The following is a 144179-nucleotide window of genomic DNA, read 5'->3' as shown; positions in this document are numbered from 1 at the left end:
ATATAATGATGTTATGTAGGCGTAAATAGGTTAGTTGAGATGTTAAGTTTGAGTTGTTGTTTAGTAAATGATTCAGTTAAAACAATGAGTTCATTCTACGAGTTATTATGAAATAGTATTAGGATGAAATAAGAAACTAAATATATGTGATAATGAGAAAGCAAACTGATTCGCTACTGTTCAAAGCTGGTTTACAATTTCTGTGAATATGCTAGGATATATAAATTCGTGATGTGATTCGGTTAGCTATCACACTTCTCACCATTTGATTTTAAGCCGAGTTAGTAATATGTAGGATCATAGTTTTAATGTTGGGGAAGTACACTAAATACCATTAAGGGGTAGAAGAAATGAAATATGCAAGCCTCTATGTGTGCTTATGAACTCATTACCAGAGTTTATTGTGCACGTGTTCTCTTGTAATTCAGGGATATCTAGTTAGATTTGTGCAAATATAGCTAGAATCTAAAAGCTAATTAGTTACTTCTTTCAGCTCTGGTGCTTAAATACCTTTTCTTTATAATCTCATTTCTCATAAATAAAAAATAAACAAAAAACTGTTTTATGGATCTGTTCTTTATTTTGAGTACTGTTTCACTACTATTGAATATGTCATGTAGCTGCTTGATTATTTTACTGGAATGTAAGCCATGTATTTTGATACTTAATGTTGTTTCTTGTCTAAGATGTTCATATAGATACTTGGTTTTGTCTTGGTAAGCATACTTGTACCATATATTCTTTGGTTTGGTTGACCCTTTTCCATTTTGGGTTACTCATGACCGTACAGTGTTGGCCTACTTAATTATATCAATCACATTGATTACTGAATTCTGAGTCCTTGACATGCTCTCCATGTCAGCAACTAATTATTGCTCACCTAAATTGTGAAAACTCATTGATGGTTACTTTGCTTTAATTGACACTTCACAGCTTTAATTTATTGATTGGTGCTTTTGGCTTCTAGATAGTGGAGGAAACAACTACTGTTTTATGTTTACATTTTAAGTCATGAACTTTGATTTTTGCTGCTATCAATCGTAATCATGTTTGATATTTGACAATCAAGTGAAGATGACACTAGTTCTTTGTTAGTTTATTCTTTTTTAAAGCATACTAAATCTAAAACCCTGGTCATATGACTTTCAAACTCACTTGATTGGATATTGTTTCTTATGAATTACAGTCGAGGTAGTCGCAGGGTCAGCAGCATGGCTTGGTAGAGGCCTTTCATGTGTATGTGCTCAGAGTAGCGAAGATGATTCCCGTCTGTCATTTGATTTGACCCCTGTCCAGGTTCTGTTTTACAACAAGACTACTAATCATAATATTGATAACATTTGATTTGTTTATTTAACTATTATCCGTGCATGCTATGTTTAAGGCATGGTAATGTTTACTGTTGGATCTTCCATGAACATGATAAATAATAAATATGACCAATAATATCAAGCAAATAAATAGTCTTCGTTTTATAATATCAAGAGTTGGTGTTTAAGATTGTAACATGTCTTCTGATGTGAATTCATGTGTAACATTGGTCCATGGCAATTATCTCTCCATTTGATCTGATGTACATATTTATTTTCAAATGAGGGTCCATGTGTAATAAAGTTGACATTTGTTTTTCAATTGTAAATATAATATATAATAAATAAGTTCTATGGCTTTTACATGGTTTGTTATACATAATACCTTCAACAATTGTTAATGTGTTATAGATGTTTGATTATGATACTTTTGTTTTCCTTGAAGAAAACAGGAGGATTGCTTAATAAGGCTGCAAAACAGATTAGACATTGCTTACGATAGCTCAATTCCAGAACACCAGGTACATTTAGAGAACAAACACGTTTTTGATGTGTCCATCATTTAGAGATGGCGATCTCGACCCATTTACTTATAGATTGGGTCAATTCAGGGTATCGTTTATCTGTAACAGATGAAATGAAAAGATATCATCAGAAGAAACGTGTCGAATGAGTTACATGACTTTAAAGTTAAACAGAATAAATGCATAAAATCTTATAAATTAATTTTTTAGTTATGAAAATTAAATTTTTTGAACAAAAGAATTTTTGGGTCGCTACGCATACAAGGCATTGCCCTAATTGAAATGTTAACCCACTCACACATACTGTGACCTCTAGTGGCATTGGCTGGTCATACTTTTGAAAGTGCACAATTGTTTACCAATGTAAATCACACTTTAAACAACGAGAAGTGGTTTGTTTCTCATATCGTGTTTTACTTATTGTTTCTGCAGGAAGCATTAAAGGCATTGTGGAAAGCTGCTTTTCCCGAAGAGGAGCTTCATGGTCTAATATCTGAGCAATGGAAGGAAATGGGATGGCAAGGAAAAGATCCTTCCACTGATTTTCGGTAAAAAATACACTTTTTGTTTTAATCTTTATTTACCATTGATCTTATATGTATTCTAACGACCTGGAATTTCGTGATAGGGGTGGTGGGTTTATCTCTTTGGAGAACTTATTGTATTTTGCGAGAAATTACCCGGTATGCCTTCTTCTATTACTCGTATAGTATATCTGATATCTGATAGCTTTTTGATAATTTGTAGTAATCAATTATGTCACATTTCTTTGGAACCAAATGTAAAGTCTAAATGTAAATACTGGTTAATAGTTCTGTAGGAAAAATTGCTCCATTTTGTATTTTCATAACTGTTTTTAGGTGTTCCCTATTTCCGGTTGCTACTTTTGGAAGAATTGATTTATCTTTTTGATACAATGCGGTGTAAAATGACTACATTGTATGCAGAAATCATTTCAAGATCTTCTTCGAAAGCAGGAAGGTGATCGGTCCATGTGGGAATATCCATTTGCTGTAGCTGGTGTCAATATCACATTTATGCTTATTCAGATGCTGGATCTTGAAGCAGGTTCGGTATATGTTAAAGTGTTCATTTGTTAAACTCAACCATGTAACCTGTGTCTACATGATTAAGAGTGATCATGTTTATTTTTCAGTGGAACAGATTTTAACCACTGTAGTTACTATTTTATTGTAAAACCAATATTCTGCTTTGTCTCCTACTAGAAATGGCAAAGTGGGTTGTTTTTTATTGGGTAAAAGGGATGGGATGGGGGCAGGGCCGGGACTCAAAAAAACTTCAAATTCGTGGATTGTTTGATTGTTTGTTATTTGCTTTGGAAGAATCGTAATGAAAAGATTTTCAAGAACAAAATTGGGGCGGTTCCTTCACTAATCTTGGAGATTCAAACCCTATCTTTCGACTGGCTTTCGAGGAGACAAAATCGGCATAAGCTCGAGTGGCATAATTGGTTTTCTAACCCCATATCGTGCTAGTTGCAATCTTTGCAACCTAATTCGTGTGTAGTCTTCTGTATTTTCTTGTTGTTTTTTAAGTGGCCACAATGGCACCTTTGTACTTATATCGTTGATTAATATAATTCCTACTTGCTTTTCAAAAAAAAAAAAAAAAAAACTTCAAATTTCTGGGATTTCTTTTGTATCATCAAAAAATGTCGAGAATGATTAAATTAAATAAAACTTTATTTTATTAATCATACTTTACTTTATTAGAATAACACAGTAGCTGTGCATATATACTTTTCTTGTAGCCTTTTAGAGATCAAACACGATGCCATTGACCCATGTATAAGTAGCTGGCTCAAAATTGCTGCTTTTTGTTGACCATCTGCATACAAACTTGTCTATCTTATAAATTGCTAATGTCTTCAAAAGGGTATAGATTCTGATTTACGGGCTAGGTTGTCATGCCAAGTATGCCTCCCAGTAAACTTTGATCAAGAAGTTATCATTAACTTTCAAAATCGTTTCTAAAAGAGGTATGTTCCTTTTGTTAGTTGTGTAGTGGGATAACAGTATTTTATCTTCTCCCTGCAGTAAAACCACGAACTTTGGTTGGAGCGACCTTCTTGAAGTTTCTTTCAGGTATTGCACTCCTGTTCGTTTTTATTGTCTTATAGCGTTTAACGTGTTGGAACTGGTTTCCTTGGGTCATTGTTGTATACTCGTCTTATAACACTAACGTTCTAAGAGTCATGGAGATCCGTTGAAACCGTTGGTTGATTGACCATGTGGTATGGATCTGCATAGAGGGTACAATTTCAACCCATCTAATAAATTTGTCATTTTGGGCTATATTTTTTTTCTAAAACTGGGCTAAAAAGAAAATGGTCTAAGGGGTATATATTAACAACATATATGACCTCTTCAATTATTTATTCACAATATAGATTGTTTTGTAATAGATAGCCTTTGTCATTATGTTTAACCAGATAACTAAATCAAAACTGACAGAAAGTGTTGAAGTTCCGTGTAGTCAACTCAAACTGTAACAATATTTCCCGTCAGCCAATTGCCCTACCCTCTTATTTAGCCACCTTTACCTCTACTATTATTCTCCTTTTCATCGTCAAATTAGATTAGATTGTTTGCAGAAAATGATGATTAGAATAAGAACTTTGTTTCTAGTTGAAATCCAGTCATTTCATAGTTAGGTGGTTTATGGTTTGGTTTTGTTACACACTGCTACGTTAGGAGCTAGTGAACTCTTTTTTTTTTTTTTTTCCTTATTTGTGCTTCCGTTTTTGCTGGACAGATAACGAATCAGCGTTTGATCTCCTATATTGCATTGCCTTCAAGTTAATGGATCATCAGTGGCTTGCCATGCGTGCATCTTACATGGATTTCAATGTATGTACTTTCTTTATCATACAACGATCATATATTAACTACTCCGTAATTTAGATTGACTTTATTTTTTTCATCTTCCTTTTTGAGGTTATTAAGAAATTAAGAATTAAGATATTAAGATGATTTGCCTGACTGGCAAACAGCCCTATCTTTTGTAACTAATAATATTTTTTGACCCATATATCCTGTTGGAGATTACCCAAATTGACCAAGTTATAAGTAAAAGGTTTGATATTTGCTATTCCTTTAGCAAAAAAAATCTTCATTCTGGCGTAAAACATACCGGTCTTTTCTTATACTTGGTTGTGTTCACTAAAATGGGTAACAAGTGAAAACTATGGTACCGGAGAGGGTATTATCTGCAGCTCACTGTTCTTTATTATTTTTTTTATTTTTTTATTTTTGTGACATCTATATATGCTCTTTGTTCTTGAATGCAGGCTGTGATGAAATCAACCCGACATCAGCTGGAAACAGAACTTTTAAGAGAAGACATAACACAACTTGAGGAGTTACCCTCGTACACACTCCTTACTTGACCATTTGTTTGCTTCAACGTATATTAGTTGCACCGGTACCATTTGTTACTTTCAATGTTTAGCATAATATTACATGGATGGATATGGCGCATATGACGCATCAATGTTTTACTACCGATTGCCTGACGTTAGTTGCACAAAATTTCCTACTAGAAGTCCTTGTTGAGCTACAAATTTCATAGCTGTAATCGAAAATGGTATAAACTTACAATTGAAGATGATCCAAGTTCCTCACCAATTAAAAATTAAATCCGATTAGGTCATCTCATGTTCTAATTATCATATGATGATAAAGGAAAAATTACACTTGTGGTTTATCATATTACTAGCCGAGTCTTCATATTTTATTTTTGTTGGAATAGTTCTTATGGTACATATTTCAAATTTTATTTTTGTTTGGATACTCCTTAGTCCTTATGGTACATACTAGTTATTGAACCCTCGCTTCGCTCCGGGGTTCGATTTTTAATGTATTTTATTGCGTTTAGTAAAATAATTTTGTGGCTAACGATGATGTCGTTGAAGCGCAACTCGAGTCGAACTAAAAGGTATAACCCGTGAGAGATTTAAATGCTATTTTAAATTAACAATATATGTGCATCTCCGCGTTTCGCTATGGAATTGTCGACTTTTAAAAATTTAACGCAAAATCAACGTGTATGAAAAGTACCCCAAATATTTAGCGTTTTTTAAAAAGCGTCCGTTTTGCGTATAGCTAGTGACATTGTGTTCCTAAAATTATTTCGAGTTTAACGATGGTGTCGGAAAAATTTAACTCGTTGCGAGCGAGAAGATATGACCCGTTGAATATTTGGGTGGAGTTTATTTAAGATTTTTTATGAAAATGATTATTTCACACTTTACCCCCTGTTTAGGGGGTCGATTTGAATTTTTCAAAAAAGTGTGGCGGCCTTTGTTGGTAAAATGAAATTTAGTTAAAATTAAATAAAAAAAGGTGAAAAGTCGAAAATGCCCCTGATATTATTCATAATTTTTGTCTATTAGTTAATATGTAAATTACAGGGGCAGTCCTACACGGGAGTCCTTATAATTACACTTGTTAATTATTTTCATTAAAAGCCTATTACTGTGATTTTTTCACAAATTATAAATTTATGTTGAAATTCTTATTAGACAAAATTGCTAAAATTGTTCATATGTTTGTCCATGTTTGTTTGCTTTTTTCATCCCTGTATTTTAAAAAACTGCAATTTCATCCTTAATAGCGTAAATGTGTCTCAATTTATTCCCTAATGACATTTTTAGTCTCAATTTCGTCCCCGTATTAAGTGAGGGATCCGCGTAGTATGCCAAATTTTCACGGGAAGTCCAAACACGCAAGGTCACTAATCCATACTTTATCTTGCAAACGACCAAGTCAAACATAAGTTAAAGAATGAAATTAAAAGTTCAGCTAAACACACGGTCGAGGTACGGTCGACCGCATAGTCAACCGTGAAACCCCAAACTGAATTTCAACGCAGTTTTGTGAAAACAAGTTGCACGGTCGCCACCACGGTCAACCGCAGTGCGACCACAGTTTTCTCTATTACCATTTTCGACCAAATAAAGTTTGACTAGTTTCCGACATCTATAATTCATGAAACCTTTCTCAACATGCTTAGATTAGATGCCTTCTCCATAATCAAATGAGTTTTGGTCATAAAAACACTAATTGCGATTAATTACGCCTAATGACATCTTAATGGCAAATTAACCAAGATTAGGCATAACACATAAGTGTTAATCAACAACTTGTGATCTTAATTCTTATCTAGATATCCTTAGTATGATCATCAAGTACCAACACACTTAAGCCAATGTCACTAGAACAATAATTACTATTAGAAATGACTTAGTGACTAATTAAGGCTAAATGAGGAACAATGCTCTCAAGGTAAACTAGTAATGAATTGTAATCCTAAAACACACTTAGATACATTTAGAATGGTCACCAAGTCCCAACTAGATGTAAAGATCCCGACCTTATCCACCTGGACGAAGTCTTCAACATATGATCCCATTGCGAGGTTCTGTCCTAAGCATGCCATGAAGGACTCCAAGTAATGTCTTTAAGATGAGCAAATGCACAGCGGAAGGTTTCTTTCATACCTGAGAATAAACATGCTTAAAAGTGTCAACCAAAAGGTTGGTGAGTTCATAGGTTTATCATAACAATCATTTCATTATTTTAATAGACCACAAGATTTCATATACATAAACGTTTTAATAAAGATATTCTAAATGGTTGAGCACTTGATAACCATACTTAACATTTAATCAACGTAGCATATTCCCTTTATTATGAAATCTCACTACACCGTACCAAGTGTAGTCACCAAACGAAGTACTGTGCAACCGTTGAATACTGGTCGTCCAGTCCGGTTGGGGTTGTCAGGCCCGATATATCTATCAACAGGATTCGCGTTTACAATACCCATGTAAATATTAGTTACCAAGCTACAGGAAAATATGCCAGTGGTACAACTCAACGTAGAATGTATTTTAAGTACTTGTGTTTATCTCGTAAACATTTATAAAAGCAGCGCATGTATTCTCAGCCCAAAAATAAATTTTGCAAAAGCAATTAAAAAGGGAGCAAATGAAACTCACCTAATGTATTTTGTAGTAAAAATACATATGACGACATTTAACAAGTGTAGGGTTGGCCTCGGATTCACGAACCTATATCATTTATATATATATTAACACATATAGTTGTAATCGAACAATATATTTATTATTAGTTATATATCCGTTATTTTAATGATTTATGAGTTCCATTAATAACTTAAATATATTTATTTTATATATCTTACTTATTATAAAAATAATAATAGAGTTAGGTTATATATGTTAGATATATTTTTATGTAACTAACATTTATTTTGTTAAAATAATACTGATAAATGAAAAGTCGTAATATCTTTATAATAATATCAGTAGTTATAATAATAATAATAATAATAATAATACTTATAAAAAAAAATAATGATAATAATATTAATGATTCTATTAATGATACTAATAATAATAATAATAAAAATAATAATAATTATAATTATAATTATAATTATAATTTACTACCTTAAGAGCATAAGCTCCAAAAATAAATCTGTCCTTGCCAAGACTCGAACCCGCGACCTCTCAAATACACAAAACACTTCTTAACCAATACTCCATATGTGCTTTATTGATAAATATTGTATTTATATTTATTTAACATATAACCATCGTCTATCTTCTTCCACTCTCATAATCAAACCTCTCAGCCCAACAATATTTACCACCCGGCCCAACATAACTCTGGTAGTCTGCGGCCCAACAGGCCCATTGTATTCAACTTATTGGTTTTCGCATAAAAAAAATAAAAGAACAATTGTTTTGTAGGAGCCTTGGTTCGAACTCATGACCATTCGTTTAACAACACTCTTCCAAGCCAACAAGGCTGTCTTGCTTTTCTGATATATATTACAAAAATATGTTTATAACCCTTCGATTTTATTGGTAATAATATCATAATAATAATGTATAGATATATATTAATTCCAAATAAATTGATAATTTTATACCTAATCCAAAACAAAACGTGTGGGGTTGCAGGAAGAGAATAAACAGCTCGATCCCCATTATTTTTCGTTTAATCATGATCATAATTCCATCATCATCAATCATCACTCATCGTTCAGCCATAAAACGGAACTCAGCACTGTTCATCGTGTTCTTCCTCATCCATCTTGTTAATGTTATAGAAGCAAAGAAAAGAAAGTATCGGCAATAGCGAATGGGAAAACGGAACACGGGTTGCAGCAGATTACGTTTGTGGGATGGTTTAAACGAACAGCCACAAATATAATTGATGATGGATTGCGTCGGTTTATAGAAACAGTAAACAGAATAACTAATTGTAGTAGCGGCGATGATTGTATGCTCTTTTAGTTGATTGTTACTGTGTTTCGATGGTGGTGAGGTTTGACGGAAGAAACAGGAAAATTAACCGAAGTTGTAGCGAGTTCCAGTTGATGTTGATTACACAGAAAAACAAAACACAGACGTAACAGATGGCAGTGATTCTTGGAGGGTTTTGATCATATAACAACAATAGAAGGTTTGGGTTGGGTTTATAGACGAACAGAAAAACGAATAGTAGCAACAATAACGATTAGCTTGCAGTTTTTGTAGGAGGTGGTTCGAATGAATAACCATGGTGATGAAGTGATAATCTATTGGAGGTTTACGATGGTATTTGAGGGTGTTTCATGGCATAGATAATGAAGAGAGAGAGAGAAGAGATAGAGAGATGGTTCAAAGAAAGGTGAGGATGGGTGATCGGTGGTGGTGATTTGCAGTTTGTGGTGATTCTCGAACAGGAACAAAAGTATACCAAATGACAGCAACAACACTTCTTCAATGTTTAATATCATCACCTTGTCCATTATCTTTGCTTGTTAAATCAAATCATAGATAGGAAATGAGTGTTTATAGTTATTATGGTGAAGAAGGTGAAAGTGGCGGGTTTCACGATGCTTGAATGGAGGATGGTGGTTCAAGGTGTAAGGCGGAAGCAGAAGCAAATTTGTAGCTAGTTGTAAACTATGTTAATGGTTTGTGGTTCTCATGGTTGGTTTTATAGAAGAAATAGATAGATATTTGATAGATGGTGGAATGAATGCCACATATGTCCATGTATACATATAATTCATACATGATGTTAGTGGGGTTCGGTTATTACACAAGAAAGAAGTAAAGAATATGTAAAATGATTCTTTAATCAAAAGGAAAAGGACACTTGTGAGGTTGTGTAGTCAAAAGTCAAAAACAGTAATCGGGATTTGTTTGTTGGTTAAAAGATAAAGGTGATAGATTCATGACAAATGAATAAAGAAAGGAGTGGAGTTTATATATGTATGTGTTTAATTGTGTTCCACACATAAAGATGAACGGAAGTGAGTAATATATGGACACTCATGTATGTTATATATAGTATATACATATATATTAAGATATTAGAAGAAAATACATTTTAGTAAAAGCAATTTAATAATCATACATATAAAACAATAACCAACTTGATCTTATTTGATCCGTGTTAAATGCCTGTAGTTATATGTCATACATTTTTTTTAGAAAGTTTATTTATATATATATAATTGCATTTCCTTTTTTTTTATATATATACTACGTTTTATGATATCGTAAATTATTTTACATCACAATTAAATCATATAATCGTTCTTTAATATATTTCAAGTTATCATATGCGCATACACACGCGCACATATATATTTATATATATATATGTATATATTTATATTTATATTTACGAATAATAGTTCGTGAATCGTCGGGAATAGTCAAAGGTCAAATGGATATATGAAACAGTTTAAAATTTTAAGACTCAACCTAACAGACTTTTCTTATCGTGTCAAAAATAATAAATCGTATCGAGAGTTTGGTTCAAAATTAGTCGAAATTTTCCGGGTCATGACAGTACCTACCCGTTAAAGAAATTTCGTCCCGAAATTTGATTGGGATGGTCATGGTTGACAATAAGTATGTTTTCATGACTCATATGAGTTGATAAATAGAGTTTTATCATTAATGATTAATATAGATAAAATGATTCGATTATGTGAAGCGTACTAGTGAAGCTATCACAAAGAATTGAGATAGAGATTTAACTTTTGATGTGGATACGGTGAATTTCCGGAATTCAAGAAATTTAAGGAAATCTTCTAATCGGAAAGAAAATGTAATCGCACGATTTATTAGCAAACTGTTGGAATTACGGAAGAACAAAAATTTCAAGGAAATATTTCCGTGATATGTTTAGAGATTAAGTAGAATGAAAGAGTTATGTAACATGGCACATGATGAGGGTATGATCTGTGAACCATCATCACGTTCCATTAGAAATTTAACATGACTTACTGTAATATAATTATGTTGGCCAAGCGCATTATATTATACTAACTCATGTTTCAGTTCCCAACACTTCTCCACAATTCATTTATAATTTATACTTAGACTTTATAGAAGTTTCCAATATAATGGAATTCATAAATATAAAGAGGTAGATAATTTTGGACAAGAATATTTATGGAAATATCCTCAGAAATATCGAAGATATTTATGATGATATTTTGGAATTTCTAAGTTCGAAGGTTGATAAAGAAAAATTTTCCGAAAATTTTAACATGACTTTAGAGCAAGATATTCTCTAAAGATTTCATCGGATTCAGAATTACCTGGATTCATGAATATAGGGTTTGGTCCTTGTATTTGTCCATGGTCTCCTTCATGGTTAACTCAATCCGTTTTTCAGTACCAAATTTTCTATCGAGTGTTCCCAACACTCCATTCTTTATCATCAAACTCTTGGCCTTTTAGACTACCTACAATTTTACTGTTTCCTCTGCATTTAATGCAGCCATATCTGAATCGTCGATTATCAATCCGAGGTGGTTTCAGGAGAATTGTGTTTTTAGATGATTAAACGCTAATGGTAATATGGTGGTATATAAAAGGTTCCCTGGTATCAATAAAAGAGTACGCATATATATCAAGGTTATAATAAGGTTGTTTTGAATGAAAAGTTGAAGTTGTCTTGCTGGAGCTGTGACAAAATTGGCTAATTTGAAGAAGAATTGCAAAGTTATTTTGGGTAATAATAACACTAAAGGAATTAACACAGCTATGTGTTAAACGTTTATTCAGTTTCCGAGGGTTTTTCAGGTGTATAACTATATGCATCAACCTTTTCTTCCGTAGATGAAATGCGGCTGGTTCATCCTCTCAATCGAGGAGTTTTCAAGAATCATGAAAGATTTGAACATGGATTGGAATCGTCAAGATTCAAATGAGGTTTAAGATGAAATCAAGTGGCAAACTTGAAGAATTGTTTAGTTTCATATGTTATAATCAATATTTTAATTCATTTTAATTATCCAATAATGGCAGTCCTTAGTTGATTGTCCAATAATCGGTTTATATATATATAATCTTAGAATTACCCAACGACGTATTGTATACGTATTGTCTTTGCATCAACCTAGAGACGTATTGTAAACGTATTGTCTTAGAATTAACTAAGACATATTGTGTACGTATTGTCTTAGGATTTATCAAAATGTATTGTATACTTATTGTGTTAGGATGTACCAAATATTCGAATTAATAAATACGTATCATGACCCATTGTACAACTTATTGTCTCAGAATCAATCCGACGTGTTGTGTACAGGTGTCCCGATTTATCCGACGATATGTAAAGTGCGTAAAATAACAGAAATTAAATGACGATAAATAAAATTACGATAAATAAATTGTGAATAATAAAATGTAATCAGTTAGCTAGGAACAGTTAGCGTGGATTCTTAACAAAATTTCAATTAGTTAATTCGTTTGTTTCTAATAAATTTTATTTTGTCCAATGTTTTCTTCATTATGCCACTTGTTGGATTCTGATAGGTCAAAATCCAAATATAAAATTAAATTTGAATGAAAATAGTTGTTCTTTGGTGAACGAATACGTACATCGATGAATGTAAGTAGGATAGTAAATGACTGTGGAATCAGATTCGAAGAATGTACAGTATAACTTATTAATGTGCAATCTAAATATTCCTCGGGTATTACCTACCCGTTAAAATATTTTCACCATTAACAGTTTGTACGAAAGAATTCTTAATTACAATCTTTATGAAAACATATATACATATATATTTTCTTCAGATGTAATCATGGATTTAATGAGTTAATATGATATTAATCTCATTTGCTTTTCGGTTTGAGCTAGAATAAGTATTCTCTAAAACTATTAGGAACCACATATTCTTCGCATAATATTAATGAAGTTATAGTTCAATACTTCATTGTTCATTGTTGTTGGTACTCCTTGGTATATATGGTGCGTATGATGTTGATGTTCGTGGTAAAGATTTTTAATGATGAGGTGTGGGATGCAGATGTTGATGTTGTTGATGGTACTGTTGCTGCCGGTGATGCTGCTGGTGCTTATGGTATTGAGCCTTGCGATGTGGACGTTACTGGTGGTACTGGTGTTGCTGATGGTGCTTGTAATCTTTGCACCATACGTTCCAAAGCTACTACTCGAGCGCGAAGCTTGTTGACTTCTTCTATTACACTGGGGTGATTGTCGGTTCGGACGAGCGGATAAATAAAATCTAGAATTTGATGTAGCATATAATCGTGGCGAGATACTCTAGAAATGAGAGAGAAGCTGGTGTTTCGGACAGGTTCGCCGGTAAGTGCTTCAGGTTCTTCACCCAGAGGTGAATTTGGTTGGTGGAAGGGACCACCTTCTTCTTGCCTCCAATGATTAAGTAGGCTACGAACCCATCTCCAATTCATCCAGAATTGGTGATGACTAATTGGTTGATCCATTCCGGTTACTCTGCTTTCGGAGCTTGAGTGGGACTCCATATCGGAATCCGAGGGGCTTGAACTAGTGGTGAGTTCCATTTTGCTCGGTTAGATAAAGAGTTTTTGGTATGAAATGAATTTCGGATATCGGATGATATTCTAATTACATAGAATATCTATGTATAGTACAGAAGATCTCATAGATAACGGAGAGAATTAAGGAAACGTGTCAGACAAGACTTAATGTGATGGGATGTGAATTTATCTGTACACCGTCTACGCAATAATTGCAATAAGACGCGTCGAGACTGGATATGACAAGTAGATATTTTTTAACAAATGGTGGTAAGCAAACACTTTTAACATGCAGACCAGGTTCAAGTCTATACTCATTAATATAACCTAACAACTACTAGGTCGAAGTCCAGACTCATTAATGTATCCTAACAACTCCTAGTTAGACACACTAATGCAAGACCTGGTTCGCTACGACCACCGCTCTGATACCACCTGTAAAGACCCCGACCTTATCCACCTGGACAAAGTCTTCAACATATGGTCCCATTGCGAGGTACTGTCCTAAGCATGCCATGAAGGACTCCAAGTAATGTCTTTAAGATGAGCAAATGCACAGCGGAAGGTTTCTTTCATACCTGAGAATAAACATGCTTAAAAGTGTCAACCAAAAGGTTGGTGAGTTCATAGGTTTATCATAACAATCATTTCAATATTTTAATAGACCACAAGATTTCATATACATAAACGTTTTAATAAAGATATTCTAAGTGGTTGAGCACTTGGTAACCATACTTAACATTTAATTAACGTCGCATATTCCCTTTATTATGAATTCTCACTACACCGTACCAAGTGTAGTCACCAAACGAAGTACTGTGCAACCGTTGAGTACTGGTCGTCCAGTCCGGTTGGGGTTGTCAGGCCCGATAGATCTATCAACAGGATTAACGTTTACAATACCCATGTAAATATTAGTTACCAAGCTACAGGAAAATATGCCAGTGGTACAACTCAACGTAGAATGTATTTTAAGTACTTGTGTCTATCTCGTAAACATTTATAAAAGCAGCGCATGTATTCTCAGCCCAAAAATATATATTGCAAAAGCAATTAAAAAGGAAGCAAATGAAACTCACCTAATGTATTTTGTAGTAAAAATACATATGACGACATTTAACAAGTGTAGGGTTGGCCTCGGATTCACGAACCTATATCATTTATATATATATTAACACATATAGTTGTAATCGAACAATATATTTATTATTAGTTATATATCCGTTATTTTAATAATTTTATGAGTTCCATTAATAACTTAAATATATTTATTTTATATATCTTACTTATTATAAAAATAATAATAGAGTTAGGTTATATATGTTAGATATATTTTTATGTAACTAATATTTATTTTGTTAAAATAATACCGATAAATGAAAAGTCGTAATATCTTTATAATAATATCAGTAGTTATAATAATAATAATAATAATACTTATAAAAAAAATAATGATAATAATATTAATGATTCTATTAATGATACTAATAATAATAATAATAATAATTATAATAATAATTATAATTTACTACCTTAAGAGTATAAGCTCCAAAAATAAATCTGTCCTTGCCAAGACTCGAACCTGCGACCTCTCAAATACACAAAACACTTCTTAACCAATACTCCATATGTGCTTTATTGATAAATATTGTATTTATATTTATTTAACATATAACCATCGTCTATCTTCTTCCACTCTCATAATCAAACCTCTCGGCCCAACAATAATTACCACCCGGCCCAACATAACTCTGGTAGTCTGCGGCCCAACAGGCCCATTGTATTTAACTTATTGGTTTTCGCTTAAAAAAAATAAAAGAACAATTTTTTTGTAGGAGCCTTGGTTCGAACTCATGACCATTCGTTTAACAACACTCTTCCAAGCCAACAAGGCTGTCTTGCTTTTCTGATATATATTACAAAAATATGTTTATAACCCTTCGATTTTATTGGTAATAATATCATAATAATAATGTATAGATATATATTAATTCCAAATAAATTGATAATTTTATACCTAATCCAAAACAAAACGTGTGGGGTTGCAGTGTAGTGACCCGAACTTTTCCATGTTTATATATATTAATTGAGATTGATATTTACATGATTAAATGTTTCCAACATGTTAAGCAATCAAACTTGTTAAGACTTGATTAATTGAAATAGGTTTCATATAGACAATTGACCACCCAAGTTGACCGGTGATTCACGAACGTTAAAACTTGTAAAAACTATATGATGACATATATATGGTTATATATATAGTTAACATGATATTCTGATAAGTAAACATATCATTAAGTATATTAACAATGAACTACATATGTAAAAACAAGACTACTAACTTAATGATTTTGAAACGAGACATATATGTAACGATTATCGTTGTAACTACATTTAATGTATATATATATCATATTAAGAGATATTCGTACATCATAATATCATGATAATATAATAATTTAAAATCTCTTTTGATATTATAAACATTGGGTTAACAACATTTAACAAGATCGTTAACCTAAAGGTTTCAAAACAACATTTACATGTAACGACTAACGATGACTTAACGACTCAGTTAAAATGTATATACATGTAGTGTTTTAATATGTATTCATACACTTTTGAAAGACTTCAAGACACTTATCAAAATACTTCTACTTAACAAAAATGCTTACAATTACATCCTCGTTCAGTTTCATCAACAATTCTACTCGTATGCACCCGTATTCTTACTCGTACAATACACAGCTTTTAGATGTATGTACTATTGGTATATACACTCCAATGATCAGCTCTTAGCAGCCCATGTGAGTCACCTAACACATGTGGGAACCATCATTTGGCAACTAGCATGAAATATCTCATAAAATTACAAAAATATGAGTAATCATTCATGACTTATTTACATGAAAACAAAATTACATATCCTTTATATCTAATCCATACACCAACGACCAAAAACACCTACAAACACTTTCATTCTTCAATTTTCTTCATCTAATTGATCTCTCTCAAGTTCTATCTTCAAGTTCTAAGTGTTCTTCATAAATTCCAAAAGTTCTAGTTTCATAAAATCAAGAATACTTTCAAGTTTGCTAGCTCACTTCCAATCTTGTAAGGTGATCATCCAACCTCAAGAAATCTTTGTTTCTTACAGTAGGTTATCATTCTAATACAAGGTAATAATCATATTCAAACTTTGGTTAAATTTCTATAACTATAACAATCTTATTTCAAGTGATGATCTTACTTGAACTTGTTTTCGTGTCATGATTCTGCTTCAAGAACTTCGAGCCATCCAAGGATCCATTGAAGCTAGATCCATTTTTCTCTTTTCCAGTAGGTTTATCCAAGGAACTTAAGGTAGTAATGATGTTCATAACATCATTCGATTCATACATATAAAGCTATCTTATTCGAAGGTTTAAACTTGTAATCACTAGAACATAGTTTAGTTAATTCTAAACTTGTTCGCAAACAAAAGTTAATCCTTCTAACTTGACTTTTAAAATCAACTAAACACATGTTCTATATCTATATGATATGCTAACTTAATGATTTAAAACCTGGAAACACGAAAAACACCGTAAAACCGGATTTACGCCGTCGTAGTAACACCGCGGGCTGTTTTGGGTTAGTTAATTAAAAACTATGATAAACTTTGATTTAAAAGTTGTTATTCTGAGAAAATGATTTTTATTATGAACACGAAACTATATCCAAAAATTATGGTTAAACTCAAAGTGGAAGTATGTTTTCTAAAATGGTCATCTAGACGTCGTTCTTTCGACTGAAATGACTACCTTTACAAAAACGACTTGTAACTTATTTTTCCGACTATAAACCTATACTTTTTCTGTTTAGATTCATAAAATAGAGTTCAATATGAAACCATAGCAATTTGATTCACTCAAAACGGATTTAAAATGAAGAAGTTATGGGTAAAACAAGATTGGATAATTTTTCTCATTTTAGCTACGTGAAAATTGGTAACAAATCTATTCCAACCATAACTTAATCAACTTGTATTGTATATTATGTAATCTTGAGATACCATAGACACGCATACAATGTTTCGACCTATCATGTCGACACATCTATATATATTTCGGAACAACCATAGACACTCTATATGTGAATGTTGGAGTTAGCTATACAGGGTTGAGGTTGATTCCAAAATATATATAGTTTGAGTTGTGATCAATACTGAGATACGTATACACTGGGTTGTGGATTGATTCAAGATAATATTTATCGATTTATTTCTGTACATCTAACTGTGGACAACTAGTTGTAGGTTACTAACGAGGACAGCTGACTTAATAAACTTAAAACATCAAAATATATTAAAAGTGTTGTAAATATATTTTGAACATACTTTGATATACATGTATATATTGTTATAGGTTCGTGAATCAACCAGTGGCCAAGTCTTACTTCCCGACGAAGTAAAAATCTGTGAAAGTGAGTTATAGTCCCACTTTTAAAATCTAATATTTTTGGGATGAGAATACATGCAGGTTTTATAAATAATTTACAAAATAGACACAAGTACGTGAAACTACATTCTATGGTTGAATTATCGAAATCGAATATGCCCCTTTTTATTAAGTCTGGTAATCTATGAATTAGGGAACAGACACCCTAATTGACGCGAATCCTAAAGATAGATCTATTGGGCCTAACAAACCCCATCCAAAGTACCGGATGCTTTAGTACTTCGAAATTTATATCATATCCGAAGGGTGTCCCGGAATGATGGGGATATTCTTATATATGCATCTTGTTAATGTCGGTTACCAGGTGTTCACCATATGAATGATTTTTATCTCTATGTATGGGATGTGTATTGAAATATGAAATCTTGTGGTCTATTATTATGATTTGATATATATAGGTTAAACCTATAACTCACCAACATTTTTGTTGACGTTTTAAGCATGTTTATTCTCAGGTGATTATTAAGAGCTTCCGCTGTCGCATACTTAAATAAGGACGAGATTTGGAGTCCATGCTTGTATGATATTGTGTAAAAACTGCATTCAAGAAACTTATTTTGTTGTAACATATTTGTATTGTAAACCATTATGTAATGGTCGTGTGTAAACAGGATATTTTAGATTATCATTATTTGATAATCTACGTAAAGCTTTTTAAACCTTTATTGATGAAATAAAGGTTATGGTTTGTTTTAAAATGAATGCAGTCTTTGAAAAACGTCTCATATAGAGGTCAAAACCTCGCAACGAAATCAATTAATATGGAACGTTTTTAATCAATAAGAACGGGACATTTCAGTTGGTATCCGAGCGTTGGTCTTAGAGAACCAGAATTTTGCATTAGTGTGTCTTATCGAGTTTGTTAGGATGCATTAGTGAGTCTGGACTTCGACCGTGTTTACTTGAAAAATGATTGCTTAACAAATTTTGTTGGAAACTATATATTTTTAACATGTGAATATTATGTGATATATTAATCTCTTAACGCGTTTGATATTATGTGATAGATGTCTACCTCTAGAACAAGTCCCATTGACTCACCTAATAATAATGAAGAGTCAAATGTAAATTGGAATGATTCGTGGACTGATTCACAAGTTCCCGAAGAGGAACCGGAAGAAGAGTCGGAACCGGAAGAAGAATCGGAACCGGAAGAAGAATCGGAAACGGATGAAGAAATAGAACCGGTGGGGGAAATAATAAAACGGTTAAGTAAAATAAAATCCTCAATCAACCGACCAAGGTTAATTATGGTCAATGGTGTTTCCGCCAAGGAAGCAAAATATTGGGAGGATTACCAATTCTCCGATGAATCGGATTCCGACGAGAATTCCGATGATGTTATAGAAATTACCCCAACTGAATTTAAAAAGGCAAAAGAAAATAATAAGGGAAAGGGCATAAAAATAGAGAAATCTAATTCCAACCCCGATGAACTTTATATGTATCGTCAACCCCCGGAGTCCTTAAGTTGTAACAATGACCCGGGAACCTCTAAACCACCAGGTTTTTCTAAACCAATGTGGAAAACGATGGCTCGTATTAGGGGAACATCATATATCCCTAGAAACTTGGCAAAACGAACCAAAACCGAAGAAGAAGAAACAAGCGAGTCGGAATAAGATAGTTGTATTCGTGTGGTGTAATATATGTAATATAGTATGCTTATGCTTTATGATATATGTAAAAATTGCTTGTATTAATAAGTATTTTTTTATGAATCTAACTCTTGTCTATTTTACAGTATAAAAACACAAAATGGATAGACAACCCAATATTTTAAGAGACCTACCCGGAGACATGATTGATGAAATCTTGTCTAGAGTCGGTCAGAATTCTTCGGCACAACTATTTAAGGCGAGATCAGTTTGTAAGACATTCGAAGAACGTTCCAAGAATGTCTTGGTTTATAAGAGACTTTCGTTTGAAAGATGGGGGATATCACATTGGGAAACCAATAAGTTACAATGTGTTTACTTTGACGCATATATTGCGGGGAACCCAAATGCTATTTTACGCAATGGGTTAAGAAATTATTTTGACTCAATATATCCGAATAATGGACTTCGTGATTTAGAAAAAGCGGCTAACATGCAACATAAAGAAGCATGTTATGCTTACGGATTAGTAATGTTCGCTTCTCACCAAAGTGAGAACAAGAACATCGGGCTACAACTATTAAACAAAACGTTCCCACAGGTGACGGAGTCGTTAATTGGGGTAAGAAATGAGGTTTTTAGATTGTTACGGGACTGTTGGACATTACGTAACCCTCGTCCCTTTGACGACGGTACAACACGCTGTCTTATCAACGGCCATAACGGTTATGTTCTGTAACGACCCGAAAATTTCCGACCAAATTTAAACCATATACTTTATATGTTTCCGACACGATAAGCAAAATCTGTAATGTTGAGTCTAGAAAATTTGAAATTTATATTCGGATAAACAATTACCCTTTTACCATGCCCGGTGATTCACGGAAGATTGTTGTAAATAACTAAATGTATATAAATATATATATAGATAGATTTACATGTAAATATAAATATATATACGGGTATATACGTTAATTATCATTAATAAATTATTTGCTATTGTATTTAACTACAAAATATAATAAATACAGTAAATTCATCAAAACAGATATTTATTTACGTATCACTGTACACATTCTTCTGTTTTTATCCTTTTCTGATTTTTTTATTATACCCGTGATTTTGTTTTGTCGACATTCACATTCATATTTCTTATATAATTCGATTACCACCCTGGCCTCTTCATCTCCATCTATCTATCTCTCTAAAAGTTTCACATCCATAAGAGTTCTTTAAACACCTATGCAAAACCTTTATCACCGTGAATCACAACCGTTCAACCACTTCAAACCGTAATCACTAACATCACGAGCAACCATCACCACCTTGCGAAAACTTGATCACCACCTTCTTTTCTTCTACAATTTTGTTGCTATTGTTTCGGTTCAAATTACCATATCATCATAACTCAACTAAATCTTGCAGCTAATAAACCTTATTGTTTTATTATCTAACCGAACGATGATACCGTATCATTTGATACCTTTGAGTACTTGTTAGCCGTCCCGCCACCAATACCTTTTCATATTATTCTTTTCTTCGGATACTATTACTTCCAATGAACCAATGCAAGAAAACTAACCACCACGCTCCTTTTCTCTCTTAAACCCATCATATTATCACCACCACTCTCGGCCATCATCGATCTACATTAATCACCAAGAACTACCATTCTTGACCACCTTGATGTACACCGTAAGCCATCAAACCGATACCATCAAAACACTTTCACTCACCTCCTGGTTCACTTTTAAACGGCTAACCCATCAACACCAAGAATAAATATTCATCACCTCACTCTCACTCCTCCTTCTCTCTTCATCAAACCACACCCTCATCATCATCACCTGCGTTTTTCTTTTCGCTTCATTGATTGAACACAGGCATCTTACAGCACCATGAAACCCTCGAAATATGTAAGTATTGCTGAGAACATCTTCCAATTTAAAGACCGCTTATCTCGTTCGATTACCTGTCAAGAAAGGCACCTCAATTGCACCTTTATTTCTTTTATATAATGGCCGACATTAGTTGAACAAAAACTCACTAGTTGGGTACCATTTGGACTTATTCTATTAGATGAAGTTGTAAATGAATTGGGATATGCCAAAGTAAGTTGAATGTTAGTTTTGGAATAGCAAAAGTCGATTTTTACAAAGCGAGAGTACCCCACGCATATCACTATCGTCAACCACTAATTGATGTACCAATATTTTGCGTAATCTATTCCTCTTATGGGACCGACTACCATAATACTAATAACCCTATTCGATATAAAAAAAAAGTTATTATGCAAGAGGACCATTATGGAACATATGGACCGACACCTTGTTGTTTCTCTATATTTCCTGTCTTAAAAACCGAACCCCACATTCAATTATGGTGTTACACGATAACTATTGTTCCAACTTTCTGTTTTGATGAGCTGATAAGGCACGAGGCCTGTTAAAGAATTCTGCTGCGATTGGGCTTTTTAAGTTGGTGGGAGTTTAAAAAGTTCAGTTGGGCCTTGATTCAATTACGTTATCTGTCGGGCCGAATTAGAAAGGAGATCAGATCATAGAGTTGAATGACATCCACGTTAACTGCTATGCTATTCGACTTGGATTATATATTCTTTTTCTCACCTGAACGGACGTACCTAGTTCCACTTTAATACTCAATCTCATTCGCTAAATCACTAATATAAATACTATAAGTATCTGATCGAATTAAGTTTGAGAGGGAGAAGTTGAAACAGAAAACTAGCGGGTTAAGTATTTTTGGGAAACTGAGATAAGCAGAACAACAAAACAGTGTGGATGGTTGGGTGTTGGGTTATTGAGCAGGAGGTCTTGGGTTCGAGCCCTACCTAGGGTATTTATTTTTGGGGAAAAACTCTTAAAGGTAGTCTCATTATTATTATTATTATTATTATTATTATTATTATTATTATTATTATTATTATTATTATTATTATTATTATTATTATTATTATTATTATTATTATTATTATTATTATTATTATTATTACAAAAATCATTAGTATCATTAAAATTAACATTTTTATTTAAAATTATCATTATTATCACTATTAATATTTTATCATTATTTTTATTAGTATTAACATTAGTATTAATATTTTTATCATTTTTAATATTATTACTATCATTACTTTTACCATTATTATTATTACAACTATACTATTATTATAAATATTACCATTAACATTATTATTATTACAATAAAAGTTAGTTAAAAAAAATATATATATATTTAATAAAACTATATTTTATAAAGTATTTATTTAAAGTATATAAAGTAAATATATTTAGGTTAACAATGAAACACATTATATAAAATAACAAAATCACTAGAAATATATATATTTGTTCGATTACCATTATACGTGTTAATATATATACAAATGATATAGGTTCGTGAATCCGAGGCCAACCCTACATTTGTTCAATGATGTTATATGTATTTTTACTACAAAATACAGTATGGTGAGTATATAGATCCCTTTTAAACTCTAAATATTTTTGGGCTGAGAATACATGCGCTATTTTTATAAATGATTTACGTTATGGACACAAGTGACTAAAATTACGTTCTACATGGGTTTGAATCAAAAATCCCCTAGCTTGGTAACTTTAACTATTGGTTTATGAACTGGTAGGCGCGAATCCTAAAGATAGATCTATCGGGTTTTACACCCCCACCCAAATGTTGTTCTAGTCACTACTAAACTAGAAGAACGGGTGTTTAGTACTTCGAGGTTAACGGAACGCACTTGATTCGGTGCACATATTATTATAACTCAGGGGTACACACTCTTGTTAAGGCTAGTTACCGGGTGCCCACTGCTTGGAATGCTTTTCATACACTTGCGAGTGTATTATGTTTATAAATATGAAATCTTGTGGTCCATAGTTATAACGCTGCTAGCATCAAACCTATATATCTCACCAACTTTTTGTTGACCTTTTAAAGCATGTTATTCTCAGGTACGATTTAAGTCTTCCGCTGTGCAATAGCTCATATTAAGGACCTTACTTGAAGTCGATTATCGCAATGGGACCAACTGTTGAAGACTTCGTCCGGGAGGATTAGTCTCGGATGTTTCAGTTGGTATCAGAGCGTTGGTCTTAGCGAACCAGGTCTCCCATTAGTGTGTCTAACTGGTAGTAGTTAGGATACATTAGTGAGTCTGGACTTTGACCGTGTCTACCTGTTAAAAATTTTGCTTATCATCTCTAGTCAGAAATCATCTGCTCATCATCCTTAGGAAATTGCCTGCCTATCATTCTCAAGTCTAGACACGTTCTACTGCATTTAGTGCATCGATAGTGTATAGACAAAATTCATATTTTAGCGTATCTGATAATTCCTATCTTGACGTATCTGTTACTGTAGAATGCTTGACACATGTCGTAAATTCCTCCGTAGTCTACGGAATCTTTAGTACTATATATATAGATATTCTATGAAGTTAGAATATCATCCTATATTTGAAAATCATTTCACAACGAAGATCCTTTCCATCCACCAAATTGCCTTCTTGACGAGGAACCTGAAGCACCTACCGGCGAACCTGTTCGAGAAACCATTTTCTCTCCCATCTCTGGAGTATCTCATCACGAGTATATACTATCCCATATTTCGAATCTTGTTCATCCGCTTGCTCCAACCGCCAATCATCTCGGTATACTACCAGGAGTTAACAAACTTCGTACTCGCGTGACGGCTTTGGAAGAATATGGTGCGAAGGTTGCAAACATCAGCAGCAGCACCAGCAGCATAATCAGTACCACCATCATCGACGTCGACAGTACCCTTATCATCCCTAAACCATAACCGCGCAGTAACTTTCAACATCACAATTTGTACCTCGAATGTCAACATCACACGCCTCAATATTACCATCTGTATTTCGAGTATGATCTTCGTTCTACATACCGTTCTACATCGATTAATTTCGTTCTACGTATTGTTCTACCTCATTTACCTTCGTTCGACATGGCAATTATGTAATCTCTAAATGTTTTAGAGATCATGTAATCAAGTGCTGACAATAAATCAAATGAGTATAATATCTTATTGACTCATTAAATCCATAATTTCATCTGAAGAAAATAGAAAATATATATGCAAGTATATTTTCATAAAGATCGTAATTAAAAATTCTTTCGTACAAACTGTTAATGATGAAAATATTTCAACGGGTGGGTAGTACCCAAGGAATATTTAAAATTCACATTAACAAGTTACACTGTACATTCTCCGAATCTGATTCAACGGTTATTTACTATCCTACTTACAATCACTGATATACGTATCCGTTCATCACAGAATAACCATTTCTTTTTCAATTTCATATTTGGATTTTTACCTATCCGAATCCAACAAGTGGCATAAAGAAGAAACATTAGACAAATCAAAAATTGTTAGAAACACACGAATTAACTAATTGAAAATCTGTTAAGGATTCCACGCTAACTGTTCCGGCTAACTGTTCCCAGCTAACTGATTAACATTTAATTTATCGCAATTTACATTCTCGCAATTTTATTTATCGTCATTTAATTTTTGTTATTTACTTTTACGCACTATAAATAACGGGACACGTATGCAAGGTTTCGACTTATCATATTGACCCATATATATATATATATATTGGAACAACCGTAGACACTCTATATGTGAAGGTGGGAGTTGGCTATACAGGGTCGGAGTTGATTCCAAAATATATATATACTTTGAGTTGTGATCGACACCGAGACCGGTACACGGGTCACGATACGTATTATTTAATTCGAATATTATATATTAAATTATATATGAATCATTGAACCATCGGACTATTGGACTGCTAACTTTGGACAATTAAAATGAATTAAATTAAAATATTGATTATAACATATGAAACTAAATAATTCTTCAAGCTTGCCACTTGATTTCATCCTAAACCTCATTTGTACCTCGACAATTACAATTCATATTCAAACCGATCATGATTTCTTTGAAAATACCTCGATCGAGAAGTTGAACCAGCCGCACCTCGTCTACGGAAGAAAGATTTATGCATACATTATGCACCTGAAAAACTTCCGAAACTAAAATTATAGTTAAAACGTATCCGCGTCGAATTCCTTATCATTCATTAGCAAAAACAACCTTACGATTCCTTTTCAAAGTAGCCAAATTTTGTTACAGCTCCACTTCGGCTTCTCAGTAAGATTACTCTTATTATAACCTCGATATATACACGTTGTTCGTTCGCCGTCGTTACCGAAGAACCTTTTATATTCCACCATACTGCCATCATCGTTTAATCATCTAAAAACGTAATTCTCTTGAAACCACTTTGGTTTGATAACCGATGACCCAGATCCGTTAACTTTGAGAATGCTGACGAAGCAGCATGTCGTAAATGGTTTTAAGGGCCAAAAAGTTGATAATAAAGAAATGAGGGTTAGGAACACTCAACAGAAAATTTAGTACTGAAAAGCGGATTATGCGAAACCATGAAGAAAACCGGGGACAGATCATAAAGAATAAGTTTGACTTCAAAGAATCTAAACAATACCGTGTCTGCTGAAATCATTAGCAAATATCTTACTTCTCATTCTAAACTTTCACAAACAAATTCCTCTCGTCATCCATCAATGATAGAAAATCTAAGATATCATCGTGCCTATCATTATAAATATCCTCAATATTTCTGGAGATATTTTCACAACTAGTCTTATCTAATATTATCTATCTCTCCGAACTATCTGCGATATAATATGAAAGAAACTGTGTTAGTTTCTAAAATTCTGAAACCTTCGAGATTAAAATATGAATGTTTTGAAGTAGTGTTGGGAACTGATGCATGAATTAGTATAATATAATGAAACTTGATCAACTTCATTATATTACAGTAACTCATGTTGAATTTCTAATGAAGCATGATGATTCACAGTACCGTCATCATGTGCCATGTTACACGACTCTTACATTCTATCCAATTCCGAAACGTATTAGGAACATATCATCTTGATAGTTCTATTTTCCTGGATATTCTGGTAATTTGACAAATCAGAATCGTGCCATTACCATTTCTTTCTAAGAACAATAGCTATATCCATTCCAAATTTCATACCCACAAATTCCAGACCATTACTCGCTTGACTCGAAGTCGGGAAGAGAAAAACAAAAGCATGAGGCTCCGAAAAATAAGGGAAGATATAAAACCCAACAACAACCTCGAAATTTCAAACCGTATATATATATGCAGATAGCGATATAAAGACACGGGAGAACTAGAAACACTATAAACACAAGAGTATAGTAGAAGTAAATAGATTCTTCTGGGGATAGATGAAAAAGGAGAATGGCAGATGTGAAAATTAAGAGTATATCAAGGATTAGAATGGGATGGAGCATATTGACGAATGTTTTAAAGTAGGAATTAAGGAGAAGAAGTAGAAAATGTGAATTGTGAAAAATGAGGAAACGAAGGAGTAGATATATAGTAAAGTATCCGACAGAGAAATCAAAACAGATCGCCGCATTAAATCAAGAAGATCCTGATCGCCAAAGAACCAAATCCTATTATGTAAGATTTTCTTTAAATTCCTTAAATCCCGGAAACCAATCATACCCATGTCATCGGTTAAGAACGAATCCATATTTGCTCATTTCACTCTTTTGTGATAACTTCACTCGTGCGCTTCGTCTGATTGAATCGTTTAGTCTATATCTCTCAATAATGATAAAACTCCATTATCGCCTCATATTCGTCATAAAAACATTCCTATTGTTATCCATGACGACCTCTATCAAATTTCGGGGACGAAATTTTTTTAACGGGTGGGTACTGTAACGACCCGAAAATTTCCGACCAAATTTAAACCATATACTTTATATGTTTCCGACACGATAAGCAAAATCTGTAATGTTGAGTCTAGAAAATTTGAAATTTATATTCGGATAAACAATTACCCTTTTACCATGCCCGGTGATTCACGGAAGATTGTTGTAAATAACTAAATGTATATAAATATATATATAGATAGATTTACATGTAAATATAAATATATATACGGGTATATACGTTAATTATCATTAATAAATTATTTGCTATTGTATTTAACTACAAAATATAATAAATACAGTAAATTCATCAAAACAGATATTTATTTACGTATCACTGTACACATTCTTCTGTTTTTATCCTTTTCTGATTTTTTTATTATACCCGTGATTTTGTTTTGTCGACATTCACATTCATATTTCTTATATAATTCGATTACCACCCTGGCCTCTTCATCTCCATCTATCTATCTCTCTAAAAGTTTCACATCCATAAGAGTTCTTTAAACACCTATGCAAAACCTTTATCACCGTGAATCACAACCGTTCAACCACTTCAAACCGTAATCACTAACATCACGAGCAACCATCACCACCTTGCGAAAACTTGATCACCACCTTCTTTTCTTCTACAATTTTGTTGCTATTGTTTCGGTTCAAATTACCATATCATCATAACTCAACTAAATCTTGCAGCTAATAAACCTTATTGTTTTATTATCTAACCGAACGATGATACCGTATCATTTGATACCTTTGAGTACTTGTTAGCCGTCCTGCCACCAATACCTTTTCATATTATTCTTTTCTTCGGATACTATTACTTCCAATGAACCAATGCAAGAAAACTAACCACCACGCTCCTTTTCTCTCTTAAACCCATCATATTATCACCACCACTCTCGGCCATCATCGATCTACATTAATCACCAAGAACTACCATTCTTGACCACCTTGATGTACACCGTAAGCCATCAAACCGATACCATCAAAACACTTTCACTCACCTCCTGGTTCACTTTTAAACGGCTAACCCATCAACACCAAGAATAAATATTCATCACCTCACTCTCACTCCTCCTTCTCTCTTCATCAAACCACACCCTCATCATCATCACCTGCGTTTTTCTTTTCGCTTCATTGATTGAACACAGGCATCTTACAGCACCATGAAACCCTCGAAATATGTAAGTATTGCTGAGAACATCTTCCAATTTAAAGACCGCTTATCTCGTTCGATTACCTGTCAAGAAAGGCACCTCAATTGCACCTTTATTTCTTTTATATAATGGCCGACATTAGTTGAACAAAAACTCACTAGTTGGGTACCATTTGGACTTATTCTATTAGATGAAGTTGTAAATGAATTGGGATATGCCAAAGTAAGTTGAATGTTAGTTTTGGAATAGCAAAAGTCGATTTTTACAAAGCGAGAGTACCCCACGCATATCACTATCGTCAACCACTAATTGATGTACCAATATTTTGCGTAATCTATTCCTCTTATGGGACCGACTACCATAATACTAATAACCCTATTCGATATAAAAAAAAAGTTATTATGCAAGAGGACCATTATGGAACATATGGACCGACACCTTGTTGTTTCTCTATATTTCCTGTCTTAAAAACCGAACCCCACATTCAATTATGGTGTTACACGATAACTATTGTTCCAACTTTCTGTTTTGATGAGCTGATAAGGCACGAGGCCTGTTAAAGAATTCTGCTGCGATTGGGCTTTTTAAGTTGGTGGGAGTTTAAAAAGTTCAGTTGGGCCTTGATTCAATTACGTTATCTGTCGGGCCGAATTAGAAAGGAGATCAGATCATAGAGTTGAATGACATCCACGTTAACTGCTATGCTATTCGACTTGGATTATATATTCTTTTTCTCACCTGAACGGACGTACCTAGTTCCACTTTAATACTCAATCTCATTCGCTAAATCACTAATATAAATACTATAAGTATCTGATCGAATTAAGTTTGAGAGGGAGAAGTTGAAACAGAAAACTAGCGGGTTAAGTATTTTTGGGAAACTGAGATAAGCAGAACAACAAAACAGTGTGGATGGTTGGGTGTTGGGTTATTGAGCAGGAGGTCTTGGGTTCGAGCCCTACCTAGGGTATTTATTTTTGGGGAAAAACTCTTAAAGGTAGTCTCATTATTATTATTATTATTATTATTATTATTATTATTATTATTATTATTATTATTATTATTATTATTATTATTATTATTATTATTATTATTATTATTATTATTATTATTATTATTATTATTATTATTATTATTATTATTATTACAAAAATCATTAGTATCATTAAAATTAACATTTTTATTTAAAATTATCATTATTATCACTATTAATATTTTATCATTATTTTTATTAGTATTAACATTAGTATTAATATTTTTATCATTTTTAATATTATTACTATCATTACTTTTACCATTATTATTATTACAACTATACTATTATTATAAATATTACCATTAACATTATTATTATTACAATAAAAGTTAGTTAAAAAAAATATATATATATTTAATAAAACTATATTTTATAAAGTATTTATTTAAAGTATATAAAGTAAATATATTTAGGTTAACAATGAAACACATTATATAAAATAACAAAATCACTAGAAATATATATATTTGTTCGATTACCATTATACGTGTTAATATATATACAAATGATATAGGTTCGTGAATCCGAGGCCAACCCTACATTTGTTCAATGATGTTATATGTATTTTTACTACAAAATACAGTGTGGTGAGTATATAGATCCCTTTTAAACTCTAAATATTTTTGGGCTGAGAATACATGCGCTATTTTTATAAATGATTTACGTTATGGACACAAGTGACTAAAATTACGTTCTACATGGGTTTGAATCAAAAATCCCCTAGCTTGGTAACTTTAACTATTGGTTTATGAACTGGTAGGCGCGAATCCTAAAGATAGATCTATCGGGTTTTACACCCCCACCCAAATGTTGTTCTAGTCACTACTAAACTAGAAGAATGGGTGTTTAGTACTTCGAGATTAACGGAACGCACTTGATTCGGTGCACATATTATTATAACTCAGGGGTACACACTCTTGTTAAGGCTAGTTACCGGGTGCCCACTGCTTGGAATGCTTTTCATACACTTGCGAGTGTATTATGTTTATAAATATGAAATCTTGTGGTCCATAGTTATAACGCTGCTAGCATCAAACCTATATATCTCACCAACTTTTTGTTGACCTTTTAAAGCATGTTATTCTCAGGTACGATTTAAGTCTTCCGCTGTGCAATAGCTCATATTAAGGACCTTACTTGAAGTCGATTATCACAATGGGACCAACTGTTGAAGACTTCGTCCGGGAGGATTAGTCTCGGATGTTTCATGTTCCACAAGACCAAGGATGGGAAGTAATCCTAGTAAAACCAGAATGCATGACTTGTTTCTGGACGTATGAATTACGTGTCTTTATTGCCTTTGCTGAACGACTTGTGTACTAGATAGAATTATCTTCTCAACCATCTTGTATCAAATTTATTGTGTGCTATATTTCATGCTATATGTAAGATAAGCGGTATTGTAAGTTTGTAAAATATTGTGTAAAAGTTTGAACGCGAAATATTATTATAATCAGTTTTTCATATAGAATTGTAGTAGTTGAATTGTATATTAGCTACTAAGTATGAACTTAACGGGTAGGTACTACCTGAATTTAAACTTATAAAACGCTAATATGAAGAAAAAGCTTTTATAAATGAGTTCATATTATGCTACGAAATACTATTAACTACTCTTAATATTCTGTATGATTAACTTGTTCCATTTGACTATTTTGAAGGAAATGGCACCGACTACTCGACACACCGTGAATATGAATGAAGAGGAATTCCGTACTTTTCTAGCTTCAAACATAGCCGCAGTACAGGCTGCGCTACATACCAACAATAACCTTGGATCTAGCAGTACAGGAAATCGTGTAGGATGCACCTACAAAGAATTCACTGCCTGCAAACCTTTGGAATTTGATGGAACCGAAGGACCGATCGGATTGAAACGGTGGACCGAGAAGGTCGAATCGGTGTTTGCCATAAGTAAGTGTACTGAAGAGGACAAAGTAAAGTACGCTACGCATACCTTCACAGGTTCTGCGTTAACATGGTGGAATACCTATCTAGAGCAAGTGGGACAAGATGATGCGTATGCACTACCGTGGTCAGTATTCAAGCACTTGATGAACGAGAAGTACCGTCCCAGAACCGAGGTCAATAAGCTCAAGACAGAACTTAGAGGGTTACGAACCCAAGGATTTGATATTACCACGTACGAAAGACGATTCACAGAATTGTGCCTATTGTGTCCGGGAGCATTCGAAGATGAGGAAGAGAAGATCGACGCATTTGTGAAAGGATTACCGGAAAGAATCCAAGAAGATATAAGTTCACACGAGCCCGCCTCCATACAACAGGCATGTAGAATGGCTCACAAACTAGTGAACCAGATTGAAGAAAGAATTAAAGAACAGACTGCTGAAGAGGCCAATGTGAAGCAAGTCAAAAGAAAGTGGGAGGAAAACGGTGATAAGAATCACCAATACAACAACAACAGCAATTACAACAATAATCGCAACAATTATCCCAACAATCGCAACATCAATCGCAACTACAACAAATGGCCCAACAACAACAATAACAACAACAATAACAGCAACTACAACAATCATCCCAACAACAATAATAACCGCAACAACAACAACAATCAGAAGCAGCTATGCCAAAGGTGTGAAAAGAATCACTCGGGGTTCTGCACCAAATTTTGCAACAAGTGTAAAAGAAATGGTCATAGCGCGGCGAAGTGTGAGGTCTACGGACCAGGGGTTAATAGAACGAAAGGAACAAATGGTGTCGGAACGAGTAATGGCGGAGCAAGTAGTGTCGGAGCAAGTTATGCCAATGTAGTTTGTTATAAATGTGGAAAACCGGGCCACATTATTAGAAATTGCCCGAACCAGGAGAACACGAATGGACAAGGCCGCGAAAGAGTTTTCAATATTAATGCGGCAGAGGCACAGGAAGACTCGGAGCTTGTTACGGGTACGTTTCTTATTGACAATAAATCTGCTTACGTTTTATTTGATTCGGGTGCGGATAGAAGCTATATGAGTAGAGATTTTTGTGCTAAATTAAGTTGTCCATTGACGCCTTTGGATAGTAAATTTTTACTCGAATTAGCAAATGGTAAATTAATTTCAGCAGATAATATATGTCGGAATCGAGAAATTAAACTGGTTAGCAAAACATTTAAGATTGATTTGATACCAGTAGAGTTAGGGAGTTTTGATGTGATAATCGGTATGGACTGGTTGAAAGAAGTGAAAGCAGAGATCGTTTGTTACAAAAATGCAATTCGCATTATACGAGAAAAAGGAAAACCCTTAATGGTGTACGGAGAAAAGGGCAACATGAAGCTACATCTTATTAGTAATTTGAAGGCACAAAAACTAATAAGAAAAGGTTGCTATGCTGTTCTAGCACACGTCGAGAAAGTACAAACTGAAGAAAAGAGCATCAATGATGTTCCCATTGCAAAAGAATTTCCCGATGTATTTCCGAAAGAATTACCGGGATTACCCCCACATCGATCCGTTGAATTTCAAATAGATCTTGTACCAGGAGCTGCACCAATAGCTCGTGCTCCTTACAGACTCGCACCCAGCGAGATGAAAGAACTGCAAAGCCAATTACAAGTACTTTTAGAGCGTGGTTTCATTCGACCAAGCACATCACCGTGGGGAGCTCCTATTTTGTTTGTCAAGAAGAAAGATGGTACATTCAGGTTGTGTATCGACTACCGAGAGTTGAACAAACTTACCATCAAGAACCGCTACCCACTACCGAGAATCGACGACTTATTTGATCAACTACAAGGCTCGTCTGTTTATTCAAAGATTGACTTACGTTACGGGTATCATCAAATGCGGGTGAAAGAAGATGATATTCCAAAGACTGCTTTCAGAACACGTTACGGTCATTACGAGTTTATGGTCATGCCATTTGGTTTAACTAATGCACCAGCTGTGTTCATGGACCTTATGAACCGAGTGTGTGGACCATACCTTGACAAGTTTGTCATTGTTTTCATTGATGACATACTTATTTACTCAAAGAATGACCAAGAACACGGTGAACATTTGAGAAAGGTGTTAGAAGTATTGAGGAAGGAAGAATTGTACGCTAAGTTTTCAAAGTGTGCATTTTGGTTGGAAGAAGTTCAATTCCTCGGTCACATAGTGAACAAAGAAGGTATTAAGGTGGATCCGGCAAAGATAGAAACTGTTGAAAAGTGGGAAACCCCGAAAACTCCGAAACACATACGCCAGTTTTTAGGACTAGCTGGTTACTACAGAAGGTTCATCCAAGACTTTTCCAGAATAGCAAAACCCTTGACTGCATTAACGCATAAAGGGAAGAAATTTGAATGGAATGATGAAAAAGAGAAAGCGTTTCAGTTATTGAAGAAAAAGCTAACTACGGCACCTATATTGTCATTGCCTGAAGGGAATGATGATTTTGTGATTTATTGTGATGCATCAAAGCAAGGTCTCGGTTGTGTATTAATGCAACGAACGAAGGTGATTGCTTATGCGTCTAGACAATTGAAGATTCATGAACAAAATTATACGACGCATGATTTGGAATTAGGCGCGGTTGTTTTTGCATTAAAGACTTGGAGGCACTACTTATATAGGGTCAAAAGTATTATATATACCGACCACAAAAGTCTTCAACACATATTTAATCAGAAACAACTGAATATGAGGCAGCGTAGGTGGATTGAATTATTGAATGATTACGACTTTGAGATTCGTTACCACCCGGGGAAGGCAAATGTGGTAGCCGATGCCTTGAGCAGGAAGGACAGAGAACCCATTCGAGTAAAATCTATGAATATAATGATTCATAATAACCTTACTACTCAAATAAAGGAGGTTAAAAGAGGGAAATTTAAAGGATGAAATATCCAAAGGATCGGAGAAGCATCTTAATATTCGGGAAGATGGAACCCGGTATAGGGCTGAAAGGATTTGGGTACCAAAATTTGGAGATATGAGAGAAATGGTACTTAGAGAAGCTCATAAAACCAGATACTCAATACATCCTGAAACGGGGAAGATGTACAAGGATCTCAAGAAACATTTTTGGTGGCCGGGTATGAAAGCCGATGTTGCTAAATACGTAGGAGAATTTTTGACGTGTTCTAAGGTCAAAGCTGAGCATCAGAAACCATCAGGTCTACTTCAACAACCCGAAATCCCGGAATGGAAATGGGAAAACATTACCATGGATTTCATCACTAAATTGCCAAGGACTGCAAGTGGTTTTGATACTATTTGGGTAATAGTTGATCGTCTCACCAAATCAGCACACTTCCTGCCAATAAGAGAAGATGACAAGATGGAGAAGTTAGCACGACTGTATTTGAAGGAAGTCATCTCCAGACATGGAATACCAATCTCTATTATCTCTGATAGGGATGGCAGATTTATTTTAAGATTCTGGCAGACATTACAGCAAGCATTAGGAACTCGTCTAGACATGAGTACTGCCTATCATCCACAAACTGATGGGCAGAGCGAAAGGACGATACAAACGCTTGAAGACATGCTACGAGCATGTGTTATTGATTTCGGAAACAGTTGGGATAGACATCTACCGTTAGTAGAATTTTCCTACAACAACAGCTACCATTCAAGCATTGAGATGGCGCCGTTTGAAGCACTTTATGGTAGAAAGTGCAGGTCTCCGATTTGTTGGAGTGAAGTGGGGGATCGACAGATTACGGGTCCGGAGATTATACAAGAAACTACCGAGAAGATCATCCAAATTCAACAACGGTTGAAAACCGCCCAAAGTCGACAAAAGAGCTACGCTGACATTAAAAGAAAAGATATAGAATTTGAAATTGGAGAGATGGTCATGCTTAAAGTTGCACCTTGTAAAGGCGTTGTTCGATTTGGTAAACGAGGGAAATTAAATCCAAGGTATATTGGACCATTCAAGATTATTGATCGTGTCGGACCAGTAGCTTACCGACTAGAGTTACCTCAACAACTCGCGGCTGTACATAACACTTTCCACGTCTCGAATTTGAAGAAATGTTTTGCTAAAGAAGATCTCACTATTCCTTTAGATGAAATCCAAATCAACGAAAAACTTCAATTCATCGAAGAACCCGTCGAAATAATGGATCGTGAGGTTAAAAGACTTAAGCAAAACAAGATACCAATTGTTAAGGTTCGATGGAATGCTCGTAGAGGACCCGAGTTCACCTGGGAGCGTGAAGATCAGATGAAGAAGAAATACCCGCATCTATTTCCAGAAGATTCGTCAACACCTTCAACAGCTTAAAATTTCGGGACGAAATTTATTTAACGGGTAGGTACTGTAGTGACCCGAACTTTTCCATGTTTATATATATTAATTGAGATTGATATTTACATGATTAAATGTTTCCAACATGTTAAGCAATCAAACTTGTTAAGACTTGATTAATTGAAATAGGTTTCATATAGACAATTGACCACCCAAGTTGACCGGTGATTCACGAACGTTAAAACTTGTAAAAACTATATGATGACATATATATGGTTATATATATAGTTAACATGATATTATGATAAGTAAACATATCATTAAGTATATTAACAATGAACTACATATGTAAAAACAAGACTACTAACTTAATGATTTTGAAACGAGACATATATGTAACGATTATCGTTGTAACTACATTTAATGTATATATATCATATTAAGAGATATTCGTACATCATAATATTATGATAATATAATAATTTAAAATCTCTTTTGATATTATAAACATTGGGTTAACAACATTTAACAAGATCGTTAACCTAAAGGTTTCAAAACAACATTTACATGTAACGACTAACGATGACTTAACGACTCAGTTAAAATGTATATACATGTAGTGTTTTAATATGTATTCATACACTTTTGAAAGACTTCAAGACACTTATCAAAATACTTCTACTTAACAAAAATGCTTACAATTACATCCTCGTTCAGTTTCATCAACAATTCTACTCGTATGCACCCGTATTCGTACTCATACAATACACAGCTTTTAGATGTATGTACTATTGGTATATACACTCTAATGATCAGCTCTTAGCAGCCCATGTGAGTCACCTAACACATGTGGGAACCATCATTTGGCAACTAGCATGAAATATCTCATAAAATTACAAAAATATGAGTAATCATTCATGACTTATTTACATGAAAACAAAATTACATATCCTTTATATCTAATCCATACACCAACGACCAAAAACACCTACAAACACTTTCATTCTTCAATTTTCTTCATCTAATTGATCTCTCTCAAGTTCTATCTTCAAGTTCTAAGTGTTCTTCATAAATTCCAAAAGTTCTAGTTTCATAAAATCAAGAATACTTTCAAGTTTGCTAGCTCACTTCCAATCTTGTAAGGTGATCATCCAACCTCAAGAAATCTTTGTTTCTTACAGTAGGTTATCATTCTAATACAAGGTAATAATCATATTCAAACTTTGGTTCAATTTCTATAACTATAACAATCTTATTTCAAGTGATGATCTTACTTGAACTTGTTTTCGTGTCATGATTCTGCTTCAAGAACTTCGAGCCATCCAAGGATCCATTGAAGCTAGATCCATTTTTCTCTTTTCCAGTAGGTTTATCCAAGGAACTTAAGGTAGTAATGATGTTAATAACATCATTCTATTCATACATATAAAGCTATCTTATTCGAAGGTTTAAACTTGTAATCACTAGAACATAGTTTAGTTAATTCTAAACTTGTTCGCAAACAAAAGTTAATCATTCTAACTTGACTTTTAAAATCAACTAAACACATGTTCTATATCTATATGATATGCTAACTTAATGATTTAAAACCTGGAAACACGAAAAACACCGTAAAACCGGATTTACGCCGTCGTAGTAACACCGCGGGCTGTTTTGGGTTAGTTAATTAAAAACTATGATAAACTTTGATTTAAAAGTTGTTATTACGAGAAAATGATTTTTATTATGAACACGAAACTATATCCAAAAAATATGGTTAAACTCAAAGTGGAAGTATGTTTTCTAAAATGGTCATCTAGACGTCGTTCTTTCGACTGAAATGACTACCTTTACAAAAACGACTTGTAACTTATTTTTCCGACTATAAACCTATACTTTTTCTGTTTAGATTCATAAAATAGAGTTCAATATGAAACCATAGCAATTTGATTCACTCAAAACGGATTTAAAATGAAGAAGTTATGGGTAAAACAAGATTGGATAATTTTTCTCATTTTAGCTACGTGATAATTGGTAACTAATCTATTCCAACCATAACTTAATCAACTTGTATTGTATATTATGTAATCTTGAGATACCATAGACACGTATACAATGTTTCGACCTATCATGTCGACACATCTATATATATTTCGGAACAACCATAGACACTCTATATGTGAATGTTGGAGTTAGCTATACAGGGTTGAGGTTGATTCCAAAATATATATAGTTTGAGTTGTGATCAATACTGAGATACGTATACACTGGGTCGTGGATTGATTCAAGATAATATTTATCGATTTATTTCTGTACATCTAACTGTGGACAACTAGTTGTAGGTTACTAACGAGGACAACTGACTTAATAAACTTAAAACATCAAAATATATTAAAAGTGTTGTAAATATATTTTGAACATACTTTGATATACATGTTGAAGGATTTTCTTGTGCCCGAGAGACATAATAAATTAATGTGGCTTACATGTTGTGATCCAAGTCGGGTCATACCCAATAACAAGCTATCAACACTTTATGTATTTGTTTTGACAATCGGATCATTAAAGCAAATACACGACACTTGAATTTTAGAAATTGGTTTTCTAAAATAAATGCTAGATATAATTATTTGGATAATTATAAGTTACTACATGTTGTATATTATTTATATAGGTTATAAATAATATAAAGTGTATGTAACATATGTGTGTTGCATTTTATTTTATAAAAGGCTTATAAAATAAAATACTTACAACTAAATGCATGTATGTTTTATAAATATGTAATAAAATATAAAATAAATGGAAGGGGTGGGGGGCCATTTTTTTTTGAAGGCTCCTAGGTGCCAACCACCCTTCCTTGATTACTCCATATAATTATGACTAATACACATGCATTGGTGCAACTTTTAACACACTCTTTGACTCTAGCATTTTGAAAATAATACTTGCAATTTCCTCTCCTTTCTCCTCCCCTTTTTGGCCAAAATTTTGGAGCTTCTTCAAGGGATTCTTGGTTGATTTTTGCAAGTAATTAAGTGTCTAAAATCCTAACCAAGTCTTGGGTGTTGATTATTGCTTGTGGGTATCAAAGATTTGAGGCTTCAAGTTAGAAGTTTTCTTCATCTACATCATCTTCTTCATCCTAGTTCTTCACCTCCATTTTGGAGTAGGTATAAACATCTAACTAGCTCTATTTACATTTAAGTGTATTTTCAAGACTAGATCTTTAATGGATTTCAAATTTAAAAGGGTTAAACTTTACATGCATAAACTTGAAATTGCTTCCGCTTTATATATACATATACACACGAATTTATATGTAACAAAATGGGTTTGTGACTTTGTTTATGTATTGAAATCCATCAATGGTATCTAGAGCCAAAGTCTTGTTAATATGCTTCTTGTTTTTGGCTAGTAAACTCACTTTCTTTACAATCTACCAACATGCATGAAAGTAGAATGTAAAAATATTGAGTTTTGGTGGGTGTATGGTGATGGCCGAAATATTTGGTCCCAAAAATGGGTTTGGGATTTCAAGTTTTGGCCATGTTTGATGTTATGTTGTTGTTCACAATCGAGCCTAGGCCATGTGTTTGTTTGGTTGATTGATTTGGTGATTATTCATGGGTGTAATATTCATTCATATGGCTTGTAATTATTTTGTTCTATTTTGGTTTGTAAAATAGAATAGGTTGTTATTTCATTTTCTAGAAAAATTGTATTAGGATATGATTTTGTAAAATGAAAGTGAAGATTCATGAAGAAGATTACAAGATGAAGTTTTGAAGATTACAAGATTAAGTGGGAGATTTTGGTAAAATCTCTTACTTTGGTTTAACCCCTTAGGTGACATTTGTTTATTGGCTAAACAAATGTCTACCAAAATGGCTCTTGATTGTGAACACTTTGCTATGCATGTTTGTGTATGTTTGTATGTTTGGTTGCTACAAGATCATCACATGATTACACTTGCATAATACATTATAAAATGGTTATAATAAAACATAACAAAATGACACTAATAATTGGTTATTAGACTTGAATAAAATGGTTTATTTAAAAAGGTAATGAAATGGTTAAAACTAGTAATTGGTTACTAAAAGGCACATGAAAATGGGTTTTTCATAAACATACTACACACCAAATGCATGTTGGTGTATAGCACTTTGTTTTCTAAACTAGAATGTAGAAAACCTAAAATCCCTTTACTAATACAAGATAAACAAGTTAAACGCCATCCTTTTGTGGAAACACTTAGACATATTAGGAATCTCATGATGGGATAAAGGTCACCTAACCGTCATGAGTGAACTAATATGAATAAAGTACACTTTGCATGCTTGTGGGATAAAGGTCACCTAACCACTTGTATGTTAAGTCTACATGTCTACACAAGTAGGACGACTTGATTTGGGAATCATGAACTTAGGGTCACCGAAGCATGAGGAACAAATAGGCGTTGATGGGATTAATATGCCATGCAAAAGGATTGCATGATCCCATAACTTAGAAGTTGCAAAAGGATTGCAATTGTCATTATGACTACCTAGCTAAATCAAATGACGGGATAAAGGTCACCTAACCGAAATTTGATTTACCGTTGGATTCTAATATTTAATAAAACAAATTAAAAGGGTATTGTTTATTAAATCCAAATCGATACTTAAAAGAACTTTGTTGAATTTTGTAGATGGCCGCTAATAACAACAACAACATGAACAACGCACCACTTAACTTTAACAACCTATCGTTACGGTCTCTCCTCGAGAAAGACAAACTCAACCATACAAATTTTATGGATTGGTTCCGCAATCTTCGGATTGTCCTCAAACAAGAGGATAAAATGTATGTGCTTGAGGACCCCATTCCCGACCAACCGGATGAGAGTGATGTGGAGGCAATGGCCTCTTACGATAAGTATTGCCACGACTCCCTTCAAGTCTCATGCTTAATGCTTGGGACTATGATACCCGAACTCCAAAAGGATTTCGAGCATCATAGCGCATACGACATGATAACACAATTGAAGGAGATGTTTCTCCAACAAGCACGTGTTGAGCGTTTCGAAACGGTTCGGGCGCTTCATGCTTGTCGTATGGACGATACCCAATCGGTTTCATCTTATGTACTTAAGATGAAGAGCCTTATCGATCGTGCTAACCGTCTTAACCTTAACATATCTAATGAGTTAGCCACCGATCTTATCCTTAACTCCCTATCAAAGAGGTTTGATCAATTTGTAATTAATTACAACATGAATGGGATGGATAAGAGCATAGGTGAGCTTCATGGTATGCTTAGGACGGCGGAAACTAGCATGGGTAAAAGGACTTTACCCGTGTTAGCAATCGATCAAGGTGGGTCTAAAGGTAACACCTCTAAGCCAAAGGTGACTAAGAGAAAAGGACCCGCCCATCAAGGCAAAGGGAAGGGGAAGATGGTTACCCCAACCATCAACAAGGCAAAGAAGCAAAAGGTAGCCGAGAAGGCAAACCCCAAGGAAGACCCATGTTTCGGTTGCGGTGAGATGGGTCATTGGAAACGAAACTGTCCGGTCTATCTTAAAGAGTTGAAGGACAAGAGGGATGCAGGGCAAACCTCAGGTAATATATATATGGTATATATAGAGCTTAGTATTACTTCTTCTAATACATGGGTATTAGACACGGGATGTGGAACTCATATTTGCAATTCTTTGCAGGGGTTCAAAAGAAGTGATCATAAAGCGGGAACATCAAGTCTCTATATGGGCAATGGTGCAAAGGTGCATGTTAAAGCTCAAGGAGAATTTGTTTTGAAGCTTCCAAGTGGATTGGAGCTTATTTTAGAAAATGTTTTGTATGCACCGGATTTATGTCGAAACATTATTTCTATTTCTCGCTTAAGACAATGTGGTTTCAATGTTAATTTTATTGATAATGATATCCATTTTTCTAAAGATGATATATTCTATTTCAAGGCTACGCCTTCAAATGGAATTTATGAATTGGTTCATGATGATGCATCATCTAATAGCTCAATATACCATACTAGCACCAAGAAACTCAAAAGGGATTTGAGTGATTCCTATTTATGGCATTGTCGCCTTGGACATATAAACAAGAACCGAATGCATACACTTCAAAGGAATGGACTTTTGAAATCAAATGAAATGGATTCGTTTGATGTATGTGAATCTTGTTTACAAGGCAAGATGACTAAAGCACCTTTCAAAGGCACTCATGAAAGGGCTAAAGATTTATTGGGTTTAATACATTCGGATGTATGTGGACCCTTTAAACCCATAACTAGGAATGGTGAAAGATACTTTGTTACTTTCATTGATGACTTTAGTCGTTTCGGATATGTCTATTTACTAAGACACAAGGACGAAACGTTTAAAGCATTCAAAGAATATCAAAACGAAGTACAAAATCAACTCAATAGGACAATCAAGGTACTTCGTACCGATAGAGGAGGTGAATACCTAAGCGATGCATTCCAAGATCATCTTAGGAGTTGTGGGATCATCTCACAACTTACTCCACCCGGAACACCCCAACTTAATGGAGTATCCGAAAGGAGGAACCGAACCCTAATGGATATGGTTCGATCTATGATGGCTAGAAGCTCGTTACCTCTATCATTTTGGGGTTATTGTCTAAGCTCCGCGGCTCGTATTTTAAATATGGCCCCAACCAAGAAAGTGGAACGAACTCCTCATGAGATGTGGTTTGGAAAACCTCCTTCTCTTTCATACTTGAAAGTATGGGGATGTGAAGCTTATCCTAAGCGTTATGTAGCAAATAAGCTACATGCTCGATCCACAAAGTGTATCTTCATAGGATATCCCAAAGATGACATGGGATATTACTTCTATGATCCATCCGAGCAAACGGTATTTGTAGCTCGGAAAGCGGAATTCCTTGAAACCAAGTTCCTTATGGAAGGTGATGGTGAAAGAAAAATAGATCTTGTAGAGGTACAAGATCAAGCCGATGATACACAATTGGTTGACACTAGCACTCAACATGAGGATGCTGAAAATGATCAAGTGGATGATCAAGGTACACAAGACGTTCGAAGATCTAGTAGGATTAGTAATCCTCCCGAGAGATATGGGTTTCTCGTGGATGGTTGCTATACGGTTGATTTGGATGAACCGACAAACTACAAAGATGCTTTATCAAGGATAGATAAAGATAAATGGCAGGAAGCCATGAACGCCGAGATGCAATCCATGTATGAAAACCAAGTTTGGGAACTTGTTGAGCAACCTCCTAGCTCTAAGCTAGTTGATTGCAAGTGGATTTTCAAGATGAAAACCGACATACATGGAAACTTGGATACATACAAAGCTAGACTTGTAGCAAAGGGTTTCACTCAAACTCAAGGGGTTGACTATGATGAGACCTTCTCGCCTGTGGCAATGCTAAAGTCTATTAGGATATTATTTGCCATCGCTGCTCATTATGATTACGAAATTTGGCAAATGGATGTCAAAACCGCTTTCCTAAATGGATATCTTGAGGAAGATGTCTATATGGCACAGCCCGAAGGTTTTGTCGATCCGAAAAATCCTAAAAAAGTATGCAAGTTAAAGAAATCAATCTATGGGTTGAAACAAGCATCGAGAATGTGGAATCATCGTTTTAATGAAGAGGCAAAGAAATTTGGCTTTATTAAAAATGGTGATGAAGCTTGTGTATACAAGAAGGCTAGTGGGAGCTCCATAATGTTCCTTGTGCTATATGTGGATGACGTATTATTATTTGGGAATGATATAACCACAATGCAAGAGGTCAAAACTTGGTTAAAAAGTTGCTTCTCCATTAAGGATCTTGGAGAAGCACAATATATATTGGGGATTGGAATCTATAGGAATAGATCCAAGAGATTGATAGGCTTAAGTCAAAGTACATACATTGATAAGGTCTTGAAAAGGTTCAAGATGGAAAACTCTAAGAAAGGTTTGGTACCTATTCAAAGAGGAACCGTTCTCAGTTCATCTCAGTGTCCTACCACGAAAGATGAACAAGAGAGAATGAAGAAAGTCCCATACGCATCTGCTATTGGGTCTATCATGTATGCAATGATATGTACTAGACCGGATGTGTCATGCGCTCTAAGCTTGACAAGTAGATACCAGAATAACCCAGGAAATAGTCATTGGACTGCGGTTAAATGTATATTGAAATACCTTAGAAGGACTAAGGATATGTTTCTAATATATGGGTCTGGTGAGGAGGAACTCGTTGTAAAAGGTTACGTGGACGCGAGTTTCCAAACTGATCGAGATGACTCTCGGTCACAATCCGGTTATGTATTCATGTTAAATGGTGGTGCGGTCTCTTGGAAGAGTGCGAAACAGGAAGTTGTTGCGTTATCCACTACAGAGTCGGAGTACATTGCCGCCTCATTGGCAGCTCAGGAAGCTGCATGGATGAAGAAATTCATCGACGACTTAGGAGTGGTCCCTTCCATTCAGGACCCTCTTGAGATCTTTTGTGACAACGAGGGTGCGATTGCTCAAATCAAGGAACCTCGTGCTCATCAAAAGACTCGTCACATTGAGCGGAGATTCAACTACATTAGGGATGAGGTTGAAAAGGGAAAGATATGTATTCACAAAGTTCACACAGATCAAAATGTTGCGGATCCACTCACGAAGCTTTTACATGGGCCAAAACATGAGGGACATGTTTGTGCATTAGGGCTTCGACATTCTAGTGATTGGAATTGATCTACTTTATGTATTGTAACGGAACGAATTAGTTCAAACTCATTAATATAATTATGGTATTAATTTAAATTATGAGTCATGTTCCAATTTAGCATATTTTATCCATGAATAAATTATTATTCTAAATTCCGTAGTTGATCACATTTGTGGGAACAAGTGTGAGGTCTAGACTATTATGAACTTGGATTGGTTAACATTCAAATGGTGAATGTAGGGCAAGGTTGCAACCAAGGTTCATAGATATTTGTGGGACACAAATATTGGAAGACCCGCTCTCAAGATTACTATATGGAACCTTTGTGGTTGATCACATGTAATCTTGAGTAAAGGAGAATATCATTATATCCTCTGACCTGAGACACATATTGGGTTCAGATATTCACCGAATATTGTGCCTTGATTCTTTCCTTCGCTATTCTGAAACATGGTAGTACATAAGGGAGGTTTCAGGTATGGTACGAAGTGTAATGTCTAGGACGTATGTAGTCAAGATGGAATTTGTCCCTCTTATTCGTTGAGAGTCAGATGTCTAAGGCCTGACAAAGTTAAATCTATAAGAGAGTGATCATTCTATGTCTCTTGGATTTAACATGACATCTAGGGCAAAAGGATATATTGAAAGATTCACCTAAATCATATTCGAAATGGAAACTCGAAAGGGATGATGTTATTGAATGGCACTAAGTCATAACATGTTGGGGGTGATGGACGGTCGTTAGGTGGTATCTGTCACTTGCATTAATTCCTTATGTTTCTCGTGCAAGTGGGAGATTGAAGGATTTTCTTGTGCCCGAGAGACATAATAAATTAATGTGGCTTACATGTTGTGATCCAAGTCGGGTCATACCCAATAACAAGCTATCAACACTTTATGTATTTGTTTTGACAATCGGATCATTAAAGCAAATACACGACACTTGAATTTTAGAAATTGGTTTTCTAAAATAAATGCTAGATATAATTATTTGGATAATTATAAGTTACTACATGTTGTATATTATTTATATAGGTTATAAATAATATAAAGTGTATGTAACATATGTGTGTTGCATTTTATTTTATAAAAGGCTTATAAAATAAAATACTTACAACTAAATGCATGTATGTTTTATAAATATGTAATAAAATATAAAATAAATGGAAGGGGTGGGGGGCCATTTTTTTTTGAAGGCTCCTAGGTGCCAACCACCCTTCCTTGATTACTCCATATAATTATGACTAATACACATGCATTGGTGCAACTTTTAACACACTCTTTGACTCTAGCATTTTGAAAATAATACTTGCAATTTCCTCTCCTTTCTCCTCCCCTTTTTGGCCAAAATTTTGGAGCTTCTTCAAGGGATTCTTGGTTGATTTTTGCAAGTAATTAAGTGTCTAAAATCCTAACCAAGTCTTGGGTGTTGATTATTGCTTGTGGGTATCAAAGATTTGAGGCTTCAAGTTAGAAGTTTTCTTCATCTACATCATCTTCTTCATCCTAGTTCTTCACCTCCATTTTGGAGTAGGTATAAACATCTAACTAGCTCTATTTACATTTAAGTGTATTTTCAAGACTAGATCTTTAATGGATTTCAAATTTAAAAGGGTTAAACTTTACATGCATAAACTTGAAATTGCTTCCGCTTTATATATACATATACACACGAATTTATATGTAACAAAATGGGTTTGTGACTTTGTTTATGTATTGAAATCCATCACATGTATATATTGTTATAGGTTCGTGAATCAACCAGTGGCCAAGTCTTACTTCCCGACGAAGTAAAAATCTGTGAAAGTGAGTTATAGTCCCACTTTTAAAATCTAATATTTTTGGGATGAGAATACATGCAGGTTTTATAAATGATTTACAAAATAGACACAAGTACGTGAAACTACATTCTATGGTTGAATTATCGAAATCGAATATGCCCCTTTTTATTAAGTCTGGTAATCTATGAATTAGGGAACAGACACCCTAATTGACGCGAATCCTAAAGATAGATCTATTGGGCCTAACAAACCCCATCCAAAGTACCGGATGCTTTAGTACTTCAAAATTTATATCATATCCGAAGGGTGTCCCGGAATGATGGGGATATTCTTATATATGCATCTTGTTAATGTCGGTTACCAGGTGTTCACCATATGAATGATTTTTATCTCTATGTATGGGATGTGTATTGAAATATGAAATCTTGTGGTCTATTATTATGATTTGATATATATAGGTTAAACCTATAACTCACCAACATTTTTGTTGACGTTTTAAGCATGTTTATTCTCAGGTGATTATTAAGAGCTTCCGCTGTCGCATACTTAAATAAGGACGAGATTTGGAGTCCATGCTTGTATGATATTGTGTAAAAACTGCATTCAAGAAACTTATTTTGTTGTAACATATTTGTATTGTAAACCATTATGTAATGGTCGTGTGTAAACAGGATATTTTAGATTATCATTATTTGATAATCTACGTAAAGCTTTTTAAACCTTTATTGATGAAATAAAGGTTATGGTTTATTTTAAAATGAATGCAGTCTTTGAAAAACGTCTCATATAGAGGTCAAAACCTCGCAACGAAATCAATTAATATGGAACGTTTTTAATCAATAAGAACGGGACATTTCATGCAGGAAGAGAATAAACAGCTCGATCCCCATTATTTTTTGTTTAATCATGATCATAATTCCATCATCATCAATCATCACTCATCGTTCAGCCATAAAACGGAACCCAGCACTGTTCATCGTGTTCTTCCTTATCCATCTTGTTAATGTTATAGAAGCAAAGAAAAGAAAGTATCGGCAATAGCGAATGGGAAAACGGAACACGGGTTGCAGCAGATTACGTTTGTGGGATGGTTTAAACGAACAGCCACAAATATAATTGATGATGGATTGCGTCGGTTTATAGAAACAGTAAACAGAATAACTAATTGTAGTAGCGGCGATGATTGTATGGTCTTTTAGTTGATTGTTACTGTGTTTCGATGGTGGTGAGGTTTGACGGAAGAAACAGGAAAATTAACCGAAGTTGTAGCGAGTTCCAGTTGATGTTGATTACACAAAAAAACAAAACACAGACGTAACAGATGGCAGTGATTCTTGGAGGGTTCGAATGGTATTTTATAGATGAACAGATGGCAGTGATTTTTATAGATGAACAGAAAAACGAATAGTAGCAACAATAACGATTAGCTTGCAGTTTTTGTAGGAGGTGGTTCGAATGAATAACCATGGTGATGAAGTGATAATCTATTGGAGGTTTACGATGGTATTTGAGGGTGTTTCATGGCATAGATAATGAAGAGAGAGAGAAGAGATAGAGAGATGGTTCGAAGAAAGGTGAGGATGGGTGATCGGTGGTGGTGATTTGCAGTTTGTGGTGATTCTCGAACAGGAACAAAAGTATACCAAATGACAGCAACAACACTTCTTCAATGTTTAATATCATCACCTTGTCCATTATCTTTGCTTGTTAAATCAAATCATAGATAGGAAATGAGTGTTCATAGTTATTATGGTGAAGAAGGTGAAAGTGGCGGGTTTCACGATGCTTGAATGGAGGATGGTGGTTCAAGGTGTAAGGCGGAAGCAGAAGCAAATTTGTAGCTAGTTGTAAACTATGTTAATGGTTTGTGGTTCTCATGGTTGGTTTTATAGAAGAAATAGATAGATATTTGATAGATGGTGGAATGAATGCCACATATGTCCATGTATACATATAATTCATACATGATGTTAGTGGGGTTCGGTTATTACACAAGAAAGAAGTAAAGAATATGTAAAATGATTCTTTAATCAAAAGGAAAAGGACACTTGTGAGGTTGTGTAGTCAAAAGTTAAAAACAGTAATCGGGATTTGTTTGTTGGTTAAAAGATAAAGGTGATAGATTCATGACAAATGAATAAAGAAAGGAGTGGGGTTTATATATGTATGTGTTTAATTGTGTTCCACACATAAAGATGAACGGAAGTGAGTAATATATGGACACTCATGTATGTTATATATATTATATACATATATATTAAGATATTAGAAGAAAACACATTTTAGTAAAAGCAATTTAATAATCATACATATAAAACAATAACCAACTTGATCTTATTTGATCCGTGTTAAATGCCCGTAGTTATATGTCATACATTTTTTTTAGAAAGTTTATTTCTATATATATAATTGCATTTCCTTTTTATATATATATATACTATGTTTTATGATATCATAAATTATTTTACATCACAATTAAATCATATAATCGTTCTTTAATATATTTCAAGTAATCATATGCGCACACACACGCGCACATATATATTTATATATATGTATATATTTATATTTATATTTACGAATAATAGTTCGTGAATCGTCGGGAATAGTCAAAGGTCAAATGGATATATGAAACAGTTCAAAATTTTGAGACTCAACCTAACAGACTTTTCTTATCGTGTCAAAAATAATAAATCGTATCGAGAGTTTGGTTCAAAATTAGTCGAAATTTTCCGGGTCGTGACACTAGAGATTGCTTTTCCCTTGTGCATGTGTTAGACATTAATGTGTGCTTACACATTAATCAAGCAATGTGTTATATTGCAATTAAACTTGTTAAGAGTTTGAATTATAAGTTGTGCAAGTATCTATATGTTTGATCCTAGAATAACTATCTCTTGCTATGTGAGTATTACTTGCTACTTGCCAATATGCTTAATACTCATAAACTTGTCAACTTGATTAATATGTTTGCCATGTGCTCACTAGTTAGGATTCAAGTAACTTTCCTACTCCAATAGATTAAGTGTAAAATGGTTCACAATAAAAGTATAGTCAATTGTCTATTTGATCTAGTCTAAGTAACTAAGGGTGATTGTTTATGACTTAACTTTGATGTCTCTACATACTTCATGATTATCTTATAGAGACATTATTCAATTAATCTCCAACTAAACTTAAAAAGAACATGACTTGTGATTAATTGAAACTAGAAAGTTAATGACATAGTGACTAGTCTTTAGAATTGAACCAAGGGCATTAAAGTGGCTAATTAAGTCTTGACCAAACTGAGATTACCTAAAATGTCAATCAAGACACTTCTCCAAGAATGTTGGGTTTGCCACTTTTGGAATGATTAGTCACTTTCATGCATTAAGACCAAATCTCACACACTTAATGCATATAGTACTTGTATAGGATGTTTGGTTTCTTTTGCAGGTGCTAGAAGGAGTAAAGGTGTCAAAAAGTGGTGTTCAAATTTGAGTCAAACGGCTATACAACGGATACCAAATTTGGACTGGAGCACGCACGGTCGCACCACGGTCGACCGTGCAGGCAACCGTGTGTCAACGGTTACTTTTTGAATCCCACTATAAAAGGCAAACATTTAAGAGCATTTGAAGCTGATCCTCTTGCATATTTCAAAGGCTTATTTTCAGTGATCACAAATGCATCAATTACTACTCAAATGTGATCAAGCAAGAGAAGATTCTATGATCTTAGAGATATAGAATTGGGTTGTTGTAAATTTACTAATCAAAATCATTTATCTTGTGAGTTTACTTAATGTAATGTATGTCCTAGTATTGTCTTATGATCATCATTGCAAAGTGTATAAGTCTTGTAACTTCAATTAGTAGAAGCATGAGCTAGCTTAGTGATCTACTTTCTTAAAGGGACTTAGGAAGTTGATTAATCTTATTTGGAAATTAATACTTGTCCAATGTGAAGCCAAGTTGATCTAGGTTAGAGTTGATCTTTCAAAGAGATAGAAAGATTAGGTTTGTTGTCTACCAAAGAAGTTGAAGACTTGTAACTCGGATATCCACCGGGTTTGGAGAAAAGTGCTTAGTGAAGCAACAAATCCCGATTAGTGTAATCGGGGAGTGGATTAAGGTGGATTAGTTAACATCCACCCGAACCACTATAAATCCTTGTGTCTATGTTCTTTGCATTACTTCATTTATCACTTTGAACATATACACTACACACATCAAGTTGGAGTTGAATTGGTTGATCAAAGTTAAATCAAATTTGGTGATCAATCGAAAAAGTGTTAAAAACGTATCAAGTAACTGTTCTTACCCTTTTAGTTACTTGCAATATATATATATATATATATATATATATATATATATATATATATATATATATATATATATATATATATATATATATATATATATATATATATATATATATATTACATTTTAAATAAGTTCAAAACGATCAAACACGCTGTAAGACCTCCTTACATACAACATTCTTTGTAGTATCCGAGTTGTTGCCCTTCTCATCCAATATAATAGCTTTAAGGCCCTTTCTGCTTTTTATGCTAGAAACAACAACGTAAAGTTGCTCGTGTCAGAAAACTAGTTTTTGTAAAAATAGTCCAACATATTTATCGTCATTGCAAAGCATACTGTAACATAAAATTGGCATCACTAATACTTAACAGTAATCTTTTTGTTTGTTGGTGCAACAATCCTTATAGGTATATAAGTGATGTCACCAAATTTTGACCAATAATAATTCTAGTTTCAATAATAAGTTCCGCTAGTCATTGAACTTGTAACCTCCTATCACTACACATTTTATATCCTCTATTTGTAAGCCTATATGCTTGCTTCTCACTAGTCCAATTTTAACTATTCATCATTTTTGTCCCTTTGGTTTTTTTTTAAATTGCTTTATAATAGGTTTTACATATTTTTTTATTTTTTTGTCTTGTGTGGACTGGTTTTTAAAATTTGTAAGCCTATATGCTTGCTTCTCACTAGTCCAATTTTAACTATTCATCATTTTTGTCCCTTTGTTTTTTTTTTAAATTGCTTTATAATAGGTTTTATATATTTTTTTATTTTTTTGTCTTGTGTGGACTGGTTTTTAAAAAAAAAACTTTTTAAAAGAGCTATTTTACTCGAATGAACCTACAGAAAACTCGGTCCAACAACTATACAGAAAACTCGGCCCCCATCCGACAGCGCCTGCATTTCTCCTCTTCTCCCGTGCCTTCTCCCATAACTTCTACCCCACCTCCTTTCTCCATTCGAGGGGGCGTATAAAGTAAGTGGATGTTGAGGGGCCGATTGTAGTGTGACACACCCGGACATGAGTTTTAGTATGTAAGGGTTAATTAATTAATTAATTAATAATACATAACCTTTTATCATCTTTTTCTTTCGTATCCGATGTAGATAGATCCGATTAGTCAAAAATAGGGCACCAAACAATGTGCTCGTAGATCACAACTGAAATCTAGCGGAGAAAATTTAGAATCGTAGTCAAATCAAAGATCATCATCATCTTTACACGCTCTACAAAATCCACAAAATAGAAGAAAATTAAAAATATTATTTTTCTTCATCTTTGCAATTCCCCTTCTCCATGATTCCACCAAACTCTCACATTTTTTGGTACTTTTTTCATCTTAATCCTTTTCAAATCAACAACATTTTTCATAGCTTCGTTATACAATAAAAAGTTTTATTTTTAGTTTTAATTTGCGTATATTTTGTGTTTTTGCAAGTATTGATTGCGATTCATACCCACATGGCAAATATTCCCATTTCAGGTTCTTTACTCTGTCTTTCTTAACTGTTTAAGGCAAACTAAATTACAACGATGCTGTAATCTTCTCTTCAGCTGGCTAATAAACATAAGCAAACTCTCAAATTGATGATGAAAAGCGATGTTCGAATTGATGATGAAAAACTAAGTCCATTATGTTCTCCCGCTGTCGCCAATCAAAAAAGCTTGCTGGGTTTGTTAAGATTTCAATTTCAATTTCTTTATCTTTCAATTTCAGTTTGCTTATGTTTGTATTTGAGTTTTTCTTATTTTTATAGTTGGAATTATAATGGCAGTTTTGTTGTTGTTGTTGTTGTTGTTGCCGCCGCCGCCGCCGCCGCCGCCGGCGGTGCTGGTGTTGTTGTTGTTGTGTTGAAGGTTGATGTGCATCGACTCGACCATCGATCTACCGAGTAAAGCTTTCATTTTATTAAATCTATGTTTCTTGTAATTTATTTTTTCTTTTTAAATCGATTTTTCTGTATTGTACTGATGTGTATTTGTAGTTCACTTGATTCTATTGTTCATGATTTTCTAATCGTTATTTTAATTTATAAATTGCTGCAGACATTTATAATTGGAAGCATTACTGAGAGAGAAGGAGATATCACAAATCATATATTAATGCTTTTGTTGATTTTTTAATAAATTATTATTTGGAGTTTGATTTAGTATATTGGTTTTGTTACAGGGCAAAACTTCCAGGAAAGGTGATATATTCAAGAAGAAATCAATAATACTGTTTACAGGTTTTGTAATGTTAATAGGTTGGATCTTAGATTTATCACTTTATGTTTTGTTATAATGTTAAAATTAAAATTAAATATTAAATGATCGGTTATTCAGAACATGGTACGTGCTTTATGTAATTTATGTAATTTTTGTTGGTAATACCTTAGTGTTGTTTTAGTTATTTACAGCAAATATTAGTTTATTTATGATGAACTTTATAATTCAGTTTTAGTGTTTTTAAATGTAGTTCAATAGACTTAGCAAAGCGTTGCTACTTATGTTGCTCATCATACTGCAATTGTCCACGAACATGGTATGTACTTTATGTTATTTCTTTTGCGAATCCCTTTTTTGCGTTCATGTTTTGGTTTTCGTGATTTGTTCTTGAGTCTATGATCTAATTGTTGTAATTTTGGGTGTAGATGTATTGAGATCCTAGCAGGCTATCACTGACCAAGTATTTATGTGTGCCTACTTCGATTGAACATGCAAGTTCTCCTGTTTCTTTTGGCGGCATTATGATACTTGAAAAGTATGGTATGTGTTTTATGATCTTTGTTGTTTTCTTTAAGTTGTGTAAATTAAGAATACTATTTACTCATATCTTTTTCGCCAAAGTATCCAGGTGTTTTTTCTATTTATTGTGACCTTGGTCATTGCACACGAGTTTGTATTCACCGTGATGCATTATTTTGGTACGACCATCTGGTCACTAACAAGTAATAACAGACCCATGATTTACAAGAATAAAACTGCTATCAACCTCAAATCAAGTAAATATAAGGTACGTGTCAATTCAACAATCTCTATCCCAAGTCAACGCTTATAACAACAACAACAACAACAACAATACCCAATCCCGCGCCTGCGAGGTATGGGGGAGGTAAGGTGTAGACAATCCTTCCTCTACCCTAAACTAGAAGAGAAGTCGTTTCTGTTACCACGAGTCGAGGGAATTCTCCACCCACGGTAAAGGAAATTCATCCCCCTCTCTACTCCAGGGTAGAGAGATTGCTTCCGTGAGGACCTCCGGCTAAAAAAGGACTTTTTTTTTTTTTTTAAATTTAAAACTAGAAAATAGAAATTAAAACATACAAAGATAAATAAAAAATAATAATAAAAATAATAGTAATAATAATAATAAAATATAGGGGGGACGCCATGAAAATGGTAGAATCAGATTTTCATGGGGTTTAAAGCATGCCTAAGAATCAATTTAGGCTCTGAGCGGCAGTCAAGACGCCACTAAAACGACGCTTGTCGTTGCCTCAATAAATAGAGCCAAAAGACCTTGTGGACAGCAACTCGAGGGCATGCCGGGTGGAAGTTGTTGCGCAAGCAAAGAGCCAACCACCCTTAGCAAACCAAAAACCACTCATGCACCTTTACGGTAGACACCACCGAAACCACCCAACTAAAAGGAACCAACCAAGCTCTAGAGCAAGGGAAGTCGTCCTCAGCCATAATGGTCCCAAGATGCACCGAGCGATGCGAATCACTTGATCATACATACATGCATACATACGTACATACATACACACATACCTAAACCTACATACACACCAGACATACCTACGTATATACATGAGACATACCTACGTACAAGCATGAAACATACCTACGTACATACATACATGCATAAAGCCACACATACAACCATACATACATAGCATAAACACCAAGTCCTACATAAACAAAAACATACATACATGAGTGAATATACCACACCTGCAGACAAGTAAAAAAACAAGCATACATACATACCTACCTACAAATATACATACATAAAAAACAAACTCACATACAAAAACGTGTGTAACTGCATCACACCTTCATTACAAAACCTACATGCATGCATACATACATACAAACATACAAGAACCTACGTGCATACGTACAAACAACCAAGCAAGCATGCATACATCCAAAACCAAAGATACCAAAAACATATTCATTTAATAATATTAGTAACAGTACATAAAACTAATAAAAACGATAGTAATAGTAATACAAATAATAGTAATAATAATAGTTCATATAAATATTAATAGTAATAAATATTTGTAATACAAATACTAATACACTAATAATTAATAATAGTGATACAAAAAATAATAATAATAACAATAACAATACTAATAATTGTAATAGTAAGAATAATAACAGTAATAGCAGTAATAACAGTAATAACAATAACAATAACAATAACAATAATAATAATAAAAGTAGCCCTACTCAACTATTCTTATTCTAGCCCTCCACGCATCCCTATCAGAAGTCATGTCCTCGGTCAACGAAAGCCCCCTCATGTCGAGTCTTAGTCTATCCATCCACCTACGAGTAGGTCTACCCCTTCTCCTTACACCATCTACCGTGAGTGCCTCAACTCTCCTAACCGGGGCAATACGTGGTCGTCTCATCACATGCCCAAACCAACGAAGTCGTTCTTCTCTTAGCTTGTCGATGATGCTACTGACTCCAAGTTTTTCCCTAAACACACCATTTGGGATCATATCTAGCATGGTTTTACCACACGTCCACCTAAGCATCCTCATTTCTGCCACCTCCATCCTTCTTTCTTGGGCCTTCGTCATTGGCCAACATTCTGATCCGTACAACATGGCAGGTCTGATTGCCACCTTGAGGAATTTTCCTTTCAATTTGAGTGGTATCTTCTTGTCGCACAAGACCCCTTTCGCTGCTCTCCACTTCAACCAACCTACCTTAATACGATGAGTCACGTCCTCATCTATCCTCCCTGATTTGTGGAGGACCGAGCCTAGATATCTAAACGACTCTTGTGGGTGCAAGATCTGGTCCCCAATGCTGATGTTCCCTCCAACATTAAGTTCATCATCAGTCCTACCGAATTCGCAACTAAGATATTCCGTCTTTTGTCTACTGATCCGTAGCCCATTTTGTTCTAAGGCTTCCCTCCATTGTTCCAGCCTTCTATTAAGCTCATCCTTTGTTTCCGATACAAGCACGATATCATCGGCAAAAATCAGACACCAAGGGATGTTCTCTTGTATTCCTCGATACAGCTCGTCGAGGATCAAAGCAAAAAGGAAAGGACTAAGGGCCGATCCCTGGTGCAACCCTACTTCTATCGGGAAATACTCTGTGTTTCCCACAGGCGTCCGAACGCAGGCCTTCGCCCCATCGTACATATCCATAATAGCTCTAATATATCTACTTGGGATACCCCTAACGTTAAGGGTCTTCCAAATCAACTTTCGCGGTACGCAATCATAGGCCTTTTCCAAGTCTAAGAAGACCATCTCTAGACCCTTTTGTTTCTCCCTATACTTCTCCATAACGCTTCTTAAAATATGAATTGCCTCCATCGAAGAGCGCCCTGGCATGAAACCAAATTGGTTTTCGGAAACCGTAGTTTCGCGTCGGAGTCTAGTCTCAATCACTCTCTCCCAAAGCTTCATAGTATGACTAAGTAATTTTATGCCTCTATAATTACCACAGATTTGGGCATCCCCTTTATTTTTGTAAATGGGGATAATCTCGCTGAGTCTCCATTCCGTAGGCATTTTATAACTTCTAAGCGTCTTATTGTAAAGACACGTCAACCACCTGACACCATCCTCGCCTAGGCACCGCCACGCCTCTATTGGGATCTGGTCTGGTCCAACAGCTTTGTTTCTACCCATCTTTCGTAGTGCCGATCTTACTTCTTCCTGACTGATTCTCCTACAGAAATTGTTGTTCTGGAAATGTCCTATTCCCAAGTCCTGCGGGTCCTCTTGGCGCCCGGGTCCTTCACCCACGAAAAGAGATTGGAAATACCCTTCCCATCTTTTCCTAATTTCGTCTTCCTTTACTATGGTTTGACCGGCTTCATCCTTGATGAACTTGATGTTATCTATATCCCTCCTCCTACGCTCCCTAGCTTTAGCAATCCTGTAAATATCATTTGCTCCTTCTTTGGAGTCTAGTTTCCTATACAAAACTTCATACGCTTTATCTTTTGCACGGGCAACGGCCTTCTTAGCTTCTCTTTTAGCTTCTTTATACCTTTCTTCTGCCCTAGTTCTGTCATCACGTGTCCCGTCCCGACATGTAACGAGCTCCCTAAACCTCAGTTGCTTAAGTGCGACTTTGGTTTGAACCTCATCACTAATCCACCATGATTCTCTACAAGACTTGTGTCCTCTCGATGTCCCTACTGCCACACCTAAGGTTTCCTTGGCGACATCTCTAATAGTTGATGCGAAACTATTCCACATATGATCTGCATCCCCATGAGTAACAGTATCCATTACTGCCTCTACTCTTTCCAAAACCGATGCTTTGAAAGTTTCGGCTTTCTCTTCATTCAGATTCTTCCAAAGGATCCTAGGTTGGGCGGGTCTCCCTCTCCTAGTAACTCGTCTCTGCGGAACCAAGTCCATGACCAAAAGTCTGTGTTGAGTGGAACAGGTCCAGGTAGTCAGGGCTTTACAGTCTCTGCAGGTCCTAAGGTCCCCTTTGCGAAGCAGCAAATAATCAATCTGGGTACTATGACCTCCACTGTGGAAGGTTGCTAGCTGAGCTTCCGTCTTCCTAAAGAAAGAGTTTGCAACAACCAAATCGTGGGCAACAGCGAATTCGAGAATGGAGCGTCCTTCTTCATTTCGAACTCCGTACCCAAAGCCCCCATGGACACCCGCATATCCGTCTGAAATCGTTCCTATATGTCCATTAAGGTCTCCCCCAATAAGTAATCGATGATCAGCGGGGCAACTCCTCACAACTTCATCTAACGATTCCCAAAAGCGACTTTTTTCTTCTTCGCCTAAACCAGCATGAGGTGCGTAAGCGCAAATAACCATGTAAGACTCCTCCTGGATAACTAACCTAACCGACATAATCCTATCGCTACACCTACCCACACCCACAATATTATCCTTATGACGGGGCCCTATAAAGATCCCTACCCCGTTTCTAGCTACTCTGGAACCCGAAAACCACAACTTGTAGTCACCAATGTCAACCGCCTCTTCACCCTTCCATCTGGTCTCTTGAACACACAATATGTCCACTTTACTCTTAAGTAACGTCTCTACAAGTTCACGGGATTTGCTCGTCAAACTTCCTACATTCCAACTACCTACTCTAATCCTAACACGAAAATCTCTAACCCTTCTAGACCTAGCCGCCCCTAAGCTCGAAGGACATGACCTCACGTGACCATCACTACGACTAGAGTCTATCTTACCCTATATAATAAACAAAAGGGAAAAGGCAGAAGTGGCAATATAATATAAAAATAAAAATATAATATAATAATAACAATAACAATAACAATAATAATAATAATAATAATAATAATAATAATAATAATAATAATAATAATTAATAATAATAATAATAATAGAGTATTAATAATACTAATAATCACTAATATAATAGTATAATAATAATAATAGTCAAGGATATAATTAATAAACACAACTTTGAAAACCTCAAGGATATGAATACGCAAATACAGCGAAAAAGTAAAGCAGAAATATCACAGAGTATGGACTTAAGGAAAAGGGATCAGAGAGCCAAACACAGCCTTGTAAAGACAAGGAGTTTCCGGCAGGAGAGATTTCCGGCAGCAGTGATTTCCGGCAGCTCCAAGGCAGCAGACGGCGAAAATGGCGAGGTTTCTCGTTTACTACAAACCCTCGCTAGTAGATCCGTTATGTTACCTTCAGATCTGAGAATTTTGTGCCCTAATTGAAAAGGTATTGACAAGTAATTGATCGGATCCAAATTGATAAGTGGTGAAATTGTGGGTGCGTAGATCAGACGTTAACAAACTTGAGTAAATAAGTCATGAAACATTATTTTTTAAATGCATCTTCTTATGTAGCTTCCATCATACGGTGTCAATCTCCTATCGTGTAATTTTGACCACGTGCTTAAAAAATGATCAAAAACCCGTCTCACCAACATATGCCTATGCAGATACACAGGAACACCAACCGAAGCAGAAAAATGAGTAAATAAGAACTCTTAACAGCTATGTCCAGATACCTGCAACACCAAGCCATCCTTTTCTAGATATGCTTGATACGGCAGCTAGACAAAAAGAGGATCTTTTCTTTTTCTTTTTTCTTTTTTTTTTTATTAAAATTTAAGCTTTTTGTTTATGTTTATCTAGATTCAAGCTTTTCAACAAGATCTATGGAATGTTAGTTCGAAACTTAATTATTTGATTAGTTTTTCTTAAGTTGCGAATCGACGTTTCATACATATTATTTTAGTTTGTTTATAGTTTAAACATTTTTTAATGTGCACTTAATTTGTATTGGGGAGAAGCACTCATGCAAGAGAGAAACTGATTGAATTGTATAAGCGATACTAAGCAAGTGGTTCCTATAAGCATGAGTATGCCTTTCTTATTCAATTTTTGTCTTCGATGTTGTCTTCTACAGGTTTTTTCGATTTGGAAAGTCAAGGTTTTATCGGTTTGAAATGCTATTGTTCCTTTAGTTTGCGGTGATTGATGGTTTGAAAAGTTAGGGCTTCATTACTTTGTATTTAACATCTTTTTCCCGTTGTTGATTGTGATCACACTAATAGTGGCTAACATTGGGTTTTGTATTTACAATTTCAGTTTTTTAGTTTGTGAAAAGCAGGGCTTATACGTGTGTCCATTATTGTAAGAATACTACACTGGAAGCTTTCAGTTGAGTTTGTCCTGAACAAAACTAAGAGAGTAGGTTCATTTTACTATATTTTAATAAATTCTATGGATAAAGATCAGTACCCCTGCAAATACACCAATTTAAGTGATATTATGTAATATTAATCGTTCACATATTTTAATTATATTACAGTGCTACTAAACTTTGATAAAACCAAGATTTATAATTAAATGTGTATGCTACTTTTGAACTTCAAATCTCTGGTTTGATAAAAAAAAGTCAAGTTTGTTTCTGTACCCCTGCAAAGACACCAATTTTAAATGGAATAATGTTTCGGTTAAAGATTGGCCTTTTGAGTTTTTTATTTGACATTAGTTGTATTTGAGTGAAGAATGATATGAGATGATAAACAGTTTCTTTTACTATTGTTTTATGTGTAGGAATTAAAGCAACTAGCTGATGAGCTTCGATCTGATGTTATATTCAACGTTTCTAAAATTGGTGGTCATTTGGGTTCGAGTGTTGGTGACGTAGAGCTGACCGTGGCCCTTCATTACGTATTTAATACGCCACAAGATAAGATACTATGGGACGTTGGTCATCAGGTGAGATTATAGGACCATTAATCAATTATTACACATAAAAAATGATTATGGTTGAATATTTTTAAAATTAATTGACTGTTAATGTGTTTTTGTAGTCATACCCACATAAAATCTTGACTGGAAGAAGAGATCAAATGCATACAATTAGACAGACAAATGGGTTGGCAGGGTTCACTAAACGCTCTGAAAGCGAGCATGATTGTTTTGGTACAGGTCATAGCTCAACCACCATTTCAACAGGGTTAGGTAAACGCTATGTGCTTGCGGTTTAGAAAGGAAACGTGAAACTCAAACGTTATGTAAATTTGAACTTTCGGGTCTTTTGTGTTCTTATCTTACGATATACGAGTATATGATATCTATTACATGATATGAAAATGCCACATACATGACATCATTTTATAATTTTTACCTTAGGTTAAAAAATAATATGGGACACATGGCACCAAACTAAACTGCCTTGCTTACATCATCAATTAAAAAAAACTTTTTAACTATTTAATAATAATAAAAAAAAGGTATTTTAAAAAAAACCATGTAATAAAAAACAAAAGCTTTATTAAAAAAAAAATTACTGCACACGCATACCCTATCCACAGGCTTTATTTCTTCGACCTGCACAATACCTCCCACGCGTGACTGACGAAAACCCTCTCCTGGCTCTTAAATTTTTCTCAGAGTTTTCAAATTCAAAAAAACCCTAAAGAACCTAATTGTTGAAATCTTTCAATTTCAATAAATCCTTTTAAATTTACAGTCATCCCTAAGCTTCTTCATCATCTAACTCTCATCCTTTTAGGTTTACTGCTCGACGTTGTACGAATCAGTGGTGGTGGCTGGAAAAATGAACCAGAGGAGGTGGCTGGAACGGAAAACGAATGCAACCGGTCAGAGGAGGTAGAAATTACTACTACTAATCTTGCAATCCTTTATTTCTTTCTATTCTCTTTTTGACTTTATGGTTGAAATTTTTGTGAACTATTGACTTAGAAAAAGGTGTATGTTTTGTTTTATGATCTCCATGTGTTTGATTAAATGCTTAAATGAAACTGAGGATAAAAACGGCTTCATATGATGATTTTATGTAAATCAATTGTACATTGTTAATGCGTGATTATAATTTGTTGAAGGTATAACCAAGTAAATCTATGGTTTTGCATATACCCATGAAGTTGGGGCTTTATTCAGCAGGCAAGCGTTTGATATCATTTTCAATTTGATGGAATTATTATACATGTTATTTGTTGGTTGACTTTTCAGTTTTATTGTACATCTCATAATAAGTAACTCCTTAGTACAATTTACATAGATTGTATGTTTATGCCGCAAGTCATGAGACTCAGTTACATAATTGTATGTTTACATAGATTTTATTTGGAAGGAAATTTTTTCCTAACCCACTGATATTTGGAGCTATGGTTCTCATCTTTTTGAGTGTGGCACTAGAAAATTTGATATACAACAATGGAAGGACATTTTAATCTTATGTTGCAAATAAAATGTGATTCTAATGCGTACAACAAAAGCACTGTAAAGTGGGTTCTTATGTTTGCGTGCAGGTCTTGAAATCTTTTGGACTAGATCCTACAAGATTTTTTAGAAATATTAAGGTATGTATTGATCCTAGACTCCAAACTACGTTTGTAAATTATTATTTTTAGTTAGACAATCTATAATCACGTTCTATTTCTAGATTTTATAAATTTAAATACATTGTAGGTGACAAGTCATGCAATGATTAATGACAGAAATAATGATATGCCTTCTATTTTGTTATTGTTAGTTGTTAATACTAACTGAAATTTGAACACATGTTTGGAGGGAGTTAAGGATGTGCTTACTTCCGTATACAAAAGCATCACCAAATAAGGTTATTGTTGTAGAGATGATGATGACGATGATCCAAAACTAATTATAGTAACTTTAAGGTACCTTTATTCATCTCTCTCTCTCTCTCTTTTTTTTTTTTTTTTTTTTTTTTTTTTTTTTTTTTTTTTACTTGCACCTTATTTATTAATTTATTTTTAACAAGTTCATATTTGTGATAATCTTGGATCAAAAAAATGGCTCGAAAGGTATTAACCGTTAAGCCTTTTCGTTTTAAAACCGGTTAGGGTTTGGGTCATTGAATTTACTTTCGATTTGGTACGCTTAATATGATAAAATTGAAATAGTGAGCCGTGATTATGTGAATATGATGATGATGATGATGATGATGATGATGATGATGATGATGATGATGATGATGATGAGGAGGAGGAGGAGGAGGAGGAGGAGGAGGATGATGAGGATTTGAGTTTATTACTGAATTGTGATGATGATAGTGTAAGATATAGTATTGAATTAGAAGTATTGAACACTCAAGTTAGTATAGATTGATGCACTCAATTAGTTGTGATTCACTATAGATAATTTGATGGGGTTTTTTTTGTTGACATGAGATTTGTTACTGTTAGAAGAAGGATGGATATAACTTTCTAAAATGGTAAACTTCCCTATATACCCATTTCACCACCTGTATTAGTTGGGTCACTGTGTTGGTATTGAAAAATAGCATATAGCATTTGATAATAATAATGACAGACTATGAGTTTTAGTGATGAGATTACTTCATATGATAAAGTATAATGGTCTCTATTATAAGCGACTATGTACCAAATGAAAGACACCTTTCTACATTATAGACATGAGTGATTATATGAATTGTGTTGATTTGGTAAATGGTGTGTGAAACGTATTGTATAGCAGAATCTAACCATCACTTTTTATGAATTTCATATGAATTTTGTTGATTTGGCATATGCTTCTATGAATGATGTTTATGGCCAAATGAATTCTATATACATGTAGTCATTTACTCTGTGATTTAGTCAATAGTTTTTTATGTCATTTGTTTTCTATGTTTAGTAGGTGCAATGTTATGTCTAAAGGTGGTTATAGGCCAAGCATCAACTGACACAGATACAATGTTATGTTTACTTCTTTTAGTGAATAATTTATAAAGGCTTAGTTTTTCTATAAATATAAGTGTGCAACACATGTTTTTAAATAGTAGACTGAATAGTTATAGAAATTTCAGATCATTACTAATTCATGAAGTTGGCGTTTGCAGGTATGTATGCCTTTTATTAAAGTTTTGATATATAAAGATTTAAATTTCCACCTTAACAAACTGTTTTTGTATGTAAGTGTATTCATTAAAATGTAACTTTAGTTCATATACGTTCCAAATGGGTGAACCTGAGAAGTAATAACCTTGCTACTACAAAGAAGATGTGATGATTTTGGGAAGTAATGAATTCTTAAGATGGTTTTCCTTTCGTTTGTTAACGTTTTGTATTTTAAGACTATTCTTTTGGATGGCAGTTTTTTATTTTGGTTGTTTTGAGTATTCGGTTAAACATTATTGTTTCTATTTCGTCGAACCTGATTAATTATGCTATTTTATCTACGTGTTTGATTATATAACATCCACATCATGGTTAAATAACATTCTTTACATATAACATATCATTCAATAATTTTCTCTTTAAAATTCCGTGATTTCACGGGTCTCTGCACTAGTGGTATATATTTTTCCAAGAAGTTGGAGTTTATCGGTTTTGTTGTAGTTTTTTTTGATATGTTGGAGTATTGGACTGGCCTATATGTGTGACCAAGCTACGCACGAGCATAAGTATGCGATTCTTTACTAGTAGTCTCTGATTGTTTACTCGAGAGACATAATCACTGAGCGGCTTAATAAACTACACAAATATTATATTGCTAAATGACAATTAATCCGTTATCAAAAAACTATAAATTCTAATGCTGATTTTCAAAACCTTTTATTGTTGAAAGAAACTAATTGTTGAGAACGAGAATAAAAAACCCGCACTTCGCTGTAATTACGATGTGTGGTAAATAACTATCGTAATCGCATAGAATTATCATTTGATGTGTAGTCAATAACCATCGTAATCACATACAATTGTTAGCAGCGAATCGCGCACCCCTCAATCTTGTTCCTTTCAACTGGTCAATGTTAGGAAGTAACATTATAGAAAATCTTATATTTAATGTTAGGACATAGATGGTAACATTATAGATTATAGATAATCTTATATTTAATGGTAGGACGATTCTATGTGCATGTACAATATGTAGTCAAAGTTTTACGTAGAGGTAGTATGAGTTGCTTATAATCTTTAAACCATTGATATTACACTTTTGCAAAGTTTTGATCTTCCAAAAAAATTAAGAAAATAAGTTTAACATTTATATTTATATTTATATTTATATTTATATATACACTAATAGACAAAATACTGTTTTACTATTCACCAATAGTAATCAGGAGTATTTTCGTCATTTCACCTTTTTTTTGTCCCCAACAATAAAATAAGCAACTTTTGTAAAAGAATCAACCCTTCAATGTTACCAAAAGATGTCGAAATTTTTTTTTTTTACAAAAAAATCAACTAACTTTATTTTTCTTCTCTCTTTTCTTCCTCAACGATAAAAGATGCAACTTTCATAAAATGAACAACCCTTCAACGCTACCAAAAGATGTTGTATTGTTTTACTATTCACCAATAGTAACCAGGGGTATTTTCGTCATTTCACCTTTTTTTTTGTCCCCAACAATAAAATAAACAACTTTCGTAAAAGAACCAACCCTTCAATGTTACCAAAAGATGTCGAAAAAAAATTCTTTTTTACAAAAAGATCAACTAACTTTTTTTTTCTTCTCTCTTTTATTCCTCAACGATAAAAGATGCAACTTTCATAAAATGAACAACCCTTCAACGCTACCAAAAGATGTCGAAAAACATTCTTTTTTACAAAATAGATCAACTAACTTTAAAAAAAAAACGAACGCTAAAAGAAGCAACTTTCACAAAAGGAACAACCCTTCAATGTTAGATGTCAAAAAAATTCCTTTTTACAAAATAGATCAAGACTTTTTTTTAACTCGCATTCAAAACGGAGCTCCCGGCGTGAAGCGAGGGCTCCACAAGACCACAACTAGTTAGAAGTATTTCTCTCCGTATAAAATATAAATGATATATTTTTACATGTAAGCTTTTTTAGATATTTTGCTTTGTTAATATCCCCTTTATTATAGTAATATATAAGTTAGATAGATTAGATGTTCAGTTTTGTTTAATTAAATACGTATACAAACGTACTTATGTATATTTATAATTTATATTTATATTTATATTATTATAAAACAAAACATAATACTTATCCCTTTATGATCCGTTACGAGATTTAAGTATACGCCGATTTCGTAAGGATATAAAAGTTTATGTTGGTGTTTTGATAATGGAGCGATAATTTACAAGGAAGGAAAAAAAATAAAAATATATATATAATATGGGGAAAATAAAAGTTTATTACCTTCTCTTTAATTACATAAATGAATGGAGTAATTAAAGACATAAAAACCCCTTATTTTTTTCTCTTTAGTTCATATATACAAGAAACGTATGAACTAGGCATGACCCACTTCGTTTTCTTTAAATTACTTATATAGTAACTACAAGTACATGAACCAATGTTTACATGTTCCCCACCATTGGTAAACCATGTGATCATATAGGTGAAAAACCTTCTCACGTTGCTGTCTTCTTTTGACAAATACGTGTAAATCACCATTGACTCCTGAATTCTCTCAGATACGGTTAGAGGTAGACTTAACCGGATCATTTCTCCCCTTCTCCCGCAAGGCTCAACTCCCGTTGAGTCTACAATTTCTTTTGACGATGAAATCTCTCAAACCACAACCATATGTTGTCTAATTTCATTCACAAAATTTAGGTTGTTTCTTCATTTGATGCTTTTTTTTTCCTACCTTCTTTTATCAACAAAAGAAGATCATTTTCTTTTTATTAAAGCATGCAAGCTTAAAAACATGAAATTCTCATTCACCAACATTAAGTGGAATGCATGTTTTTTTTTCATCTTCCTTTTATAAATAACAAGAAAGAATATTTGACAAACCTCTCATGTTCAACATTTTAAAAATGTAAACATGGCAAATAGTATTTTTTATTTTTTCCTTCTTTTTTTCCTTGGATTTGATCGTACCTTTTTTTTTTCTTTTCTTCTTGGCCATTCCTATGCAATCTCGCGGAAACTTTTTAATAGATCACATGTAGGAACGAATCGCTCTGATACCTTTGATTAGTTACGAGATTTAAGTACACGACGATCTCGTAAGGATATAAAAGTTTATTGGTGTTTTGATAATTGAGTGATAATTTACAAGGAAGGAAAATAGAAAATCTATATCTAATTAAAAAGTGACTCCCAATGCAATAAATGAGCCACATTAAACCTTATAATGTAATGGTTGAAAAGTTAAAAAAATTATTTTTAGTTATAGTTATCTAATTATTAAATAATCAAAAGGATTAGTAAGTTTAATAATTAATAAAAATGGGCCAAGTGACTCCTAATGCAATAAATGAGCCACATTAAACCTTATAATGTAAGTTTCAAAGTTAAAAAAATTATTTTTAGTTATAATTATCTAATTATTAAATAATTAAAAGGATTAGCAAGTTTATTATTAATAAAAATGGGCTCAAGTGGGCTTAAATGAGTTAATCCGTCTAATGATCCCTGTGTTTCTTTTTGAATGTAACCGCCTAACTCATCTTTCATACGCTTGATACGTGTCGGCTGAAATTCCTCAACTCAATCGATTTGACTTTATTTTCCCATTCTCATCTGATGCCTCACACCCCAACCCTAATTCCCAGTGTGTGATCGGCCAGGTAACCCTATCTTTCTCCTTCTCCCTCTGTTTGTGGAAGCAGATACCTGATGTTGTTGCAACTTTTCAATTGCCCCAATAAATGGATCTTTAAATGCTCTGTTAACAATGTAATTAATTGGTATTCATCAAATTGAATTACTTACTTTCAGTTTCAGATTCCTAGATGCAAAAAAAGGAAAAGAATTTCGTAACTTACCTTTGAATTCAATCACCCAATTAAAGAGATGTTTCGTATTCTGCATATGATGTGTTTGTTGATGCTTATAAATTCAACTGACATGTGTTATTATTATGCATATCAACCAATACATCAACTTATATTGCAATGGCTCAGAGCAAGGCACCCTACACATCTGCTGTTAACACAAGAACATACGTGTTCCTTAATGAGCTTGAATTAGGGAAGCAATCACAGGTGAAGGTGATGATCTGCAGAAGTTAGGATACGCATTCAGTGTATGGGAAGTATTTGAGTACTGAATTCATCTCCTCAGATGAGCAAGTATAAAATTACCAACTCACTTTTTAATAAACGATAGTAAAGATGATAAATATATTTGACATGTCAAGATGATTTATTGATCATAAAGGTAATTTATTAATATTTTTATATCAGAATAACACTTGCTTAAATAGGCACTTCATGATTTAAATTTATCTAGATATTGTTTGGATAGCTTTGTTAAAAAATATTTGTTGATTGTATTTATTGTTTTATTTCTGCTTATGTCTATAACCTTGGTCAACGACATGTTATTCAGGAGAATGTCATCCAATTGACTGACAAAAGTAATGTTGCGTATCATTTCATCCCAAGGCTGAAGGAGGGTTTTGTTTACTTGATCAACGACTTTGACGTCATATTGAACAGAGATGAGTATCGTATTCTGAAGGACAACAAGCTCATGATTGAGCTTCATGGGTCCACATCCTTGAGAAAATAGCCAAACGCTGACACAAAGGCGTTTATCTGTCATCCCTTTAGTTGCATCGAAATTGAAGACTTGGAACCCACTTTGGGAATATTCTTAGTTGGTAAGAATTTGTGCACTTTATTCCCTTATTTATTTGCATCCCATACTTGTTGTCACCTATATAACCCATGCCTCATTGTGTTGTTAGACGTTGTCGGCTATGCTGTGAATGTTGGGACACCACAGCCTCAGAAATCGGGTTCAAACATCCTTGAGTTTAACCTAGCAAATGAGAGGTGAACATTATACTTAATTGTATATGTCCAAGGAATGACGACACTGACCAGATTAACAAACATATGGGATACTACAGGGTGCAACAATGACATTTAAAAGCTCTGACGAGATTTGCAAGGGTTCAACTGACACCATCGAGCAACAACACTCATACCCTGTTGAATTCTTAAATAAATTAAATTTCCCCGGGGTTCCTCCTCACAACTGAAACTAAAAAATAGGGCAGCCAATTATGCTATTACGAAACTATGCCCGATCGTAGACATGTGTAATGGAACGTGCCTCATCATAATCGACTTCCAAAACTTTGTTCTTCAGGCTAGAATAATCACTGGATCTCATATAGGGAAAACGGTCATAATACCTCAAATTGTCCTCACTTCCACACAATCAAAGTGACCCTTTGTCATGCAACGAATACAATTCCCGGTCAGGCCATGTTACGCAATGATGATAAACAAAAGCCAAGGACAATCGTTAAAATTCATTGGCCTATACCTCCCTAAACCTGTATTCAGCCACGGTCAACTATACGTAGCACTTTCAAGAGTTACTGACTCCGGTGGTCTGAAAATAGTAATGGTTGATGACACCGATGAACATTTGAAGGGCCACACAAGAAATGGCGTGACAAGAAAACCTTCTTCAACTTGAACCACAATTTATAAAGGTACCACTAAGCCCTTACTATAACCCACATGTTACTTTAATTTTTCCCCTTTCTGTTAGTTTACCTTTTTCCCAGGTATGTTCCATCATTGCAGCTATGTAATATTTCATTCACTACAATTACCTGCCCTGTACAGACAAAAAACTAAACACCATTGTTTCATGTAATTGTGATGCTACATGATAATAATATCAGATTATTCTTTACTTTTACTTTGTTTTTTGAAATAGTTTCGCAGTCAACCCTTGTGTGATGACCCGGAAATTTCAAAATTTTGAGACTCAACCTAACAGACTTTTCTTATCGTGTCAAAAATAATAAATCGTATCGAGAGTTTGGTTCAAAATTAGTCGAAATTTTCCGGGTCGTGACACTAGAGATTGCTCTTCCCTTGTGCATGTGCTAGACATTAATGTGTGCTTACACATTAATCAAGCAATGTGTTATATTGCAATTAAACTTGTTAAGAGTTTGAATTATAAGTTGTGCAAATATCTATATGTTTGATCCTAGAATAACTATCTCTTGCGGAGTATTACTTGCTACTTGCCAATATGCTTAATACTCATAAACTTGTCAACTTGATTAATATGTTTGCCATGTGCTCACTAGTTAGGATTCAAGTAACTTTCCTACTCCAATAGATTAAGTGTAAAATGGTTCACAATAAAAGTATAGTCAATTGTCTATTTGATCTAGTCTAAGTAACTAAGGGTGATTGTTTATGACTTAACTTTGATGTCTCTACATACTTCATGATTATCTTATAGAGACATTATTCAATTAATCTCTAACTAAACTTAAAAAGAACATGACTTGTGATTAATTGAAACTAGAAAGTTAATGACATAGTGACTAGTCTTTAGAATTGAACCAAGGGCATTAAAGTGGCTAATTAAGTCTTGACCAAACTGAGATTACCTAAAATGTCAATCAAGACACTTCTCCAAGAATGTTGGGTTTGCCACTTTTGGAATGATTAGTCACTTTCATGCATTAAGACCAAATCTCACACACTTAATGCATATAGTACTTGTATAGGATGTTTGGTTTCTTTTGCAGGTGCTAGAAGGAGTAAAGGTGTCAAAAAGTGGTGTTCAAATTTGAGTCAAACGGCTATACAACGGATACCAAATTTGGACTGGAGCACGCACGGTCGCACCACGGTCGACCGTGCAGGCAACCGTGTGTCAACGGTTACTTTTTGAATCCCACTATAAAAGGCAAACATTTAAGAGCATTTGAAGCTGATCCTCTTGCATATTTCAAAGGCTTATTTTCAGTGATCACAAATGCATCAATTACTACTCAAATGTGATCAAGCAAGAGAAGATTCTATGATCTTAGAGATATAGAATTGGGTTGTTGTAAATTTACTAATCAAAATCATTTATCTTGTGAGTTTACTTAATGTAATGTATGTCCTAGTATTGTCTTATGATCATCATTGCAAAGTGTATAAGTCTTGTAACTTCAATTAGTAGAAGCATGAGCTAGCTTAGTGATCTACTTTCTTAAAGGGACTTAGGAAGTTGATTAATCTTATTTGGAAATTAATACTTGTCCAATGTGAAGCCAAGTTGATATAGGTTAGAGTTGATCTTTCAAAGAGATAGAAAGATTAGGTTTGTTGTCTACCAAAGAAGTTGAAGACTTGTAACTCGGATATCCACCGGGTTTGGAGAAAAGTGCTTAGTGAAGCAACAAATCCCGATTAGTGTAATCGGGGAGTGAATTAAGGTGGATTAGTTAACATCCACCCGAACCACTATAAATCCTTGTGTCTATGTTCTTTGCATTACTTCATTTATCACTTTGAACATATACACTACACACATCAAGTTGGAGTTGAATTGGTTGATCAAAGTTAAATCAAATTTGGTGATCAATCGAAAAAGTGTTAAAAACGTATCAAGTAACTATTCTCCCCCTTTTAGTTACTTACAATATATATATATATATATATATATATATATATATATATATATATATATATATATATATATATATATATATATATATATATTACATATAAAATAAGTTCAAAACGATCAAACACGTTGTAAGACCTCCTTACATACAACATTCTTTGTAGTATCCGAGTTGTTGCCCTTCTCATCCAATATAATAGCTTTAAGGCCCTTTCTGCTTTTTATGCGAGAAACAACAACGTAAAGTTGCTCGTGTCAGAAAACTAGTTTTCGTAAAAATAGTCCAACATATTTATCGTCATTGCAAAGCATACTGTAACATAAAATTGGCATCACTAATACTTAACAGTAATCTTTTTGTTTGTTGGTGCAACAATCCTTATAGGTATATAAGTGATGTCACCAAATTTTGACCAATAATAATTCTAGTTTCAATAATAAGTTCCGCTAGTCATTGAACTTGTAACCTCCTACCACTACACATTTTATATCCTCTATTTGTAAGCCTATATGCTTGCTTCTCACTAGTCCAATTTTAACTATTCATCATTTTTGCCCCTTTGGTTTTTTTTTTAAATTGCTTTATAATAGGTTTTATATATTTTTTTATTTTTTTGTCTTGTGTGGACTGGTTTTTAAAATTTGTAAGCCTATATGCTTGCTTCTCACTAGTCCAATTTTAACTATTCATCATTTTTGTCCCTTTGGTTTTTTTTTTAAATTGCTTTATAATAGGTTTTATATATTTTTTTATTTTTTTGTCTTGTGTGGACTGGTTTTTAAAAAAAAAACTTTTTAAAAGAGCTATTTTACTCAAATGAACCTACAGAAAACTCGATCCAACAACTATACAGAAAACTCGACCCCCCATCCGACAGCGCCTGCATTTCTCCTCTTCTCCCGTGCCTTCTCCCATAACTTCTACCCCACCTCCTTTCTCCATTCGAGGGGACGTATAAAGTAAGTGGATGTTGAGGGGCCGGTTGTAGTGTGACACACCCGGACATGAGTTTTAGTATGTAAGGGTTAATTAATTAATTAATAATACATAACCTTTTATCATCTTTTTCTTTCGTATCCGATGTAGATAGATCCGATTAATCAAAAATAGGGCACCAAACAATGTGCTCGTAGATCACAACTGAAATCTAGCGGAGAAAATTTAGAATCGTAGTCAAATCAAAGATCATCATCATCTTTACACGCTCTACAAAATCCACAAAATAGAAGAAAATTAAAAATATTATTTTTCTTCATCTTTGCAATTCCCCTTCTCCATGATTCCACCAAACTCTCACATTTTTTGGTACTTTTTTCATCTTAATCCTTTTCAAATCAACAACATTTTTCATAGCTTCGTTATACAATAAAAAGTTTTATTTTTAGTTTTAATTTGCGTATATTTTGTGTTTTTGCAAGTATTGATTGCGATTCATACCCACATGGCAAATATTCCCATTTCAGGTTCTTTACTCTGTCTTTCTTAACTGTTTAAGGCAAACTAAATTACAACGATGCTGTAATCTTCTCTTCAGCTGGCTAATAAACATAAGCAAACTCTCAAATTGATATATGAAACAGTTCAAAATTTTGAGACTCAACCTAACAGACTTTTCTTATCGTGTCAAAAATAATAAATCGTATCGAGAGTTTGGTTCAAAATTAGTCGAAATTTTCCGGGTCGTGACACTAGAGATTGCTTTTCCCTTGTGCATGTGTTAGACATTAATGTGTGCTTACACATTAATCAAGCAATGTGTTATATTGCAATTAAACTTGTTAAGAGTTTGAATTATAAGTTGTGCAAGTATCTATATGTTTGATCCTAGAATAACTATCTCTTGCTATGTGAGTATTACTTGCTACTTGCCAATATGCTTAATACTCATAAACTTGTCAACTTGATTAATATGTTTGCCATGTGCTCACTAGTTAGGATTCAAGTAACTTTCCTACTCCAATAGATTAAGTGTAAAATGGTTCACAATAAAAGTATAGTCAATTGTCTATTTGATCTAGTCTAAGTAACTAAGGGTGATTGTTTATGACTTAACTTTGATGTCTCTACATACTTCATGATTATCTTATAGAGACATTATTCAATTAATCTCCAACTAAACTTAAAAAGAACATGACTTGTGATTAATTGAAACTAGAAAGTTAATGACATAGTGACTAGTCTTTAGAATTGAACCAAGGGCATTAAAGTGGCTAATTAAGTCTTGACCAAACTGAGATTACCTAAAATGTCAATCAAGACACTTCTCCAAGAATGTTGGGTTTGCCACTTTTGGAATGATTAGTCACTTTCATGCATTAAGACCAAATCTCACACACTTAATGCATATAGTACTTGTATAGGATGTTTGGTTTCTTTTGCAGGTGCTAGAAGGAGTAAAGGTGTCAAAAAGTGGTGTTCAAATTTGAGTCAAACGGCTATACAACGGATACCAAATTTGGACTGGAGCACGCACGGTCGCACCACGGTCGACCGTGCAGGCAACCGTGTGTCAACGGTTACTTTTTGAATCCCACTATAAAAGGCAAACATTTAAGAGCATTTGAAGCTGATCCTCTTGCATATTTCAAAGGCTTATTTTCAGTGATCACAAATGCATCAATTACTACTCAAATGTGATCAAGCAAAAGAAGATTCTATGATCTTAGAGATATAGAATTGGGTTGTTGTAAATTTACTAATCAAAATCATTTATCTTGTGAGTTTACTTAATGTAATGTATGTCCTAGTATTGTCTTATGATCATCATTGCAAAGTGTATAAGTCTTGTAACTTCAATTAGTAGAAGCATGAGCTAGCTTAGTGATCTACTTTCTTAAAGGGACTTAGGAAGTTGATTAATCTTATTTGGAAATTAATACTTGTCCAATGTGAAGCCAAGTTGATCTAGGTTAGAGTTGATCTTTCAAAGAGATAGAAAGATTAGGTTTGTTGTCTACCAAAGAAGTTGAAGACTTGTAACTCGGATATCCACCGGGTTTGGAGAAAAGTGCTTAGTGAAGCAACAAATCCCGATTAGTGTAATCGGGGAGTGGATTAAGGTGGATTAGTTAACATCAACCCGAACCACTATAAATCCTTGTGTCTATGTTCTTTGCATTACTTCATTTATCACTTTGAACATATACACTACACACATCAAGTTGGAGTTGAATTGGTTGATCAAAGTTAAATCAAATTTGGTGATCAATCGAAAAAGTGTTAAAAACGTATCAAGTAACTGTTCTTACCCTTTTAGTTACTTGCAATATATATATATATATTATATATATATATATATATATATATATATATATATATATATATATATATATATATATATATATATATATATATATATTACATTTTAAATAAGTTCAAAACGATCAAACACGCTGTAAGACCTCCTTACATACAACATTCTTTGTAGTATCCGAGTTGTTGCCCTTCTCATCCAATATAATAGCTTTAAGGCCCTTTCTGCTTTTTATGCTAGAAACAACAACGTAAAGTTGCTCGTGTCAGAAAACTAGTTTTTGTAAAAATAGTCCAACATATTTATCGTCATTGCAAAGCATACTGTAACATAAAATTGGCATCACTAATACTTAACAGTAATCTTTTTGTTTGTTGGTGCAACAATCCTTATAGGTATATAAGTGATGTCACCAAATTTTGACCAATAATAATTCTAGTTTCAATAATAAGTTCCGCTAGTCATTGAACTTGTAACCTCCTACCACTACACATTTTATATCCTCTATTTGTAAGCCTATATGCTTGCTTCTCACTAGTCCAATTTTAACTATTCATCATTTTTGTCCCTTTGGTTTTTTTTTAAATTGCTTTATAATAGGTTTTACATATTTTTTTATTTTTTTGTCTTGTGTGGACTGGTTTTTAAAATTTGTAAGCCTATATGCTTGCTTCTCACTAGTCCAATTTTAACTATTCATCATTTTTGTCCCTTTGGTTTTTTTTTAAATTGCTTTATAATAGGTTTTATATATTTTTTTATTTTTTTGTCTTGTGTGGACTGGTTTTTAAAAAAAAAACTTTTTAAAAGAGCTATTTTACTCGAATGAACCTACAGAAAACTCGGTCCAACAACTATACAGAAAACTCGGCCCCCATCCGACAGCGCCTGCATTTCTCCTCTTCTCCCGTGCCTTCTCCCATAACTTCTACCCCACCTCCTTTCTCCATTCGAGGGGGCGTATAAAGTAAGTGGATGTTGAGGGGCCGATTGTAGTGTGACACACCCGGACATGAGTTTTAGTATGTAAGGGTTAATTAATTAATTAATTAATAATACATAACCTTTTATCATCTTTTTCTTTCGTATCCGATGTAGATAGATCCGATTAGTCAAAAATAGGGCACCAAACAATGTGCTCGTAGATCACAACTGAAATCTAGCGGAGAAAATTTAGAATCGTAGTCAAATCAAAGATCATCATCATCTTTACACGCTCTACAAAATCCACAAAATAGAAGAAAATTAAAAATATTATTTTTCTTCATCTTTGCAATTCCCCTTCTCCATGATTCCACCAAACTCTCACATTTTTTGGTACTTTTTTCATCTTAATCCTTTTCAAATCAACAACATTTTTCATAGCTTCGTTATACAATAAAAAGTTTTATTTTTAGTTTTAATTTGCGTATATTTTGTGTTTTTGCAAGTATTGATTGCGATTCATACCCACATGGCAAATATTCCCATTTCAGGTTCTTTACTCTGTCTTTCTTAACTGTTTAAGGCAAACTAAATTACAACGATGCTGTAATCTTCTCTTCAGCTGGCTAATAAACATAAGCAAACTCTCAAATTGATGATGAAAAGCGATGTTCGAATTGATGATGAAAAACTAAGTCCATTATGTTCTCCCGCTGTCGCCAATCAAAAAAGCTTGCTGGGTTTGTTAAGATTTCAATTTCAATTTCTTTATCTTTCAATTTCAGTTTGCTTATGTTTGTATTTGAGTTTTTCTTATTTTTATAGTTGGAATTATAATGGCAGTTTTGTTGTTGTTGTTGTTGTTGTTGCCGCCGCCGCCGCCGCCGCCGCCGGCGGTGCTGGTGTTGTTGTTGTTGTGTTGAAGGTTGATGTGCATCGACTCGACCATCGATCTACCGAGTAAAGCTTTCATTTTATTAAATCTATGTTTCTTGTAATTTATTTTTTCTTTTTAAATCGATTTTTCTGTATTGTACTGATGTGTATTTGTAGTTCACTTGATTCTATTGTTCATGATTTTCTAATCGTTATTTTAATTTATAAATTGCTGCAGACATTTATAATTGGAAGCATTACTGAGAGAGAAGGAGATATCACAAATCATATATTAATGCTTTTGTTGATTTTTTAATAAATTATTATTTGGAGTTTGATTTAGTATATTGGTTTTGTTACAGGGCAAAACTTCCAGGAAAGGTGATATATTCAAGAAGAAATCAATAATACTGTTTACAGGTTTTGTAATGTTAATAGGTTGGATCTTAGATTTATCACTTTATGTTTTGTTATAATGTTAAAATTAAAATTAAATATTAAATGATCGGTTATTCAGAACATGGTACGTGCTTTATGTAATTTATGTAATTTTTGTTGGTAATACCTTAGTGTTGTTTTAGTTATTTACAGCAAATATTAGTTTATTTATGATGAACTTTATAATTCAGTTTTAGTGTTTTTAAATGTAGTTCAATAGACTTAGCAAAGCGTTGCTACTTATGTTGCTCATCATACTGCAATTGTCCACGAACATGGTATGTACTTTATGTTATTTCTTTTGCGAATCCCTTTTTTGCGTTCATGTTTTGGTTTTCGTGATTTGTTCTTGAGTCTATGATCTAATTGTTGTAATTTTGGGTGTAGATGTATTGAGATCCTAGCAGGCTATCACTGACCAAGTATTTATGTGTGCCTACTTCGATTGAACATGCAAGTTCTCCTGTTTCTTTTGGCGGCATTATGATACTTGAAAAGTATGGTATGTGTTTTATGATCTTTGTTGTTTTCTTTAAGTTGTGTAAATTAAGAATACTATTTACTCATATCTTTTTCGCCAAAGTATCCAGGTGTTTTTTCTATTTATTGTGACCTTGGTCATTGCACACGAGTTTGTATTCACCGTGATGCATTATTTTGGTACGACCATCTGGTCACTAACAAGTAATAACAGACCCATGATTTACAAGAATAAAACTGCTATCAACCTCAAATCAAGTAAATATAAGGTACGTGTCAATTCAACAATCTCTATCCCAAGTCAACGCTTATAACAACAACAACAACAACAACAACAACAATACCCAATCCCGCGCCTGCGAGGTATGGGGGAGGTAAGGTGTAGACAATCCTTCCTCTACCCTAAACTAGAAGAGAAGTCGTTTCTGTTACCACGAGTCGAGGGAATTCTCCACCCACGGTAAAGGAAATTCATCCCCCTCTCTACTCCAGGGTAGAGAGATTGCTTCCGTGAGGACCTCCGGCTAAAAAAGGACTTTTTTTTTTTTTAAATTTAAAACTAGAAAATAGAAATTAAAAAATAAATTAAAACATACAAAGATAAATAAAAAATAATAATAAAAATAATAGTAATAATAATAATAAAATATAGGGGGGACGCCATGAAAATGGTAGAATCAGATTTTCATGGGGTTTAAAGCATGCCTAAGAATCAATTTAGGCTCTGAGCGGCAGTCAAGACGCCACTAAAACGACGCTTGTCGTTGCCTCAATAAATAGAGCCAAAAGACCTTGTGGACAGCAACTCGAGGGCATGCCGGGTGGAAGTTGTTGCGCAAGCAAAGAGCCAACCACCCTTAGCAAACCAAAAACCACTCATGCACCTTTACGGTAGACACCACCGAAACCACCCAACTAAAAGGAACCAACCAAGCTCTAGAGCAAGGGAAGTCGTCCTCAGCCATAATGGTCCCAAGATGCACCGAGCGATGCGAATCACTTGATCATACATACATGCATACATACGTACATACATACACACATACCTAAACCTACATACACACCAGACATACCTACGTATATACATGAGACATACCTACGTACAAGCATGAAACATACCTACGTACATACATACATGCATAAAGCCACACATACAACCATACATACATAGCATAAACACCAAGTCCTACATAAACAAAAACATACATACATGAGTGAATATACCACACCTGCAGACAAGTAAAAAAACAAGCATACATACATACCTACCTACAAATATACATACATAAAAAACAAACTCACATACAAAAACGTGTGTAACTGCATCACACCTTCATTACAAAACCTACATGCATGCATACATACATACAAACATACAAGAACCTACGTGCATACGTACAAACAACCAAGCAAGCATGCATACATCCAAAACCAAAGATACCAAAAACATATTCATTTAATAATATTAGTAACAGTACATAAAACTAATAAAAACGATAGTAATAGTAATACAAATAATAGTAATAATAATAGTTCATATAAATATTAATAGTAATAAATATTTGTAATACAAATACTAATACACTAATAATTAATAATAGTGATACAAAAAATAATAATAATAACAATAACAATACTAATAATTGTAATAGTAAGAATAATAACAGTAATAGCAGTAATAACAGTAATAACAATAACAATAACAATAACAATAACAATAATAATAATAAAAGTAGCCCTACTCAACTATTCTTATTCTAGCCCTCCACGCATCCCTATCAGAAGTCATGTCCTCGGTCAACGAAAGCCCCCTCATGTCGAGTCTTAGTCTATCCATCCACCTACGAGTAGGTCTACCCCTTCTCCTTACACCATCTACCGTGAGTGCCTCAACTCTCCTAACCGGGGCAATACGTGGTCGTCTCATCACATGCCCAAACCAATGAAGTCGTTCTTCTCTTAGCTTGTCGATGATGCTACTGACTCCAAGTTTTTCCCTAAACACACCATTTGGGATCATATCTAGCATGGTTTTACCACACGTCCACCTAAGCATCCTCATTTCTGCCACCTCCATCCTTCTTTCTTGGGCCTTCGTCATTGGCCAACATTCTGATCCGTACAACATGGCAGGTCTGATTGCCACCTTGAGGAATTTTCCTTTCAATTTGAGTGGTATCTTCTTGTCGCACAAGACCCCTTTCGCTGCTCTCCACTTCAACCAACCTACCTTAATACGATGAGTCACGTCCTCATCTATCCTCCCTGATTTGTGGAGGACCGAGCCTAGATATCTAAATGACTCTTGTGGGTGCAAGATCTGGTCCCCAATGCTGATGTTCCCTCCAACATTAAGTTCATCATCAGTCCTACCGAATTCGCAACTAAGATATTCCGTCTTTTGTCTACTGATCCGTAGCCCATTTTGTTCTAAGGCTTCCCTCCATTGTTCCAGCCTTCTATTAAGCTCATCCTTTGTTTCCGATACAAGCACGATATCATCGGCAAAAATCAGACACCAAGGGATGTTCTCTTGTATTCCTCGATACAGCTCGTCGAGGATCAAAGCAAAAAGGAAAGGACTAAGGGCCGATCCCTGGTGCAACCCTACTTCTATCGGGAAATACTCTGTGTTTCCCACAGGCGTCCGAACGCAGGCCTTCGCCCCATCGTACATATCCATAATAGCTCTAATATATCTACTTGGGATACCCCTAACGTTAAGGGTCTTCCAAATCAACTTTCGCGGTACGCAATCATAGGCCTTTTCCAAGTCTAAGAAGACCATCTCTAGACCCTTTTGTTTCTCCCTATACTTCTCCATAACGCTTCTTAAAATATGAATTGCCTCCATCGAAGAGCGCCCTGGCATGAAACCAAATTGGTTTTCGGAAACCGTAGTTTCGCGTCGGAGTCTAGTCTCAATCACTCTCTCCCAAAGCTTCATAGTATGACTAAGTAATTTTATGCCTCTATAATTACCACAGATTTGGGCATCCCCTTTATTTTTGTAAATGGGGATAATCTCGCTGAGTCTCCATTCCGTAGGCATTTTATAACTTCTAAGCGTCTTATTGTAAAGACACGTCAACCACCTGACACCATCCTCGCCTAGGCACCGCCACGCCTCTATTGGGATCTGGTCTGGTCCAACAGCTTTGTTTCTACCCATCTTTCGTAGTGCCGATCTTACTTCTTCCTGACTGATTCTCCTACAGAAATTGTTGTTCTGGAAATGTCCTATTCCCAAGTCCTGCGGGTCCTCTTGGCGCCCGGGTCCTTCACCCACGAAAAGAGATTGGAAATACCCTTCCCATCTTTTCCTAATTTCGTCTTCCTTTACTATGGTTTGACCGGCTTCATCCTTGATGAACTTGATGTTATCTATATCCCTCCTCCTACGCTCCCTAGCTTTAGCAATCCTGTAAATATCATTTGCTCCTTCTTTGAAGTCTAGTTTCCTATACAAAACTTCATACGCTTTATCTTTTGCACGGGCAACGGCCTTCTTAGCTTCTCTTTTAGCTTCTTTATACCTTTCTTCTGCCCTAGTTCTGTCATCACGTGTCCCGTCCCGACATGTAACGAGCTCCCTAAACCTCAGTTGCTTAAGTGCGACTTTGGTTTGAACCTCATCACTAATCCACCATGATTCTCTACAAGACTTGTGTCCTCTCGATGTCCCTACTGCCACACCTAAGGTTTCCTTGGCGACATCTCTAATAGTTGATGCGAAACTATTCCACATATGATCTGCATCCCCATGAGTAACAGTATCCATTACTGCCTCTACTCTTTCCAAAACCGATGCTTTGAAAGTTTCGGCTTTCTCTTCATTCAGATTCTTCCAAAGGATCCTAGGTTGGGCGGGTCTCCCTCTCCTAGTAACTCGTCTCTGCGGAACCAAGTCCATGACCAAAAGTCTGTGTTGAGTGGAACAGGTCCAGGTAGTCAGGGCTTTACAGTCTCTGCAGGTCCTAAGGTCCCCTTTGCGAAGCAGCAAATAATCAATCTGGGTACTATGACCTCCACTGTGGAAGGTTGCTAGCTGAGCTTCCGTCTTCCTAAAGAAAGAGTTTGCAACAACCAAATCGTGGGCAACAGCGAATTCGAGAATGGAGCGTCCTTCTTCATTTCGAACTCCGTACCCAAAGCCCCCATGGACACCCGCATATCCGTCTGAAATCGTTCCTATATGTCCATTAAGGTCTCCCCCAATAAGTAATCGATGATCAGCGGGGCAACTCCTCACAACTTCATCTAACGATTCCCAAAAGCGACTTTTTTCTTCTTCGCCTAAACCAGCATGAGGTGCGTAAGCGCAAATAACCATGTAAGACTCCTCCTGGATAACTAACCTAACCGACATAATCCTATCGCTACACCTACCCACACCCACAATATTATCCTTATGACGGGGCCCTATAAAGATCCCTACCCCGTTTCTAGCTACTCTGGAACCCGAAAACCACAACTTGTAGTCACCAATGTCAACCGCCTCTTCACCCTTCCATCTGGTCTCTTGAACACACAATATGTCCACTTTACTCTTAAGTAACGTCTCTACAAGTTCACGGGATTTGCTCGTCAAACTTCCTACATTCCAACTACCTACTCTAATCCTAACACGAAAATCTCTAACCCTTCTAGACCTAGCCGCCCCTAAGCTCGAAGGACATGACCTCACGTGACCATCACTACGACTAGAGTCTATCTTACCCTATATAATAAACAAAAGGGAAAAGGCAGAAGTGGCAATATAATATAAAAATAAAAATATAATATAATAATAACAATAACAATAACAATAATAATAATAATAATAATAATAATAATAATAATAATAATAATAATAATAGAGTATTAATAATACTAATAATCACTAATATAATAGTATAATAATAATAATAGTCAAGGATATAATTAATAAACACAACTTTGAAAACCTCAAGGATATGAATACGCAAATACAGCGAAAAAGTAAAGCAGAAATATCACAGAGTATGGACTTAAGGAAAAGGGATCAGAGAGCCAAACACAGCCTTGTAAAGACAAGGAGTTTCCGGCAGGAGAGATTTCCGGCAGCAGTGATTTCCGGCAGCTCCAAGGCAGCAGACGGCGAAAATGGCGAGGTTTCTCGTTTACTACAAACCCTCGCTAGTAGATCCGTTATGTTACCTTCAGATCTGAGAATTTTGTGCCCTAATTGAAAAGGTATTGACAAGTAATTGATCGGATCCAAATTGATAAGTGGTGAAATTGTGGGTGCGTAGATCAGACGTTAACAAACTTGAGTAAATAAGTCATGAAACATTATTTTTTAAATGCATCTTCTTATGTAGCTTCCATCATACGGTGTCAATCTCCTATCGTGTAATTTTGACCACGTGCTTAAAAAATGATCAAAAACCCGTCTCACCAACATATGCCTATGCAGATACACAGGAACACCAACCGAAGCAGAAAAATGAGTAAATAAGAACTCTTAACAGCTATGTCCAGATACCTGCAACACCAAGCCATCCTTTTCTAGATATGCTTGATACGGCAGCTAGACAAAAAGAGGATCTTTTCTTTTTCTTTTTTCTTTTTTTTTTTATTAAAATTTAAGCTTTTTGTTTATGTTTATCTAGATTCAAGCTTTTCAACAAGATCTATGGAATGTTAGTTCGAAACTTAATTATTTGATTAGTTTTTCTTAAGTTGCGAATCGACGTTTCATACATATTATTTTAGTTTGTTTATAGTTTAAACATTTTTTAATGTGCACTTAATTTGTATTGGGGAGAAGCACTCATGCAAGAGAGAAACTGATTGAATTGTATAAGCGATACTAAGCAAGTGGTTCCTATAAGCATGAGTATGCCTTTCTTATTCAATTTTTGTCTTCGATGTTGTCTTCTACAGGTTTTTTCGATTTGGAAAGTCAAGGTTTTATCGGTTTGAAATGCTATTGTTCCTTTAGTTTGCGGTGATTGATGGTTTGAAAAGTTAGGGCTTCATTACTTTGTATTTAACATCTTTTTCCCGTTGTTGATTGTGATCACACTAATAGTGGCTAACATTGGGTTTTGTATTTACAATTTCAGTTTTTTAGTTTGTGAAAAGCAGGGCTTATACGTGTGTCCATTATTGTAAGAATACTACACTGGAAGCTTTCAGTTGAGTTTGTCCTGAACAAAACTAAGAGAGTAGGTTCATTTTACTATATTTTAATAAATTCTATGGATAAAGATCAGTACCCCTGCAAATACACCAATTTAAGTGATATTATGTAATATTAATCGTTCACATATTTTAATTATATTACAGTGCTACTAAACTTTGATAAAACCAAGATTTATAATTAAATGTGTATGCTACTTTTGAACTTCAAATCTCTGGTTTGATAAAAAAAAGTCAAGTTTGTTTCTGTACCCCTGCAAAGACACCAATTTTAAATGGAATAATGTTTCGGTTAAAGATTGGCCTTTTGAGTTTTTTATTTGACATTAGTTGTATTTGAGTGAAGAATGATATGAGATGATAAACAGTTTCTTTTACTATTGTTTTATGTGTAGGAATTAAAGCAACTAGCTGATGAGCTTCGATCTGATGTTATATTCAACGTTTCTAAAATTGGTGGTCATTTGGGTTCGAGTGTTGGTGACGTAGAGCTGACCGTGGCCCTTCATTACGTATTTAATACGCCACAAGATAAGATACTATGGGACGTTGGTCATCAGGTGAGATTATAGGACCATTAATCAATTATTACACATAAAAAATGATTATGGTTGAATATTTTTAAAATTAATTGACTGTTAATGTGTTTTTGTAGTCATACCCACATAAAATCTTGACTGGAAGAAGAGATCAAATGCATACAATTAGACAGACAAATGGGTTGGCAGGGTTCACTAAACGCTCTGAAAGCGAGCATGATTGTTTTGGTACAGGTCATAGCTCAACCACCATTTCAACAGGGTTAGGTAAACGCTATGTGCTTGCGGTTTAGAAAGGAAACGTGAAACTCAAACGTTATGTAAATTTGAACTTTCGGGTCTTTTGTGTTCTTATCTTACGATATACGAGTATATGATATCTATTACATGATATGAAAATGCCACATACATGACATCATTTTATAATTTTTACCTTAGGTTAAAAAATAATATGGGACACATGGCACCAAACTAAACTGCCTTGCTTACATCATCAATTAAAAAAAACTTTTTAACTATTTAATAATAATAAAAAAAAGGTATTTTAAAAAAAACCATGTAATAAAAAACAAAAGCTTTATTAAAAAAAAAAATTACTGCACACGCATACCCTATCCACAGGCTTTATTTCTTCGACCTGCACAATACCTCCCACGCGTGACTGACGAAAACCCTCTCCTGGCTCTTAAATTTTTCTCAGAGTTTTCAAATTCAAAAAAACCCTAAAGAACCTAATTGTTGAAATCTTTCAATTTCAATAAATCCTTTTAAATTTACAGTCATCCCTAAGCTTCTTCATCATCTAACTCTCATCCTTTTAGGTTTACTGCTCGACGTTGTACGAATCAGTGGTGGTGGCTGGAAAAATGAACCAGAGGAGGTGGCTGGAACGGAAAACGAATGCAACCGGTCAGAGGAGGTAGAAATTACTACTACTAATCTTGCAATCCTTTATTTCTTTCTATTCTCTTTTTGACTTTATGGTTGAAATTTTTGTGAACTATTGACTTAGAAAAAGGTGTATGTTTTGTTTTATGATCTCCATGTGTTTGATTAAATGCTTAAATGAAACTGAGGATAAAAACGGCTTCATATGATGATTTTATGTAAATCAATTGTACATTGTTAATGCGTGATTATAATTTGTTGAAGGTATAACCAAGTAAATCTATGGTTTTGCATATACCCATGAAGTTGGGGCTTTATTCAGCAGGCAAGCGTTTGATATCATTTTCAATTTGATGGAATTATTATACATGTTATTTGTTGGTTGACTTTTCAGTTTTATTGTACATCTCATAATAAGTAACTCCTTAGTACAATTTACATAGATTGTATGTTTATGCCGCAAGTCATGAGACTCAGTTACATAATTGTATGTTTACATAGATTTTATTTGGAAGGAAATTTTTTCCTAACCCACTGATATTTGGAGCTATGGTTCTCATCTTTTTGAGTGTGGCACTAGAAAATTTGATATACAACAATGGAAGGACATTTTAATCTTATGTTGCAAATAAAATGTGATTCTAATGCGTACAACAAAAGCACTGTAAAGTGGGTTCTTATGTTTGCGTGCAGGTCTTGAAATCTTTTGGACTAGATCCTACAAGATTTTTTAGAAATATTAAGGTATGTATTGATCCTAGACTCCAAACTACGTTTGTAAATTATTATTTTTAGTTAGACAATCTATAATCACGTTCTATTTCTAGATTTTATAAATTTAAATACATTGTAGGTGACAAGTCATGCAATGATTAATGACAGAAATAATGATATGCCTTCTATTTTGTTATTGTTAGTTGTTAATACTAACTGAAATTTGAACACATGTTTGGAGGGAGTTAAGGATGTGCTTACTTCCGTATACAAAAGCATCACCAAATAAGGTTATTGTTGTAGAGATGATGATGACGATGATCCAAAACTAATTATAGTAACTTTAAGGTACCTTTATTCATCTCTCTCTCTCTCTCTTTTTTTTTTTTTTTTTTTTTTTTTTTTTTTTTTTTTTTTACTTGCACCTTATTTATTAATTTATTTTTAACAAGTTCATATTTGTGATAATCTTGGATCAAAAAAATGGCTCGAAAGGTATTAACCGTTAAGCCTTTTCGTTTTAAAACCGGTTAGGGTTTGGGTCATTGAATTTACTTTCGATTTGGTACGCTTAATATGATAAAATTGAAATAGTGAGCCGTGATTATGTGAATATGATGATGATGATGATGATGATGATGATGATGATGATGATGATGATGATGATGATGAGGAGGAGGAGGAGGAGGAGGAGGAGGAGGATGATGAGGATTTGAGTTTATTACTGAATTGTGATGATGATAGTGTAAGATATAGTATTGAATTAGAAGTATTGAACACTCAAGTTAGTATAGATTGATGCACTCAATTAGTTGTGATTCACTATAGATAATTTGATGGGGTTTTTTTTGTTGACATGAGATTTGTTACTGTTAGAAGAAGGATGGATATAACTTTCTAAAATGGTAAACTTCCCTATATACCCATTTCACCACCTGTATTAGTTGGGTCACTGTGTTGGTATTGAAAAATAGCATATAGCATTTGATAATAATAATGACAGACTATGAGTTTTAGTGATGAGATTACTTCATATGATAAAGTATAATGGTCTCTATTATAAGCGACTATGTACCAAATGAAAGACACCTTTCTACATTATAGACATGAGTGATTATATGAATTGTGTTGATTTGGTAAATGGTGTGTGAAACGTATTGTATAGCAGAATCTAACCATCACTTTTTATGAATTTCATATGAATTTTGTTGATTTGGCATATGCTTCTATGAATGATGTTTATGGCCAAATGAATTCTATATACATGTAGTCATTTACTCTGTGATTTAGTCAATAGTTTTTTATGTCATTTGTTTTCTATGTTTAGTAGGTGCAATGTTATGTCTAAAGGTGGTTATAGGCCAAGCATCAACTGACACAGATACAATGTTATGTTTACTTCTTTTAGTGAATAATTTATAAAGGCTTAGTTTTTCTATAAATATAAGTGTGCAACACATGTTTTTAAATAGTAGACTGAATAGTTATAGAAATTTCAGATCATTACTAATTCATGAAGTTGGCGTTTGCAGGTATGTATGCCTTTTATTAAAGTTTTGATATATAAAGATTTAAATTTCCACCTTAACAAACTGTTTTTGTATGTAAGTGTATTCATTAAAATGTAACTTTAGTTCATATACGTTCCAAATGGGTGAACCTGAGAAGTAATAACCTTGCTACTACAAAGAAGATGTGATGATTTTGGGAAGTAATGAATTCTTAAGATGGTTTTCCTTTCGTTTGTTAACGTTTTGTATTTTAAGACTATTCTTTTGGATGGCAGTTTTTTATTTTGGTTGTTTTGAGTATTCGGTTAAACATTATTGTTTCTATTTCGTCGAACCTGATTAATTATGCTATTTTATCTACGTGTTTGATTATATAACATCCACATCATGGTTAAATAACATTCTTTACATATAACATATCATTCAATAATTTTCTCTTTAAAATTCCGTGATTTCACGGGTCTCTGCACTAGTGGTATATATTTTTCCAGGAAGTTGGAGTTTATCGGTTTTGTTGTAGTTTTTTTTGATATGTTGGAGTATTGGACTGGCCTATATGTGTGACCAAGCTACGCACGAGCATAAGTATGCGATTCTTTACTAGTAGTCTCTGATTGTTTACTCGAGAGACATAATCACTGAGCGGCTTAATAAACTACACAAATATTATATTGCTAAATGACAATTAATCCGTTATCAAAAAACTATAAATTCTAATGCTGATTTTCAAAACCTTTTATTGTTGAAAGAAACTAATTGTTGAGAACGAGAATAAAAAACCCGCACTTCGCTGTAATTACGATGTGTGGTAAATAACTATCGTAATCGCATAGAATTATCATTTGATGTGTAGTCAATAACCATCGTAATCACATACAATTGTTAGCAGCGAATCGCGCACCCCTCAATCTTGTTCCTTTCAACTGGTCAATGTTAGGAAGTAACATTATAGAAAATCTTATATTTAATGTTAGGACATAGATGGTAACATTATAGATTATAGATAATCTTATATTTAATGGTAGGACGATTCTATGTGCATGTACAATATGTAGTCAAAGTTTTACGTAGAGGTAGTATGAGTTGCTTATAATCTTTAAACCATTGATATTACACTTTTGCAAAGTTTTGATCTTCCAAAAAAATTAAGAAAATAAGTTTAACATTTATATTTATATTTATATTTATATTTATATATACACTAATAGACAAAATACTGTTTTACTATTCACCAATAGTAATCAGGAGTATTTTCGTCATTTCACCTTTTTTTTGTCCCCAACAATAAAATAAGCAACTTTTGTAAAAGAATCAACCCTTCAATGTTACCAAAAGATGTCGAAATTTTTTTTTTTTACAAAAAAATCAACTAACTTTATTTTTCTTCTCTCTTTTCTTCCTCAACGATAAAAGATGCAACTTTCATAAAATGAACAACCCTTCAACGCTACCAAAAGATGTTGTATTGTTTTACTATTCACCAATAGTAACCAGGGGTATTTTCGTCATTTCACCTTTTTTTTTGTCCCCAACAATAAAATAAACAACTTTCGTAAAAGAACCAACCCTTCAATGTTACCAAAAGATGTCGAAAAAAAATTCTTTTTTACAAAAAGATCAACTAACTTTTTTTTTCTTCTCTCTTTTATTCCTCAACGATAAAAGATGCAACTTTCATAAAATGAACAACCCTTCAACGCTACCAAAAGATGTCGAAAAACATTCTTTTTTACAAAATAGATCAACTAACTTTAAAAAAAAAACGAACGCTAAAAGAAGCAACTTTCACAAAAGGAACAACCCTTCAATGTTAGATGTCAAAAAAATTCCTTTTTACAAAATAGATCAAGACTTTTTTTTAACTCGCATTCAAAACGGAGCTCCCGGCGTGAAGCGAGGGCTCCACAAGACCACAACTAGTTAGAAGTATTTCTCTCCGTATAAAATATAAATGATATATTTTTACATGTAAGCTTTTTTAGATATTTTGCTTTGTTAATATCCCCTTTATTATAGTAATATATAAGTTAGATAGATTAGATGTTCAGTTTTGTTTAATTAAATACGTATACAAACGTACTTATGTATATTTATAATTTATATTTATATTTATATTATTATAAAACAAAACATAATACTTATCCCTTTATGATCCGTTACGAGATTTAAGTATACGCCGATTTCGTAAGGATATAAAAGTTTATGTTGGTGTTTTGATAATGGAGCGATAATTTACAAGGAAGGAAAAAAAATAAAAATATATATATAATATGGGGAAAATAAAAGTTTATTACCTTCTCTTTAATTACATAAATGAATGGAGTAATTAAAGACATAAAAACCCCTTATTTTTTTCTCTTTAGTTCATATATACAAGAAACGTATGAACTAGGCATGACCCACTTCGTTTTCTTTAAATTACTTATATAGTAACTACAAGTACATGAACCAATGTTTACATGTTCCCCACCATTGGTAAACCATGTGATCATATAGGTGAAAAACCTTCTCACGTTGCTGTCTTCTTTTGACAAATACGTGTAAATCACCATTGACTCCTGAATTCTCTCAGATACGGTTAGAGGTAGACTTAACCGGATCATTTCTCCCCTTCTCCCGCAAGGCTCAACTCCCGTTGAGTCTACAATTTCTTTTGACGATGAAATCTCTCAAACCACAACCATATGTTGTCTAATTTCATTCACAAAATTTAGGTTGTTTCTTCATTTGATGCTTTTTTTTTCCTACCTTCTTTTATCAACAAAAGAAGATCATTTTCTTTTTATTAAAGCATGCAAGCTTAAAAACATGAAATTCTCATTCACCAACATTAAGTGGAATGCATGTTTTTTTTTCATCTTCCTTTTATAAATAACAAGAAAGAATATTTGACAAACCTCTCATGTTCAACATTTTAAAAATGTAAACATGGCAAATAGTATTTTTTATTTTTTCCTTCTTTTTTTCCTTGGATTTGATCGTACCTTTTTTTTTTCTTTTCTTCTTGGCCATTCCTATGCAATCTCGCGGAAACTTTTTAATAGATCACATGTAGGAACGAATCGCTCTGATACCTTTGATTAGTTACGAGATTTAAGTACACGACGATCTCGTAAGGATATAAAAGTTTATTGGTGTTTTGATAATTGAGTGATAATTTACAAGGAAGGAAAATAGAAAATCTATATCTAATTAAAAAGTGACTCCCAATGCAATAAATGAGCCACATTAAACCTTATAATGTAATGGTTGAAAAGTTAAAAAAATTATTTTTAGTTATAGTTATCTAATTATTAAATAATCAAAAGGATTAGTAAGTTTAATAATTAATAAAAATGGGCCAAGTGACTCCTAATGCAATAAATGAGCCACATTAAACCTTATAATGTAAGTTTCAAAGTTAAAAAAATTATTTTTAGTTATAATTATCTAATTATTAAATAATTAAAAGGATTAGCAAGTTTATTATTAATAAAAATGGGCTCAAGTGGGCTTAAATGAGTTAATCCGTCTAATGATCCCTGTGTTTCTTTTTGAATGTAACCGCCTAACTCATCTTTCATACGCTTGATACGTGTCGGCTGAAATTCCTCAACTCAATCGATTTGACTTTATTTTCCCATTCTCATCTGATGCCTCACACCCCAACCCTAATTCCCAGTGTGTGATCGGCCAGGTAACCCTATCTTTCTCCTTCTCCCTCTGTTTGTGGAAGCAGATACCTGATGTTGTTGCAACTTTTCAATTGCCCCAATAAATGGATCTTTAAATGCTCTGTTAACAATGTAATTAATTGGTATTCATCAAATTGAATTACTTACTTTCAGTTTCAGATTCCTAGATGCAAAAAAAGGAAAAGAATTTCGTAACTTACCTTTGAATTCAATCACCCAATTAAAGAGATGTTTCGTATTCTGCATATGATGTGTTTGTTGATGCTTATAAATTCAACTGACATGTGTTATTATTATGCATATCAACCAATACATCAACTTATATTGCAATGGCTCAGAGCAAGGCACCCTACACATCTGCTGTTAACACAAGAACATACGTGTTCCTTAATGAGCTTGAATTAGGGAAGCAATCACAGGTGAAGGTGATGATCTGCAGAAGTTAGGATACGCATTCAGTGTATGGGAAGTATTTGAGTACTGAATTCATCTCCTCAGATGAGCAAGTATAAAATTACCAACTCACTTTTTAATAAACGATAGTAAAGATGATAAATATATTTGACATGTCAAGATGATTTATTGATCATAAAGGTAATTTATTAATATTTTTATATCAGAATAACACTTGCTTAAATAGGCACTTCATGATTTAAATTTATCTAGATATTGTTTGGATAGCTTTGTTAAAAAATATTTGTTGATTGTATTTATTGTTTTATTTCTGCTTATGTCTATAACCTTGGTCAACGACATGTTATTCAGGAGAATGTCATCCAATTGACTGACAAAAGTAATGTTGCGTATCATTTCATCCCAAGGCTGAAGGAGGGTTTTGTTTACTTGATCAACGACTTTGACGTCATATTGAACAGAGATGAGTATCGTATTCTGAAGGACAACAAGCTCATGATTGAGCTTCATGGGTCCACATCCTTGAGAAAATAGCCAAACGCTGACACAAAGGCGTTTATCTGTCATCCCTTTAGTTGCATCGAAATTGAAGACTTGGAACCCACTTTGGGAATATTCTTAGTTGGTAAGAATTTGTGCACTTTATTCCCTTATTTATTTGCATCCCATACTTGTTGTCACCTATATAACCCATGCCTCATTGTGTTGTTAGACGTTGTCGGCTATGCTGTGAATGTTGGGACACCACAGCCTCAGAAATCGGGTTCAAACATCCTTGAGTTTAACCTAGCAAATGAGAGGTGAACATTATACTTAATTGTATATGTCCAAGGAATGACGACACTGACCAGATTAACAAACATATGGGATACTACAGGGTGCAACAATGACATTTAAAAGCTCTGACGAGATTTGCAAGGGTTCAACTGACACCATCGAGCAACAACACTCATACCCTGTTGAATTCTTAAATAAATTAAATTTCCCCGGGGTTCCTCCTCACAACTGAAACTAAAAAATAGGGCAGCCAATTATGCTATTACGAAACTATGCCCGATCGTAGACATGTGTAATGGAACGTGCCTCATCATAATCGACTTCCAAAACTTTGTTCTTCAGGCTAGAATAATCACTGGATCTCATATAGGGAAAACGGTCATAATACCTCAAATTGTCCTCACTTCCACACAATCAAAGTGACCCTTTGTCATGCAACGAATACAATTCCCGGTCAGGCCATGTTACGCAATGATGATAAACAAAAGCCAAGGACAATCGTTAAAATTCATTGGCCTATACCTCCCTAAACCTGTATTCAGCCACGGTCAACTATACGTAGCACTTTCAAGAGTTACTGACTCCGGTGGTCTGAAAATAGTAATGGTTGATGACACCGATGAACATTTGAAGGGCCACACAAGAAATGGCGTGACAAGAAAACCTTCTTCAACTTGAACCACAATTTATAAAGGTACCACTAAGCCCTTACTATAACCCACATGTTACTTTAATTTTTCCCCTTTCTGTTAGTTTACCTTTTTCCCAGGTATGTTCCATCATTGCAGCTATGTAATATTTCATTCACTGCAATTACCTGCCCTGTACAGACAAAAAACTAAACACCATTGTTTCATGTAATTGTGATGCTACATGATAATAATATCAGATTATTCTTTACTTTTACTTTGTTTTTTGAAATAGTTTCGCAGTCAACCCTTGTGTGATGACCCGGAAATTTCAAAATTTTGAGACTCAACCTAACAGACTTTTCTTATCGTGTCAAAAATAATAAATCGTATCGAGAGTTTGGTTCAAAATTAGTCGAAATTTTCCGGGTCGTGACACTAGAGATTGCTCTTCCCTTGTGCATGTGCTAGACATTAATGTGTGCTTACACATTAATCAAGCAATGTGTTATATTGCAATTAAACTTGTTAAGAGTTTGAATTATAAGTTGTGCAAATATCTATATGTTTGATCCTAGAATAACTATCTCTTGCGGAGTATTACTTGCTACTTGCCAATATGCTTAATACTCATAAACTTGTCAACTTGATTAATATGTTTGCCATGTGCTCACTAGTTAGGATTCAAGTAACTTTCCTACTCCAATAGATTAAGTGTAAAATGGTTCACAATAAAAGTATAGTCAATTGTCTATTTGATCTAGTCTAAGTAACTAAGGGTGATTGTTTATGACTTAACTTTGATGTCTCTACATACTTCATGATTATCTTATAGAGACATTATTCAATTAATCTCTAACTAAACTTAAAAAGAACATGACTTGTGATTAATTGAAACTAGAAAGTTAATGACATAGTGACTAGTCTTTAGAATTGAACCAAGGGCATTAAAGTGGCTAATTAAGTCTTGACCAAACTGAGATTACCTAAAATGTCAATCAAGACACTTCTCCAAGAATGTTGGGTTTGCCACTTTTGGAATGATTAGTCACTTTCATGCATTAAGACCAAATCTCACACACTTAATGCATATAGTACTTGTATAGGATGTTTGGTTTCTTTTGCAGGTGCTAGAAGGAGTAAAGGTGTCAAAAAGTGGTGTTCAAATTTGAGTCAAACGGCTATACAACGGATACCAAATTTGGACTGGAGCACGCACGGTCGCACCACGGTCGACCGTGCAGGCAACCGTGTGTCAACGGTTACTTTTTGAATCCCACTATAAAAGGCAAACATTTAAGAGCATTTGAAGCTGATCCTCTTGCATATTTCAAAGGCTTATTTTCAGTGATCACAAATGCATCAATTACTACTCAAATGTGATCAAGCAAGAGAAGATTCTATGATCTTAGAGATATAGAATTGGGTTGTTGTAAATTTACTAATCAAAATCATTTATCTTGTGAGTTTACTTAATGTAATGTATGTCCTAGTATTGTCTTATGATCATCATTGCAAAGTGTATAAGTCTTGTAACTTCAATTAGTAGAAGCATGAGCTAGCTTAGTGATCTACTTTCTTAAAGGGACTTAGGAAGTTGATTAATCTTATTTGGAAATTAATACTTGTCCAATGTGAAGCCAAGTTGATATAGGTTAGAGTTGATCTTTCAAAGAGATAGAAAGATTAGGTTTGTTGTCTACCAAAGAAGTTGAAGACTTGTAACTCGGATATCCACCGGGTTTGGAGAAAAGTGCTTAGTGAAGCAACAAATCCCGATTAGTGTAATCGGGGAGTGAATTAAGGTGGATTAGTTAACATCCACCCGAACCACTATAAATCCTTGTGTCTATGTTCTTTGCATTACTTCATTTATCACTTTGAACATATACACTACACACATCAAGTTGGAGTTGAATTGGTTGATCAAAGTTAAATCAAATTTGGTGATCAATCGAAAAAGTGTTAAAAACGTATCAAGTAACTATTCTCCCCCTTTTAGTTACTTACAATATATATATATATATATATATATATATATATATATATATATATATATATATATATATATATATATATATATATATATATATATATATATATATATATATATATATATATATTACATATAAAATAAGTTCAAAACGATCAAACACGTTGTAAGACCTCCTTACATACAACATTCTTTGTAGTATCCGAGTTGTTGCCCTTCTCATCCAATATAATAGCTTTAAGGCCCTTTCTGCTTTTTATGCGAGAAACAACAACGTAAAGTTGCTCGTGTCAGAAAACTAGTTTTCGTAAAAATAGTCCAACATATTTATCGTCATTGCAAAGCATACTGTAACATAAAATTGGCATCACTAATACTTAACAGTAATCTTTTTGTTTGTTGGTGCAACAATCCTTATAGGTATATAAGTGATGTCACCAAATTTTGACCAATAATAATTCTAGTTTCAATAATAAGTTCCGCTAGTCATTGAACTTGTAACCTCCTACCACTACACATTTTATATCCTCTATTTGTAAGCCTATATGCTTGCTTCTCACTAGTCCAATTTTAACTATTCATCATTTTTGCCCCTTTGGTTTTTTTTTTAAATTGCTTTATAATAGGTTTTATATATTTTTTTATTTTTTTGTCTTGTGTGGACTGGTTTTTAAAATTTGTAAGCCTATATGCTTGCTTCTCACTAGTCCAATTTTAACTATTCATCATTTTTGTCCCTTTGGTTTTTTTTTTAAATTGCTTTATAATAGGTTTTATATATTTTTTTATTTTTTTGTCTTGTGTGGACTGGTTTTTAAAAAAAAAACTTTTTAAAAGAGCTATTTTACTCAAATGAACCTACAGAAAACTCGATCCAACAACTATACAGAAAACTCGACCCCCCATCCGACAGCGCCTGCATTTCTCCTCTTCTCCCGTGCCTTCTCCCATAACTTCTACCCCACCTCCTTTCTCCATTCGAGGGGACGTATAAAGTAAGTGGATGTTGAGGGGCCGGTTGTAGTGTGACACACCCGGACATGAGTTTTAGTATGTAAGGGTTAATTAATTAATTAATAATACATAACCTTTTATCATCTTTTTCTTTCGTATCCGATGTAGATAGATCCGATTAATCAAAAATAGGGCACCAAACAATGTGCTCGTAGATCACAACTGAAATCTAGCGGAGAAAATTTAGAATCGTAGTCAAATCAAAGATCATCATCATCTTTACACGCTCTACAAAATCCACAAAATAGAAGAAAATTAAAAATATTATTTTTCTTCATCTTTGCAATTCCCCTTCTCCATGATTCCACCAAACTCTCACATTTTTTGGTACTTTTTTCATCTTAATCCTTTTCAAATCAACAACATTTTTCATAGCTTCGTTATACAATAAAAAGTTTTATTTTTAGTTTTAATTTGCGTATATTTTGTGTTTTTGCAAGTATTGATTGCGATTCATACCCACATGGCAAATATTCCCATTTCAGGTTCTTTACTCTGTCTTTCTTAACTGTTTAAGGCAAACTAAATTACAACGATGCTGTAATCTTCTCTTCAGCTGGCTAATAAACATAAGCAAACTCTCAAATTGATATATGAAACAGTTCAAAATTTTGAGACTCAACCTAACAGACTTTTCTTATCGTGTCAAAAATAATAAATCGTATCGAGAGTTTGGTTCAAAATTAGTCGAAATTTTCCGGGTCGTGACACTAGAGATTGCTTTTCCCTTGTGCATGTGTTAGACATTAATGTGTGCTTACACATTAATCAAGCAATGTGTTATATTGCAATTAAACTTGTTAAGAGTTTGAATTATAAGTTGTGCAAGTATCTATATGTTTGATCCTAGAATAACTATCTCTTGCTATGTGAGTATTACTTGCTACTTGCCAATATGCTTAATACTCATAAACTTGTCAACTTGATTAATATGTTTGCCATGTGCTCACTAGTTAGGATTCAAGTAACTTTCCTACTCCAATAGATTAAGTGTAAAATGGTTCACAATAAAAGTATAGTCAATTGTCTATTTGATCTAGTCTAAGTAACTAAGGGTGATTGTTTATGACTTAACTTTGATGTCTCTACATACTTCATGATTATCTTATAGAGACATTATTCAATTAATCTCCAACTAAACTTAAAAAGAACATGACTTGTGATTAATTGAAACTAGAAAGTTAATGACATAGTGACTAGTCTTTAGAATTGAACCAAGGGCATTAAAGTGGCTAATTAAGTCTTGACCAAACTGAGATTACCTAAAATGTCAATCAAGACACTTCTCCAAGAATGTTGGGTTTGCCACTTTTGGAATGATTAGTCACTTTCATGCATTAAGACCAAATCTCACACACTTAATGCATATAGTACTTGTATAGGATGTTTGGTTTCTTTTGCAGGTGCTAGAAGGAGTAAAGGTGTCAAAAAGTGGTGTTCAAATTTGAGTCAAACGGCTATACAACGGATACCAAATTTGGACTGGAGCACGCACGGTCGCACCACGGTCGACCGTGCAGGCAACCGTGTGTCAACGGTTACTTTTTGAATCCCACTATAAAAGGCAAACATTTAAGAGCATTTGAAGCTGATCCTCTTGCATATTTCAAAGGCTTATTTTCAGTGATCACAAATGCATCAATTACTACTCAAATGTGATCAAGCAAAAGAAGATTCTATGATCTTAGAGATATAGAATTGGGTTGTTGTAAATTTACTAATCAAAATCATTTATCTTGTGAGTTTACTTAATGTAATGTATGTCCTAGTATTGTCTTATGATCATCATTGCAAAGTGTATAAGTCTTGTAACTTCAATTAGTAGAAGCATGAGCTAGCTTAGTGATCTACTTTCTTAAAGGGACTTAGGAAGTTGATTAATCTTATTTGGAAATTAATACTTGTCCAATGTGAAGCCAAGTTGATCTAGGTTAGAGTTGATCTTTCAAAGAGATAGAAAGATTAGGTTTGTTGTCTACCAAAGAAGTTGAAGACTTGTAACTCGGATATCCACCGGGTTTGGAGAAAAGTGCTTAGTGAAGCAACAAATCCCGATTAGTGTAATCGGGGAGTGGATTAAGGTGGATTAGTTAACATCAACCCGAACCACTATAAATCCTTGTGTCTATGTTCTTTGCATTACTTCATTTATCACTTTGAACATATACACTACACACATCAAGTTGGAGTTGAATTGGTTGATCAAAGTTAAATCAAATTTGGTGATCAATCGAAAAAGTGTTAAAAACGTATCAAGTAACTGTTCTTACCCTTTTAGTTACTTGCAATATATATATATATATTTATATATATATATATATATATATATATATATATATATATATATATATATATATATATATTACATTTTAAATAAGTTCAAAACGATCAAACACGCTGTAAGACCTCCTTACATACAACATTCTTTGTAGTATCCGAGTTGTTGCCCTTCTCATCCAATATAATAGCTTTAAGGCCCTTTCTGCTTTTTATGCTAGAAACAACAACGTAAAGTTGCTCGTGTCAGAAAACTAGTTTTTGTAAAAATAGTCCAACATATTTATCGTCATTGCAAAGCATACTGTAACATAAAATTGGCATCACTAATACTTAACAGTAATCTTTTTGTTTGTTGGTGCAACAATCCTTATAGGTATATAAGTGATGTCACCAAATTTTGACCAATAATAATTCTAGTTTCAATAATAAGTTCCGCTAGTCATTGAACTTGTAACCTCCTACCACTACACATTTTATATCCTCTATTTGTAAGCCTATATGCTTGCTTCTCACTAGTCCAATTTTAACTATTCATCATTTTTGTCCCTTTGGTTTTTTTTTAAATTGCTTTATAATAGGTTTTACATATTTTTTTATTTTTTTGTCTTGTGTGGACTGGTTTTTAAAATTTGTAAGCCTATATGCTTGCTTCTCACTAGTCCAATTTTAACTATTCATCATTTTTGTCCCTTTGGTTTTTTTTTAAATTGCTTTATAATAGGTTTTATATATTTTTTTATTTTTTTGTCTTGTGTGGACTGGTTTTTAAAAAAAAAACTTTTTAAAAGAGCTATTTTACTCGAATGAACCTACAGAAAACTCGGTCCAACAACTATACAGAAAACTCGGCCCCCATCCGACAGCGCCTGCATTTCTCCTCTTCTCCCGTGCCTTCTCCCATAACTTCTACCCCACCTCCTTTCTCCATTCGAGGGGGCGTATAAAGTAAGTGGATGTTGAGGGGCCGATTGTAGTGTGACACACCCGGACATGAGTTTTAGTATGTAAGGGTTAATTAATTAATTAATTAATAATACATAACCTTTTATCATCTTTTTCTTTCGTATCCGATGTAGATAGATCCGATTAGTCAAAAATAGGGCACCAAACAATGTGCTCGTAGATCACAACTGAAATCTAGCGGAGAAAATTTAGAATCGTAGTCAAATCAAAGATCATCATCATCTTTACACGCTCTACAAAATCCACAAAATAGAAGAAAATTAAAAATATTATTTTTCTTCATCTTTGCAATTCCCCTTCTCCATGATTCCACCAAACTCTCACATTTTTTGGTACTTTTTTCATCTTAATCCTTTTCAAATCAACAACATTTTTCATAGCTTCGTTATACAATAAAAAGTTTTATTTTTAGTTTTAATTTGCGTATATTTTGTGTTTTTGCAAGTATTGATTGCGATTCATACCCACATGGCAAATATTCCCATTTCAGGTTCTTTACTCTGTCTTTCTTAACTGTTTAAGGCAAACTAAATTACAACGATGCTGTAATCTTCTCTTCAGCTGGCTAATAAACATAAGCAAACTCTCAAATTGATGATGAAAAGCGATGTTCGAATTGATGATGAAAAACTAAGTCCATTATGTTCTCCCGCTGTCGCCAATCAAAAAAGCTTGCTGGGTTTGTTAAGATTTCAATTTCAATTTCTTTATCTTTCAATTTCAGTTTGCTTATGTTTGTATTTGAGTTTTTCTTATTTTTATAGTTGGAATTATAATGGCAGTTTTGTTGTTGTTGTTGTTGTTGTTGCCGCCGCCGCCGCCGCCGCCGCCGGCGGTGCTGGTGTTGTTGTTGTTGTGTTGAAGGTTGATGTGCATCGACTCGACCATCGATCTACCGAGTAAAGCTTTCATTTTATTAAATCTATGTTTCTTGTAATTTATTTTTTCTTTTTAAATCGATTTTTCTGTATTGTACTGATGTGTATTTGTAGTTCACTTGATTCTATTGTTCATGATTTTCTAATCGTTATTTTAATTTATAAATTGCTGCAGACATTTATAATTGGAAGCATTACTGAGAGAGAAGGAGATATCACAAATCATATATTAATGCTTTTGTTGATTTTTTAATAAATTATTATTTGGAGTTTGATTTAGTATATTGGTTTTGTTACAGGGCAAAACTTCCAGGAAAGGTGATATATTCAAGAAGAAATCAATAATACTGTTTACAGGTTTTGTAATGTTAATAGGTTGGATCTTAGATTTATCACTTTATGTTTTGTTATAATGTTAAAATTAAAATTAAATATTAAATGATCGGTTATTCAGAACATGGTACGTGCTTTATGTAATTTATGTAATTTTTGTTGGTAATACCTTAGTGTTGTTTTAGTTATTTACAGCAAATATTAGTTTATTTATGATGAACTTTATAATTCAGTTTTAGTGTTTTTAAATGTAGTTCAATAGACTTAGCAAAGCGTTGCTACTTATGTTGCTCATCATACTGCAATTGTCCACGAACATGGTATGTACTTTATGTTATTTCTTTTGCGAATCCCTTTTTTGCGTTCATGTTTTGGTTTTCGTGATTTGTTCTTGAGTCTATGATCTAATTGTTGTAATTTTGGGTGTAGATGTATTGAGATCCTAGCAGGCTATCACTGACCAAGTATTTATGTGTGCCTACTTCGATTGAACATGCAAGTTCTCCTGTTTCTTTTGGCGGCATTATGATACTTGAAAAGTATGGTATGTGTTTTATGATCTTTGTTGTTTTCTTTAAGTTGTGTAAATTAAGAATACTATTTACTCATATCTTTTTCGCCAAAGTATCCAGGTGTTTTTTCTATTTATTGTGACCTTGGTCATTGCACACGAGTTTGTATTCACCGTGATGCATTATTTTGGTACGACCATCTGGTCACTAACAAGTAATAACAGACCCATGATTTACAAGAATAAAACTGCTATCAACCTCAAATCAAGTAAATATAAGGTACGTGTCAATTCAACAATCTCTATCCCAAGTCAACGCTTATAACAACAACAACAACAACAACAACAATACCCAATCCCGCGCCTGCGAGGTATGGGGGAGGTAAGGTGTAGACAATCCTTCCTCTACCCTAAACTAGAAGAGAAGTCGTTTCTGTTACCACGAGTCGAGGGAATTCTCCACCCACGGTAAAGGAAATTCATCCCCCTCTCTACTCCAGGGTAGAGAGATTGCTTCCGTGAGGACCTCCGGCTAAAAAAGGACTTTTTTTTTTTTTAAATTTAAAACTAGAAAATAGAAATTAAAAAATAAATTAAAACATACAAAGATAAATAAAAAATAATAATAAAAATAATAGTAATAATAATAATAAAATATAGGGGGGACGCCATGAAAATGGTAGAATCAGATTTTCATGGGGTTTAAAGCATGCCTAAGAATCAATTTAGGCTCTGAGCGGCAGTCAAGACGCCACTAAAACGACGCTTGTCGTTGCCTCAATAAATAGAGCCAAAAGACCTTGTGGACAGCAACTCGAGGGCATGCCGGGTGGAAGTTGTTGCGCAAGCAAAGAGCCAACCACCCTTAGCAAACCAAAAACCACTCATGCACCTTTACGGTAGACACCACCGAAACCACCCAACTAAAAGGAACCAACCAAGCTCTAGAGCAAGGGAAGTCGTCCTCAGCCATAATGGTCCCAAGATGCACCGAGCGATGCGAATCACTTGATCATACATACATGCATACATACGTACATACATACACACATACCTAAACCTACATACACACCAGACATACCTACGTATATACATGAGACATACCTACGTACAAGCATGAAACATACCTACGTACATACATACATGCATAAAGCCACACATACAACCATACATACATAGCATAAACACCAAGTCCTACATAAACAAAAACATACATACATGAGTGAATATACCACACCTGCAGACAAGTAAAAAAACAAGCATACATACATACCTACCTACAAATATACATACATAAAAAACAAACTCACATACAAAAACGTGTGTAACTGCATCACACCTTCATTACAAAACCTACATGCATGCATACATACATACAAACATACAAGAACCTACGTGCATACGTACAAACAACCAAGCAAGCATGCATACATCCAAAACCAAAGATACCAAAAACATATTCATTTAATAATATTAGTAACAGTACATAAAACTAATAAAAACGATAGTAATAGTAATACAAATAATAGTAATAATAATAGTTCATATAAATATTAATAGTAATAAATATTTGTAATACAAATACTAATACACTAATAATTAATAATAGTGATACAAAAAATAATAATAATAACAATAACAATACTAATAATTGTAATAGTAAGAATAATAACAGTAATAGCAGTAATAACAGTAATAACAATAACAATAACAATAACAATAACAATAATAATAATAAAAGTAGCCCTACTCAACTATTCTTATTCTAGCCCTCCACGCATCCCTATCAGAAGTCATGTCCTCGGTCAACGAAAGCCCCCTCATGTCGAGTCTTAGTCTATCCATCCACCTACGAGTAGGTCTACCCCTTCTCCTTACACCATCTACCGTGAGTGCCTCAACTCTCCTAACCGGGGCAATACGTGGTCGTCTCATCACATGCCCAAACCAATGAAGTCGTTCTTCTCTTAGCTTGTCGATGATGCTACTGACTCCAAGTTTTTCCCTAAACACACCATTTGGGATCATATCTAGCATGGTTTTACCACACGTCCACCTAAGCATCCTCATTTCTGCCACCTCCATCCTTCTTTCTTGGGCCTTCGTCATTGGCCAACATTCTGATCCGTACAACATGGCAGGTCTGATTGCCACCTTGAGGAATTTTCCTTTCAATTTGAGTGGTATCTTCTTGTCGCACAAGACCCCTTTCGCTGCTCTCCACTTCAACCAACCTACCTTAATACGATGAGTCACGTCCTCATCTATCCTCCCTGATTTGTGGAGGACCGAGCCTAGATATCTAAACGACTCTTGTGGGTGCAAGATCTGGTCCCCAATGCTGATGTTCCCTCCAACATTAAGTTCATCATCAGTCCTACCGAATTCGCAACTAAGATATTCCGTCTTTTGTCTACTGATCCGTAGCCCATTTTGTTCTAAGGCTTCCCTCCATTGTTCCAGCCTTCTATTAAGCTCATCCTTTGTTTCCGATACAAGCACGATATCATCGGCAAAAATCAGACACCAAGGGATGTTCTCTTGTATTCCTCGATACAGCTCGTCGAGGATCAAAGCAAAAAGGAAAGGACTAAGGGCCGATCCCTGGTGCAACCCTACTTCTATCGGGAAATACTCTGTGTTTCCCACAGGCGTCCGAACGCAGGCCTTCGCCCCATCGTACATATCCATAATAGCTCTAATATATCTACTTGGGATACCCCTAACGTTAAGGGTCTTCCAAATCAACTTTCGCGGTACGCAATCATAGGCCTTTTCCAAGTCTAAGAAGACCATCTCTAGACCCTTTTGTTTCTCCCTATACTTCTCCATAACGCTTCTTAAAATATGAATTGCCTCCATCGAAGAGCGCCCTGGCATGAAACCAAATTGGTTTTCGGAAACCGTAGTTTCGCGTCGGAGTCTAGTCTCAATCACTCTCTCCCAAAGCTTCATAGTATGACTAAGTAATTTTATGCCTCTATAATTACCACAGATTTGGGCATCCCCTTTATTTTTGTAAATGGGGATAATCTCGCTGAGTCTCCATTCCGTAGGCATTTTATAACTTCTAAGCGTCTTATTGTAAAGACACGTCAACCACCTGACACCATCCTCGCCTAGGCACCGCCACGCCTCTATTGGGATCTGGTCTGGTCCAACAGCTTTGTTTCTACCCATCTTTCGTAGTGCCGATCTTACTTCTTCCTGACTGATTCTCCTACAGAAATTGTTGTTCTGGAAATGTCCTATTCCCAAGTCCTGCGGGTCCTCTTGGCGCCCGGGTCCTTCACCCACGAAAAGAGATTGGAAATACCCTTCCCATCTTTTCCTAATTTCGTCTTCCTTTACTATGGTTTGACCGGCTTCATCCTTGATGAACTTGATGTTATCTATATCCCTCCTCCTACGCTCCCTAGCTTTAGCAATCCTGTAAATATCATTTGCTCCTTCTTTGAAGTCTAGTTTCCTATACAAAACTTCATACGCTTTATCTTTTGCACGGGCAACGGCCTTCTTAGCTTCTCTTTTAGCTTCTTTATACCTTTCTTCTGCCCTAGTTCTGTCATCACGTGTCCCGTCCCGACATGTAACGAGCTCCCTAAACCTCAGTTGCTTAAGTGCGACTTTGGTTTGAACCTCATCACTAATCCACCATGATTCTCTACAAGACTTGTGTCCTCTCGATGTCCCTACTGCCACACCTAAGGTTTCCTTGGCGACATCTCTAATAGTTGATGCGAAACTATTCCACATATGATCTGCATCCCCATGAGTAACAGTATCCATTACTGCCTCTACTCTTTCCAAAACCGATGCTTTGAAAGTTTCGGCTTTCTCTTCATTCAGATTCTTCCAAAGGATCCTAGGTTGGGCGGGTCTCCCTCTCCTAGTAACTCGTCTCTGCGGAACCAAGTCCATGACCAAAAGTCTGTGTTGAGTGGAACAGGTCCAGGTAGTCAGGGCTTTACAGTCTCTGCAGGTCCTAAGGTCCCCTTTGCGAAGCAGCAAATAATCAATCTGGGTACTATGACCTCCACTGTGGAAGGTTGCTAGCTGAGCTTCCGTCTTCCTAAAGAAAGAGTTTGCAACAACCAAATCGTGGGCAACAGCGAATTCGAGAATGGAGCGTCCTTCTTCATTTCGAACTCCGTACCCAAAGCCCCCATGGACACCCGCATATCCGTCTGAAATCGTTCCTATATGTCCATTAAGGTCTCCCCCAATAAGTAATCGATGATCAGCGGGGCAACTCCTCACAACTTCATCTAACGATTCCCAAAAGCGACTTTTTTCTTCTTCGCCTAAACCAGCATGAGGTGCGTAAGCGCAAATAACCATGTAAGACTCCTCCTGGATAACTAACCTAACCGACATAATCCTATCGCTACACCTACCCACACCCACAATATTATCCTTATGACGGGGCCCTATAAAGATCCCTACCCCGTTTCTAGCTACTCTGGAACCCGAAAACCACAACTTGTAGTCACCAATGTCAACCGCCTCTTCACCCTTCCATCTGGTCTCTTGAACACACAATATGTCCACTTTACTCTTAAGTAACGTCTCTACAAGTTCACGGGATTTGCTCGTCAAACTTCCTACATTCCAACTACCTACTCTAATCCTAACACGAAAATCTCTAACCCTTCTAGACCTAGCCGCCCCTAAGCTCGAAGGACATGACCTCACGTGACCATCACTACGACTAGAGTCTATCTTACCCTATATAATAAACAAAAGGGAAAAGGCAGAAGTGGCAATATAATATAAAAATAAAAATATAATATAATAATAACAATAACAATAACAATAATAATAATAATAATAATAATAATAATAATAATAATAATAATAATAATAGAGTATTAATAATACTAATAATCACTAATATAATAGTATAATAATAATAATAGTCAAGGATATAATTAATAAACACAACTTTGAAAACCTCAAGGATATGAATACGCAAATACAGCGAAAAAGTAAAGCAGAAATATCACAGAGTATGGACTTAAGGAAAAGGGATCAGAGAGCCAAACACAGCCTTGTAAAGACAAGGAGTTTCCGGCAGGAGAGATTTCCGGCAGCAGTGATTTCCGGCAGCTCCAAGGCAGCAGACGGCGAAAATGGCGAGGTTTCTCGTTTACTACAAACCCTCGCTAGTAGATCCGTTATGTTACCTTCAGATCTGAGAATTTTGTGCCCTAATTGAAAAGGTATTGACAAGTAATTGATCGGATCCAAATTGATAAGTGGTGAAATTGTGGGTGCGTAGATCAGACGTTAACAAACTTGAGTAAATAAGTCATGAAACATTATTTTTTAAATGCATCTTCTTATGTAGCTTCCATCATACGGTGTCAATCTCCTATCGTGTAATTTTGACCACGTGCTTAAAAAATGATCAAAAACCCGTCTCACCAACATATGCCTATGCAGATACACAGGAACACCAACCGAAGCAGAAAAATGAGTAAATAAGAACTCTTAACAGCTATGTCCAGATACCTGCAACACCAAGCCATCCTTTTCTAGATATGCTTGATACGGCAGCTAGACAAAAAGAGGATCTTTTCTTTTTCTTTTTTCTTTTTTTTTTTATTAAAATTTAAGCTTTTTGTTTATGTTTATCTAGATTCAAGCTTTTCAACAAGATCTATGGAATGTTAGTTCGAAACTTAATTATTTGATTAGTTTTTCTTAAGTTGCGAATCGACGTTTCATACATATTATTTTAGTTTGTTTATAGTTTAAACATTTTTTAATGTGCACTTAATTTGTATTGGGGAGAAGCACTCATGCAAGAGAGAAACTGATTGAATTGTATAAGCGATACTAAGCAAGTGGTTCCTATAAGCATGAGTATGCCTTTCTTATTCAATTTTTGTCTTCGATGTTGTCTTCTACAGGTTTTTTCGATTTGGAAAGTCAAGGTTTTATCGGTTTGAAATGCTATTGTTCCTTTAGTTTGCGGTGATTGATGGTTTGAAAAGTTAGGGCTTCATTACTTTGTATTTAACATCTTTTTCCCGTTGTTGATTGTGATCACACTAATAGTGGCTAACATTGGGTTTTGTATTTACAATTTCAGTTTTTTAGTTTGTGAAAAGCAGGGCTTATACGTGTGTCCATTATTGTAAGAATACTACACTGGAAGCTTTCAGTTGAGTTTGTCCTGAACAAAACTAAGAGAGTAGGTTCATTTTACTATATTTTAATAAATTCTATGGATAAAGATCAGTACCCCTGCAAATACACCAATTTAAGTGATATTATGTAATATTAATCGTTCACATATTTTAATTATATTACAGTGCTACTAAACTTTGATAAAACCAAGATTTATAATTAAATGTGTATGCTACTTTTGAACTTCAAATCTCTGGTTTGATAAAAAAAAGTCAAGTTTGTTTCTGTACCCCTGCAAAGACACCAATTTTAAATGGAATAATGTTTCGGTTAAAGATTGGCCTTTTGAGTTTTTTATTTGACATTAGTTGTATTTGAGTGAAGAATGATATGAGATGATAAACAGTTTCTTTTACTATTGTTTTATGTGTAGGAATTAAAGCAACTAGCTGATGAGCTTCGATCTGATGTTATATTCAACGTTTCTAAAATTGGTGGTCATTTGGGTTCGAGTGTTGGTGACGTAGAGCTGACCGTGGCCCTTCATTACGTATTTAATACGCCACAAGATAAGATACTATGGGACGTTGGTCATCAGGTGAGATTATAGGACCATTAATCAATTATTACACATAAAAAATGATTATGGTTGAATATTTTTAAAATTAATTGACTGTTAATGTGTTTTTGTAGTCATACCCACATAAAATCTTGACTGGAAGAAGAGATCAAATGCATACAATTAGACAGACAAATGGGTTGGCAGGGTTCACTAAACGCTCTGAAAGCGAGCATGATTGTTTTGGTACAGGTCATAGCTCAACCACCATTTCAACAGGGTTAGGTAAACGCTATGTGCTTGCGGTTTAGAAAGGAAACGTGAAACTCAAACGTTATGTAAATTTGAACTTTCGGGTCTTTTGTGTTCTTATCTTACGATATACGAGTATATGATATCTATTACATGATATGAAAATGCCACATACATGACATCATTTTATAATTTTTACCTTAGGTTAAAAAATAATATGGGACACATGGCACCAAACTAAACTGCCTTGCTTACATCATCAATTAAAAAAAACTTTTTAACTATTTAATAATAATAAAAAAAAGGTATTTTAAAAAAAACCATGTAATAAAAAACAAAAGCTTTATTAAAAAAAAAAATTACTGCACACGCATACCCTATCCACAGGCTTTATTTCTTCGACCTGCACAATACCTCCCACGCGTGACTGACGAAAACCCTCTCCTGGCTCTTAAATTTTTCTCAGAGTTTTCAAATTCAAAAAAACCCTAAAGAACCTAATTGTTGAAATCTTTCAATTTCAATAAATCCTTTTAAATTTACAGTCATCCCTAAGCTTCTTCATCATCTAACTCTCATCCTTTTAGGTTTACTGCTCGACGTTGTACGAATCAGTGGTGGTGGCTGGAAAAATGAACCAGAGGAGGTGGCTGGAACGGAAAACGAATGCAACCGGTCAGAGGAGGTAGAAATTACTACTACTAATCTTGCAATCCTTTATTTCTTTCTATTCTCTTTTTGACTTTATGGTTGAAATTTTTGTGAACTATTGACTTAGAAAAAGGTGTATGTTTTGTTTTATGATCTCCATGTGTTTGATTAAATGCTTAAATGAAACTGAGGATAAAAACGGCTTCATATGATGATTTTATGTAAATCAATTGTACATTGTTAATGCGTGATTATAATTTGTTGAAGGTATAACCAAGTAAATCTATGGTTTTGCATATACCCATGAAGTTGGGGCTTTATTCAGCAGGCAAGCGTTTGATATCATTTTCAATTTGATGGAATTATTATACATGTTATTTGTTGGTTGACTTTTCAGTTTTATTGTACATCTCATAATAAGTAACTCCTTAGTACAATTTACATAGATTGTATGTTTATGCCGCAAGTCATGAGACTCAGTTACATAATTGTATGTTTACATAGATTTTATTTGGAAGGAAATTTTTTCCTAACCCACTGATATTTGGAGCTATGGTTCTCATCTTTTTGAGTGTGGCACTAGAAAATTTGATATACAACAATGGAAGGACATTTTAATCTTATGTTGCAAATAAAATGTGATTCTAATGCGTACAACAAAAGCACTGTAAAGTGGGTTCTTATGTTTGCGTGCAGGTCTTGAAATCTTTTGGACTAGATCCTACAAGATTTTTTAGAAATATTAAGGTATGTATTGATCCTAGACTCCAAACTACGTTTGTAAATTATTATTTTTAGTTAGACAATCTATAATCACGTTCTATTTCTAGATTTTATAAATTTAAATACATTGTAGGTGACAAGTCATGCAATGATTAATGACAGAAATAATGATATGCCTTCTATTTTGTTATTGTTAGTTGTTAATACTAACTGAAATTTGAACACATGTTTGGAGGGAGTTAAGGATGTGCTTACTTCCGTATACAAAAGCATCACCAAATAAGGTTATTGTTGTAGAGATGATGATGACGATGATCCAAAACTAATTATAGTAACTTTAAGGTACCTTTATTCATCTCTCTCTCTCTCTCTTTTTTTTTTTTTTTTTTTTTTTTTTTTTTTTTTTTTTTTACTTGCACCTTATTTATTAATTTATTTTTAACAAGTTCATATTTGTGATAATCTTGGATCAAAAAAATGGCTCGAAAGGTATTAACCGTTAAGCCTTTTCGTTTTAAAACCGGTTAGGGTTTGGGTCATTGAATTTACTTTCGATTTGGTACGCTTAATATGATAAAATTGAAATAGTGAGCCGTGATTATGTGAATATGATGATGATGATGATGATGATGATGATGATGATGATGATGATGATGATGATGATGAGGAGGAGGAGGAGGAGGAGGAGGAGGAGGATGATGAGGATTTGAGTTTATTACTGAATTGTGATGATGATAGTGTAAGATATAGTATTGAATTAGAAGTATTGAACACTCAAGTTAGTATAGATTGATGCACTCAATTAGTTGTGATTCACTATAGATAATTTGATGGGGTTTTTTTTGTTGACATGAGATTTGTTACTGTTAGAAGAAGGATGGATATAACTTTCTAAAATGGTAAACTTCCCTATATACCCATTTCACCACCTGTATTAGTTGGGTCACTGTGTTGGTATTGAAAAATAGCATATAGCATTTGATAATAATAATGACAGACTATGAGTTTTAGTGATGAGATTACTTCATATGATAAAGTATAATGGTCTCTATTATAAGCGACTATGTACCAAATGAAAGACACCTTTCTACATTATAGACATGAGTGATTATATGAATTGTGTTGATTTGGTAAATGGTGTGTGAAACGTATTGTATAGCAGAATCTAACCATCACTTTTTATGAATTTCATATGAATTTTGTTGATTTGGCATATGCTTCTATGAATGATGTTTATGGCCAAATGAATTCTATATACATGTAGTCATTTACTCTGTGATTTAGTCAATAGTTTTTTATGTCATTTGTTTTCTATGTTTAGTAGGTGCAATGTTATGTCTAAAGGTGGTTATAGGCCAAGCATCAACTGACACAGATACAATGTTATGTTTACTTCTTTTAGTGAATAATTTATAAAGGCTTAGTTTTTCTATAAATATAAGTGTGCAACACATGTTTTTAAATAGTAGACTGAATAGTTATAGAAATTTCAGATCATTACTAATTCATGAAGTTGGCGTTTGCAGGTATGTATGCCTTTTATTAAAGTTTTGATATATAAAGATTTAAATTTCCACCTTAACAAACTGTTTTTGTATGTAAGTGTATTCATTAAAATGTAACTTTAGTTCATATACGTTCCAAATGGGTGAACCTGAGAAGTAATAACCTTGCTACTACAAAGAAGATGTGATGATTTTGGGAAGTAATGAATTCTTAAGATGGTTTTCCTTTCGTTTGTTAACGTTTTGTATTTTAAGACTATTCTTTTGGATGGCAGTTTTTTATTTTGGTTGTTTTGAGTATTCGGTTAAACATTATTGTTTCTATTTCGTCGAACCTGATTAATTATGCTATTTTATCTACGTGTTTGATTATATAACATCCACATCATGGTTAAATAACATTCTTTACATATAACATATCATTCAATAATTTTCTCTTTAAAATTCCGTGATTTCACGGGTCTCTGCACTAGTGGTATATATTTTTCCAGGAAGTTGGAGTTTATCGGTTTTGTTGTAGTTTTTTTTGATATGTTGGAGTATTGGACTGGCCTATATGTGTGACCAAGCTACGCACGAGCATAAGTATGCGATTCTTTACTAGTAGTCTCTGATTGTTTACTCGAGAGACATAATCACTGAGCGGCTTAATAAACTACACAAATATTATATTGCTAAATGACAATTAATCCGTTATCAAAAAACTATAAATTCTAATGCTGATTTTCAAAACCTTTTATTGTTGAAAGAAACTAATTGTTGAGAACGAGAATAAAAAACCCGCACTTCGCTGTAATTACGATGTGTGGTAAATAACTATCGTAATCGCATAGAATTATCATTTGATGTGTAGTCAATAACCATCGTAATCACATACAATTGTTAGCAGCGAATCGCGCACCCCTCAATCTTGTTCCTTTCAACTGGTCAATGTTAGGAAGTAACATTATAGAAAATCTTATATTTAATGTTAGGACATAGATGGTAACATTATAGATTATAGATAATCTTATATTTAATGGTAGGACGATTCTATGTGCATGTACAATATGTAGTCAAAGTTTTACGTAGAGGTAGTATGAGTTGCTTATAATCTTTAAACCATTGATATTACACTTTTGCAAAGTTTTGATCTTCCAAAAAAATTAAGAAAATAAGTTTAACATTTATATTTATATTTATATTTATATTTATATATACACTAATAGACAAAATACTGTTTTACTATTCACCAATAGTAATCAGGAGTATTTTCGTCATTTCACCTTTTTTTTGTCCCCAACAATAAAATAAGCAACTTTTGTAAAAGAATCAACCCTTCAATGTTACCAAAAGATGTCGAAATTTTTTTTTTTTTACAAAAAAATCAACTAACTTTTTTTTTCTTCTCTCTTTTCTTCCTCAACGATAAAAGATGCAACTTTCATAAAATGAACAACCCTTCAACGCTACCAAAAGATGTTGTATTGTTTTACTATTCACCAATAGTAACCAGGGGTATTTTCGTCATTTCACCTTTTTTTTTGTCCCCAACAATAAAATAAACAACTTTCGTAAAAGAACCAACCCTTCAATGTTACCAAAAGATGTCGAAAAAAAATTCTTTTTTACAAAAAGATCAACTAACTTTTTTTTCTTCTCTCTTTTATTCCTCAACGATAAAAGATGCAACTTTCATAAAATGAACAACCCTTCAACGCTACCAAAAGATGTCGAAAAACATTCTTTTTTACAAAATAGATCAACTAACTTAAAAAAAAAAACGAACGCTAAAAGAAGCAACTTTCACAAAAGGAACAACCCTTCAATGTTAGATGTCAAAAAAATTCCTTTTTACAAAATAGATCAAGACTTTTTTTTAACTCGCATTCAAAACGGAGCCCCCGGCGCGAAGCGAGGGCTCCACAAGACCACAACTAGTTAGAAGTATTTCTCTCCGTATAAAATATAAATGATATATTTTTACATGTAAGCTTTTTTAGATATTTTGCTTTGTTAATATCCCCTTTATTATAGTAATATATAAGTTAGATAGATTAGATGTTCAGTTTTGTTTAATTAAATACGTATACAAACGTACTTATGTATATTTATAATTTATATTTATATTTATATTATTATAAAACAAAACATAATACTTATCCCTTTATGATCCGTTACGAGATTTAAGTATACGCCGATTTCGTAAGGATATAAAAGTTTATGTTGGTGTTTTGATAATGGAGCGATAATTTACAAGGAAGGAAAAAAAATAAAAATATATATATAATATGGGGAAAATAAAAGTTTATTACCTTCTCTTTAATTACATAAATGAATGGAGTAATTAAAGACATAAAAACCCCTTATTTTTTTCTCTTTAGTTCATATATACAAGAAACGTATGAACTAGGCATGACCCACTTCGTTTTCTTTAAATTACTTATATAGTAACTACAAGTACATGAACCAATGTTTACATGTTCCCCACCATTGGTAAACCATGTGATCATATAGGTGAAAAACCTTCTCACGTTGCTGTCTTCTTTTGACAAATACGTGTAAATCACCATTGACTCCTGAATTCTCTCAGATACGGTTAGAGGTAGACTTAACCGGATCATTTCTCCCCTTCTCCCGCAAGGCTCAACTCCCGTTGAGTCTACAATTTCTTTTGACGATGAAATCTCTCAAACCACAACCATATGTTGTCTAATTTCATTCACAAAATTTAGGTTGTTTCTTCATTTGATGCTTTTTTTTCCTACCTTCTTTTATCAACAAAAGAAGATCATTTTCTTTTTATTAGAGCATGCAAGCTTAAAAACATGAAATTCTCATTCACCAACATTAAGTGGAATGCATGTTTTTTTTTCATCTTCCTTTTATAAATAACAAGAAAGAATATTTGACAAACCTCTCATGTTCAACATTTTAAAAATGTAAACATGGCAAATAGTATTTTTTTATTTTTTCCTTCTTTTTTTCCTTGGATTTGATCGTACCTTTTTTTTTCTTTTCTTCTTGGCCATTCCTATGCAATCTCGCGGAAACTTTTTAATAGATCACATGTAGGAACGAATCGCTCTGATACCTTTGATTAGTTACGAGATTTAAGTACACGACGATCTCGTAAGGATATAAAAGTTTATTGGTGTTTTGATAATTGAGTGATAATTTACAAGGAAGGAAAATAGAAAATCTATATCTAATTAAAAAGTGACTCCCAATGCAATAAATGAGCCACATTAAACCTTATAATGTAATGGTTGAAAAGTTAAAAAAATTATTTTTAGTTATAGTTATCTAATTATTAAATAATCAAAAGGATTAGTAAGTTTAATAATTAATAAAAATGGGCCAAGTGACTCCTAATGCAATAAATGAGCCACATTAAACCTTATAATGTAAGTTTCAAAGTTAAAAAAATTATTTTTAGTTATAATTATCTAATTATTAAATAATTAAAAGGATTAGCAAGTTTATTATTAATAAAAATGGGCTCAAGTGGGCTTAAATGAGTTAATCCGTCTAATGATCCCTGTGTTTCTTTTTGAATGTAACCGCCTAACTCATCTTTCATACGCTTGATACGTGTCGGCTGAAATTCCTCAACTCAATCGATTTGACTTTATTTTCCCATTCTCATCTGATGCCTCACACCTCAACCCTAATTCCCAGTGTGTGATCGGCCAGGTAACCCTATCTTTCTCCTTCTCCCTCTGTTTGTGGAAGCAGATACCTGATGTTGTTGCAACTTTTCAATTGCCCCAATAAATGGATCTTTAAATGCTCGGTTAACAATGTAATTAATTGGTATTCATCAAATTGAATTACTTACTTTCAGTTTCAGATTCCTAGATGCAAAAAAAGGAAAAGAATTTCGTAACTTACCTTTGAATTCAATCACCCAATTAAAGAGATGTTTCGTATTCTGCATATGATGTGTTTGTTGATGCTTATAAATACAACTGACATGTGTTATTATTATGCATATCAACCAATACATCAACTTATATTGCAATGGCTCAGAGCAAGGCACCCTACACATCTGCTGTTAACACAAGAACATACGTGTTCCTTAATGAGCTTGAATTAGGGAAGCAATCACAGGTGAAGGTGATGATCTGCAGAAGTTAGGATACGCATTCAGTGTATGGGAAGTATTTGAGTACTGAATTCATCGCCTCAGATGAGCAAGTATAAAATTACCAACTCACTTTTTAATAAACGATAGTAAAGATGATAAATATATTTGACATGTCAAGATGATTTATTGATCATAAAGGTAATTTATTAATATTTTTATATCAGAATAACACTTGCTTAAATAGGCACTTCATGATTTAAATTTATCTAGATATTGTTTGGATAGCTTTGTTAAAAAATATTTGTTGATTGTATTTATTGTTTTATTTCTGCTTATGTCTATAACCTTGGTCAACGACATGTTATTCAGGAGAATGTCATCCAATTGACTGACAAAAGTAATGTTGCGCATCATTTCATCCCAAGGCTGAAGGAGGGTTTTGTTTACTTGATCAACGACTTTGACGTCATATTGAACAGAGATGAGTATCGTATTCTGAAGGACAACAAGCTCATGATTGAGCTTCATGGGTCCACATCCTTGAGAAAATAGCCAAACGCTGACACAAAGGCGTTTATCTGTCATCCCTTTAGTTGCATCGAAATTGAAGACTTGGAACCCACTTTGGGAATATTCTTAGTTGGTAAGAATTTGTGCACTTTATTCCCTTATTTATTTGCATCCCATACTTGTTGTCACCTATATAACCCATGTCTCATTGTGTTGTTAGACGTTGTCGGCTATGCTGTGAATGTTGGGACACCACAGCCTCAGAAATCGGGTTCAAACATCCTTGAGTTTAACCTAGCAAATGAGAGGTGAACATTATACTTAATTGTATATGTCCAAGGAATGACGACACTGACCAGATTAACAAACATATGGGATACTACAGGGTGCAACAATGACATTTAAAAGCTCTGACGAGATTTGCAAGGGTTCAACTGACACCATCGAGCAACAACACTCATACCCTGTTGAATTCTTAAATAAATTAAATTTCCCCGGGGTTCCTCCTCACAACTGAAACTAAAAAATAGGGCAGCCAATTATGCTATTACGAAACTATGCCCGATCGTAGACATGTGTAATGGAACGTGCCTCATCATAATCGACTTCCAAAACTTTGTTCTTCAGGCTAGAATAATCACTGGATCTCATATAGGGAAAACGGTCATAATACCTCAAATTGTCCTCACTTCCACACAATCAAAGTGACCCTTTGTCATGCAACGAATACAATTCCCGGTCAGGCCATGTTACGCAATGATGATAAACAAAAGCCAAGGACAATCGTTAAAATTCATTGGCCTATACCTCCCTAAACCTGTATTCAGCCACGGTCAACTATACGTAGCACTTTCAAGAGTTACTGACTCCGGTGGTCTGAAAATAGTAATGGTTGATGACACCGATGAACATTTGAAGGGCCACACAAGAAATGGCGTGACAAGAAAACCTTCTTCAACTTGAACCACAATTTATAAAGGTACCACTAAGCCCTTACTATAACCCACATGTTACTTTAATTTTTCCCCTTTCTGTTAGTTTACCTTTTTCCCAGGTATGTTCCATCATTGCAGCTATGTAATATTTCATTCACTGCAATTACCTGCCCTGTACAGACAAAAAACTAAACACCATTGTTTCATGTAATTGTGATGCTACATGATAATAATATCAGATTATTCTTTACTTTTACTTTGTTTTTTGAAATAGTTTCGCAGTCAACCCTTGTGTGATGACCCGGAAATTTCCGATCAAATTTAAACTTAATCTTTAAATGATTTCGACACGATAAGCAGTCTATAATATTGAGTCTCAAGAATTCTTGAACTGTTTACATAGATTCATTTGACCTTTAACTATTTCCGACGATTCACGAACAAATTGATGGTAAATAAATATGTAATTAAATAAATGTATATTTATGTATAAATGTAAGTATTGGAAATGATAAAATATTATTAACTCATTAAAAATTAAATATGTAAAATATTATACAAAATAAATTGTTACTAAAATAAATCTATGTTTAGGTCTATATGACTCCTATAATAATTATTATCATATGTATATTAGATTATATATAAAAACTATAAATATTATATGTCGAAATTATTTTAAACGAATATAACATATCGAGTAAATATATACCTAATAATTATAAAACAAGTATATTTAAACTCATATATTATAATTGTTATTAAAATGAATAAATAATATTAAATATATGTTATATACGGTACAATTATAATATATACTATTATTATGTTAAATATAATTACACATTCAAAATATGATTGCTATATTAACATTTCTATTATTACTCTTATCATTATTAGTATACTTATTATTTTTAGGTATTATTTTGATATTATCATTATTAACATTATTATTAATATTATCATAAAAATAATAAAATTTATCATTTGTATCATTAATAATATTAATCTTTAAATATTGATTTTTATTAATATCATAATTGTTAATATTATTATTAATTATTATTATTAATAATTATATAATTACTATTAATAATCTACTTATTTAAATTAATGTCGTATGTTTACAAACTAGGGAATCAGATAAAATCAGTTTCAAGTAGCTATCTTACTGTAATAAAATTTGTTTATGTCTCCTAACTTATTAGACACAAAGAATCAATCATATCAATTAGTTGAAAACTGCAATTCGATTTTTTTATTACTGAGCAAATAATTTTTTCTGTCAACCACTTTGAGAATAAATCAATCAAAATTCTTATTTACAGAGAGTAATTCATTCAGTTCCATCATCCTCATTATCAATTACAACCACATCACCTATTAAATTATATACATACATACATGACAATAAACACACACACAATCAAAATCACCTTGTTACTTATTGTTTCTATCTCGGGTACAAACCTCATTCACAATCAACCTATTACCACCCTCACAAAAACTCACTTTCAAATCACCTTCATCTCTATATAGGGATGTTCATATGTACACATCACTACCTCCAACAATTTAGCTTCCTGCTTGCTTGCTCCTTTTCTTTCGTATGTGGCAGCAACAAAAAAAAAAAAAAAAACACAAAGCAATTTACTTTCTTTTGTTCGACTCATCAACAAGTAACATAAACAATAAAGGTAAACTTACACTTTTTTATTCTCTTTTCTTTCGGTGTCGAATGAAACGAACCCACAAGGGGTTCACGACTATCTCATTTGTAGTACACCTCTAACCACCACCTTCATCCTTAGAACCACCATAAAACCGTCGATCAAACTACTACTCTCCTTTTCTGCTTTCCCGAACGCAACCCACCACCACTTACAACTTGAAACCTGTTTAAAGTGTTGCACTTAATAATTTCTGTTTCGTATTCACCCAGTCACCAACGGCTCACTGTTGTTCGCTATCCTGTTGCAGCCGTTTGAACAAAAACCCACCACACTACCGAATATATCTAGTGTCACTGATATTACGGATTGTATTATTATTAAACCTATAAATGTGTTATTTCCCTTGGATGACAAAAGAACCGACACCCACTATCTTTTTTTAATAATAAAGTCTATAATGATACATAAGGCAATAAAGGCTGTAGTATTAAACTAATCGATGGCATCCAGCTGGTGTTCCATTTTCTTTTTGAAGCCGTCACCCCACATCTCACAAAAGAGATCCCACAATTTTAATTGGGTTTTGCAAGTCTCATGGGCTATATTTTGCTGTTTGTTGGGCCTGCGAACTGTCTATGGGCCGAAAGAAATGCTGAGGTATGATGATCATATTAACGTTGGGTGGAAAAAGGAAATGAAACCGAAACACAACTACATTAATTATAATAAATGTCGAATATTACAGAAAAACACAATGGATTATTTGGTTAAGGTGTGTTTTGTGTATCGAGAGGTCAGGGGTTCAAGCCCGGCTTGCTGCATTTGTTTTTGAATAAAGGAGGAGAAGAAATAAGGAAACAGAAAGATATAGGTTAAATAAAACTAATATTGGGATTTAATCAGAAATGTGAACGCAGCATAATGGTTAGGGAGTGAGCGAGAGGTCGAGTGTTCGAATCTTGTCTGAAGCACTTCTTTTTAGAAAAAGCTTGGAGAGGGTATACACTTTTATTTTATTTCTATCCCTATTATTATTAGTAATTATTAATTATTATGATTATTATTATTATTAATATTATTATTATTATTATTATTATTATTATTATTATTATTATTATTATTATTATTATTATTATTATTATTATTATTATTATTATTAATTGTTATTATTATTATTATTATTATTGACATTATTATTATCACATGATTATTATTATTAAAGATAAGTATTATTATTACCATTAACATTATTATCATTATAAGTGTTATTATTAACATGATCATTAAAACTACTATTAGTATTATTATTAGAATTATCATTATTTTTATCATTATTATCTTTATTATTTTTCTTTATGAATATGATTATTATTATTAGATTATTGAATAACGTAATTATTAATATCATCCTTATTATCAATATAATTTTAACATTTATATTATTATTAACATTATTAACATTACTATCATTTTTATTATTACTAGTAACATTATTATTATTATAAGAACTATATTTACAATATTACTATTAATATTATTATTATTATTACAATAAAATTATTATTAAACTACTTATATAAAATAGATATAAAAGTATATATGTATATATAGATATAAAAATATAACCAATTGAAATAATATATATATATATTAATATATAACTTAGTTCGATTACGAGTATACGTGTTAATGCACATATAAATGATATAGGTTCGTGAATTCGAGGCCAACCCTGCACTTGTTCAATATAGTCATATGTATTTTTACTACAAAATACATTAGGTGAGTTCATTTGATTCCCTTTTACTCTTTACATTTTTGGGACTGAGAATACATGTGCTACTTTTACAACTGCTTTATTAAATGCTTTTGAAATACATTTTGAACTGCGAATACATGAAATGCTTTTATAAATGTTTGACGAGATAGACACAAGAAAAACATTCCTCGAATGAATTATGTGGACGTGATAATTGCCACCATTGAATTATGTGGACGTGATAATTGCCACAATTGATATGAATATTTTTTTCCTTGATTATTATTGCTTGGTAACCTAAGAATTAGGGAACATCACTAATTTTGAGAGTTAGTGCACGCCTAATTGACGCGAATTCTAAAGGTAGCTACCGAGTTTAACACCCCCACCCAGAATGTTCACTAGACGGAAGGGCTAGTGGGCGTGGTGTTTAGTACTTCGAAGTTTATATGATTATTATACAGACGAGATGTTCTGTTTTGGGGATATTATTATGCGCATTATATGTTAAGGTCGGTTACCAAGCCAAGCTATGAAAGCAATGAAAAGTGAATGTTATGTATCGAGAAAATGATTTTATACACAGGTTATGTGTATGTTATTTTTGTGCACAAGATATGTGTACGGTTACTAAGATTTATGAAAGATGATTTCGTACACGAGAAAGGTGTACTGTATTTAAAAGATATCGCATGTACATTACAGGTGGGTATAGGATTCGGGCCCATTTATACCATGCAGCATTTAAACCTTGTGGTCTATCAAAATGATGAATTTTATTGTTTTATGATAAACCTATAAACTCACCAACCTTTTGGTTGACACTTGAAAGCATGTTTATTCTCAGGTATGAAAGAAATCTTCCGCTGTGCATTTGCTCATATTAGAGATATTACTTGGAGTCATTCATGACATATTTCAAAAGACGTTGCATTCGAGTCGTCGATTTCATCAAGATTATTATTAAGTCAATTATAGTTGGAGGTATTACGAAATAGTAAGCTTGCCGTCAACTTTTGATGTAAAGAAAGTTTGTCTTTTAAAAACGAATGCAATGTTTGTAAAATATATCATATAGAGGTCAATTACCTCGCAATGTAATCAACTATTGTGAATCGTTTATATTGTATATGAATGGGGCATTTCACCTTGCGTGAACATCGTCAGCTATAATAACATTATTTTGGGGTCCACAACTTCCTCCTACATTAGGTATGTTGTGAATGACAAGTCTTTGTTTCATATACTCCTTTATCATTTCTTACATCTAAAAAAAGAAAAACAAAAACACTTATATACAACAAAAAAAGAACACACCTCCCTGATCTATTTCCCTTTTCTACTGCTTCTATTATTCTGAGAAAAACTTCCCAACCCTAAGTGATGCGGGTTTTTTCCTCTGTGATGCTCGGTTTCGCTCTATACTGCTCATGTCTTATTTCCTTTGGTCAGACTACTCGTTCTCTAAATATAAAAAATAAATGACTTTTATTTCATGTGAATTTGCTATTACATATCAATATATATTTGTTTAGGGAAGATTAAAGCTGCTATTGCTGTTTACTTTTACTTTGCTTCTTGAAATTGTTTTGCAGACTTGCTTTCCGTGGAAACCGTTAAGTTTAATTAGATTACTATTGGATACGCAACTCCCTTCTATATGATGTACGTTCTAGATAACAAGTGTTTGTTTCAAATATGACTGCTTCGTTGTATGCATCCTATTTTTTTTTTTAAAAAGGCTTCATGCCCTGTTTTCCTGTTCTGCTTCTATGTGATCCGTTGTTTGACTCTGTGATGTTCAATTAATATTTCATTCTCTTAAATTAACTTTTCTCTAAATAAAAAACATTATGGACCTGTGTTCATTGTATAGGTGATGTTGCGTACTAATAAACATCCTATAGGCCCGTTAATACACTAACAAAATGTATTATTACCAAAACTTAGTTCTGCAAATTCGAACCCATCACATTAACAAAGTGTTTTCTTTCATGCTCTTTAATAATGTCATAAATTTTCATTTATGTGTTTTTGGTTGTTTTGTTTAAAGTTACAGTCTTTCTTAAATGTTTGTAACACCTATTTCGAATCCTATAGTTCCAATTAGTTTAGGAGTGCAAGAAGTTCCTGTTTATTATGTCCATGATTTACAATGTCATTAAGTTTCGTTTCAACAGGTACAAACTTTGTCAAAGCACTTCAATGATGCTACCAATGACCACAACGTCCCCTCTCGCCAACTTTGTAACATCCCGCCTTTTTCCGTTTACTTCTCCGTTATACTAATTTAAACTCCGTTATATGTTTATAACATCTCCCGTTAATACGCGTTTTAAAATATTCCGTTTAGGTATTTTCCGCACCCGACTACAAACTCGAGGGACTAAAATTGACACGGGGCAAACTAGTTGACTAGGTCAACTAGTCCACCCCAATCACCACCATTCAACCATCTCTCTCTCTCTCTCTCTCTCTCTCTCTTTCTCTCTAGCAAGAACACACACACATTTACCAAATTCATTCAATCATCATCTAAATTCGACCTAGGAGGCTTACAACAAAATAAATTACATATTCGTGATCCTCTCTTCATCCTCTTCATTTTGGTACCAACTTCATCTCGTTTGGGTAACATTTCTAAAACTCTAGATTTCTCTAAATTCGTGTTTTTGACTTGAAATGGTGTTAGTTAGTGTCTATGGCTCATTGTGATGTCATGTATGTAATTTGTATGCTCGATCTCGTTGTTTTAGTATAACTAGCATGAACTTGACTTTTGATGTGTTGTTCTTGAATTTTGGATGATCATATGTTGTTAGATGTTAAAAGTTCATGTTCTAATTGTGTTCCTAGCATCACTAGCTTCAATTTGATGTGTAGGTTGATTAAGAAAACTTCAAAAGCATGATTATTGATTTTGAGATGTTTTGACTAGGGTTTGATGGTTCTTGACATGAATTTTTGGATGCTTGAATGCCATGGAATGTTAATTGTTAGTGTTTAGTTGTAATGTATGCCTCATTACCTTCAAAACGGCATATCATATGTGTGAATTGGATTCCCGAAACTTAAAATGCATTTTGTGAACTTGAAACTTGAAAATGGACTTTGAATGATCACTTGGTTTGAAAACTCGGTTGTTGAAAATGATGTTTTTGATTGATGATACATGTTTAGTTGTGTTCCTTGTCAAAAGAGCTTTCCAACGGTATAAGATACGCCTTCTAGTTGTTTACGGTTTGCGTTTTATGGTTGTTTGAAGTTTTGACCAAGACTTGAACATTTGAAACTGACCAGGTACCAGGCCACGCCTAATGTCGCGGCGCGACACCTCTGGCCGCGGCGCGGCATATGCCGTGGTCAGATTCTGACCTCCATGTCCAAAATACGAAAAATGTTTGGCATACTACGGACCTCCGATTCACATGAAACTTGTTCTAACATGCTCATATATGATTAAAAACCTCAGAAAAATAGTTCGGAACCTGACCCGAACATGTTGACTTTTTCGTTGACTTTGACCGACCAAGTTTGACTTTTTGTCAAACTTAACCAATTAATTATGCAATCTTTCTAACATGCTTTTATACTTGTGTCTTGCATAAAACTTGATGATTTGATTCACATGCTATATTAATCGAGTCGTATTGAGCCATAGGATTAATTGAACATTTTTGACCCTTCGTGACTATCGTTATTGATACAACCTATTTGTTTAGGTCAAGACTAGCATTGTTCTTTGCACACGTTACTTGTCGAAGTACTTTTTGATTCGTGCATACAAGGTGAGATCATAGTCCCATTTTTACTCTTTTTGAACTTACTTTTGGGATGAGAAAACATAAACGTTCTTTTAAACTACGTGAACACAAGTACAGGGAAAACAAACATTCTACATACGAGTTTGAACACAAATCCTCAATTCGATTATCATTAGTTACATCAGATGGTGTAAGCGAGAACTTATGTTATATGGCCATATGGGTTTGACAAACCCTCACTTCGGACGGTTCGCTACCGTCTACGGGTGAAATATATTTTCGGGAAACAGTGTATGTTCTAACACTATTATTACGGGGTTCAACGGACGGAATGTTAAGCTTTGATAATTGAGTGCTCGTGAATATTGTAGTGACCCGAACTTTTCCATGTTTATATATATTAATTGAGATTGATATTTACATGATTAAACGTTTCCAACATGTTAAGCAATCAAACTTGTTAAGACTTGATTAATTGAAATAGGTTTCATATAGACAATTGACTACCCAAGTTGACCGGTGATTCACGAACGTTAAAACTTGTAAAAACTATATGATGACATATATATGGTTATATATATAGTTAACATGATATTATGATAAGTAAACATATCATTAAGTATATTAACAATGAACTACATATGTAAAAACAAGACTACTAACTTAATGATTTTTAAACGAGACATATATGTAACGATTATCGTTGTAACGACATTTAAATGTATATATATCATATTAAGATATATTAATATATCATAATATCATGATAATATAATAATTTAACATCTCATTAGATATAATAAACAATGGGTTAACAACATTAATTGAGATCGTTAACTTAAAGGTTTCAAAACAACACTTACATGTAACGACTAACGATGACTTAACGACTCCGTTAAAATGTATATACATGTAGTGTATTTAGATGTATTAAAATACTTTTAGAAGACTTCAAGACATATATCGAAACACTCATACTTAACGAAAATGGTTACAGTTACTTTCCCATTCTTTTCTTTCATCAAGAATTCTAGTCGTATTCTTACCCGTATTATACACAGCTTCAAAACGTACTTACTATGGGTATATACCAATAGGAACTAGCATGGGATTCCACTCTTGATTATGTCATGTATGACTAATCAATTTTAACTTCTACCATGAGCTAGTCAACTAACTAGAACTCCTTTTAACCCCACTCACCACTCACCAATTAACACTCATCATTCACTCCATTTCACTTCCAAATCTCTTTCTAATTCTCTCTCAACACACCCACACAATTTAACGTATTTTTCTAGTAGTTAATCATCATCTTCATCAAAAATCACTTCAAGAATCAAGCTATAATCATCATAGGAAGAACACTTCAAGAATACTTCAAAAATCCCTTCAAGTTTACTAATTTACTTCCAAGCTTTCTAATCCATTCCAAGTAATCATCTAAGATCAAGAAACCTTTGTTATAAACAGTAGGTTATCTTTATTATTCAAGGTAATATTCATATTCAAACTTTGATTCAATTTCTATAACTATAAACTATCTTAATTCGAGCAAAAATCTTACTTGAACTTGTTTTTGTGTCATGATCCTACTTCAAGAACTTTCAAGTCATCCAAGATCCTTTGAAGCTAGATCATTTCTTGTCACTTCCAGTAGGTTTACCTACTAAACTTGAGGTAGTAATGATGTTCATAACATCATTCGATTCATATATATAAAACTATCTTATTCGAAGGTTTAAACTCGTAATCACTAGAACATAGTTTAGTTAATTCTAAACTTGTTCGCAAACAAAAGTTAATCCTTCTAACTTGACTTTTAAAATTAACTAAACACATGTTCTATATCTATATGATATGCTAACTTAATGATTTAAAACCTGGAAACACGAAAAACACCGTAAAACCGGATTTACGCCGTCGTAGTAACACCGCGGGCTGTTTTGGGTTAGTTAATTAAAAACTATGATAAACTTTGATTTAAAACTTGTTATTCTGAGAAAATGATTTTTATTATGAACATGAAACTATATCCAAAAATTATGGTTAAACTCAAAGTGGAAGTATGTTTTCTAAAATGGTCATCTAGACGTCGTTCTTTCGACTGAAATGACTACCTTTACAAAAACGACTTGTAACTTATTTTTCCGACTATAAACCTATACTTTTTCTGTGTAGATTCATAAAATACAGTTCAATATGAAACCATAGCAATTTGATTCATTCAAAACGGATTTAAAATGAAGAAGTTATGGGTAAAACAAGATTGGATAATTTTTATCATTTTAGCTACGTGAAAATTGGTAACAAATCTATTCCAACCATAACTTAATCAACTTGTATTGTATATTATGTAATCTTGAGATACCATAGACACGTATACAATGTTTCGACCTATCATGTCGACACATCTATATATATTTCGGAACAACCATAGACACTCTATATGTGAATGTTGGAGTTAGCTATACAGGGTTGAGGTTAATTCCAAAATATATATAGTTTGAGTTGTGATCAATACTGAGATACGTATACACTGGGTCGTGGATTGATTCAAGATAATATTTATTGATTTATTTCTGTACATCTAACTGTGGACAACTAGTTGTAGGTTACTAACGAGGACAGCTGACTTAATAAACTTAAAACATCAAAATATATTAAAAGTGTTGTAAATATATTTTGAACATACTTTGATATATATGTATATATTGTTATAGGTTCGTGAATCAACCAGTGGCCAAGTCTTACTTCCCGACAAAGTAAAAATCTGTGAAAGTGAGTTATAGTCCCACTTTTAAAATCTAATATTTTTGGGATGAGAATACATGCAGGTTTTATAAATGATTTACAAAATAGACACAAGTACATGAAACTACATTCTATGGTTGAATTATCGAAATCGAATATGCCCCTTTTTTATTAAGTCTGGTAATCTAAGAATTAGGGAACAGACACCCTAATTGACGCGAATCCTAAAGATAGATCTATTGGGCCTAACAAACCCCATCCAAAGTACCGGATGCTTTAGTACTTCGAAATTTATATCATATCCGAAGGGTGTCCCGGAATGATGGGGATATTCTATATATATGCATCTTGTTATTGTCGGTTACCAGGTGTTCACCATATGAATGATTTTTATCTCTATGTATGGGATGTGTATTGAAATATGAAATCTTGTGGTCTATTGTTACGATTTGATATATATAGGTTAAACCTATAACTCACCAACATTTTCGTTGACGTTTAAAGCATGTTTATTCTCAGGTGAATATTAAGAGCTTCCGCTGTTGCATACTAAAATAAGGACAAGATTTGGAGTCCATGCTTGTATGATATTGTATAAAAACTGCATTCAAGAAACTTATTTTGTTGTAACATATTTATATTGTAAACCATTATGTAATGGTCGTGTGTAAACAGGATATTTTAGATTATCATTATTTGATAATCTACGTAAAGCTTTTTAAACCTTTATTTATGAAATAAAGGTTATGGTTTGTTTTAAAAATGAATGCAGTCTTTGAAAAACGTCTCATATAGAGGTCAAAACCTCGCAACGAAATCAATTAATATGGAACGTTTTTAATCAATAAGAACGGGACATTTCAAATATTAACTTTTAGAATGTACTATGACTTTATCGATGTTGCAAATCTTGTGGTTCAACTTACTATTACTCACTTACTTATTTAAACCTATGATTTCACCAACGTTTTCGTTGACAGATTCTCTATGTTTTTCTCAGGTCCTTGAACTTAGGTGATACATGCTTCCGCTCATACTTTTTGATACTTGCATTGGATGTCGAGTATACTTGCATACGTGGAGCGTCTTTTTGACTACTTTTAATTGTGTCGCACGTGTTTCATACAAACTTTAAACATTGTTATGTACTTGTTATGGAAACTACTTTTGTAAACTTTGAAACATTCTTATTTATGAAATGAATGCGACATATTTTTCGGTCAAACTTCGTTATAAAGACTTACGACCATGTAATGGGACCATACGTAGATGACGCCGTCATTTGACGATTTGTCGGGGTCGCTACAAGTGGTATCAGAGCCTTGGTTGTAGGGATTTAGAGTTCATTGGTGTCAACCTCGAGTCATAGGGTACATTGGTGAGTCTAGACTACAACCGGCATATAGACTTGAAGTAGGAATTACTTGACTACTTGTGCATTTATACTCGAACGCTTCTACTCATATCTACTCTTAGTTCATCTTAATCTCACGTTGTTTAATTTGATTGACACGCCACCTTGACTTTATAGAATAATGTCGAATGCACATATGAATCAGGGTAATATAATTTCCGGGATTATATTACGGTGACTCATATGAACGTTCCGACATTATGGCATAAAGAATTTAAGGCGAGTCGAGGAAAAAAAAAAACTTCTCTTTATCCTTATTCTATATCACGGTTAGTATTATTGAGAATACTAATCAATGATATTCTTATGTCTTGAAGGAACAATGGCTCCTCGTCGTGTACGCCGCAATGAAACTCCCGAACAAGCTCTCGAACGAATGATAGCTACCGCTGTAGATGCGGCCATGGCCGGTCACTCATCCAACAACAACAACAATAATAACAACAACCACAACAACAACCACAATGGAGCCGGTAACTCAAACGAAGTGTGCTCCTATAAATCCTTCATGGGGTGTAAACCTCACACTTTTGATGGAACCGGGGGACCGGTCGTGCTCACCCGATGGTTTGAGCAAACGGAAGCCGTCTTTAGCATAAGCGGTTGTCGGGACCAAGACAAGGTCAAATACTCCACCCACACTTTCTCCGGAATTGCTCTAACATGGTGGAACACCTATGTTCAATCGGTGGGTACCGATGAAGCTCATGCCCTCTCTTGGGCCGATCTAAGGGAAAAGATGATTGTTGAATATTTTCCGCGCGAAGAAACCCGAAAGCTTGAGGAAGAACTAAGAGCTTTGAAAGTGGTCGGAAACGATCTTAAAGCTTATAATCAACGCTTCGCCGAACTATCCTTGATGTGTCCTAATCTTGTTAACCCCGAATCTCAAAGGATTGAGCTCTACATGCTCGGTCTTCCAAAAAGCATCAAACAAGGGGTGATGTCATCCAAACCCGCTACTCATCAAGCCGCTATGAACATGGCCCGCCAATTAATCGAAACGGTTGACGAAATCGTAGTGCCGGCTCCTAAGGCCGAGGACAAGTCGGGTGGCAACAAAAGGAAATGGGAAGCCACTCCATCAACCAACTACAACAACAACACCTTCACCAAATGATTGCTTAACAAATTTTGTTGGAAACTATATATTTTTAACATGTGAATATTATGTGATATATTAATCTCTTAACGCGTTTGATATTATGTGATAGATGTCTACCTCTAGAACAAGTCCCATTGACTCACCTAATAATAATGAAGAGTCAAATGTAAATTGGAATGATTCGTGGACTGATTCACAAGTTCCCGAAGAGGAACCGGAAGAAGAGTCGGAACCAGAAGAAGAATCGGAACCGGAAGAAGAATCGGAACCGGATGAAGAAATAGAACCGGTGGGGGAAATAATAAAACGGTTAAGTAAAAGAAAATCCTCAACCAACCGACCAAGGTTAATTATGGTCAATGGTGTTTCCGCTAAGGAAGCAAAATATTGGGAGGATTACCAATTCTCCGATGAATCGGATTCCGACGAGAATTCCGATGATGTTATAGAAATTACCCCAACTGAATTTAAAAAGGCAAAAGAAAATAATAAGGGAAAGGGCATAAAAATAGAGAAATCTAATTCCAACCCCGATGAACTTTATATGTATCGTCAACCCCCGAAGTCCTTAAGTTGTAACAATGACCCGGGAACCTCTAAACCACCAGGTTTTTCTAAACCAATGTGGAAAATAACGGCTCGTATTAGGGGAACATCATATATCCCTAGAAACTTGGGAAAACGAACCAAAACCAAAGAAGAAGAAACAAGCGAGTCGGAATAAGATAGTTGTATTCGTGTGGTGTAATATATGTAATATAGTGTGCTTATGCTTTATGATATATGTAAAAATTGCTTGTATTAATAAGTATTTTTTTTTATGAATCTAACTCTTGTCTATTTTACAGTATAAAAACACAAAATGGATAGACAACCCAATATTTTAAGAGACCTACCCGGAGACATGATTGATGAAATCTTGTCTAGAGTCGGTCAGAATTCCTCGGCACAACTATTTAAGGCGAGATCAGTTTGTAAGACATTCGAAGAACGTTCCAAGAATGATTTGGTTTATAAAAGGCTTTCGTTCGGAAGATGGGGGATATCACATTGGGAAATCCATAAGTTACGATGTGTTTACTTTGACGCATATATTGCGGGGAACCCAAATGCTATTTTACGCAACGGGTTAAGAAATTATTTTGACTCAGTATATCCAAATATAGGACTTCGTGATTTAGAAAAAGCGGCTAACATGCAACATAAAGAAGCATGTTATGCTTACGGGTTAGTAATGTTCGCTTCTCACCAAAGTGAGAACAAGAACATCGGGCTACAACTATTAAACAAAACGTTCCCTCAAGTGACGGAGTCGGTAATTGGGGTAAGAAATGAGGTTTTTAGGTTATTACGAGACTGTTGGTCATTACGTAACCCTCATCCCTTTGACGACGTTACAACACGCTGTCTTATCAACGGCCATAACGGTTATGTTGCACAAGACCAAGGATGGGAAGTAGTCCTAGTAAAACCAGAATGCATGACTTGTTTCTGGACGTATGAATTACGTGTCTTTATTGCCTTTGCTGAACGACTTGTGTACTAGTTAGAATTATCTTCACAACTATCTTGTATCAAAGTTATTGTGTGCTATATTTCATGCTTTATGTAAAATAAGCGGTATTGTAAGTTTGTAAAATATTGTATAAAAGTTTGAACGCGAAATATTATTATAATCAGTTTTTCATATAGAATTGTAGTAGTTGAATTGTATATTAGCTACTAAGTATGAACTTAACGGGTAGGTACTACCCGAATTTAAACTTATAAAACGCTAATATGAAGAAAAAGCTTTTATAAATGAGTTCATATTATGCTACGAAATACTATTAACTACTCTTAATATTCTGTATGATTAACTTGTTCCATTTGACTATTTTGAAGGAAATGGCACCGACTACTCGACACACCGTGAATATGAATGAAGAGGAATTCCGTACTTTTCTAGCTTCAAACATAGCCGCAGTACAGGCTGCGCTACATACCAACAATAACCTTGGATCTAGCAGTACAGGAAATCGTGTAGGATGCACCTACAAAGAATTCACTGCCTGCAAACCTTTGGAATTTGATGGAACCGAAGGACCGATCGGATTGAAACGGTGGACCGAGAAGGTCGAATCGGTGTTTGCCATAAGTAAGTGTACTGAAGAGGACAAAGTGAAGTACGCTACGCATACCTTCACAGGTTCTGCGTTAACATGGTGGAATACCTATCTAGAGCAAGTGGGACAAGACGATGCGTACGCACTACCGTGGTCAGCATTCAAGCACTTGATGAACGAGAAGTACCGTCCCAGAACCGAGGTCAATAAGCTCAAGACAGAACTTAGAGGGTTACGAACCCAAGGATTTGATATTACCACGTATGAAAGACGATTCACAGAATTGTGCCTATTGTGTCCGGGAGCATTCGAAGATGAGGAAGAGAAGATCGACGCGTTTGTGAAAGGATTACCGGAAAGAATCCAAGAAGATATAAGTTCACACGAGCCCGCCTCCATACAACAGGCATGTAGAATGGCTCACAAACTGGTGAACCAGATTGAAGAAAGAATTAAAGAACAGACTGCTGAAGAGGCCAATGTGAAGCAAGTCAAAAGAAAGTGGGAGGAAAACGGTGATAAGAATCACCAATACAACAACAACAGCAATTACAACAATAATCGCAACAATTATCCCAACAATCGCAACATCAATCGCAACTACAACAAACGGCCCAACAACAACAACAACAACAACAACAACAACAACAACAGCAACTACAACAATCATCCCAACAACAATAATAACCGCAACAACAACAACAATCAGAAGCAGCTATGCCAAAGGTGTGAAAAGAATCACTCGGGGTTCTGCACCAAATTTTGCAACAAGTGTAAAAGAAATGGTCATAGCGCGGCGAAGTGTGAGGTCTACGGACCAGGGGTTAATAGAACGAAAGGAACAAATGGTGTCGGAACGAGTAATGGCGGAGCAAGTAGTGTCGGAGCAAGTTATGCCAATGTAGTTTGTTATAAATGTGGAAAACCGGGCCACATTATTAGAAATTGCCCGAACCAGGAGAACACGAATGGACAAGGCCGCGGAAGAGTTTTCAATATTAATGCGGCAGAGGCACAGGAAGACCCGGAGCTTGTTACGGGTACGTTTCTTATTGACAATAAATCTGCTTACGTTTTATTTGATTCGGGTGCGGATAGAAGCTATATGAGTAGAGATTTTTGTGCTAAATTAAGTTGTCCATTGACGCCTTTGGATAGTAAATTTTTACTCGAATTAGCAAATGGTAAATTAATTTCAGCAGATAATATATGTCGGAATCGAGAAATTAAACTGGTTAGCGAAACATTTAAGATTGATTTGATACCAGTAGAGTTAGGGAGTTTTGATGTGATAATCGGTATGGACTGGTTGAAAGAAGTGAAAGCAGAGATCGTTTGTTACAAAAATGCAATTCGCATTATACGAGAAAAAGGAAAACCCTTAATGGTGTACGGAGAAAAGGGCAACACGAAGCTACATCTTATTAGTAATTTGAAGGCACAAAAACTAATAAGAAAAGGTTGCTATGCTGTTCTGGCACACGTCGAGAAAGTACAAACTGAAGAAAAGAGCATCAATGATGTTCCCATTGCAAAAGAATTTCCCGATGTATTTCCGAAAGAATTACCGGGATTACCCCCACATCGATCCGTTGAATTTCAAATAGATCTTGTACCAGGAGCTGCACCAATAGCTCGTGCTCCTTACAGACTCGCACCCAGCGAGATGAAAGAACTACAAAGCCAATTACAAGAACTTTTAGAGCGTAGTTTCATTCGACCAAGCACATCACCGTGGGGAGCTCCTGTTTTGTTTGTCAAGAAGAAAGATGGTACATTCAGGTTGTGTATCGACTACCGAGAGTTGAACAAACTTACCATCAAGAACCGCTACCCACTACCGAGAATCGACGACTTATTTGATCAACTACAAGGCTCGTCTGTTTATTCAAAGATTGACTTACGTTCCGGGTATCATCAAATGCGGGTGAAAGAAGATGATATTCCAAAGACTGCTTTCAGAACACGTTACGGTCATTACGAGTTTATGGTCATGCCGTTTGGTTTAACTAATGCACCAGCTGTGTTCATGGACCTTATGAACCGAGTGTGTGGACCATACCTTGATAAGTTTGTCATTGTTTTCATTGATGACATACTTATTTACTCAAAGAATGACCAAGAACACGGTGAACATTTGAGAAAGGTGTTAGAAGTATTGAGGAAGGAAGAATTGTACGCTAAGTTTTCAAAGTGTGCATTTTGGTTGGAAGAAGTTCAATTCCTCGGTCACATAGTGAACAAAGAAGGTATTAAGGTGGATCCGGAAAAGATAGAAACTGTTGAAAAGTGGGAAACCCCGAAAACTCCGAAACACATATGCCAGTTTTTAGGACTAGCTGGTTACTACAGAAGGTTCATCCAAGACTTTTCCAGAATAGCAAAACCCTTGACTGCATTAACGCATAAAGGGAAGAAATTTGAATGGAATGATGAACAAGAGAAAGCGTTTCAGTTATTGAAGAAAAAGCTAACTACGGCACCTATATTGTCATTGCCTGAAGGGAATGATGATTTTGTGATTTATTGTGATGCATCAAAGCAAGGTCTCGGTTGTGTATTAATGCAACGAACGAAGGTGATTGCTTATGCTTCTAGACAATTGAAGATTCACGAACAAAATTATACGACGCATGATTTGGAATTAGGCGCGGTTGTTTTTGCATTAAAGACTTGGAGGCACTACTTATATGGGGTCAAAAGTATTATATATACCGACCACAAAAGTCTTCAACACATATTTAATCAGAAACAACTGAATATGAGGCAGCGTAGGTGGATTGAATTATTGAATGATTACGACTTTGAGATTCGTTACCACCCGGGAAAGGCAAATGTGGTAGCCGATGCCTTGAGCAGGAAGGACAGAGAACCCATTCGAGTAAAATCTATGAATATAATGATTCATAATAACCTTACTACTCAAATAAAGGAGGCGCAACAAGGAGTTTTAAAAGAAGGAAATTTAAAGGATGAAATACCCAAAGGATCGGAGAAGCATCTTAATATTCGGGAAGACGGAACCCGGTATAGGGCTGAAAGGATTTGGGTACCAAGATTTGGAGATATGAGAGAAATGGTACTTAGAGAAGCTCATAAAACCAGATACTCAATACATCCTGGAACAGGGAAGATGTACAAGGATCTCAAGAAACATTTTTGGTGGCCGGGTATGAAAGCCGATGTTGCTAAATATGTAGGAGAATGTTTGACATGTTCTAAGGTCAAAGCTGAGCATCAGAAACCATCAGGTCTACTTCAACAACCCGAAATCCCAGAATGGAAATGGGAAAACATTACCATGGATTTCATCACTAAATTGCCAAGGACTGCAAGTGGTTTTGATACTATTTGGGTAATAGTTGATCGTCTCACCAAATCAGCACACTTTCTGCCAATAAGAGAAGATGACAAGATGGAGAAGTTAGCACGACTGTATTTGAAGGAAGTCATCTCCAGACATGGAATACCAATCTCTATTATCTCTGATAGGGATGGCAGATTTATTTCAAGATTCTGGCAGACATTACAGCAAGCATTAGGAACTCGTCTAGACATGAGTACTGCCTATCATCCACAAACTGATGGGCAGAGCGAAAGGACGATACAAACGCTTGAAGACATGCTACGAGCATGTGTTATTGATTTCGGAAACAGTTGGGATCGACATCTACCGTTAGCAGAATTTTCCTACAACAACAGCTACCATTCAAGCATTGAGATGGCGCCGTTTGAAGCACTTTATGGTAGAAAGTGTAGGTCTCCGATTTGTTGGAGTGAAGTGGGGGATAGACAGATTACGGGTCCGGAGATTATACAAGAAACTACCGAGAAGATCATCCAAATTCAACAACGGTTGAAAACCGCCCAAAGTCGACAAAAGAGCTACGCTGACATTAAAAGAAAAGATATAGAATTTGAAATTGGAGAGATGGTCATGCTTAAAGTTGCACCTTGGAAAGGCGTTGTTCGATTTGGTAAACGAGGGAAATTAAATCCAAGGTATATTGGACCATTCCAGATTATTGATCGTGTCGGACCAGTAGCTTACCGACTAGAGTTACCTCAACAACTCGCGGCTGTACATAACACTTTCCACGTCTCGAATTTAAAGAAATGTTTTGCTAAAGAAGATCTCACTATTCCGTTAGATGAAATCCAAATCAACGAAAAACTTCAATTCATCGAAGAACCCGTCGAAATAATGGATCGTGAGGTTAAAAGACTTAAGCAAAACAAGATACCAATTGTTAAGGTTCGATGGAATGCTCGTAGAGGACCCGAGTTCACCTGGGAGCGTGAAGATCAGATGAAGAAGAAATACCCGCATCTATTTCCAGAAGATTCGTCAACACCTTCAACAGCTTAAAATTTCGGGACGAAATTTATTTAACGGGTAGGTACTGTAGTGACCTGAACTTTTCCATGTTTATATATATTAATTGAGATTGATATTTACATGATTAAACGTTTCCAACATGTTAAGCAATCAAACTTGTTAAGACTTGATTAATTGAAATAGGTTTCATATAGACAATTGACTACCCAAGTTGACCGGTGATTCACGAACGTTAAAACTTGTAAAAACTATATGATGACATATATATGGTTATATATATAGTTAACATGATATTATGATAAGTAAACATATCATTAAGTATATTAACAATGAACTACATATGTAAAAACAAGACTACTAACTTAATGATTTTTAAACGAGACATATATGTAACGATTATCGTTGTAACGACATTTAAATGTATATATATCATATTAAGATATATTAATATATCATAATATCATGATAATATAATAATTTAACATCTCATTAGATATAATAAACAATGGGTTAACAACATTAATTGAGATCGTTAACTTAAAGGTTTCAAAACAACACTTACATGTAACGACTAACGATGACTTAACGACTCCGTTAAAATGTATATACATGTAGTGTATTTAGATGTATTAAAATACTTTTAGAAGACTTCAAGACATATATCGAAACACTCATACTTAACGAAAATGGTTACAGTTACTTTCCCATTCTTTTCTTTCATCAAGAATTCTAGTCGTATTCTTACCCGTATTATACACAGCTTCAAAACGTACTTACTATGGGTATATACCAATAGGAACTAGCATGGGATTCCACTCTTGATTATGTCATGTATGACTAATCAATTTTAACTTCTACCATGAGCTAGTCAACTAACTAGAACTCCTTTTAACCCCACTCACCACTCACCAATTAACACTCATCATTCACTCCATTTCACTTCCAAATCTCTTTCTAATTCTCTCTCAACACACCCACACTATTATGAACGTATTTTTCCAGTAGTTAATCATCATCTTCATCAAAAATCACTTCAAGAATCAAGCTATAATTATCATAGGAAGAACACTTCAAGAATACTTCAAAAATCCCTTCAAGTTTACTAATTTACTTCCAAGCTTTCTAATCCATTCCAAGTAATCATCTAAGATCAAGAAACCTTTGTTATAAACAGTAGGTTATCTTTATTATTCAAGGTAATATTCATATTCAAACTTTGATTCAATTTCTATAACTATAAACTATCTTAATTCGAGCAAAAATCTTACTTGAACTTGTTTTTGTGTCATGATCCTACTTCAAGAACTTTCAAGTCATCCAAGATCCTTTGAAGCTAGATCATTTCTTGTCACTTCCAGTAGGTTTACCTACTAAACTTGAGGTAGTAATGATGTTCATAACATCATTCGATTCATATATATAAAACTATCTTATTCGAAGGTTTAAACTCGTAATCACTAGAACATAGTTTAGTTAATTCTAAACTTGTTCGCAAACAAAAGTTAATCCTTCTAACTTGACTTTTAAAATTAACTAAACACATGTTCTATATCTATATGATATGCTAACTTAATGATTTAAAACCTGGAAACACGAAAAACACCGTAAAACCGGATTTACGCCGTCGTAGTAACACCGCGGGCTGTTTTGGGTTAGTTAATTAAAAACTATGATAAACTTTGATTTAAAACTTGTTATTCTGAGAAAATGATTTTTATTATGAACATGAAACTATATCCAAAAATTATGGTTAAACTCAAAGTGGAAGTATGTTTTCTAAAATGGTCATCTAGACGTCGTTCTTTCGACTGAAATGACTACCTTTACAAAAACGACTTGTAACTTATTTTTCCGACTATAAACCTATACTTTTTCTGTGTAGATTCATAAAATACAGTTCAATATGAAACCATAGCAATTTGATTCATTCAAAACGGATTTAAAATGAAGAAGTTATGGGTAAAACAAGATTGGATAATTTTTATCATTTTAGCTACGTGAAAATTGGTAACAAATCTATTCCAACCATAACTTAATCAACTTGTATTGTATATTATGTAATCTTGAGATACCATAGACACGTATACAATGTTTCGACCTATCATGTCGACACATCTATATATATTTCGGAACAACCATAGACACTCTATATGTGAATGTTGGAGTTAGCTATACAGGGTTGAGGTTAATTCCAAAATATATATAGTTTGAGTTGTGATCAATACTGAGATACGTATACACTGGGTCGTGGATTGATTCAAGATAATATTTATTGATTTATTTCTGTACATCTAACTGTGGACAACTAGTTGTAGGTTACTAACGAGGACAGCTGACTTAATAAACTTAAAACATCAAAATATATTAAAAGTGTTGTAAATATATTTTGAACATACTTTGATATATATGTATATATTGTTATAGGTTCGTGAATCAACCAGTGGCCAAGTCTTACTTCCCGACAAAGTAAAAATCTGTGAAAGTGAGTTATAGTCCCACTTTTAAAATCTAATATTTTTGGGATGAGAATACATGCAGGTTTTATAAATGATTTACAAAATAGACACAAGTACATGAAACTACATTCTATGGTTGAATTATCGAAATCGAATATGCCCCTTTTTTATTAAGTCTGGTAATCTAAGAATTAGGGAACAGACACCCTAATTGACGCGAATCCTAAAGATAGATCTATTGGGCCTAACAAACCCCATCCAAAGTACCGGATGCTTTAGTACTTCGAAATTTATATCATATCCGAAGGGTGTCCCGGAATGATGGGGATATTCTATATATATGCATCTTGTTATTGTCGGTTACCAGGTGTTCACCATATGAATGATTTTTATCTCTATGTATGGGATGTGTATTGAAATATGAAATCTTGTGGTCTATTGTTACGATTTGATATATATAGGTTAAACCTATAACTCACCAACATTTTCGTTGACGTTTAAAGCATGTTTATTCTCAGGTGAATATTAAGAGCTTCCGCTGTTGCATACTAAAATAAGGACAAGATTTGGAGTCCATGCTTGTATGATATTGTATAAAAACTGCATTCAAGAAACTTATTTTGTTGTAACATATTTATATTGTAAACCATTATGTAATGGTCGTGTGTAAACAGGATATTTTAGATTATCATTATTTGATAATCTACGTAAAGCTTTTTAAACCTTTATTTATGAAATAAAGGTTATGGTTTGTTTTAAAAATGAATGCAGTCTTTGAAAAACGTCTCATATAGAGGTCAAAACCTCGCAACGAAATCAATTAATATGGAACGTTTTTAATCAATAAGAACGGGACATTTCAAATATTAACTTTTAGAATGTACTATGACTTTATCGATGTTGCAAATCTTGTGGTTCAACTTACTATTACTCACTTACTTATTTAAACCTATGATTTCACCAACGTTTTCGTTGACAGATTCTCTATGTTTTTCTCAGGTCCTTGAACTTAGGTGATACATGCTTCCGCTCATACTTTTTGATACTTGCATTGGATGTCGAGTATACTTGCATACGTGGAGCGTCTTTTTGACTACTTTTAATTGTGTCGCACGTGTTTCATACAAACTTTAAACATTGTTATGTACTTGTTATGGAAACTACTTTTGTAAACTTTGAAACATTCTTATTTATGAAATGAATGCGACATATTTTTCGGTCAAACTTCGTTATAAAGACTTACGACCATGTAATGGGACCATACGTAGATGACGCCGTCATTTGACGATTTGTCGGGGTCGCTACAAGTGGTATCAGAGCCTTGGTTGTAGGGATTTAGAGTTCATTGGTGTCAACCTCGAGTCATAGGGTACATTGGTGAGTCTAGACTACAACCGGCATATAGACTTGAAGTAGGAATTACTTGACTACTTGTGCATTTATACTCGAACGCTTCTACTCATATCTACTCTTAGTTCATCTTAATCTCACGTTGTTTAATTTGATTGACACGCCACCTTGACTTTATAGAATAATGTCGAATGCACATATGAATCAGGGTAATATAATTTCCGGGATTATATTACGGTGACTCATATGAACGTTCCGACATTATGGCATAAAGAATTTAAGGCGAGTCGAGGAAAAAAAAAAACTTCTCTTTATCCTTATTCTATATCACGGTTAGTATTATTGAGAATACTAATCAATGATATTCTTATGTCTTGAAGGAACAATGGCTCCTCGTCGTGTACGCCGCAATGAAACTCCCGAACAAGCTCTCGAACGAATGATAGCTACCGCTGTAGATGCGGCCATGGCCGGTCACTCATCCAACAACAACAACAATAATAACAACAACCACAACAACAACCACAATGGAGCCGGTAACTCAAACGAAGTGTGCTCCTATAAATCCTTCATGGGGTGTAAACCTCACACTTTTGATGGAACCGGGGGACCGGTCGTGCTCACCCGATGGTTTGAGCAAACGGAAGCCGTCTTTAGCATAAGCGGTTGTCGGGACCAAGACAAGGTCAAATACTCCACCCACACTTTCTCCGGAATTGCTCTAACATGGTGGAACACCTATGTTCAATCGGTGGGTACCGATGAAGCTCATGCCCTCTCTTGGGCCGATCTAAGGGAAAAGATGATTGTTGAATATTTTCCGCGCGAAGAAACCCGAAAGCTTGAGGAAGAACTAAGAGCTTTGAAAGTGGTCGGAAACGATCTTAAAGCTTATAATCAACGCTTCGCCGAACTATCCTTGATGTGTCCTAATCTTGTTAACCCCGAATCTCAAAGGATTGAGCTCTACATGCTCGGTCTTCCAAAAAGCATCAAACAAGGGGTGATGTCATCCAAACCCGCTACTCATCAAGCCGCTATGAACATGGCCCGCCAATTAATCGAAACGGTTGACGAAATCGTAGTGCCGGCTCCTAAGGCCGAGGACAAGTCGGGTGGCAACAAAAGAAAATGGGAAGCCACTCCATCAACCAACTACAACAACAACACCTTCACCAAAAAGCTTTTCAACAACGACGGCAAGAAGGGTTATGTCGGAAACTTACCTTTTTGCAACAAATGCCACAAGCATCATCACGGCGAATGTAACAAGCTAGTTTGTCACCGTTGCGAAGGTGTTGGTCATAGGGCCAAAAATTGCACAAGCGCCGCCCCCGTTGCTCGAAAGGGGCCCAATCCTCCAAAAATGATCACTTGTTACGAATGTGGCCAAACGGGCCATTATAAGAACGAATGCCCGAAAAAGAAAGCCAACCCCAACAACCGAGGCCGAGCCTTTAACATCAACACCGAGGAAGCCCGAGATGACAATGAACTAGTCACGGGTACGTTTCTTCTCAACAACTCTTATGTTACTTGCTTATTCGATTCGGGTGCCGATAAATGTTTTGTGTCTAAGACTTTGGCTCCTACCCTTTGCACTCCACCACACCCTTTAGATACTACTTATTCCATCGAAGTGGCCGACGGAAAACTCTTAGGTGCCGACACATATTACCGGGGGTGTACTTTGAACATTTTGGGTAAGGAATTTGAAATTGACTTGATACCCATGGAATTAGGGAGTTTTGATGTAATAATCGGTATGAATTGGATGGTCAAAAATAAATCTCACATTCTTTGCGATCTTCACGCAATCCGAATTCCTATCGAGAATGGTGAACCATTGATTGTCTATGGCGACAAAAATTGCACCGGACTCAATCTCGTTTCGTGCCTTAAAGTTTGAAAGCTACTTCGCAAGGGTTGTTTCGCGATTCTTGCTCACGTTAAGAAAGTCGAGGCCGACGAAAAGCGCATCGAAGATGTGCCAATTGTTAGTGACTTTTCTGATGTATTTCCCGACGAATTACCGGGTCTTCCACCTCATCGACCGGTTGAATTTCAAATCGATCTTATTCCAGGAGCCGCACCTGTAGCGCGTGCACCGTATAGACTCGCTCCATCCGAATTACAAGAATTGCAAAGTCAAATCCAAGAGCTACTTGACCGTGGTTTCATTCAACCTAGCCATTCACCATGGGGCGCTACGATTTTATTCGTCAAGAAGAAAGACGGATCCCTACGAATGTGCATTGATTATCGTGAACTAAACAAATTGACGGTTAAGAACCGATATCCTCTTCCTCACATTGATGACCTCTTTGATCAACTACAAGGTTCTCGTGTATACTCAAAAATCGATCTCCGTTCGGGTTATCATCAACTAAGGGTTAAAGGGGAAGATGTCTCCAAAACCGCCTTCCGGACTCGTTATGGTAGTTATGAGTTCCTTGTCATGCCTTTCGGTCTCACTAACGCACCGGCGGTGTTCATGGATCTCATGAACCGCGTGTGCAAACCTTACCTCGACAAATTCGTTATCGTGTTCATCGATGATATTTTGATCTATTCTAAAAACGAAGAGGAACACAAAGAACATCTCCGACTCGTGCTTGAACTCTTGAGAAAAGAACAACTCTACGCCAAGTTCTCCAAGTGTGAATTTTGGTTGAAGGAAGTTCAATTCCTCGGTCACGTTGTAAGTGATCAAGGCATTAAAGTCGATCCCGCAAAAATCGAAGCCATTAGTAAATGGGAGACTCCTACTACTCCTACTCAAATTCGTCAATTCTTAAGTCTCGCCGGATACTATCGTAAATTCATCAAGGATTTCTCCTTAATCGCTCGCCCTCTAACCGCGTTAACTCACAAGGAACGAAAGTTCATTTGGTCATCCGAACAAGAAACCGCTTTTCAAATCTTGAAAACTAAGCTAACCACCGCTCCTATCTTGTCACTTCCCGAAGGCAATGATGATTTTGTTGTATATTGTGATGCCTCGAAAAACGGTTATGGATGCGTATTAATGCAACGAAAGAAAGTCATTGCTTATGCCTCTCGACAACTCAAAGTCCACGAACGAAACTACACGACACATGATCTTGAACTCGGTGCCGTCATCTTTGTACTTAAGTTATGGAGACATCATCTTCTTGGTACCAAAAGTACCATCTTTACCGATCACAAAAGTCTCCAACATATCTTCGATCAAAAGCAACTAAACATGAGACAACGAAGGTGGATTGAGACCTTGAACGATTATAATTGCGAGCTTCGTTACCACCCCGGGAAGGCAAATGTAGTGGCCGATGCCTTAAGTCGAAAGGAAAGAGCGGTGCCTCTTCGTGTCCGAGATTTGAATATCACCATCCACTCCAACCTTAATAGCCAAATTCGGGTAGCCCAAGATGAAGCTCTTAAGGACAACAACATCGCACACGAACTTTTAAACATTCTCGTCTCCCGATTCGAAGTTAAGGAGACCGGACTTCGATATTACGCCGAAAAAATTTGGGTGCCTAGATATGGCGATCTACGAAACCTCATCCTAGACGAAGCCCACAAATCGCGATACTCGATTCATCCCGGCGCCAATAAGATGTACCATGACCTTAAAGAACAATATTGGTGGCCGAACATCAAAATGGAGGTTGCTAGATACGTCGCCAAATGTTTGACTTGCGCTAAAGTCAAAGCCGAACACCAAAGACCGTCCGGGTTACTTCAACAACCCGAGATCCTGCAATGGAAGTGGGAAAGGATCACGATGGATTTTATCACCAAACTACCGAAAACGTCGGGCGGTTATGATACAATTTGGGTCATTGTTGACCGTCTCACCAAATCCGTGCACTTTCTCGCCATGAAAGAAATCGACAAAATGGAGAAACTTGCACGACTTTACATTAAAGAGATTGTAGCCCGACACGGAGTACCGTTATCGATTATCTCCGACTGAGATGGTCGTTTCGTTTCTAGATTTTGGCGTACGTTACAAGAAGCGTTGGGAACGCGTTTGGACATGAGCACCGCATATCATCCCCAAACCGATGGGCAAAGTGAACGTACAATACAAACCTTAGAGGATATGTTACGAGCCTGCGTTGTTGATTTTGGAAAAGCTTGGGACAATCACTTACCTCTCGCCGAATTCTCTTACAACAATAGTTATCACGCGAGTATTAAGGCCGCACCTTTTGAAGCGTTATATGGTCGAAAATGTCGCTCTCCTCTTTGTTGGGCCGAAGTGGGTGACGTGCAAATTTCCGGGCCCGAACTCATTCACGAAACAACCGAAAAGATTCTTCAAATCCGAGATAGGCTTCGGACGGCCCGGAGTCGTCAAAAATGCTATACCGACAAAAGACGCAAAGACCTCGAATTTCAAGTCGGTGACCGCGTCATGTTAAAAGTCGCACCTTGGAAAGGTGTCATCCGTTTTGGGAAACGTGGGAAACTAAATCCGCGGTACGTTGGTCCTTTTGAAATCTTAGAGCGTGTTGGAACCGTTGCGTATCGTTTGGATCTTCCGCCTCAACTAAGTTCCGTCCACCCTACATTTCATGTATCTAACTTGAAGAAATGTCTTGCCAAGCCCGATATCGTCGTCCCTCTCGAAGAACTTACTATTGATGACAAACTTCATTTTGTGGAGGAACCGGTTGAAATTGTGGACACCTCCGTCAAGACATTGAAACAAAGCCGAATCCCGATTGTTAAAGTCCGTTGGAACGCCAAAAGGGGACCCGAGTTTACTTGGGAAAGACAAGATCAAATGCAAAAGAAATACCCTCATTTATTCCCAATACCGGAAACGCAGGATTCCGAGGAAGAAACAACGACTACTACGCCTACTTAAATTTCGGGACGAAATTTCTTTTAAGGAGTAGGTAATGTAACATCCCGTCTTTTTCCGTTTACTTCTCCGTTATACTAATTTAAACTCCGTTATATGTTTATAACATCTCCCGTTAATACGCGTTTTAAAATATTCCGTTTAGGTATTTTCCGCACCCGACTACAAACTCGAGGGACTAAAATTGACACGGGGCAAACTAGTTGACTAGGTCAACTAGTCCACCCCAATCACCACCATTCAACCATCTCTCTCTCTCTCTCTCTCTCTCTCTCTCTTTCTCTCTAGCAAGAACACACACACATTTACCAAATTCATTCAATCATCATCTAAATTCGACCTAGGAGGCTTACAACAAAATAAATTACATATTCGTGATCCTCTCTTCATCCTCTTCATTTTGGTACCAACTTCATCTCGTTTGGGTAACATTTCTAAAACTCTAGATTTCTCTAAGTTCGTGTTTTTGACTTGAAATGGTGTTAGTTAGTGTCTATGGCTCATTGTGATGTCGTGTATGTAATTTGTATGCTCGATCTCGTTGTTTTAGTATAACTAGCATGAACTTAACTTTTGGTGTGTTGTTCTTGAATTTTGGATGATCATATGTTGTTAGATGTTAAAAGTTCATGTTCTAATTGTGTTCCTAGCATCACTAGCTTCAATTTGATGTGTAGGTTGATTAAGAAAACTTCAAAAGCATGATTATTGATTTTGAGATGTTTTGACTAGGGTTTGATGGTTCTTGACATGAATTTTTGGATCCTTGAATGCCATGGAATGTTAATTGTTAGTGTTTAGTTGTAATGTATGCCTCATTACCTTCAAAACGGCATATCATATGTGTGAATTGGATTCCCGAAACTTAAAATGCATTTTGTGAACTTGAAACTTGAAAATGGACTTTGAATGATCACTTGGTTTGAAAACTCGGTTGTTGAAAATGATGTTTTTGATTGATGATACATGTTTAGTTGTGTTCCTTGTCAAAAGAGCTTTCCAACGGTATAAGATACGCCTTCTAGTTGTTTACGGTTTGCGTTTTATGGTTGTTTGAAGTTTTGACCAAGACTTGAACATTTGAAACTGACCAGGTACCAGGCCACGCCTAATGTCGCGGCGCGACACCTCTGGCCGCGGCGCGGCATATGCCGTGGTCAGATTCTGACCTCCATG

The 144179-nt window shown here is 34.4% G+C and overlaps 7 protein-coding genes across 36 annotated transcripts in view; 4 read left to right on the top strand and 3 right to left on the bottom strand.

Annotated features, from left to right (window-relative positions):
- The window catches only part of LOC139897239 (uncharacterized), a 6377-nt gene extending 716 nt beyond the window's left edge, over nt 1-5661 (top strand). For both annotated transcript variants that reach the window (XM_071879932.1, XM_071879931.1), the window contains 8 exons: nt 1187-1296; nt 1763-1831; nt 2267-2382; nt 2463-2517; nt 2782-2902; nt 3892-3939; nt 4610-4704; nt 5145-5661. In XM_071879932.1, coding sequence (XP_071736033.1) covers nt 1187-1296; nt 1763-1831; nt 2267-2382; nt 2463-2517; nt 2782-2902; nt 3892-3939; nt 4610-4704; nt 5145-5243 — 713 coding nt within the window. In that variant the 3' untranslated portion in view covers nt 5244-5661. The remainder of the gene's footprint in view (nt 1-1186; nt 1297-1762; nt 1832-2266; nt 2383-2462; nt 2518-2781; nt 2903-3891; nt 3940-4609; nt 4705-5144) is intronic.
- Nucleotides 5662-51930: 46269 nt separating this feature from the next.
- LOC139897238 (uncharacterized) lies at nt 51931-63642 on the top strand. Of its 10 annotated transcripts, XM_071879925.1 has the most exons (16): nt 51931-52128; nt 52242-52286; nt 52358-52475; nt 52661-52695; nt 52850-53031; nt 53262-53327; nt 53437-53551; nt 53633-53798; nt 58964-59516; nt 59616-59717; nt 60087-60251; nt 60347-60497; nt 61051-61148; nt 61811-61861; nt 61971-62179; nt 63364-63642. In XM_071879925.1, exons 12-15 carry the CDS (start codon nt 60386-60388, stop codon nt 62049-62051), a joined length of 342 nt encoding a protein of 113 aa, XP_071736026.1. In that variant the 5' UTR covers nt 51931-52128; nt 52242-52286; nt 52358-52475; nt 52661-52695; nt 52850-53031; nt 53262-53327; nt 53437-53551; nt 53633-53798; nt 58964-59516; nt 59616-59717; nt 60087-60251; nt 60347-60385; the 3' UTR covers nt 62052-62179; nt 63364-63642. The 10 variants fall into 10 exon arrangements, with proteins under 10 accessions (XP_071736026.1, XP_071736027.1, XP_071736024.1 ...); XM_071879926.1 differs by lacking the exon at nt 52242-52286 and having other exon boundaries at nt 52287-52475; nt 53437-53546; XM_071879923.1 differs by lacking the exon at nt 52242-52286 and having other exon boundaries at nt 52287-52475; nt 53640-53798.
- On the bottom strand, nt 54779-59049 carry LOC139900838 (uncharacterized). Its single transcript, XM_071883591.1, has 4 exons — nt 59033-59049; nt 58580-58712; nt 57044-58227; nt 54779-54782 (listed from the first exon to the last, which is right to left on the bottom strand). Exons 1-4 carry the CDS (start codon nt 59047-59049, stop codon nt 54779-54781), a joined length of 1338 nt encoding a protein of 445 aa, XP_071739692.1.
- Nucleotides 63643-75204: 11562 nt separating the features above from the next.
- LOC139897237 (uncharacterized) lies at nt 75205-86921 on the top strand. Of its 10 annotated transcripts, XM_071879915.1 has the most exons (16): nt 75205-75403; nt 75517-75561; nt 75633-75750; nt 75936-75970; nt 76125-76306; nt 76537-76602; nt 76712-76826; nt 76908-77073; nt 82242-82794; nt 82894-82995; nt 83365-83529; nt 83625-83775; nt 84330-84427; nt 85090-85140; nt 85250-85458; nt 86643-86921. In XM_071879915.1, the coding sequence occupies exons 12-15, from the start codon at nt 83664-83666 to the stop codon at nt 85328-85330; spliced, it is 342 nt and encodes a 113-aa protein (XP_071736016.1). In that variant the 5' UTR covers nt 75205-75403; nt 75517-75561; nt 75633-75750; nt 75936-75970; nt 76125-76306; nt 76537-76602; nt 76712-76826; nt 76908-77073; nt 82242-82794; nt 82894-82995; nt 83365-83529; nt 83625-83663; the 3' UTR covers nt 85331-85458; nt 86643-86921. The 10 variants fall into 10 exon arrangements, with proteins under 10 accessions (XP_071736016.1, XP_071736017.1, XP_071736014.1 ...); XM_071879916.1 differs by lacking the exon at nt 75517-75561 and having other exon boundaries at nt 75562-75750; nt 76712-76821; XM_071879913.1 differs by lacking the exon at nt 75517-75561 and having other exon boundaries at nt 75562-75750; nt 76915-77073.
- Nucleotides 78070-82327, bottom strand: LOC139900837 (uncharacterized). The gene is made up of 4 exons (XM_071883590.1): nt 82311-82327; nt 81858-81990; nt 80341-81524; nt 78070-78073 (listed from the first exon to the last, which is right to left on the bottom strand). The coding sequence occupies exons 1-4, from the start codon at nt 82325-82327 to the stop codon at nt 78070-78072; spliced, it is 1338 nt and encodes a 445-aa protein (XP_071739691.1).
- Nucleotides 86922-98499: 11578 nt separating the features above from the next.
- LOC139897235 (uncharacterized) lies at nt 98500-110212 on the top strand. Of its 11 annotated transcripts, XM_071879903.1 has the most exons (16): nt 98500-98697; nt 98811-98855; nt 98927-99044; nt 99230-99264; nt 99419-99600; nt 99831-99896; nt 100006-100120; nt 100202-100367; nt 105533-106085; nt 106185-106286; nt 106656-106820; nt 106916-107066; nt 107621-107718; nt 108381-108431; nt 108541-108749; nt 109934-110212. In XM_071879903.1, exons 12-15 carry the CDS (start codon nt 106955-106957, stop codon nt 108619-108621), a joined length of 342 nt encoding a protein of 113 aa, XP_071736004.1. In that variant the 5' UTR covers nt 98500-98697; nt 98811-98855; nt 98927-99044; nt 99230-99264; nt 99419-99600; nt 99831-99896; nt 100006-100120; nt 100202-100367; nt 105533-106085; nt 106185-106286; nt 106656-106820; nt 106916-106954; the 3' UTR covers nt 108622-108749; nt 109934-110212. The 11 variants fall into 11 exon arrangements, with proteins under 11 accessions (XP_071736004.1, XP_071736006.1, XP_071736005.1 ...); XM_071879905.1 differs by lacking the exon at nt 98811-98855 and having other exon boundaries at nt 98856-99044; nt 100006-100115; nt 100209-100367; XM_071879904.1 differs by lacking the exon at nt 98811-98855 and having other exon boundaries at nt 98856-99044; nt 100006-100115.
- On the bottom strand, nt 101361-105618 carry LOC139900836 (uncharacterized). The gene is made up of 4 exons (XM_071883589.1): nt 105602-105618; nt 105149-105281; nt 103632-104815; nt 101361-101364 (listed from the first exon to the last, which is right to left on the bottom strand). The coding sequence occupies exons 1-4, from the start codon at nt 105616-105618 to the stop codon at nt 101361-101363; spliced, it is 1338 nt and encodes a 445-aa protein (XP_071739690.1).
- Nucleotides 110213-144179: the final 33967 nt, after the last annotated feature.

The sequence above is a fragment of the Rutidosis leptorrhynchoides genome, chromosome 3, assembly GCF_046630445.1.
Source record: "Rutidosis leptorrhynchoides isolate AG116_Rl617_1_P2 chromosome 3, CSIRO_AGI_Rlap_v1, whole genome shotgun sequence".
NCBI lineage: Eukaryota > Viridiplantae > Streptophyta > Magnoliopsida > Asterales > Asteraceae > Rutidosis > Rutidosis leptorrhynchoides.
This window is presented reverse-complemented; position numbering and strand designations above follow the sequence as displayed.

Coding starts and splice junctions, on each gene's coding strand:
- LOC139900838 (XM_071883591.1), bottom strand. Junction 58,228..58,579: donor TCTCCTGCCGGAAACTCCTT/GTCTTTACAAGG, acceptor TTTATTATATAG/GGTAAGATAGACTCTAGTCG.
- LOC139897238 (XM_071879926.1), top strand. CDS start 60,386: ATGCATACAATTAGACAGACAAATGGGTTGGCAGGGTTCACTAAACGC. Junction 61,149..61,810: donor AATGCAACCGGTCAGAGGAG/GTAGAAATTACT, acceptor GTTTGCGTGCAG/GTCTTGAAATCTTTTGGACT. Junction 61,862..61,970: donor GATTTTTTAGAAATATTAAG/GTATGTATTGAT, acceptor AATACATTGTAG/GTGACAAGTCATGCAATGAT.
- LOC139900837 (XM_071883590.1), bottom strand. Junction 81,525..81,857: donor TCTCCTGCCGGAAACTCCTT/GTCTTTACAAGG, acceptor TTTATTATATAG/GGTAAGATAGACTCTAGTCG.
- LOC139897237 (XM_071879916.1), top strand. CDS start 83,664: ATGCATACAATTAGACAGACAAATGGGTTGGCAGGGTTCACTAAACGC. Junction 83,776..84,329: donor CACCATTTCAACAGGGTTAG/GTAAACGCTATG, acceptor TCATCCTTTTAG/GTTTACTGCTCGACGTTGTA. Junction 84,428..85,089: donor AATGCAACCGGTCAGAGGAG/GTAGAAATTACT, acceptor GTTTGCGTGCAG/GTCTTGAAATCTTTTGGACT.
- LOC139900836 (XM_071883589.1), bottom strand. Junction 104,816..105,148: donor TCTCCTGCCGGAAACTCCTT/GTCTTTACAAGG, acceptor TTTATTATATAG/GGTAAGATAGACTCTAGTCG.
- LOC139897235 (XM_071879905.1), top strand. CDS start 106,955: ATGCATACAATTAGACAGACAAATGGGTTGGCAGGGTTCACTAAACGC. Junction 107,719..108,380: donor AATGCAACCGGTCAGAGGAG/GTAGAAATTACT, acceptor GTTTGCGTGCAG/GTCTTGAAATCTTTTGGACT. Junction 108,432..108,540: donor GATTTTTTAGAAATATTAAG/GTATGTATTGAT, acceptor AATACATTGTAG/GTGACAAGTCATGCAATGAT.